This window comes from Hemitrygon akajei, chromosome 17 (genome assembly GCF_048418815.1).
Source record: "Hemitrygon akajei chromosome 17, sHemAka1.3, whole genome shotgun sequence".
Taxonomy (NCBI): Eukaryota; Metazoa; Chordata; class Chondrichthyes; order Myliobatiformes; family Dasyatidae; genus Hemitrygon; species Hemitrygon akajei.
In genome coordinates this window covers 21745355-21872422 of record NC_133140.1, presented here as the reverse complement: position 1 = coordinate 21872422, position 127068 = coordinate 21745355, and the positions used below count along the sequence as shown (strand labels likewise).

General features: G+C 40.5%; 1 protein-coding gene across 2 annotated transcripts; it reads left to right on the top strand.

Moving 5' to 3' along the window:
* The first annotated feature begins 34790 nt into the window (after positions 1 to 34790).
* On the top strand, positions 34791 to 121627 carry LOC140740537 (adhesion G-protein coupled receptor G1-like). Of its 2 annotated transcripts, none has more exons than XM_073069784.1 (16): positions 34791 to 34893; positions 40442 to 40539; positions 67153 to 67194; positions 68720 to 68755; positions 79887 to 79928; positions 80294 to 80333; positions 83720 to 83864; positions 84588 to 84728; positions 86111 to 86230; positions 89832 to 89874; positions 89961 to 90064; positions 91504 to 91631; positions 110457 to 110725; positions 113186 to 113285; positions 118694 to 118971; positions 119379 to 121627. In XM_073069784.1, the coding sequence occupies exons 2-16, from the start codon at positions 40458 to 40460 to the stop codon at positions 119456 to 119458; spliced, it is 1650 nt and encodes a 549-aa protein (XP_072925885.1). In that variant the 5' UTR covers positions 34791 to 34893; positions 40442 to 40457; the 3' UTR covers positions 119459 to 121627. The 2 variants fall into 2 exon arrangements, with proteins under 2 accessions (XP_072925885.1, XP_072925886.1); XM_073069785.1 differs by having other exon boundaries at positions 34870 to 34893; positions 40446 to 40539.
* The last annotated feature ends 5441 nt before the right edge of the window (positions 121628 to 127068 follow it).

The window sequence follows — 127068 nt, the reverse complement described above, 5'->3', positions numbered from 1 at the left end:
TCATCTATTGCAACCAAGGAAGCCCCCAGTTTGTGATGACCACTTGTATCACTGGACATGGACTTCAGAGGTCAAGAAAGCGGAACTGCCCCAGTGCAACAGCTTTTCTCCATTAAGAACTCTCCCCACAGGTTTTCTGTTGTGATTGGACACAACGGACAACCAACCACTGTAGGGTGTTGGTGATTGCTGGCAATGGTGCAGGATGAATGTGAACCCATTACCAGGATTCATTTCAAAACTGGCTAAATACACAAAGAGAAAAAGGATCTAGTGCTTTCCTGGTGTATATGACAAAAACTCCTCTTGGGCTTCCTGACCAGTACCTGGCTGGAAGCCCGAGAAAAGTTAATACACAAAGAGTTTTTGAATATCTATTTGTTTATTTTAAAACAAATAGACTAATTGATCAACTAATTGTGGAACCTACTGCTAAGAGATAGCTGAAGAGGGATGGGTTGCTGCTGAAGGCTGAGGTGTTTAGGTGTGAAGATAACCTGCAGTAAAGTGACAGCATCTCTAGTTTACCGTGTCATGTTCCCGATTTTTAATCCCCTATCTTGCCTCTAATCTCCTTTGATTATGCCTTGATTCTAATTGTTAATTTCCCATTTACTGCCAATTTGCTTGATGACAGCACACCTGGTCTCCATCAAGAACTGTAGAATAAAAACCCTGGCATCACAACCACTGGTTGCCAGTTTGTTGGTGTATTCCCGTGTGATTACTTCATTTCCCAAATGATCAGAACCGTTAGTTCTAAATTCAGCTCCAGTTTCAAGATACTCCATGAAAACCCCGTCTCCGTGTCAAGATTCCTCCTCATTGCTGTTCAACGTTTACATCTGCGCCAGCATCCCCAACTCAATCTCTGTGCCTGTGCTCTGCACTTGGATTCTCCTCAGTCACTCTGTGCAATAGAATGAACTGGCCATAATGAAGCCATCGGACATGAATCCACTGCAACAAGCCCTCACCAGCCAGTGCTCCCTACTGGGCCTGCATGATCAGCTGATCTGGGATGTCATGGAGAAACTCCATCCCCTGTCAGTAAATGTAAAAAAGGTCAGTGAACAGGTCGACCGAATATCCACTCAACTTACCCCGTCCACTCTGGGAACTCTGTCTGACCAGCCCGGACAGCCTGTAGTGGCAACATGACCACTAAGAGAGCTGCACGTACCTGAACCAGAACCCTACGCTGGGGATCTGGGGAAGTGCTGGGCCTTTCTGCTGCAATGCTCCTTGGTGTTCGAGCAGCAGCCATCCATGTACGCCACTGACAGATCAAAGATAACTTACATTATGGGGTTGTTGTGAGGAAGTGCCTTAGCATGGGCCACCATGATCTGGAATAATCAGCCAGAGACCGGCTCTTCATTCCCCACCTTCATCTCAGAAATGAGAAGGATTTTTGCCCATCCCATCTGTGGTAAATATGCCTCTAAATATCTACTCACCCTCCATCAGAGTTTACGCAGTGTTGCCGAATACTCTGTGGAGTTCCGGACGTTAACAGCCGACTCGGGTGGAATGATGAGGCACTCCTGGAGGTATTTCAGCAAGGCCACTGTGACATGGTAAAGGATGAGTTGGCGGCAAGGGATGACACAAGCAGCCTGGATTCATTGATCTCTCTAGACACCAGGCTGGATGACCGACTCCGAGAACATCAGAGGGAGAGGACCGGTCGTCCTACACCTTTGGTCACCCCATGGCACACTTCACCATCTTCTCCCAGCCCTAGCCGCTCTCCTCCTCCCACTCCTAGAATAGCTCCCGTTCCTAGCCATTTCCACCACCCTGGGAGAAGAACCAATGCAGCTGGAATGGAACCTTCTTTCTCCCACAAAGCGACTCCAGAGATTGAGAGCAGGGGATTGTCTCTATTGTAGTCAGTCTGGCCATTTTCATGCTACTTGTTCCCTTTGGCCAAAATCAAGGGCTCCCTTCTGTCCCCCAATCCCGGATGCAGATCCAAGCTACTGTAAGCTACCACCAACAGTCCCTGTCCTTGTCTGCATTGATAGACTCCGATGCTGAGGGGAATCTGGATCAGAACACAGCTTCCCAGGCCGGAATTCCTCAGGAGCCGTTGAGTACCCCTCTGGAAGCCCGGGCACTGGACGGAAGACGTCTGGCCCGTGTCACTCACTGTACACTCTCTTTGGTTCTCTCTGGGAACCATCGGGAACAGGTACAATTTAACCTAATTTCCTCTCCTCAAGCTCCTATAGTTCTTGGGTACCCCTGGTTAAGCCGCCATAACCCCCACATTGATTGGTCCAGTGGGAAAATAGCCAGCTGAAGTCTATTTTGTCAATCTACTTTTCTACAGTCAGCCCTTTCCCCTGTAAAAGCCACTGCGACCTCATCTGCCACTGAACCCCCTGGGTTCCAACAGAGTACCACAACCTGGGACAAGTGTTTAGTAAGCAATGGGCCCTTTCCCTGCCTCCACACTGAGGATACGATTGTGCTATTGACCTTCTCCCCGGAGTTCCTCTACCCACTAGTCGGCTGTATAACTTGTCCCAACCAGAGAGGGAAGCAATGGAGGGTTACAACAGTGAATCTTTCGCGGTGGGCATTATCCAACCTTTATCATCCCTGGTGGGCACAGGGGTCTTCTTTGTGGGGAAGAAGGATGGTTCACTACATCCCTGCATTGACTACCGAGGCCTAAATAATATAACCATAAAGAACAAGTATCCACTGCCCCTCATAAACTCTGCTTTTGAACCACTTCATGGCGCCACCACCTTCTCCAAGTTGGACCTACAAAGCGCCTATCGTCTGGTCAGAATAAGGGGGGGAGACGAGTGGAAAATGGGATTCAATACCCGTCTAGGCCACTCCGAGTACCTGGTCATGCCATTCGGCCTCACCAATTCCCCTGCTGTCTTCAAAGCCCTGATTAACGATGTCCTAAGAGACTTTATTAACCATTTTGTGTTTGTTTATCTAGATGACATCCTAATCTTATCCAGCACTTTCCAGGAACACACCCATCATGTCCGTCAGGTTCTACAGAGGCTTTGGGAGAAAAAATGATTCGTCAAAGCTGAGAAGTGTGAGTTCCATGTCCCCTCAGTCAGCTTCTTAGGGTACATCATCGAGAGCAGGCGAGTGAGAGCGGATCCCGAGAAGATCCAGGCAGTGGTGGAGTGGCCAAGACCCACGACACGCAAGCAACTCCAGCGATTGCTGGGGTTTTCGAACTTCTATTGCTGGTTTATCAGGGATTATAGTCAGGTGGCAGTGCCCCTTACCCAACTCACCTCACCTACGACCCCTTTTTTATTGGGACCCCGAAGCTGACTCAGCGTTCTCAGAGCTGAAGAGGCATTTCACGTCTGCTCCCATCCTGGTCCAACCAGACCCCTCTTGTCGATTTGTTGTGGAGGTTGACTCCGACTCTGGGGTGGAAGCAGTCCTCTCCCAACATTCAGGCCCTGATCAGAAACTTCATCCCTGTGCTTTCTTTTCTCACCGGCTGTCCCCTGCCAAACAAAATTACGACATAGGGAACCAGGAGTTACTAACAATCAGACTTGCTTTGGAAGCGTGGAGGCACTGGCTGGAGGGAGCAGAACATCTGTTTATCATCTGGACTGATCACAATAACCTTGAATACATCCAAATCGCAAAATGCCTGAATTTCCGTCAAGCCAATTGGGCATTTGGCCGGTTCAAGTTTACACGCACCTATCATCCGGGGTCCAAGAATGGGAAGCCCAATGCTCTCTCCCATCAATACATTTCCGAGGAGGGCCTTCCCAACCTCAAGACCATCCTTCCCCCATCCTGTGTGGTGGCTGCCCTCACCTGGGAGAGTGAGGCCATAGTCAAAGAAGCCCAATGAGCCCAACCTGACCCAGGCAACGGACCCTCCAATCACCTTTTTGTGTCCGATTCCATTCGATCTCAGCTTCTCCAGTGGAGGCACACATCTCGTTTCACCTGCCATCCCAGGATTGATCAGACACTGTCCCTTCTGAAGAGGCACTTCTGGTGACCCTCTATGGACACTGATACACATTCCTTTGTCTCTGCCTGTTCTGTTCGAGCCTGTGGAAAAGCCTCCTACCAACCACCTGCTGGACTGTTTTGTCCCATACCTGTTCCTAGCTGTCCTTGGTGTCACATAGCTCTGGATTTTGCTACAGGACTACTCCCTTCACATGGGAACACTACAGTACTCAGTGTGGCGGACCGCTTCTCCAAAGCTGTGCATTTCGTAGCCCTTCCCAAACTCCCTACAGCTCAGAAAATGGCCGACCCACTCGTCCACCACGTCTTCCATCTTCACAGGATTCCTTCGGACATTATTTCTGACCAGGGTCTCCAATTCATCTTTCAAGTCTGGAGATCTTTTCATCAAGCCCTTGGTGCCTCAGTAAGACTGTCATCCGGCTTTTATTTGCAGGCGAATGGTCAAACAGAATGGGCTAAGCAGGATTTGGAAGCAGCACTGTGCTGCATAACTGCCAACAACCGGTCTGCCTGGAGCACCCATCTCACTTGGGTAGAGTATGCCCACGACTCCCTGATCAGCACCACCACCGGAAGGTCTCCCTTTGAATGCTCCCTCAGTTACCAACCCCCTCTGTCCCCCACTCATGAGGATGACATTGCTGTGCCTTCTGTTCATGCCTATCTCCGCCTGGTGCCGCAATATCTGGGAAGACAGCCGACCACAACTGAGGGATTGCCGATCGCCATTGGATTCCTGCACCTGATTATCGACCTGGACAGAAGGTTTAGCTCTCTAAAGACATCCCCCTCAAGAATGAGCCCAAGAAACTCATCCCTCACTTCCTGGGACCTTTTGAGATTGAGCGTATTATCAACCACATGGCAGTCCAACTCAAACTGCCTAGATCTGCACATCCATCCTACATTCCACATTTCCCAGTTGAAACCGGTATCTGTCAGCCCATTGTGCCCTCCGGCCGAACACCCTCAACCTGCCCAGATCATTGACGACCACCTGGCGTACACCATCCGGCAATTACTGGACGTGTGCCACCGAGGCAGGGGCCTCCAGTACCTGATCAATTGGGAGGAACGTTCCTGGATTCCCCACTCTTTCATCTTGGACCCTTCCCTCATCCGTGATTTCCATCAGGACCATCCAGACAATTCTGTTGGATCGCCTGGAGGCTCCCATTGGGTGGGGGGGTACAATCATGATCCCGATTGATAATCCCTATCTTGCCCCTAATCTCCTTTGATTATGCCTTGATTCTAATTGTTAATTTCCCATTTACTGCGAATTTGCTTGATGACAGCACACCTGGCCTCCATCAAGAACTGCAGTATAGGAACCTCAGCATCACAACCACTGGTTGCCAGTTCATTGGTCTATTCCCGTCTGATAACTTTGTTTCCCAACCGATTAGAACCATTAGTTCTAAGTTCAGCTCCAGTTTCAAGATATTTCATGAAAACACTCATCTCCATGTCAAGACTCCATATCAGAGCTCCGTGTCAAGATTCCTCCTGTTTGCTGTTCAACGTTCATGTCTGTGCCAGCATCCCCAACTCAATCTCTGTGCCTGTGTCCTGCACTTGGGTTCTCATCAGTCGCTCCGTGTAACATATCGAGTTGTGTTTCTGTCCATTCCACAGACAGTACTCGGGTCATTTCTGGAGGCTTCCATTAGGTGTTACTGCAGAATCAATTACCCTGTCCTACTGAGAGAGAAGAAGCATGATAGCTGGCTGGCATATTTGAAATTAACCCAGGCAATATTTCTGTTCTTGTTTTCTCTCTCTCTCTATCTCTCTCTAATATTTGTGGAATTTGATAGTGTTTCTGGAGCATTTTGTAAGAGCAATCTACTTAGGATCATTTCTCCAGCTAAATACCACTGGCTGTGTGAAAAGTATTTATTCCTTTTCTCAGTACCTTAATTTACTTCCCCTGGTTCAGCGATTTCATGACATATACCCGTGATATTAAACCAGATTCTGATTCTGACCCCTCCACCAATAGAAACAGTTTCTCCCCATTTACAAAAGTAGAAACATTTTGCAATTGAATACTGTGTATGTATGAGTCCTGTTTGCGCTCCCTTTTGTACAGTACATGGCAAAGACTGCAGGATACACCAGGAATAAATCCAGAGAAACAGCAATGTAAAATAAATGAGTGGGAATGCAAAGGATTGGTCAGTGACACAGTTTACCAAGTGATTGCCTGGGATGGTAGGACTGACATAAGTAGCATTGTTTGGTCAATTCATGCCATATTTACAGAGTTTAGGGTCAGAGGAGCTCTCATAGAAACCTGTAAAGTTCTAACACGACTTGACAGACTTGTTTCAGGGAAATATTCTTGACTGTAGACTGTTCCAAACCAGCTTCAGGATTCGGAGGCCATGCTATATTTAATGGAGATCAGGAGAAACTTCTTCAGTCAGAGGCTGGTGAATCTGTGAAATTCCACACTTGAAGGCAGTGGAGGCCAAGTCATTAAACATGGTTGAGGTTGGGCTAGATACATTTCAGAATGTCAGAGAGATTGAAGAAGATGGGGAGAAGCTGGGAGCAGGTGAATGAGGTGGATCAGCCACATTCATATTGGATAGAGGAACAGGACAGATGGGCTGACTGGCATCCTCATTTCCCTTAATTTTCTGAGCCTCCACTGTGCACAAACCATTCAGCCCCTCACCACAGCACATGGTGTCACCCTGGGTAATCTACCAGGAACACAGAGACAAGGAGAATGTATCCCAGTTTCTTTCCCTCCCATACTACACAAAACTTGTTCCTCAAGCTATTCTATGTGAAATTATCTTTCCCATGTGTGTTTGAAGCTCAGCTGATCAGATTTAAAAATGCTTCACCCTGCTGAAGTGGCCAGGCATGGAATTGGGAAGAGGGATTTCCGGTTCCTGGTTGGGTTTGGAGAACGCCAGCCCACTCATTTCCATCTATGACAGAGCTGCGAAACCACTTACCTGATGGATCTGACCACTTGCCATCTCTGACCTGACAAGCATCCCAAAACCAGGGAAGCCTGGTATGGTAGGTCTGAAGTAGTCACAGAAGGAGGCCTATAAACTCCTTAAAGGATTCAGAGAGTAGATCAATGCCTACCTGCCATCTCATAATTCCTGAAAACTGGAATTTAAAACTACCTCCTTGCTTCTCTGTGCCCCACCACCACCGACAGTTAGAGGGACTCTGGCGCCTCCTAGTGTCTGCCCACAGTTTGTGTCTCAGGCACCAATGGTGCTCTCAACTTCTTAGTTTTAAGTTTTACTTTCAATATGAAAGTACTTACAGTACATCTGATTACAAGAACCACGACAGACCTGAAAGAAGTCTATAAAATTCTGAGAAGCATAGACAGAGTATAGCTCAGGTATCTTTATCCTCAGGGGCAAACTATATTTTGTTTAAGGGGAGTGGGGAAGTATGAAGGAAATGAGTGGGGCAAATATTTATTTACTCCACACAGAGAATGCTGAGTGCCTGGAATGTGCTGCCTCAGATAGCAGTGGGGTCTCCCGCTGACATCTCCCAAACCTGCACACGTAGGCATCCCCCCAGTCTCCACCCAGATAATAGAATCAGCTGCCGCTCATTCCAGACACATCACCTGCAGCCTATTTAACCCCAGTTCTCATCCACAGTCCTTGTTCACTTATCAAACCAGCTGGCCTCAACCAGTTGACCTAGGTTTCACTCTCCCTGCCTGGAGTTTATCTAGTTTCTGTTGTGTTTAAGTTTCTGTTTCTCATGTTTTGTGGCCCCTTGTGGCTCATTACTTTGTGATTATCATTCACTGTTGAGTCATCTCCACTGCTCTGCTTTTGGGTCCAGTCTCTTCTACGCTTCCTGATAGGATCAGTGACCCATCGATTGACCCAGCAGAGTATGCTCACCTAAATGAAGTCATCCACTGACACAAGCACATGATCCAGAAACAGCAGGAAGCTTTCTGTCTGCAACTCTCATCCGAACTCTCCCCCTTGGTGTAGCATCTCTGCTGCAGTCAACCTCCTCCATCTGAGCCCCTGATTGTCGTGCCCAAATGCTTCGATAGATTCCTAACCTGATGCTGCAACTTCCTGTCTTACAATTCAAGCTCCAGAGCCAGGATTTCCTTCTTCATCTTTTTCTTGACTGGGCGAACTCTGACCTTGGTCACTGCTATCTGGAATGATAAAGCCACCACTTGCAACTAAGGATTTCACAGCTGAGATGTGCTGGGTTTTTGACCATCTGGGAAGTGGAATGGAGGCAGCAGAGCAGATACTTTGCCTATGTCAAGGCTCACGCTCTGTGCTGGAATGCATCATGGAATTCAGGACCCTCGCGTTGGAGTGTGGTTAGAATGCAGAAGTGCTGCTGGGCTATGAGCATCACAGCCTCTCCGAGTGCTTGAAAGATGAACTGTATACCTGGTTGGTGCCCATCAACATCAAAATCCCCATCGCTCTGATTGACAAGCGTCTTATGGAATGACCCTCTAACATCATCAGGCAGAGCCCTGGTTATGCTCTCAGAACTATTTCAAGCTGTTGGACGTCATCACCTATGCCTCTAGACCCATGCAGTTATAAAGAGCTCCCTGAACCCCCTTTGCGTGTGAGTGCCAATGGAGAAACAACTTGAATCTGCTGTGAAGCAACTGACCTCTAATGTATCAAATGCCCAGTGCATCTGGAAAATAGCACCTCCAGGTACAGGCAAGGGGCATTTTATCTTGCAGGCTCTCCCTGGTATCTCATTCCAGCACCATCAGCCATCGCACTCTCTCTGTCCTCCTCCACACTCTGTCAGCTCCACACGCATAGAAGGTCCTGGTGGATTTGGGCACTGCAGAGAATTTTCTTGATTGAGCAGACAATTTGAGAGAACATTTAATTGGAGTAGAGGGAAATATAATGCTATTAGGCAGGAAATTGGGAGCATAAATTGGGAGTAGAAGTTCTCAGGGAAATGCACAGCAGAAATGTGGCAAATGTTCAGGAATATTTGCATGGCATTCTGCAAAGGTCTGGTCCATTGAGGCAGGGGAAAGTTGGTAGAGTAAAATACAAAGAATGTAGAAAATCTAATTAAGAAGAAAAGAAAAGCTTATGAAAGACTCAAGAAACTAGTTACTGATGGAGCTCTAGAAAATTACGGAGTTGCCAAGAAGGAGCTTAAGAAGGAGTGCTAGAAGGGGCCATGAGAAGGCCTTGGTGAGCAGGATTAAGGAAAACCCTTAGGCATTCCACAAGTATATGAAGATTAAGAGGTTGCACCATCTGGGAATAGGACCAATCAGGCGAGACAGTGGAACTGTGTGCATACAGTTGGAGGAGGTAGCAGAGGTACTTAATGAATACTTTGCTTCAGTATTCACCAGGAAAAGCACCTTGACAATTGTGGGGATGTCTTACAGCAGACTGAAATGCTTGAGCATTTAGACATTAAGAAAGAGGATGTGCTGGAGCTTTTGAAAAGCATTAAGTTATATAAGTTGCCGAGCCCAGACAAGATATATGCCAGGCTACTGTGGGAAGAGAGGGAGGAGATTGCTGAGCCTCTAGTGATCATCTTTGCATCATCAATAGGAAAGGTAGAAGTATTGGAGGTTCACAAATGTTGTTCCCTTTTTCAAGAAAGGGATTAGGGATAACCCAGGAAATTTTAGACCAGTGAGTCTTACTTCAGTGGTGGGCAAGTTGTTGGAGAAGATCCTGAGAAGCAGGATTTATGAGCGTTTGGAGAGACATAACCTGATTAGGGATCGTCAGCATGGCTTTGTCAAGGGCAGGTCGTGCCTTACGAGCTTGATTGAATTCTTTGAGGATGTAACAAAACAGATTGAATGAAGGTAGAGCAGTGGATGTAGTGTATATGGATTTCAGTTAGGTATTTGAATAGGTTCCCCATGAAGGGCTTATTCAGAAGGTAATGAGGCATGAGATCCAAGGAGACCTTGCTTTGTGGATCCAGAATTGGCTTGCCCACAGACTGCAAAGGGTAGTTGTAGATTGTTCATATTCTGCAGTGGTGTCCTGCAGGGATCTATTCTGGGATCCCTCCTCTTCTTCATCCACAAATTACAAAGAGGAGGGATCCCAGAATAGAACACCACTGCAGAATTCGAACAATCTACAACCACCCTTTGCAGTCTGTGGGCAAGCTGGTCTGTGGGTTATAAGTTTGCTGATGAGACAAAGGTTGGGTGTGTAGTAGATAGTCTGGAGGGGTGTCAGATATTACAGCAGGACATCGATAGGATGCAGAACTGGGCTGAGAGGTGGCAGATGGGATTCAACCCAGATAAGTGTAAAGTTGCTCATTTTGGAAGGTCAAATTTGAGAGGAGAACCTCACTACAGGAAGGATATGGATGCTGTAGAAAGAGTGCAGAGGAGATTTACAAGGATGTTGCCTGGATTGGAGAGCATGCCTTATGAAAATTGGTTGAGTGAACTTGGCCTTGTCTCCTTGGAGCAACAGAGGATAAGAGGTGACTTGATAGAGGTGTGTGGTACTTAACCTGCTTCAAGCAGGCTTCAATCGCATTGAAAAGTATTGTAACCTGAGTAAGTTTCTTTGCTCTCTTCTTGCTACTTTCAACCATATACAACCCAGACATGCATATTACTGCAGGCATACTCAACAAATCTATAGAACAGAAACTATACCAGAATAAATGAAAGATCAACTAGAGTGCAGAACAACAAACTTAGCAAATACAAATAAAAATAAATTGTAATAAATAACAAGAACATGAAATAACAAGATTAAGAGTCCTTAAAGTGAGAACATTGCTTGTGGGAACATCTCAATGGATGGGCAAATGAGTGTAGTTAACCCCTTTTATTCAAGATCCTGATAGTTGAAGGGCAGTAACTGTTCTTGAACATTTTGCCTGATGACAGCAGCAAGAAAAGAGCATAGCCTGGGTGGTCCATCTTTGATGATGGACATTGCTTTCCTACGACAGTGTTCCATGTAAATGTGCTCAATGGCTGGGAGGGCTTTACCTGTGATGTGCTGGGCCGGTTTCATTACCTTTAGAAGGATTTTCTATTCAAAGCCATTAGTGTTTCCATACCAGGATGTGATGCAGCCAGTCCATACATTTTCCACTACACATCTATATAAGTTTGTCAAAGTTTTAGATATCATGCTGAATCTCCACAGAGCCCTAAGGAAGCAGAGGTGCTGCCATGCTTTCTTTGCAATTGCACTTACATGTTGGGCCCAGGATGGATCCACTGAAATTGAAACATTCAGAAATGTAAAGCTGCTAATGCTCTCCATCTCTGATCCCCTGATGAGGACTGGTTTGTACACCTCTGGTTTCCTTCTTCTGAAGTCTACAAACAATTCCTTGTTCTCGCTGGCATTAAGTGAGAGGCTGTTGTTATGACACCACTCAGCCAAATTTTCAATCTGCCCCCTGGAAGCTGATTCATTACTGCTTTTGATTCAGCACATAACAGTGGTGTCATCAGCAAACTTGAATATGGCATTGGAGCTGTGCTTAGGCACACAGTCATAAGTGTAAAGTGAGTAGAGAAGGGGACTAAGCACATAGCCCTCTGTAGTGCACTCATGCTGATGAATATTGTGGAGATGTTTGCCAATCTGAAGACTGGGGTCTGTAAGTGATCCAATTGCACAAGGTAGTACTGAGGCCGAGATCGTGGAGCATATTGACTAATTCTAAGGGGATGATGACATTAAATTCTGAGCTGCAATCAACAGAGCATCCTGATATGTGTACCTTTGCAGTCTAGATGTTCCGGGGTTGACTGAAGAGCCAATGAGATGGCATATTGAAGTGAATTCAAGAAGCCTCTCAGGCAGGAGTTGATATGTTTCATAACCAGCATCTCAAAACACTTCCTCACTGTGGATGTAAGTGTAACTGGACAATAGTCATTGAAGCAGGTCACCAAACTCTTCTTGGACAACAATGTGATTGAAGCCTGCTTGAAGTCGATGGATGCCACACACTGCCAAAGGGACAGATTAAAGATAACAGTGAACACACAAGCCAGTTCATCAACACATGGTACATGGCCAGGTACCCCATCTGGTCCAGATGCTTTCCTTGGATTCATTCTCCCAAAGGCAGTCTGCATGGCAGTTTCAAGTGCTGAGAGCAAAGGATCATTGGGAGGTATGGGGGTTTTTGATGGTTCCTCCATGTTCTGGTGGTCAAAGCAAACATGTAAGGCTTTGAGCACATCTGGAAGCAAAGCCCTGCTGTTGCCCATGTCACTTGATTTAACTTTGTTGGAGATGATACTGTAATATTCAAATCTTGCCACAGCTGTCAAGAATCCCTCACTGATTCCATTTGGTCTGAAATCTCCACTTTGCCCATGAGGTGGTTTTCCAGAGATTATATCTGAACTGTATGTAGCCTTCTTGGTCTCCAGACTTGAATGCCTCTGATCTTGCCCTCATCAAATTTTAGATTGCGTGGTTCATTAAGGGCTTCTGATTAGGGAAAGCTTTGAATGATTCAGTGGGGGACACATTCATCTACAGCTGTTTTAATAAAGTCCGTTACAGCCATAGTATATTCATTCAGATCTCTAGATGAATCCTTCAACACAGCCCAATCCAGTGACTCAGAGCAATCCTGTACTCCTTTCACAAACAAGTGAAAATCTGCAGATACTGGAAATCCAAGCTACACACACACAATGCCGGAGGGACTCAGCAGGTCAGGCATCTATCTCTTTTCCATAGATGCTGCCTGACCTACTGAAATCCTCCACCATTTTGTGTGTTACTGTAATTGTTCCTCTGTCTCCCGTGACCACCTCTTAGATGTCCCAATCTCTGGAGCCTTGCTTTAGGCTCTGCCTATATGGACGTAGAAGGAGGACAGCCAAATGACCAAATTACAAATATGTGGTCAGGGCAAGGTATGGTAGGACTTCTTTTGTTAGTATAGCAGTTGTTGTCATGGTTCCAGTTGGCCGTTCCCCTTTAACACTTCTTTCTCCCCAATTATGCCCCAATTTCAGTCAATTGCTGCTAGTTACCTAATTACCATACATCTGGCTTTCATCAGAGACTGGGAAATAAATACGAGGACGACTCTATCACAGATTGCCAGTTCGTTGGTCAATTCTCGTGTGATACTTCATTCTCTGTTACGATTAGAACTGGTAGTTCTAAGTTCCCCTCTAGTTTCTAGAGAGTCCCTGTGAATCCCGTCTCCTTGTCAAGATCCCTCTGGTTTCCTGCTCTACGTTCAGGTCTACGCCAGCCTCCCCAACTGAGTTGACGTGCCAGTGTCCTGCACTTGGGTTCTCCTCAGTCGCCCCTGTGTAACAGTTGTCTAGTATGTTGGGAATTCTGGTGCTACAGGTTATATGCTGGTAATAATTGGGCAGGATTTTCTTCAAGCAAGCCTGGTTGAATTCTCCAACTATAATTTGAAATGTATCGGATGGGCTGTTTCTTGTTTGAAGACGACATCCTACAGTGTTGCAAGTGCTCACTTGTAATCGGCCTCTGGCATATAAACTGCAGACAGAATTACAGATTAGACTTCCCAAGGCAAATACATTTGACTATTAAGTGTTCTAAGTCTCAATGCTTTCAACCATCAGTCTTCTAAACCAGCATGGATAATTTCACACACCACAATACTGAACTAATCAGTGAACACACTTTCACTCTATGGACTCACTTTCAAGGACTCTACAACTCATGTTCTCAGTAGTATTTGTTAATTTAACTGTTTATTATTACTATTATTTTTTTTTGTATTTGCAATTTGTTTTTCTTCATTTGCACATTGGTTACTTGTCAGTATTTGTGTGTAGCTATTTTCTTTGATTCTATCGTATTTCTTTGTCTATTGAAAATACCTGCCAGAAAATTAATCTTGGGTAGTATTTGGTGATATATGCATATTTTGATAATAAATTTACTTTGAACATTGAAAACCCCAGTTAAACACAAATCAGGATCAGGGGGTACTCACACCAACGCATCTAACCAGAAAATCAATGTTATTCTTCCCTGCAATTATTTATCAGGAATCAGGAGAGAAACAAGTTAGAGACACGAGAAGTCTGCATTCATCCTGCTCTGAAAGGGGGATGTCATAATCCAGTTGGATTAGACTAATGCAATGTGAATGAACTGAGAATCCAAGGAGAATCCAGACCTCTCCAGGCCGAGTGTTACTGCTCCCAGGCAAAGTCTCTCTCCACATTGTCGGGGGTCCAACTGCAGACCCCTCCTGGCCGTGTGTTACTGTCCCGAGGGACGCCTCTCTCTGTCCTTGATCTCTTTTCTCCTCCTGGCTCCACTGCTGGCACTCTCTGAAGCCTCTGCCACAAATCTTTCCTCAAAATAAACCCCCCCAGCAGAAACTCATGAAGATGAATGCTCTGTACATCTGTACATTCTCTCTCTATTGGCAGACATGAAGGAGCTGCCTGAGATAAGGAGAAGATGATGTTTGCCTTCGGAGCTTGAGCTCCAATGAGGTGTTTACACAATTTCCCTGTAAACTTTCAAGTTTCCACTGCATACTCCAATTAGCTTCCATTTCACACAGACCTGGGGGTCATAAGACCATAAGATATAGGAGCTGAAGTGGGCCATTTGGCCCATCGAGTCTGCTCCACCATTCAGTCACGGGCTGATCCAATTATTCCAGTCATCCCCCTTCCCCTGCATTTTCCCCATACCCTTTGATGCCCTGGCTAATCAAGAACCTGTCTACCTCTGCCTTAAATATACCCAATGACTTGGCCTCCACAGCTGCTCGTGGCAACAAATTCCACAGATTTATCACCCTCTGACTAAAGTAATTTCTCCGCATCTCAATTCTAAAAGGACACCCTTCAATCCTGAAGTTGTGCCCTCTTGTCCTAGAATCCCCTACCATGGGATTTTAACTTTGCCATATCTAATCTGTTCAGGCCTTTTAACATTTGGAATGTTTCTATGGGACCCCCTCATTCTCCTGAACTCAAGGGAATACAGCCCCAGAGTTGCCAGGCATTCCTCATAGGGTAACCCTTTCATTCCTGGAATCATTCTCATGAATCTTCTCTGAACCCTCTCCAATGCCACTATATCCTTTCTAAAATAAGCAGCCTAAAACTACACACAATACTCCAAGTGTGGTCTCACAAGTGCCTTATAGAGCCTCAGCATCATATCCCTGCTCTTATATTCTATACCTCTAGAAATAAATGCCAACATTGCAATTGCCTTCTTCACAACCGACTCAACCTGGAGGTTAACCTGTAGGGTATTTTGCACAAGGACTCCTAACTCCCTTTGCATCTCGACATTTTGAAATCTCTCCTCATCTAAATAACAGTCTGTCTGTTTATTTTGTCCATCAAAGTACATGACCATACTCTCTCCAACATTATATTTCATTTGCCACTTCTTTGCCCATTCCCCTAAACTATCTAAGTCTCTCTGTAAGCCCTCTGTTTTCTCAACACTACCTGCTCCTCCACCTATCTTTGTATCATCAGAAAATTTAGCCACAAATCCATTAAAATCGTAGTCCAAATCATTGACATACATTGTAAAAAAACAGCGATCCCACACGGACCCCTGTGGAACTCCACTGGTAACCAGCAGCCAGCCAGAACAGGATTCCTTTATTCCCACTCTCTGTTTTCTGCTGATCAGCCAATGCTCCATGCATGCCAGCAACTTCCCTGTAATTCCATGGGCTCTTATCTTGCTAAGCAGCCTCATGTGCAGCACCTTGTCAAAGGCTTTCTGAAAATCCAAGTACACCACGTCTACTACATCTCCTTTGTCTATCCTACTTGTAATTTCCTCAAAGAATTGCAGTAGGTTTGTCAGGCAGGATTTGCCTTTCAGGAAACCATACTGCTTTGGCCTATCTTGCCATGTGCCTCCAGGTATTCTGTAATCTCATCCCTAACAGTTGATTCCAACAACTTCCCAACCACTATTGTCAGGCTAACAAGTCTATAGTTTCCTTTCTACTGTCTCCCACTCTTCTTAAATAGTGGTGTAACATTTGCAATTTTTCAGTCATCCAGTGCAATGGCAGAATCTATTGATTCTTGAAAGATCATCGTTAATGCCTCTGCAATCTCTCCAGCTACTTCCTTCAGAACCCAAGGGTGCATTCCATCAGGTACAGGAGATTTATCCACTCTCAGACCGTCAAGCATCCTGAGCACCTTCTCAGTCGTAATTTTCGCTGCACAAATTTCACTTCCCTGACACCCTTGAATGTCTGGCACTGTATACTGCAGACATCTTGCACTGTGAAGACTGATGCACAATACACATTCAGTTCCTTTGCCATCTCTACATGTCTCATTACAGTATCTCCAGCGTCATTTTGTATTGGTCATATATCTACCCTTGACTCTTTTTTACTCTTTATATACTTAAAAAAGCTTTTAGTATCTTCTTTGATATTAGTCACCAGCTTCCTCTCATATTTTATCTTTTCCTTCCAAATGACCTTTTTAGTTTCCTTCTGCAAGTTTTTAAAAGCTCCCCAATCCTCTATCTTCCCACTAGCTCTGGCTTCCTTGTATGCCCTCTCTTTTGCTTTTACTTTGGCTCTGACTTCACTTGTCAGCCATGGCAGTGTCCTTCTTCCCTTTGAAAATTTCTTCTTATTTGAAATATATGTGTCTTGTACTTCCCTCATTTTTCACAGAAACTCCAGTCATTGCTGCTCTGCTGTCGCTGTCTTTCCTGCTAGTGTCCCTTTCCAGTCAACTTCAGCCAGTTCCCCTCTCACACCATTGTAATTTCCTTTATACCACTGAAATACCAACACATAGGATTTTATATTTTCCCTCTCAAATTGCAATGTGTACTCCATCATATTGTGATCCCTATTTGCTAAGGGTTCCTTAACCTTAAGCTCTCTTATCACCTCCAGATTATTGCACAACACACAATCCAGCATAACCGATCCCCTGGTGCACTCAACAGCAAGCTGGTCTAAAAAGCCATCCCTTAGACATTCGACAAATTCTCTCTCTTGAGGTCCATTACTGCCCTGGTTTCCCCATTCTATTTTCATGTTAAAATCCCCAACGATTATCATGACATTGCCTTTCAGACAGGCCTTTTCTATCTCCTGCTATAATTTGTAATCCACATCCTGGCTGCTGTATGGGCTGGTTGGCTTCTCCAGGAATAAATAATTAGGATCTAAACTGGCACATTGTATTACGTGCAATTATTAATATTAAAATATAGAATGCGGGAGTTTCTGGTGACATCATCATCGAGAATGGCAGCTTATGTCACTAGCTCCTCCGGAAAAACGCATATTAAGTCCCGTTAACCCATCAAATATAGTATTTTTTGAAAAATATTTGAACTGAAAAAGAATGGGGAAAAAGAATGGAAATAATAAAAGTGACACTGTGGAGCCTATGGCCGAGAGGAGTGCAGCGAGTGGCTCTCCTACCTGACTGCGTGCTAGTGAGGCAGACGCTGGGCCTCATTCAGGTGAAGCAGCGAATATGATCAAAATTCTACATGATATTAAGTCAGAGCTCGCCAACGTCAATCAAAAAATAGCGGTGGCAGAGACTCGAATTGAGAAGGTGGAAGATCGCGTACAAAAAGTGGAATGGATACTGAGTAAGACAATAAAAATATTAAATCACCAAGAAGGTAAACTGCTTGACCTGGAGAGAAGGTCACAGCGGAACAATATCAGAATATACAACGTTCCCGAAGGAGCGAAGGGCTCGTCTATGATGGAGTTTGTCGGAAAGTTGCTGCGGGACACATTGGTGCTTCCCTCGACCATGGAGCTGGAAATCGAGAGAATGCATTGCGCGCTAGTCCCAAAACCTACCTGAGATAAGCCACGCTCAATAATAATAAAATTTCTTTGGTACAGTACCAAGGCGGAGATTCTACGAAGGGCCTGGGGTAAGAAAAGGGCATTTTTAGATGATGAATTAATATATTTTGATCAAGATTACACCCCCCCCCCCGGTGGTCCTCCAGAAACATAAAGAATACTCTGAAGTAAAGTGAGTACTAAAGCAATAAAGGACTAGATTTCAAACTCCGTACCCTGCTGGGCTTCGAGTGTTTTATGGAGATGGGACATGATTGTACCTGACAGTGGAAGAGGCGACCACAGACATGAAGGCCAGAGGGTTGCCCATCAGCTTGATCAATCTGATGGAAAGCCTGGAAAAGGAATTAACCCGTTCCACTTGGGAAATAGTGCGAGAATCGAGAAGGCAGGAGACAGGAGAAGGCCGAGAGAAATATATCAGGAAGAGACCAGGAGTCTTCCAAAGACAGTCCTCATCCCCTCCAGAAGAGCCATAAGGTTTGGCTAACTTTAAAAATGTTGAGAAGCTAAACGGAAGCAAAAGTAGACGGTGATATACCTATCTCAAGAAATACTTATTATAATGTGAATTTTATATTGCTTAGTTGTTATTCTTTATTCACTCACTTACTCCTTTTCCCTCACCAAAATGAGAATATATATATGTGAGCATATATGTGCATGTATGTAATATATATATATGTGTGTGTGTGTGTGTGTGTATATATATATATATATAGGAGGAGTACACAGGGAAATCTTATCTGTGTAATGGATTTTTTCACTGACTTTTATGAATACTGCAATGGGGGCCTTCAACTCACAAGCAGGAGAGGTTATCCCTCACAGCTAGACATTTCCTTTAGCTCAATGCAGGGTCATCTACTAGAGACCTCAGCCTTGGAATCATACATTCGTTGCCATTTTTGTTATTAATTGCATTTCCTGGTTCTTATTTGTTCAGGGAGTAGATTGATTAAGTTTTATTCTGCTAATTTCAATGATACATTGACAGATAAATACAGATGGCTAAGGACAAAGTAAAATTCATTTCTTTTAATGTCAATGAGCTATTAAATCCACTCAAACATAATAGAATTTTATCCAAAATGAAAAAAGAACAAGCCCATGTAGTATATTTCCAGGAAACTCATTTAACTGATAATGAGCATAGAAAACTAAAGAGAATGGGCTTCACTAATCTGTTTTTCTCCTCATATAAATCAGGACATAGGAGAGGAGTTGCTATTCTGATCTCAAGTAAGCTAAATTTTGAAAAAGTATTCGAAATGGGAAATAAAAGAAAGCAGATATATTCTGGTAAGGGGGTATAAAGATGGAAATTCAGTTACTCTAATGAATATATACGCACCCCTGGGAAGTGATATTGGTTTCTTTCAGAAAATTACTTATATTATGTAGCGGAAACAGAAGGTCTCCTGATATGTGGGGAGACTTAAATTTACAATTACAACCAAACTTGTATTCTTCCAATAGAAATACCTATGAAACAAAATCCTTACATAAGAAAGTTAATACACTTTTTGAGGATATTGGTTTAATTGATATATGGAGGGACCTTTTCCCCGACAGAAGGGATTACACTCATTATTCTGCTCCCCATTCTGTATATACAAGAATAGACTGTTTCATAACATTTGGAAAAGACAAAGACAAAATAAACACCTGTGGAATTGGGACAATAGATTTAAGTGACCATGCACCTATATATTTATCTGTTGATTTTGACCTACAACCAAAGAATACTATTTGAAAACTAAATTCAAGTCTACTCAATGATCCCTACTTTAAGGAACAAATTAATAAAGAAATTGGTCTTTACTTAGAATATACCTCCCATTTTATGGGATAATCTGAAGGTTGTCAAGAGGGAAAATTATAACAATATCTTCATATAAGAAAAAAATAAGGAATAAAACAATAGAGGAATTACAAAACAGGCTGAAGGAACTAGAGAAAAAACACAAATTTAATTTAGCACAGGATACATTTGGGGAAATTAAAAGAACTAGGAATGAAATTAATAGTTTGGCTATGCAAGAAATCAGGAAAAATTTAATGTTTCTGAAACAGAGACATTATGAAAGTGGATCAAAATCTATGAAAATACTGGTGTGGAAACTGAAAAAAAAGATAGCATAAAATACAATTCATAGAATTAGGGACCCAAGAAGGAAAATTATACAAAAATAAGCTATGTGAAATTCAAGAAGCTTTTGAAGTGTTTTACAAAACTCTATATTCCAAAGTTCCAGGGGAAAGCATAACCCAAATTGACACCTTCTTGAATTCTCTAGAGTTACCCACTTTAAGCCAAGAACAAAATAGAATGATGACTGCTGACATAACTGAAGTTGAATTAAAAGCTGCAATTAGTAGGCTTAAATTAAGTAAGTCACCAGGATCAGATGGGTATACAGCAGAGTTGTACAAAGAATTTAAAAATGAGTTAATTCCTGTTTTACTCCCCACACAGAACTGGGCTCTAAAAAGGGCACAAATGCCACCCAGTTGGAAGGAAGCGATAATCTCAGCTATACCGAAAGAAGGCAAGGATAAAATGGAATGCTGGTCATTTAGACCAATATCCATTCTTAATGTAGATTATAGATTATTTACCTCCATCTAAATGATTAGAGGAGTTTCTACCCTTACTGACACATAACAATCAGACAGGTTTTATACAACAATGCCAGACACAAGACAATATAGGAAGGACACTTCACATTATGGATCATATACAAAAAAAATAAAATCGAAGCAATCGTGATAAGCGTAGATGCTGAAAAGGTATTTGATTTGGTTAATTGGAATTTTCTTTACAGAGTTTTACATAGATTTGGTTTCCAAGACACAATTATTAAAACTATACAGACACTATATGACAACCCTACTGCTAGGATTAAAATCAATGGATATTTATCAAATGGTCTTACTCTAGAAAGGGACATGAGACAGGGTTGTGCATGGTCTCCGCTACTCTTCGCATTATATCTGGAACCATTAGCTCAATACATCAGACAAAATGAAGATATCAGGGGAATTACTATTAAAGGGACAGAGCATGAATTGGCTTGTTACGTGGATGACATTTTGATCTATCTAGGGCAACCAACATACTCTTTACTTAAGTTGATGCAATCCTTTCAACAATATGGTCGATTATCAGGATACAAGATCAACATAGATAAAACCCAATTACTTTCATATTACTATAGCCCACCAAGAGAAATTGAAAGTAGATATCCCTGGGTACGGCACACAGTCTTTCAAATATTTGGGCATCATTATGCCAAAAGATTTGGCAAAATTATCAGAATGTAATTATCAGCCTTTATATTAAAAAATTGAGGAAGATATGGCAAGATGGAACCTGATTCCTTTTTTCAGTCTCAGTTCAAGGATTGAGTCTATTAAAATTAATATACTGCCCAGACTGTTATATCTCTTTCAGACCCTACCAATAGAGATGAATCAAAATCAATTCAATGAATGGAACAAGATGTTATCAAGGTATATTTGGCAGGGTAAAAGGCCTAGAGTTCATCTCAAAACTTTACAATTAGCAAAGGAAAAGGGGGGATGGGGCCTACCTTCTCTTAGAGATTATTATTTTGCAGCATAGTTGAGAGCTGTGATATGTTGGTGCAACCCATCATATGACGCTTAATGGAAAAACATTGAGGAGCGGGTACTTCCCATCCCTATACAAGCAATTCTGGCTGATAACAACCTGCAAAGGTACATAAATACTATTGATAACCCATGGGTGAAATTGACTCTTAAAATATGGAAAACAACTATAAAAGAATATAATCTAGAGGGAGATATTGCAATTCTTAAATGGTGTGCATATGACTTGGATTTTACACCAAATAAATTGGATGCTAGATTTAAGGACTGGACAGCGAAAGGAATAACAGTTCTTTGCAACATAATGAAAGAAGGAACACTGTTCAGTTTTGAAATGCTTGAAGAGAAACACTTATTAGAAAAACAAGATTTTTATTGGTATTTACAGATGCAACAATATATTAATAAGATGCTTAAAAATGTAACCAAGGCAAGTACATGCTTGATAGAGCTATTTAGAAAAGCATATAATTCAGATAATGGTAGAAGAATCATTTCAAGCATGTATAAGGGGTTGTCAAATCTTAAAACACATTTGACTTCATACATTAAAACAAAATGGGAGAAGGAAGAAGGGATAATTATACCTGAGGAAGAATGGACAATAATATGGAGGTATCAATGGAAGTGTACCAGTTCACAGAAATGGAGGGAGTTTGGATGGAAAAACTTGATAAGATATTTTATTACACCCTCTCAGAAATCCCATTACGATAGTAACCTGCCTGTTTGCTGGAGAAATTGTGGAAATCAAAATGCAAATCATTATCATATTTTTGAGACTGCCCTGTTATCAAAAACTGTTGCAGGGGGATACACAATGCCCTACAAGACATCTTTAAATGTGAAATACCCTTAGAGAGTAAGACCATATATTTTGGATATATACCTCAAGAATGGTTGAAAAGAGATAAATATCTAATGAATATACTGTTGGTGGCTGGTAAAAATACTCTTACTAGGAAATGGTTATCACAGGAGAGCCCAACTTTAAATGCATGGATAGAAATTACAATGGACATTTACAAAATGGAGAAGATAACAACATCTGTTAATCATAAGCTGGAACAATTTGATTCATACTGGGAAAAATGGTTTAACTACATAATGCCTCATAGGCCTGATTTTATTCTCACAAATCAATGAATATGTTGCAAAAAAAAAGATTACTCCCTACTTGTACATATTTTTTTTTCCTTTTGCTTGTTTTTTCTTTCCGCTCTTTTCTATAAGTGTATACCTCAGATAAATACTTTGTGGAGATTTGTGATGTATATGATTATATGATATATATGTACAATGTCTGAAATACATCTTATGGAAATGTTTGTTTGATGATGAACTTCAATAAAAAAATAAATTACAAAAAAAATATAGAACGCGATAGATGGCAATTCATTGAGAGATACAGGAGGGAAACATACCCTTCTATTAGCCACCTGATCCTGTAATTCATCTATTATTTAATTCCATTGCCACCCACAAGAAGCCCCGAACTCTACCACTCACTAATACATTAGGAACATTACAGTAGCAAATTAACATACGATCCCATACACCATTGTAATGTGGAAAGAAACTGGACCATGCAAAAGAAGCCTTCGTAATCACGTGGAGAACATACAAACTCCACACAAACAGCACCTGAGGTCAGGATTGAAACTGCATCTCTACATTACCCAGTCTTGCTGAAGAGTCTCAGCGCGAAACGTCGACTGTACTTGTTGTATTCCATAGATATTGCCAGGCCTGCTGAGTTCCTCCAGCATTCTGTGTGTTTACTTGGATTTCCAGCATCTGCAGATTTTCTTTTTTTTATGTTTTGTTTGACAAATCTTATTGAATTTTTTGAAGAGGTTATAAGGGAAGTTGACAAGGGTAAAGCAGTGGATGTTGTCTATATGGACTTCAGTCAGGCCTTTGACAAGGTTCCAAGCAGAAAGTTAGTTAGGAAGGTTCAATCGTTAGGTATTAATATTGAAGTAGTAAAATGGATTCAACAGTGGCTGGATGGGAGATGCCAGAGAGTAGTGATGGAAAACTGTTTGTCAGGTTGGAGGCCGGTAACTAGTGGTGTGCCTCAAGGATCTGTACTGGGTCCAATGTTGTTTGTCATATAGATTAATGATCTGGATGATGGGGTGGTAAATTGGATTAGTAAGCATGCAGGTGATACTAAGGTAGGTGGTGTTGTGGATAATGAAGTAGGTTTTCAAAGCTTGCAGAGAGATTTAGGCCAGTTAGAAAAGTGGGCTGAAAGATGGCAGATGGAGTTTAATGCTGATAAGTGTGAGGTGCTACATTTTGGTAGGAATAATCCAAATAGGACATACATGGTAAATGGTAGGGCATTGAGGAATGCAGTAGAACAGAGTGATCTAGGAATAATGATGCATAGTTCCCTGAAGGTGGAATCTCATGTGGATAGGGTGGTGAAGAAAGCTTTTGGTATGCTGACCTTTAAATCAGAGCATTGAGTATACGAGTTGGGATGTAATGTTAAAATTATACAAGGCATTGGTGAAGCCAAATTTGGAGTATTGTGTACAGTTTTGGTCACTGAATTATAGGAAAAATGTCAACCAAATAAAGAGAGTACAGAGGAGATTTACTAGGATGTTACCTGGGTTTTAGCAGTTACAGAGAAAGGTTGAACAAGTTAGGTCTTTATTCTTTGGAGCGTAGAAAGGTTGACGAGGGACTTGATAGAGGTATTTAAAATTATGAGGGGGATAGATAGAGTTGACGTGGATAGGCTTTTTCCTTTGAGAGTAGGGGAGATTCAAACAAGAGGACATGAGTTGAGAGTTAAGGGGCAAAAGTTTAGGGATAACATGAGGGGGAACTTCTTTACTCAGAGAGTAGTAGCTGTGTGGAACGAGCTTCCAGTAGAAGTGGTAGAGGCCGGTCCAATATTGACATTTTAAAAAAATTGAACAGGTATATGGACAGGAAAGGAATGGAGGATTATGGGCTGAGTGCAGGTCAGTGTGACTAGGTGAGAGTAAGCGTTCCCCACGGACTAGAAGGGGTGAGATAGCCTGTTTCTGTGCTGTAATTGTTATATCGTTATATGACATTAAACAATCTTGAATCTAAAGTGTGGAAGGAGTGTAATTTGAGAATCCTCAAATACATTCGGCTTCAGTAGAATTAAGCAATTATTTAGATCCCTATCAGAGCATTTGTGTTTTAACTGAGTGTTCACCAAGGACAGTTCCAGCCGAGTTGTTTTGGAGGCGCATGTGACTGGTGAATCGTTGAAGAAAGCAGAGGGAGCGCAGCTTTGAATCCAGCCGCAGAATCGGAGTGTCTGAACGGCTAGGGCGCGGGCGCGCGCCTTGACCGGAACCGCGGAGTGCTGGCGCGAGAGTGTCGGGGACGCGCGCCTTGACCGGAACCGCAGAGTGCTGACGCGAGAGTGTCGGGGGCGCGCGCCTTGACCGGAACCGCGGAGTGCTGGCGCCAGAATGTCGGGGGCGCGCGCCTTGACCGGAACCGCAGAGTGCTGGTGGGTGAGTGTCGGGGGCATGCAGCTTGACCAGAACCAGAGGGTGCTGGCACGTGAGTGTCGGGGGCGCGCGGCTTGAACGGAACTGGAAAGTGCTGGCGCGTGCCTTGACCAGAGTTAAAGTGATGGTGTGGAATGGAGTTTGGCAAGAAAGAAAGCGAACATGAGTCGGGGGTGAGGGTGGTTCAGATGAGAAGGGTCACCTGCTGAAGGGCAGTAGGACTGGAGCAGAAGATGATGTCGAATTCAAGATGATGAATTTCATGTTTAATTGTGACAAAATTCTTAACGCGGTTAGATTCAAGAAGGCTATTCAGAAGGACATTGGTAAAGCAAAGTCAGCAATATGTCTTCGCAAAGATAGGGTGTTGATTTGATTTAAAACGAGAAAATATTGAAAATGAAGACTCTGCACAGGAGTATCATTGTTAATACATTGATAGGGGGACAAATGAAGGTCCTGTGTGTTATTTCAGATGCACCTCTGTGTGTATCTATGGAGGATATTGGGAACAATCTGAGAGGGGGAAAGGTAGTTTTGTTTAACAGATTACAGACTTGGAAAGAAGGGGGAAATGTGATAGTTTGTTTTGTTGTGTTTCTCTGATGAAGTGCTACTATCAAAAATCTCTTTAGCCTGCATTAGTTATTCGGTCAGAATGTATGACCCTCCAACGTTGCGGTGTTTTAAATGACGGGTGCGAGATGTTGCTGCTACTTGCAGGGGGAAATTGTGATGTGCAAAATGTGTACAACTGTGGGTATGCTCATCCTGCTGCTTATTTAGGATGCCCTGTTTTACAAAAGGCTCAGGAAATTCAGAAAGTGAAGGTAATGTGTAATATTTCTCCTCCTGAGGCTGTGTGAAGATTTGTGTGTCAGGTTAAAATGAACATTCACAGATATTCGGATGGAGGAAACCACGAAGTGAGATTGTACTTGGAGGGAGCGTGAGAGGTGAGGCATCTAGTGAGGTGTTGATTCTTAAAAGTTAGATTTTCTTCAATTTCTGATTTTGCTGATCAATTGGGAGGGAAACTGGCCTGACAGAGGTGTGGAGAATGCTAAGGAAAATGAATGGTGTCAAAGGTTATAATCAGATTCCAGTTTTCATGGAGAATGCGAATCTGGCTACAACAGACAAAGAAAAAGCTGAATGTCTGGGAAACGCATTTGCAAAGATACATAGGCTGGACAACTTAGGGAATGAGTATATTAAAGGTGACAACGTATTTAATGGACAGTGGAAAGATTTGTGAGAAACAAGAGATGTTTGAGAGTGCCATGGATGATGACTTTAGCTGAATTGAAATTTGCTATAAATAGTGCAAGTACTACAACTCCAGACAGGATATGGTCAGCTATTACATGCTCCAGCAAATGCCTGAGGCAGTCCTAAAGAAGTTGCATGACTTTTATCATAAGGTCTGAAAGCAAGAAGCAATGTGAGTTTCATAAAGAGTTATCTACAGACGATGCTTTTGTACTACTGGGCAATGATATTTGGAAGACTTTTACAGTGAAAGAATCGGTAGTTGTAAGTACTTATGGACATTGAAAAAGCTTATGATGTGCTGTGGAGGGACTTTTGATTAAACTCAGTAAGCTTGGGAGTCTTTGACTGGGTATTGGATTTTTTTGTTTGACCAATCGTTTAGAATGAAGGTGAGTGAAGAAATGTCATCAGAGTTTGTGGTGAATGAGGAGACTGCCAGGGTAGCGTTATGAGTCCAATATTGTTTAATCTGATGATTTATATTTCTGATGGTGTTGGGCCTGAGTTCAGTTTGGCTTCATATGCTGATGATGGGGTTCTGTGGAAAAGGGATCACAGTGCTGCCTATGTGGTAAGGTCTGTGCAAACAGCGTCATCAGTGAAAACCCCTGGTTTCCTTGGCTGTGTAAGTCCAGGGAAAACACTCTCCAGTCCCACCAAACTCCGGTTTATCTGGATGCTGTCTAATTTGTTACTCTGTTACAAATTAGTGCCACAAATTATCAGACAGTACACCTCATACGATTAAAGGAATTGAATTTATGAATCTTAACTAAAGGGTTAGTAAGGAAAACCAAAAAGAAAAGGGCCTAATTTAAATAAACAGTCAAATGTACACAAGTTGGAGCTCATCTGGAACTTCTCTGTCACTTGCACGCTGGGCCCTCGGTCAGCGTGAATGCACACACAACCTTACAAATGTTGCTCTTGATCCATCTCAAACTAACAGGTCTCCCACTGGGTCGTATCCTACGACTGGTTCTCCCCAGCGTCTTCTCTCTTCATCTCCTGCTGAACCAAAAAACCCCAAGACCAACCGTGGTGTCTCTCCCCAGAAAACCTCCCCCTAATTCGACCATCCTAATTGGGTGGCACATGTTCCTTATCTTCAACAATAACCCAAACAGCTTGCCAGCAGAACAGACTGCTCACACAGAACTGCTGAATGAAATACATACAGCATAACCAGGGCATTACATCAGCAATGGAAGAATGGTATTTAGACTGCAGTTTTTAATTTTCTCTTTCTAAGTCAAACTAAATGAGTTTTACTTGGAATGATGTGTTGGAAAATATTCAACTTACTCTTTATGGGTGTTCACTGTCTTGGGTTCCTGGGTTTAAATTTTGGGGCTATGGAGAAATGCAAGACTGACTTGGAGACCACACCTGGATATGTACTGCAGATTGAACTCAGTGAGATGCCTCTTAACCTTCGGAGAGAAAAATTGAGCAATTCCATAGTAGGGTGGGGGATGTCCCATTTGATGTATTCACTTTTAATGAGTTGTTAGGAATGCTAAAAGGGTGGCTTGCTAAATAATTTGCACAGATAATTAGGGAATACATGCAGGGGTATGATCTTGAGGACTTGCAGACTAGCCCAACAGTAGCCTGGCTAGGAGTTTTGCAACAGAAATTTCCAGATGTGGAGTAGATTTTTACTGGGGGGGGGGGGGGGTAGAGAGGGTCTCATGAGTGGTGATTTGTGGCAGCAGTATTTTTCCTTTTTGCCTGTCTTTATAAGTGGTCTAAAGACACAGTTAGTAACAGGGATATTTATCCCCTGGTTTAATGCTGAGGTGGGGAAAAGGCTGACAGATGGGTTGTCTGTCTGTACAGCAGAATTTATGGCTGTTATTATCAGTTTGCAAAGGGTCAAACAAGTTAAGCCAAATAGAGTTGTGATCTACTCAGAATCTGCCTCGATATTGCAGAGTTTCGAATTGAAGTGTTCAAGTAGACCTGATCTGTTGATGCAAGTGTTCTACATTTTTATGTTCTGTAAAGTTTGGGAATAGTAGAACAGTTTTTTTTTGGGGGGGGGGGGTACCTACACAAGTGGGTATATCAGGTAATGAAATAGAAGATGTGATAGCAAAAACAGGCACTTATTAAGTCAGAGGTAGATATTATAGTTAATATGGGGAAGTATGAAAACAAATTTTGTATCAGGTTGGCTGGGATTGGGAAATGGCAGAAATTATGGGATGGGAGTGGGGCAGGGAGGTGGTATTACAATGTGTTTCCATCAGTTCAGGGGAGACGCCTTTCAGGAAGATGTGTGGTTGACATAATTGAGGTTGGTAAGCATGGGAATGGGTTGTGTGACTTTTGTAAGGTACCAGAGACAGTGGAGTATGTGATCATGGTGTCCCACAGGTACATGCTGGAACATAGAAAGCAGTTCAGGCATTATTAGGTTGGTCTGGGACACCTAGTTTATAGGGTTTTCTGGCACCTGAGACAGGGATGGTTAAGTGGTACAGGGCCCTGGTGAACTTTTTGATTAAAACAGGTTTGGGAGGAAGGATCTGATCCCTGTTATGGCTCCTGTCACACTTCATTACAGTAGGTGGCGATAATTCACCTTCCTGATAAGCGTGAGTCCCCAGTGCACAAAAGAAAGAATGTTGTTCCACATAGATTGTAGTATCAGTGGAGGCATTATCAGGGAATTGGGAAAACTGTAGGACTGGTGATGTTTGTAACGTTTTCAGTGGAGTGCCTGCAATTAATTTATTTCTGCAACTACAATATTGTCACTAATAAGAAACAATCTATTTTAAGGTAGAATTCATAAAGTGGTCAAAATGTGTCTGAAAACTGTTTTTGGACCTGAACCTGAGCTTCCAACCCGAAGAGGCCACCAACGAACAGGGCAAACCTGCGGCAATTGCCCGGTTTACAACTGGATAGAATATTCCACCCAGTCAATGCCTCCACTCCAGCCTTGCCTATCAGTCTTAATCACATTAAGGTTGTATTTTACGGTTTTATTTCCTTCTCCCGTGTGCTTCTTCAGCTCACCTTAAATATAAATTGATTTCAACCACTCTTTGTGTAAGGAAATTTCTTTTGAATTCACTGTTCCAGAGAAAACAGTCGCCATGAGACTGGTGTTACCTTGACACCATGGATAATCAGCTGTTCTGTCGCTTTTACGTCTGTAAAATAAACAGCTGTGTTTGATGTGTTCTTTTTTAAGGCCCTATCTTTGGATTATTTTTGTGATCATGTTGTTCCTATTACTCAAACAGATTGACAACAAACAAATTCACAGTAAACCTATCAGTGGGGCGAATGGAAATTTACTCACTTGTCTGTCTTGTCTTTAAATGCTTCACTTGATTGCTCATTTGATACTTTATGGTTTCTGGGTTCTCCAGTGTCTTCCCACATTCCAAGGAGAATTCGGGTTAGGATTAGGGAGTTGTGGGCAGCTATGTTGGTGCTGGAAATGTGGCAACACTTGCAGGCTGCCCCCAGCACATACCCGGACTGTATTGGTCATTGACACTAACAACACATTTCACTTATCAAGATTCACAATTGCTTAATGTCATTTCCAGTACATAAGTGTAAATGGGGAAATCATTTCATAGTTATTACTCCAGATCTGATGTAGCAAAAAAAAACACAATAAGATAAAGAACACAATAATAAAAAGCACAATAAAAATGAACACATAAGATAACTAATATACATTGATTTTATGTCTATAAAGTGATGCTTGGCACAGGAGTGTCTGTACTTAAGGCGACTGACAGGAAATAATAAATTAGTGGTGGTGGGTGCTGTGGAGGGGGTGAGATAGTGGGTGGAGGTGTTGATCAGCCTTAATGCTTGGAGAGAGTAACTGTCTTGAGTCTAGTGGTCTTGGCATGAAAGCTCTGTTGCCTCCTCCCTGAAGGAAATGGGACAGTCAACGAGCAGGGTAAGTTACTGATCTTCTTGATGTTACTGGCCCTTTTCCGACACTTTTTTGATTGTACATACTTGATGGCAGATAGGCTGCTGGCAGTGATGTGTTGGATAGTTTTATTTACCCACTGTAGAGCCTTCCTGTCCGTCACAGCAGCTTCTATACCATGCAGTGATGCAGCTTGCTAGGACGTGAGTACTGTATAGATGTGCATGGTCCAACTCTCTTCAGCCTCCTCAGAAAATGGAGGCATGGTGGAGCTTTCATGATTGTGTCAAATATGTTTGGGAGCTGGATTCAAAGATAGGAAGTGCATTCATTATCAAAGAATGTATAAATTATACAATCTTGAGATTTCTTTGCTTACAGGCACCCACAAAGCAAGAAAACAGAAACAATCCAATTTAAAAAATAAAGACCAAGCCCCCCCCAGCCCTCTCTGTACACAGAGGAAGAAGAAAAAACACAAATCATGCAAACAATAGAAGAGGAGCAACAACAACAGCATTCTAAAGCAAATTGAGTCCTTGCATCCAAATCCCCAGAGCAGCTGGAGTAGGCTGAAAGCCTCGGTATTCAGTGCATCATTTTAGTGAGACAAATGCCGCCAAGTTCTCAGGCATTCTCAAAGCCTTAGCATTGCAGAGAGAGGAGTCCCCAGTCTATCTGCGCCAGAGTTTAAATCGTCAGAACAATGGATTGTACCTCACATTAGGAGCTGTGCTTTGTCACGGTGAATCACTCCTGGCCTATATTTCACTGCTGAAGAAACCGTTCTTGACCTTCGAATCATTTTGGCACCCCCAATGATCCAACCTTGCCCAACTCTCAGCACCCAGCCTTTCCAGTCTATGTGGGACGCCATTTAAATTCTCCAAGCATTTGATCATACCTTGCATTGAGACCCGGGCCTCAGTGTGGTAAATCATTCAGGGCTTAGAATGCGCCACCCAGTGATTCACTAAGGACCTATATTTCACTGTTGAAGAAGCCGTTCTCGACCTCTCTAGGAGTTTGAAACTGCTTGTGGTTTCCAATGCATCACATATCCACTGTGCTTGTAAAAACAGCACCTCCAGTTAGAAACGAGAAACTTCCTATCTGGCATTCTCTACCCAGACCCCCATTCCAGTACCTTAGCCTATCTCACTGTCATTGTCCTCCTCCACACTACGTCGGCCCTATATGCACAGGCAGCACTGGTGGATTCTGGTGTCGCAGCTAACTTTCTGGATCAGATTCTGAGTGTGCAGCATGGACACCCTACCAACCTATCTCTCATCCAATTAACATCAAAGCCATTGATGGATGTCCCTTGAGATCTTGGATAGTCTGATTGCACACAGAGAATACTACGATTCCATCTGATTCCTTCTGAACAACTAACCCAACATTCCCCTTATCCTGAGTTAGTCTTGGCTGTCCACTCATGATCCTGACTTTACCTGGTCTTCAGGTGCTCTGCTAAGTTGGGGACCCACCTGCTGGATCATCTGCCTGCAACCTTCGTTGACCACCCCATAAATCTGTGGAAATGGAAGAGGCCCTGAATCTCATCAAACTCGCTGAGGAGTATCGTGACTATTACCACTCTTATCGGCGATCTGACAGGAAGTCCAGGATCCAGCTACACAAGGCAGGGTGAAGGCCGAGGTCTCTGATCGTCTTGTCGAGCCTGGAGGGAATTATGGTGTTGAATGCTGAACTGTAGTCCAAGGACAGCATTCTCACATAAGCATCCCTTTTTTCCAGATGTGTAAGGACAGTGTTGTGTTGTAGAGCTGTGACTATTGTGTTATCTGTTCATCAGTTGTGTCGGTAGGCAAATTTTAGGGGGTCCAGTAGGGGTGGTAGCAAGCTGCAGATGTAGTCCTTGACCAGCCTTTCAAAGCATTTGCTTATTATTGAGATGAGTGCAACAGGACGTCAGTCGTTCATACAAATTACCTTCATCCCTTTTAGGTACGGGGCAATGGTGGATGTGTTGAAGCAAGAGGGCACTCTACACTGGGAGAGGGAGAGATTAAAGATATTTGTGAACACACCTGCCAGTTGGGCCGTGCACATCTGTGTACTCGCTCTGGGATGTCGACCGGTCCCACAGCCTTGCGACTGTCCACTTGTTGGAAACACCTGTGTACTTTGGCCTCAGGGATGACCAAGCAGCCAGTCGCATCAGAGGTTTCACTCTCCCAGCCTAAAGTTTACCTTGTTGTCTGTTGTGTTTAGTTACTGTTCCCTCTTGTTTTGTAGCCCACGTGGATTGTTACTTTGCGGTCTATTATTAAAGTTAACATTCACTGCTGAATTGTCTTCACTACTCTGCTTTTTGGGTCAAGCCTCCTCCACATTTACTAACACTAATAGGCAGTAATGGACACCTAAGGTTAAATGCCAAATCATGTGGCTTAGTTTATTGTGCAGAAAAGGAATTTCAGTGGGAAAAGGGTAAGATAAGCATTGTTTCCACTTTAACAAGTGTAATGATGCTACAGAATCTCCAACAGTGATGAGGAGATGCACAAGAGTGAGAAGTATTGACTGAGTTATGTCACAACCTTGATCACAGTGTCTGCAGAACCAAAGAATAATTGTGGACTTCAGGAAGGAGAAATCGGGAAAACTCATACCAGGGTTTATTAAGGGATCATTAGTGGAAAGGATGAGCAGTTTAAGTTCAACATCTCAGAGGATCTACCTTGGGCCCAACACACTGATAAAATCACAAAGAAGGCACCTGCATGACTGCTTCATTGAGAGTTTGAAATATGATAAGTCATAAAATTTCTTATAGGTGTACCATGAAGAGTATTCTGACTGGCTACATGGCAATCTGGTATGCAGCCTCCAATAGACAGGATTGCAAGAGGCTGCAGACGGTAGTGGACTCTGCCAGTTGCATCACATGCACAATGCTCCCCACCATCGAGGACATATTAAGAGGTGGTGCCTCAGAAAAGGTGGTATCCATTATTAAAACCCCTCACTATCCAGACATGCCCTCTTTGTATTTCTACCATTGCAGAGAAAGGACAGGAACCTGAAGACCCCCACTCAATGCTTTAGGAACAGCTTCTTCCCCTCCGCCATCAGATTTCTGAATAGTTTATTAACCCAGGAGCACTAGCTCATTATTCATATTGTGCATCATTTAACTTATAGTCATTTTTCTTTTGCTCTGTACTGCTACCACAAAACAAATTTCATAACATATGACAGTGACAGTGATAATAAACCTGATTCTAATTTGGATTCTCAGCCATGGTCTCTCCACTCTCTGTCTCTGTACCTGCCTCCAGCCCTCCAAGTTACTGGAGTTTCTCAAGTGCTGGTCTTTTGAAAGTAGTCACTACACCTTAGCCAGTCACACCTTCTGCACACCAGTAGTCTCGGGAAATCATTCCCTAAACTCCCTACCTGTCAACCTTTTTTTGGAACCCTCCTTAAAATCTGTTGACCTCATGTCAGCTGGCCAGCCCCAGTAAGTCATCACTTGGTACCAATTTCTGTTTGCTATCTGATGGATGAATTATGTGTTAAACCTGCAGCCCTGAATCTGGTTTTCACCTGGGGCCTGGTGACCCTCTTAGTTATGGCTCAGAAGAGGACAGCACACAAAGGAAACATTTTGTACAGCATTGCTGAATTTCTCAGACAATCTGGTTTCCTCAGGCCTGTTGTAGTGTGTGTTGGGGAGCGCTTAGTGTGACAGCTCAACCATACCCCAATGAACCAAAGGGGCTTGTTTTGCTGGTGTTGTTGCTTTCTCTATGTTGGCTGTGTGTGGTTCTGCTGAACATTGTGGACGTGCTATGTTGTTGCCAGAATGTGTGATGACTCTTGTGGGCTGCCCCCAGCACACCGTTGAGTTGTGTTAGCTGTTAACACAAATGATACATTCAATGTATACTTTGATGTAAATGTGATAAATATATCTAATATATTCTGATCTAAAAGTAATTCCAATCTAAAATTAACTTATTCCTGATCTTTATTTGTGGCAACATTTTTCAAAATATTTCCTAGAAATATTTTCCAGTTTCAAGAGCACATAAAGATCTATCCACCTCCATGTGATTTTTCAACAATAATTTGTCTTTTACATGCAAACTTCACTCCCGAATGTTTTTCCTATGAGTACATGTGTTTCACTTGGGTTCCTCTGTTTCCTCCCTCACCTAAAGGTCCCAAAGCCACGCGGGTTGGTGGCTGAATTGGCCTGTTCAAATGGCACCCACCCCAGAGGTGAGTGGTAGCATATGGGGAAAATTGGTGGGAATGTAAGGAAAACAGTTTACAACGATAAGTTTGTAGGGGAGTGGGATTGATCACTGAGCCAGCATGAACTCAAGGGACAGAATAGTTTTCCACCAATGCCGTGAGGAAATTTGACACTTCCAATACCACCTCAACATTTTGAGATCAAATTCATTTGCGTTGATTTTTTTCGGGAGATTTTCAACATTTTGTTGATAGGCAAATGAATTTACCCCAACACATCATCAGTAGGTTAATAATCTTACACAGTAGTGAGGTTTTATCTTGAAAGCCTTGCCTTTGAATCAGCAGGTCACCTCCAGAAATGAATATTTTCAGTTAATCCAGAAAAGCAGAACTGTAGGTTTCCTCTTTTTTTTTCTGAAGTAAAGAGAACTGGTGTCAGAGATACTCCTGCATAGCTGAAAGCATTGTCTCTCCAGGGTGAGTGCCAGTACATCATTATTTTTCATTATTTGTTAAGAATTTTAGTGTTTGACCTCAGAATAATCCCATTAGTAATTTACATAGTAACTAGACCTGGTTAGGTAATGAGCCTGGCCAGGTGATTGTCCTTTCAGTGGGTAAACAGTCAGAGAACAGTAACCACAACTCCATATCTTTCAGGATAGCTATAGATAAGAATAGGATTGGTCCTTGTGGGAGAGTTTTGAATAGGAGTAGGGCAAATCATGAGGGCATGAGGGAGGAACAAAAAAGCGTTAATTGTGGAGACTTTTTCTCTGGCAAGTCCACATCAGACATGTGGAGGGTGTTTAAAGATCAGTTGCACAGAGTAAAGAAAAGGTGTGTTTCTATTAGCAGGAAGGGCAGCGATGGAAATATAAGAGAACCTTGGATATTCAGAAAGGTGATGAATTTAGTCAAGAAGAAAAAGAAAAAGTATGCAAAGCTTTGGAAGTTAGGATCAAACAAAGCACATGAGGAGTATGAAGAAGCCACTAAAGAAGGGAACTAGGAAAGCCAGGAGGGGTCGTGAGAAGTTTTTGGGAAGTATGACTAAGGTGAATCCCAGGGCATTTCAGACATTCATCATGAGCAATAGGATAACTAGGGAGAGGGAGGGACCATTCAAGGATAAAGGAGAAAACATTTGCTCACATGCAGAGAATGTGAGTGAGGTACTTAATGAGTACTTTGCTTCAGTATTTATCAAGGAAAAGGGTATGCAAGACCAGGAGATCAGTACTGAGTGTATAAATAGCTCAAGGACAAGGAAGTGTTGGGTCTTCTAATGGGTGTTAGGGTGGATATCCCCAGGAATGGGACATCCACCCCAGAAACCCCTGATGGAATTTACCCCAGGGTATTAAAGGAGGTAAGAGACAGGATTGTTGGGTCTTTGTCCAGCATCTTCATGTTCTCTCTAGCCACTGGTGTATCAGTGAGTGACTAATGTTGACCAAGGGAAAATCCTGGGAACTTGCTGGAGAAAATTCATAGGGATAGGGTATATGAGCATTTGAAAACCCATTGCCTAATTAAGGAGAGTCAGCATGATATTGTGCGGGGCAGGTCAAGCCTTACCAACTTGATTGAGCTTTTTGGCAAGATGACGAGAGAGATTGATGAGGGTAGGGCAGTGGATGTGGTCTACATGGATTTTAGTAAGGCATTTGACAAAGTCCCTCCTGGGAGGCTAATCCAGAAGATTAAGATACATAGGGTCCATGGTGAATTGGCTGTTTGGATTCAGAACTGGCTTGCAGAGAAAGGGCAGAGGGTAGTAGTTGAAGGGAATTATTTATGCTGAAGGTCTGTAATTAATGGTGTTCCGCAGAGATCTGTGCTAGGACCTCTGCTGTTTGTGATGTATATAAATGATGTGGATGAAAATGTAGATGAGTGGGTTAGTAAGTTTGTGAATGATACCAAAACTGATGGAGTTGTGGATAGTGTAGAAGACCGGCAAAGAATACAGCACATAGAGATAAATTACAGATATGGGCAGAGAAATGACAGATAGATTTTAACCCAGATAAATGTGAGGTGTTGCACCTTGGTAAGGAAAATGCAAAGAGACAGTACATAGTTAAGGGCAAGAATCTTAACAGTGTTTCTGAGAAGGGAGATCTTGGGATCGAAGTTCATAGCTCCTTGAAAGGTCGATGTCAGTCCTGACGAAGGGTCTCGGCCTGAAACATCGACTGTACTTTCTTCCTATAGATGCTGCCTGGCCTGCTGCATTCCACCAGCATTTTGTGTGCGTTATTATAGAATGCTTGCTTTTATTAGTCGAGGCACTGAGTTTAAAAGTCAAGAGATTATGTTGTAACTTTATAAAACTTTACAGAACTCTGGTTAGGCCACATCTGGATTGCATACAGTTCTGATTGCCCCACTATAGGAACTAAGTTGAAGCTTTGGAAAGGGTGCAGAAGAGGATGCTGCCTGGTTTAGAGGGCATGTACTATCAGGAGAGGCTGGATAAACCTGGGTTGTTTTCTCTGGAGCGCCAAAGGCTGAGGGGAGATCTAATAGAGGTTTACGAGGTTATAAGAAACATAAATAGAGTGGACCAAGAGTATGCTTCAGGGCTGAAATGTGTAATACCAGAAGGCATGCTTTGAAGGTGAGAGGGAGTAAGTTTTTCACTCAGAGAATCGTGAATGTCTGGAATGCATTGCCTGGTATGGTGGTAGAGGCAAAATACTTTGGAGGCTTTTAAGAGGCGTATAGATAGGCACATGGATGTAAAGAAGATGCAGGGATATGGATAGGGTGTAGGTAGTAGGGATTAGTGGTTGTGTGTTTTTGATTTGCTCTTTAGCTGGTTCAGCACAACCACAGTTGTGGGCTGAATGGCCTGTTCCTGTGATGTTCTGTTCATATGTTCTATATTCCATGTTCTAAATATGCACAACAACAGTAAACTGATACAGGTGGTACAGGAGCTTCAGGGCAAAAAAAGAAAATATATGAAATTTGATTTAGAGATTTAAATTTGTTGTCAGAAAGCTGAAAAGTTTTATCAGTTATTGACAGAAATAAACAGGTTTCTGCCTGAACTGCCTGACTATTATTGTGGTTTGGATCATTTCAACACTTTGCATTTGAGTCCACTTGCAATCTGCCATGTAGAAATTCTTCTTAGTTCCTTCCTGGTTTTGTGAAGAGACTGCCAGTTATCTCATCTGTGGCTGTATAAGAACAATGGTTCACTCATCTTCAAATCATTGGTGAATTATTGGATGATGTTAAGTGGTCAGCATGTGCTTAATGTGTTGTTTTACAAATGGAATTGTGTGGAAGTTACTCAATATTCAAAATAAATACCTTAAAACCATCAATTAATATTTTCAATTTGTTATTGTATGCTTTTGTGAAGGCTGAAATGAACCGGACCTTGGTTCTGGAAGGGCTGCAGAGATTCTCCAGTTCTGTGGAAGAACAGAATCGGCTTTGTTTTTTGAGAGTGAAAGTTAAGTTGGGCAGCTATCTGCTCCATTCTGTTGTCACCAGCCCATCTCTCTCACTGGCATTAATCAGAATATGAGCCAGATAATTTGCAACCTTTGGTTCTGTGATGAACTCCAGAATCATCATTAATTCGGAGTGATTCTAACCCTGTAATGTTCCCTGATGTGAGAGCATAAATAAAGCATAAAGCACTCCAAACATAAATAAGAAATCTTTATAATGCGTATCCGTTACAAAGTAAGAAAGAGAATGAATTTCATGTCTTAATTATGTGCAAAAGGATTTAGTAATTGCTAATTGATCTACTGTGTAACATGTACTGGGATTTTTTTTATTTTTTGAAATGCAGTGCAGTTTCAGGCCTTCAAGCCACACTCGCCCAGCAATCCCCCAATTTAATCCTAGCCTAATCATGGGACAATTTACAATGACCAATTAATCTACCAATCGGGACGTATTTGGAGGAAACCGGAGGGCCCAAAGAAACCCCATGGGGAGAACATACGAATTCCTTACAGGCAGCAGTGGGAATTGAACCCAGGTTGCCTATACTGTAAAGTGTTATGCTAATGACAATGCTACCATGCCGCCCTATATGAGAGTTACGTTTAAAGCATTTTTATGCATGCCACCCAGACAGATCATCGCATACATTTCTAATAAATTATATGTTCAAGAGTATTCTAACAGCAGAATAGAAGCTGTTTTTGAGCCTGCTGGTACATGTTCTCAAGCTTTTGTATCTTCTTTCTGATGAGTGGTGGGGGTGGGAGAGAAGAGAGAATGACAGGGAGAGGTCGATACTGAATATGCATTCAAGCTCAGCAATGTTTATCAGTGACTCTTATTTTGAGTGTCCTGTTGGAGCAATTCAAAATTCAACATTGGAGTTGGTCTGCTAACAGGCAATTCGTTTCAGAGCTCAACCTAACTAAAACAGCAAAAGAATGACCCAGCATGTTTTCTAGCCCATTCTACCCGACTTGCACGGTCATGGAACTATATACTGTCACAGAGTTTATCATACACGAGCAATATTCGTTAAACGCAGTGTTATCAAGAGCCTTATATAAGCTGCTGTTTAGCAGTTACTATCCGCAAGATCACAAAAATACATTTTACTACAAAACAAGATCACATTGTCTTTACTTGTACAATTGTGCCATTGCTAAAAGTGCCTATCTTTATTAACCTGCCTGTTTGTCCATCTTACAGTCATAAATCTGTCATTATATTATCCCCCTGACTGTCTCTCTTACAAGACCATGTGCATTTTCCTTAATTGATTATGCTCAGGATTTAGGTGATGGAACTTTTTGTCCCATCACTTCACATAGCTCATAAAACATAGAATATGCCCTTCATTTAACCTAATCCAAGATCAATCTAACTCCCTCTAACATTTTTCTTTCATCCGTATGCCTATCTAAGATTGATTATGCTCACGATTTAGGTGATGGGACATGTCACCGTTACCTTCTATCACTTCACATGGGTCAATGCACTTCTGCTGAAACTTTTCCACCACATTGGGGTTTCCTGAATTCAATGATTCTGAAATTCAATAAACCAGCCTCCAGCACTGTATATGACTTGAAAATCTTCAAAATGTTTGTCCTACAACTAGTATACTGCAACACCACTGGACTTCACATACAGTCTGAAATGGACCCACTGTCACAATGTACAACTGATTGGGACTCAAGAAAATGTGGGAGAGTCAGAAGCACTGGTTTTAATTCATTTCCAATGTCAGCCCTTCAAATGGAAAACATAATGGAGCACTGGGGGCTTGCTTTCACAATGGAAACGAGCAATAAGTAAGAACATCCCGAATGCCTCTCAAAGTCAGACCAATATCCTTTAGTTTGCTTTAGACAGATCAACACATTGTCCAGAGCCATTCTCTGTTTATGGTTCCTACAATTCCCTTCTATTCCATCCTCTTCAACATAGTCTTTACTTCATCTTCCCTGGTTTCACTCAGTTGTAATATTTGCTTTTCTCTCATCTTCTCCACTGTAATGAAATATCATCAATCTGAAATATTAACTCTGAAATTCTGTCCACAAGTAATGTCAGACCTACTGATTATTTACAATATTTATTTTTTTATTATTTCAATGTATTTAAAAGAGTAGATTGGCAAGCAAAAGACTGTATTGGGAACATTTTAAATTTCCAGAAACAGTTTATTTATGTGCTTCTTCCTCCACTGAAAATTGTCCAGTCCCAGTGACTTCATGAATACAACGCATTCTGGTTTCAATTTAAACCAAGGAATGTTCATCAGTAGCAGAAGGTTAATTTTGCACCCTGCATCTGATTTTGGACAAAGCTGCATGTAGATTTTTTTTAAATCAGTTTGTCATCTACATTATAAACATCTTCCTATATTGGAAATAATATTATTTATTAATAATATATTATTAATAATTATAATTATATATAATTATAATTCAACACAGACTAGAAGGGCCGAGATGGCCTGTTTCCATGCTGAAATTGTTATATGGTTATTATAATTCATTGTATGTTTTCATTTATTTAGCCAGATCATACATACAATGGAAACTGTATGCGGGTGTACAAGTATATGGAAAAGAGGAAGCATTATTTTGTTAATATTCATTATTGGAATGATATCAGGTAAGACACATTATTTCTTGTTTGTGTTACATGTTTGAAAGCTTTCATGTTCTTACAATTGTTAGAACTAGGTGAATGACTTGTGCATCTTACGTTCAACTTTCCTCAGTCTTAATCAAGAAATGTGCCTTCTTAACATGCCTAACATGTCTTAACACTTCAGAAATATCCCACAGATACAGACTATTAAGGTTATGAAATGCACTGTATAAAGGAGAGATTGCACAGGCAATGTTTCTTTTCATCACTAGAGCATAGGAGTCTCAGTAGTGACTTTGTAGTTTACTTTAGTATGATGGACATGGTTAGATGATCAGATTTTTTTCTGAGGACAATAATGTAGCAACCGGGAGAGATAGAGTTCAGTGGATGATGACGTGGCAGCGCCATGGGGAAAGGGGTGTGAATGATAGGGGAACTCAGAATACTACCCCACCAGCCTCCAGGTCCAACATATAATTCTCCATAACTTCCGCCACGCCCAACGGGATCCCACTACCAAGCACATCTTCCCATTCCCCTCTCTTTCTGCTTTTCACAGGGATCGCTCCCTACGTGACTCCCTTGTCCACTCGTCCCCCCCCCCATCCCTTCCCACCGATCTCCCTCCTGGCACTTATCCTTGTAAGCGGAACAAGTGCTACACCTGCCCTTACATTTCCTCCCTCACCACCATTCAAGGCCCCAGACAGTCCTTCCAGATGAGGCGACAATTCACCTGTGAGTCGGCTGGTGTGGTATACTGCGTCCGGTGCTCCCGGTGCAGCCTTTTATATATTGGCGAGACCCGACGCAGACTGGGAGACCGTTTCACTGAACATCTACGCTTGGTCCGCCAGAGAAAGCAGGATCTCTCAGAGGCCACACATTTTAATTCCACGTCCCATTCCCATTCTGATATGTCTATCCATGGCCTCCTCTACTGTCAAGATGAAGCCACACTCAGGTTGGAGGAACAACACTTATATTCCATCTGGGTAGCCTCCAACCTGATGGCATGAACATTGGTTTCTCTAACTTCTGTTAATGCTCCTCCTCTCATTCTTACCCCATCCCTGATTTATATATTTTCCCTCCCCTCCTTTTTTGCTCTCTCTGCCTATTCTCCATCTCTCTTTGGTGCATCCCTCCCCCTTTCTTTCTCCCTAGGCCTCCCATCCCATGATCCTTTCTTTTCTCCAGCTCTGCATCCCTTTTGCCAATCAGCTTTCCAGCTCTTAGCTTCACTCCACCCCCTCCTGTCTTCTCTTATCATTTTGGATTTCCCCTCCCCCTCCTACTTTCAAATCTCTAACTATCTTCTCTTTCAGTTAGTCCTGACGAAGGGTCTCGGCCTGAAACTTCGACAGTGCTTCTTCCTATAGATGCTGCCTGGCCTGCTGTATTCCACCAGCATTTTGTGTGTGCTGCTTGAATTTCCAGCATCTGCAGATTTACTCGTGTTTGCCCTCACATCATCCTCTCACCATCAATACATGCCATTTGGCATTAGTCATTTCAACCTTGGGAAACAGATACTCTTGGTCCACTCTATTTATATCTCTTATATCCTTGTAAACCTCTATCTGATCTCTCCTCAGCCTTCAGCACTCCAGAGAAAACAACCCAAGTTTATCCAGCCTTTCATAACAGCATATGCCCTCTAAACCAGGCATCCTTCTGAACCTTTTCTACACCCTCTCCAAAGCTTTAATATCATTCCTAATATGTGGTGACCAGAACTGTATGTAATACTCCAGATGTGGCCTAACCAGAGTTTTGTAAAGTCTTATAAAGTTACAACATAACCTCTTGACTTTTAAGCTCAGTGTCTTGACTAATAAAAGCAAGCATTCCATAAGCCTTCTTAACCAACTTATTGACCTTTCAAGGAGCTATGAATTTGGATCCCAAGATCTCTCTGCTCAGAAATACTATTAAGGATCTTGCCCTTAACAGTGTACTATCTCCTACCAATGTGCAACACCTCACATTTATTGGGTAAACTGCATCTGCAATTTCTTTGCCCATATCTGCAACTGATGTATATTATGCTGTATTCTTTGGCAGTCTTCTACACTATCCATAACTCCACCAATCTTGGTATCATCCACAAACTTACTGACCCACTCATCTACATTTTCATCCAGATCATTTATGTACATCACAAACAGCAGAGGTTCCAGCACAGATCCTTGTGGAATACCGTTAATTACAGACATCCAGCTCAAATTAGTCCCTTCAACCACCACCCTCTGTCTTCTGTGTACAAGCCAATTCTGAATGCAAACAGCTAATTTGCTGCAGACCCATGCATCTTAATCTTCTGGACTAACCTCCCATGAGGGACTTCATCAAACACCTTAGTAAAATCCTTGTAGACAATATCCACTGCCCTATCTTCATCAATCTCTCTCATAGTCTTGTCAAAAAATTCAATTGTTGACAAGACATGAATTGCCTGCACAAAGCTGTGCTGGCTCTCCCTGATTAGGCAATGGGTTTCCAAATGCTCATATATCCTATCCATAAGAATGTTCTCCAGCAATTTCCCTACAACTGACATGAGAGTCACCAGTCTACAGTTTCCAGTATTTTCCCATTGTTCCCTTCTTAAATAGAGGTACAACATTAGCCATGCTCCAGTCCTCTGGAAGCTTGCCTGTGCCCAGAGTGGACACGAAGATACTGGTCAAGGCCCCAGCAATCTCATTTTTGTCTCCTTCACTAAGGTCCTGGGGACATACCTACTTATTCATTAGGAGGCCCCACACTTCCTCTTCCTTGACCTCCAAATGACCTGACATATTTATACATTCAACACTGATCTCCAGATCCTCCATGTCCTTTTCCTTTGTAAATACTGAAGCAAAGTACTCATTAACCTGATTATATTACCCACATTCTCTGCATCCAAGTGCTCACCCACTGACAGGTCAGTCCCCTGGCCAGGCTCATCACCCAACATCAGATCCAGTACAGCCCTTCCTCTCATTGGACCATCCACATATTGATTTAATAAACCCTTAACATATTCTGCCCCATCTAAACCTCTTACACTAAGAAGATCCCAGTTTATATTAAGGAGTTTGAAAACCCCCATGACAACAACTCTATTATTCTTACACATTTCCTTAATCTGATTATGTTCCTCAATGTCCTGGTAGCTACTGGGGGAGAGGATCTGTAGTACAATCCCATTAGCATGATTGCACCCTTCCTATTCTTGAGTTCTACCCAAATGGACTCCGTTATGACCCTTCCCCGAGTGCAGTTGTGATATTGTCCCTAATTAGTAGCACAACTTCCCCCTGCCCCTTTTACCTTCTTCTCCATCTTTTATAAAACTTATAAAAGCCTGGTACATTAATCACCCATTCCTGTAAATGCCTGCAAGAAAATAAATCTGAAGGTAGTATATCGTGACATGTACATACAGTATGTTGATAATAGTTAACTTTAAACTTTGAATGTTGTACAAGGCTGCTATCTCAGGAGAGCTGACAGCCACAGATAGGTCCAGTGACACCTTGGTGCTGACTTCAAAAAATATCTAAACTACCAACAAGATGATGGAGGTGAATTCCCTTCATAAATAATAGAAATGTCATTATATAAATCTTATTAAATTTTAAAGTCTTAATTAAGTTCCAGATTATTAACTGAATGTTAATCCATGGCTGCCATGTGTATTTTGGATTCAGTTGGGCAGATCAATGGCAGATGGAATTTAATCTAGGAAAGTATAGTGCACTCTGGTAATTCACAATCTGGAAGGAAATAAAAGTCATAGAGCATTACAGCCAAGAAACAGGCCTTTCAGCTCATATAGTCCATGCTGCCTAGTCTCATTGACCTGCATCTCGACCATAGTCGTCCATATTCCTCCCATCCATATACTATCCAAATTACTCTTAAATGTTGAAAGCAAATCCATTCCCACTTCAGATCGTTACTCACTCTCAACACTCTCAGAGTGAAGTAGTTACCCCTCATTTCATCTTTCATCCTTAAACCATAACCTCTAGTTGTATTCTCACCTATCCTCAGTGGAAAAAGCCTGCTTGCATTTACTCTATGCGTGCTGCTCATACTTTTGTGTACTTCTATCAAATCTCCTCTCATTCTCCTGTAAGCTCCAGGGAATAAAGTTCTAATTTACTCAATCGCTTCTTATAACTTAGGTCCACAAGTCCGAGCAACATCCTTGTAAATTTTCTCTAGACTCTTTCAATCTTATTCATATTTTTCCTGTAGGTAGGAGACCAGAACTATACACACTACTTCAAATTAAACCTCACTAAAATCTTAAACAACTTAAATATAACACCCAGCTCCTACATTCAATACTTTGATTTAAGAAGACCAATGTGTCAGAAGTTCCTTACAACTCTATCTACATATGACATTACTTTTAAGAAATTATGGATCTGTACTTCTATATCCCTCTGTTCTCCCACATTCGTCAGTACCCTCTGCTCACTATACAAGTCCCACCTTGGTTTGTTGGGAACACATCACTCAGGTCTGCATTAAATTCCATCTGCTATTTATCAGCCCATTTTCCCCAGCTGGTCCATCTCCTGCTGCAAGCTTTGATAACGTTCCTTTCTGTCCACTGCTGTTATCCACAAATTTGCTGATCCAGTTTACCACATTATCATCCAGATGATTGATATAGATGACAAACAACAACAGGCCCAGCACAGATCCCTACAGCACACGGGTAGTAACAGGCCTCCAAGGAAGCAACCATCTACTAACCGTGTGCTGTGGCTTCTCCCATGAAGCAAAAGTCTAATTCAGTTCACTACTTCATCCAGAATGCCATGCAACCTTCTTTTCTTGAACAACCCGTGGGAGACTTTATCAAAAGCATTGCTAAAGTCCATGTGGATGACACCCACTGCCTTTCCTTCATCAACTTTCCTAATAACTTTTTTTTGACCTGCATCTGAACCATAGCCCTCCATATCCCTACCATCCATGTACGTAACCAAACATCTCTTACATGTTGAAATTGAGCTTGCAGGCACCACTTGTGTTGGCAGCTCATTCCACACTCTCACGACCCTCTGAGTGAAGAAGTTATCCCTCATGTTCCCCTTAAACTTCTCAGCTTTCACCGTTAACCTTTAACCCATGATCTCTAAATGTGTCCCACTCAACCTCAGTGGAAAAAGCCTGTTTGCATGTACCCTATCTATACCCTTCATAATTTTGTATACTTCTATCAAATTTCCTCCTAGTCTTCTACACTCTAACAAATCCAGTTCAATCTTTCAATCTTCCAAACCTATTCAATCTTTCTTTATAATTCAAGTCCTCCAGACCAGGCAACATCCTTGTAATTTCCCTCTGTACTCTTTTGACTTTATTTACATCTATCCTGTGGTTAGGTGACCAAAACTGCACACAATACTCCAATTTAGGCCTCACCAATGTCTTTTTCAATTTCAACATAACAAACTAACTGCTGAACTCAGTTCTTTGATTTATGAAGGCCAATGTGCCAAAAGCTTTCTTTCTGACCCTATTTACCACTTTCAATGAATTATAAACTTATATTCCCAGATCCCTTTGTTCTGCCACAGTTCTCTGTGCCCTACCGTTCACAGTGAAAGACCTAGCCTGGTTGGTCCTACCGAAGTGCAAAACCTTGCACTTGTCTGCATTATGTTCCATCTGCCATTTTTCACCCCATTTTTCCAGCTGATGCAGACCCCTCTTCAAGCTATGGTAGCCTTCCTCACTGTCCACTACACCCCCAATTCTGGTGTCATCAGCATACTTGCTGATCCAGTTAACCACATTATCATCCAGATCATTGATATAGATGACAATCAGCAAAGGACCCAGCACTGATCCCTGTGGTGCAGCACTAGTCACAGGCCTCCAGTCAGAGAGGCAATCCTGAATGATCACTCTCTGGTTTCTTCCACATAGCCAATGTCTAATCCAATTTACTACCTTATCCTGAATGCTGAACCTTCTTGACCAGCCTCCCATGTGGGATCTTGTCAGATGCCTTACTAAAGCCCATGTTGACAACATCCACTGCCTTGCCTTCATTAACTTTCCTGGTAACTTTCTCAAAAACTCCATACGATTGGTTAGATATGACCTATCATGCATGAAGCCATGCTGACTCTCCTTAATCAGTCCATGTCTATTCAAATACTTATAGATTTGGTTCCTTAGAATAGCTTCCAATAACTTTCCCACAACTGATGTCAGGCTCACCAGCCTATAATTTTTTTTTAATATTTTATTTATAATTTTCTACAAACTACAATGAAGAAAAGAAAATCAATAATATATATAGGATCATTGCTGTATAAACAAAAATAACAATAATACATGTCTTAACAAATGAGCAAGTCACCCATAGTAAAAAAGGGGAAAAAAAGAGAAAAAGAAAGAAAAGCACCCAATCCATCACCTATCCAATTCCAAGCCAACCATTATATGAGATACACTTTTATTACCCCAGAACCACATATTGTAATAAAAAAAAGGGGGGTCAGCCTGCTACCTGATCAGAAAAAAACACCCTATGGAACTTTATGTCCGAATTAGAAAGTGAGTAGTGAATCTTTTCGAGATCTAAACAAGACATAATATCCCTAAGCCATTGAGCATGGGTAGGGGGAACTACATCTCTCCATTTAAGGAGTACTGCTCGTCTGGCTAAAAGAGAGGCAAAAGACAATGTTCGCTGTTTAGCCGGAGTCAAATGTTTGTCAGGGTCTCGAAGAATACCAAAAAGAGTGATCAAAGGATCAGGTTCCAAATGACAATTTAATATAGAAGATAAAGTTAAAAAAACATCTTTCCAAAATTTTTCCAGAGTAGGACAGGCCCAATACAAATGGAAAAGGGAGGCCTCACCTCCTTTGCATTTGTCACACCAGGGACTAATATCAGGATAGAACTTCGCCAATTTGGTTTTGGACAAATGAGCCCTGTGGACGACTTTAAACTGCAGGAGACAATGACGAGCACATAAAGAGATTGAATTGAATTGAATTAAGAATTGAATCCCAAACCTTGTCGGACAAAGAAAAACCTAAGTCATGTTCCCAAGCAGTTTTAATTTTATCACAAGGGGCTCGTCTGAGAGTCATAAATTTAACACAAATAGTATAAATTACGCCTTTGCCCAAGGGGTTCATTTGAAGAAACAAGTCTACAACATTTTTATCAGGTTGTTCAGGAAAATGTGGTATTAAAGGGCTAATAAAATGTCTAATTTGAAGATATCTAAAAAAATGAGTATTTGGTAAATTAAACTTTATAGACAACTGTTCAAAAGATGCAAACCGATTGTCTATAAAAAGATCTTCAAAACGCCTGATACCTCTCCTACACCAGTCTTGTAATGTGGAATCCTGCATAGACTGTTGAAATAAATGATTGTATAGAATAGGACTAGGGAGGGAAAAACTATAAAGACCATGGTATTTTCTAAATTAAGCCCATATTCTCAGAGTATGCCTGATTACAGGATTAATAATAGATTTTGGCAATTAGCAAGGAAGAACAAATCCAAGTAAAGCTGGAATAGATCATTTCTTATAAGCGTTTAATTCCATTGCTACCCATGTTGGACAAACAGACTGATTATAAAAGTAGGACCAAAAGATAATATTACAAATATTGGCTGCCCAATAATATGAATGAAAATTAGGCAACACCAAGCCACCTTCTCTTTTAGGCTTTAGGAGATGAGCTTTATTGAGTCTGGGCTGTTTACCCTTCCATAGGTATGACGAGATAATAGAATCTAAAGAATCAAAAAAAACTTAAGGAATAAATATAGGTAAAGATTGAAATAAGTATAAAAATTTAAGGAGAATATACATTTTAATTACATTAATTCACCCAATTAAAGACATGGACAGAGGTGACCACTGTGCTAATCTTTGTTTCGTAAAATTTAAAAGATTATTGAAATTCTCATCGAACAGTCAATTATAGTTCCTTGTTACGATAATACCAAGATAAGTAAAACAATTGTTTACTACTTTAAAAAGGAGATTGTGAAATTCTAATTCTTGTGCTTCCTTATTTATCGGAAAAAGTTCACTCTTATGTAGATTAAGTTTGTATCCGGATAGCTGACTAAATTTATTGAGAAGTGAAAACAACAAAGGTAAGGAGGTGGTCGGGTTTGATATAAAAAGTAACAAATCATCGGCATATAGAGAGACTTTGTGCTCAAAACTGCCCCTCCAGATCCCAGTCAGTTCAGTACAACTGCGAAACGCAATTGCCAATGGCTCGATAGCCAGATCAAATAACAGAGGGCTTAAAGGGCATCCCTGCCGGGTGCCATGTTTAAGATCAAATGGTTGGGATTGCTGGGAATTAGTCAAAACTAATGCAATTGGATGGGAATATAGTAACTTAATCCACTTAATAAAATTATATCCAAAATCAAATTTTTCTAAAACTACAAATAAACAGTGCCACTCCACCCTATCAAACACCTTTTCGGCATCAAGAGAGATAACACAAGACTTCTAATGTTGAAAAAGGGAAGGCGATTTTTAATAAAGCCAGAATGATCCTCAGAGATAATTAAGGGTAAAATAGTCTCCAGCCTACAGGCCAAAACTTTAATTAAAATTTTAGCATCTACATTTAATAGAGAAATCGGCCTTATGAAGCACATTCTAATGGATCCTTGCCTTTTTTCACTAAAAGAATGATACAAGCCTCATCAAATGATGCAGGCAATTTATTTTGTTTAAAAGAATCAGAAAAAAATAAACTAAGTTGGGATAAGAGCAATGAGGAAAATGATTTATAAAATTCTGTACAGAACCCATCAGGACCAGGAGATTCACTAGGCTGCAAAGCAGAAATAGCAGAGGATATTTCCTCTAAGGATAATGGCTCAATCAATTTATGTTTAAGATCAGAAGAAAGTTTAGGAATATTTAAACTATCTAAAAATTGCATAACAGTAGTATTACCATTAAAGGATTCAGAGGTGTAAAGTTGAGAGTAAAAATTCCTGAATGTACCATTAATTTCAGACTGGTCCACACTAATATTCCTATTACTCATTGGAATTTTAGTGATGTGTTGTTTGCTTTAGAACATCTAAGTTGGTTAACTAAGGACTTACCAGATTTATCCCCGTGAATATAGAACTTACTCCAACTGCCCAAAAGTTGGCATTCAATCGGATAAGTAGAAATAAGATTAAATTTAGTTTGAAGTTCCATTCTTTTCTTATATATCTCCAGATCCTTGACCTAGGTGTATAATTGGTCTATAGCTTTAATCTGATTGATCAGTTCTAAACGTTCTTTGTGAGTCTTTCTTTTCAAATTTGCTGTGTAGGAAATTATTTGACCTCTTAGATATGCTTTCATTGCGTCCCAAGCCACCTGACTAGATGTTTCAGGTAGTGCATTGGTATTTAAAAAGAAAGTTATCTGATCCTCCATAAGTTTTACAAAGTCATTATCCGACAACAAGGTCGGATTAAAATGCTAGCGTTTATTTACTTGAGGGAGGCCAGGGAGAACTATGGACAATGTAAGTGGGGCATGGTCTGAAATCCATATACTCTTATAGTCACAAGAACGGACGGATGGGATCATTTGATTATCAATTAAAAAATAGTCGATTCTAGTGAATGTATGGTGAACTTGTGAGAAAAAGGAGTAATCTCTTTCATGTGGATGAAAGAAATGCCAAATATCAGATATTCCATAATTAGAAAGAAAAGATCGAATAAATAAAGCAGATTTACTTAATTGTCTAGGGATTGAAGAAGATCTGTCCAAAACTGGATCCAGCCAACAGTTAAAGTCACCACCCAATATAAGAGAGTATGAACGGTCAAAAAACCCTACATCATCTGAGCTAGGAGCATAAAGGTTGGCTAAGACCACCCGTGTATTATAAAGTTTCCCCGAAACAATAATAAAACAACTATTAGGCTCAGATATCTTATTATGAAGCTGAAAAGAAACATTTTTGTTTATAAGAATTGAAGCGCCCCTCGCCTTGGCTTGAAAAGTTGAATGAAAGTGTTGTCCTGCCCATCGTGCCATAAGACGAGAATGATCTGAGTGACGAATATATGTTTCTTGTAAAAAGACTACCTCTGCTCTAAGCTGTTTAAGATGTGCGAACACTCTCCCCCTTTTAACCGGTTGATTCAAACCCTTAACATTCCAGCTGACAAAGTTCAATGGACTAACCATTGAACATAAGAAAAAAAAGGATAGCAGGCATTAAACCATATCTGAAATTTATATGTAATTCTGGGGCAAAAGTATAGAAGAAAAAAACAGTATGAAATTACATCCTGTATAGTACAAATATGTCAAAATTCCATATATAATATTAGCATTGGAGTTCCCACCCACACCCTCTAAACCTACAAGAAAGCTGCAAATATAAAGCAGCAAGCTCTCCCTGAGAAAAACTAACCCCCTACTGGACTTCCAATTAGGTAACATCTTAATTATCTCCACTCCAACTGTTGATACAGTAATGGAAATAAACACCAAAAAGCTTTAAGAGTTACAAACAAAGATTTACCTTAACAAGAAAAAACAATACATTCAAAGTTTGTAAATCTTAAAGTATAATAATGGTCTAAAAAAAGACTTTACCCCAACCTTCCCGCTACAGTTGATAAACCGAATAAAAGATAATCTATAAACTCAGTTATACAGGAAAAAAACTTTAACGTCAAAGTAAATAATCCAACCGAATCATAAAAATAAGAAAACAAAACACAAATAGCATCTTGAAACACAGGAAAAAAAACCACCAAAGAAAAATCCATTTGTGAGGAATTTGATCCAAGCACGAAACTGAGTTTAAAGGTACAATATAAACTGCTGCTTAAGGTTAAAATAATCTAACCGGACAGAAAAAAATATCATCACCTTTAAAGAACTAAAATTATGTAAGATAGAAGCTAAAATTGAGAAAATGGAAAAAAAACACTTCAACAGGACAATGCAACATAATTAAGCTACTAATTAAATAGATGCGACAACAGCTACATTTTAAGTTTAAAAAAGAAAATATCAAGATTTGTAGAAATTGGAGACTGAAGTCTGAAAAGAAAAACAAAAAACCATTCAAAGACGTCGTCACTTCATGAATCGATATCAATTTTTAAATGCGACACCGATTCCATTTTGAAATAAAGTCTCCAAAGACCTTTAAGAAATGTCTAATTACATAGTTTCACAATCAGCTCTATTTAATGAAAATGAAAATGTCCATACTGAAAAATAGAAATCCATCGTATTGAAATACATTGAGTTAAATGGATAATGAAAAAGATAGAAATAAAGATTAGAATATTAGAAAAAAAAACCGTTATCTAAACAGAAACAAAAAAGGCTGAAAAGAAAAAAAAATCATTTCATATCGTATCTGAGGAACTCGAAGTAGCAGATGGGCTATCAATGAAGGTCTGCGCCTCTGCAACCGAATCAAAACGTTTAAAATCGCTGTTCCTAAGCTTGATTCAGAGTCGGGCTGGATAGGCGAGAGACGGATGAAGTCCACGATCGTAGAGAACTTTCATTCCTCCTCTGTATTCAGCACGTTGACTCATAACTTGAGGTGCATAGTTCTTTACTAAACGGATAGCATGACCTTTATATTGAAGCGTTTTACATCAGCGAGCTTCTTTAATTAGTAAATCCTTGATTTGGTAACGATGGAGGCAAATTATCACTGGACCTGGTCTCTGGCCTTCCGCTGAGTGAGATGTAAAGATACGGTGCGCTCAATCAATCCCTGGAGGACTGGAAAGTATTTCGCTTCCAAAGATCTCACATAGAATGTTTGAGAAAATTTCGACAGGAGATCCCCCTTCAACAGTCTCAGGCAAGCCGAGAATTCGAAGATTTTGGCGTCTACTCCTGCTTTCAAGGTCCATAACTTTAAGAGTTAACTTACTATTATGCTCCTTTAGGGTAGAGCAAACTCTTTCCAGGTCTTTACAATGATGGTCTAGTTTCTCCGAGACTTCTTCAACATGTGATAAACGCTGAGCGTGATTCTCCAGTGTAGAGTTGATTTTATCCAGTTTCAGTTCCAACGAACTAAATTGAGAAAACATATCTTGTCGGGTTTGTTCTAACAGCGACACAATTTCACTCAAGGTTGCTCCTGATGGAGTGTCTTTTTTTGCCGATTTAGTAGGCTTAGATACACTCATTGTGCAGCCAGAACTTCAATAGTGGGAGGAAGAGTATGAAATAAATGCAGGTATGTGAAATGGAGCTGAGCAATAGTTTAGCTACCGCCATCTTAACCGGAAGTCCACCAGCCTATAATTTTCTGGTTTATTTATACAGCTTTTTTTTAAACAGTGGATAATATTGGCTATTCTTCAGTCCTCTGTTGCTAAGGATAGGTCCCTGACAATTTCTGTACTTGCCTCCCTTAGGGTCTGAGGGAACATTTTGTCAGGCCCTGGGGATTTATTCACCCTCAGAACAGCAAACTTCTCCTCCTCGATAGGGTCCATGAAGTTGATGCCACTTTGCCTCATTTCTATAGACTCTGTGTCCATCTCCTGAGTAAATATGGATGTAAATAATTCATTTAAAATCTCCCCCATCTGTTTTGGCTCCACACTAGGATAACCATTCTGGTTTCCCAGAGGACCAGTCCTTTGCTATCCTTTTACTCTTAACATATCTGTAGAATCCCTTAAGATTCCCCTTCACGGGGGGACTTCCGGTAAGATGGCGATTGTTTAGCTGCTCCGAACTTTTGTTCCGTTACTGTCGCTATCTTTGCACTAAATGTCTCCATTTTTTAAACCTTAGTTAGGAATTATTTCAGTATCTCTTACTTGCCTGTGAATATATCTAACTTACAATGTCTAGCAAGAGTTTTAAATCCGGGAGAAAAGAAGCTATGACCCCGTCGGACGAGACTCTGGTTGTGCTGGGAAAGCTCTGAGACGAAATCTTAAAGGAATTTAAAACCGCTTTCAAACAGTTAGAAGACAAACTGGATCGGATCAACGATAAAGTGGACAAACATGCTGAACACTTATCTTGCATCGATTCGACTTCTGAAGATTTAGAAAGACGTGTTCAATACTTGGAGACTCTCTGTTCCAGCTTAGAGGAAAAATCTAATAAACTTCTTTCCAAAATGGTGGATCTCGAAAATCGTAGCAAACGCTGCAACATCAGAATTCTGGGATTACCAGAGGCGACTGAAAAGGCACCAACCGTGAAGTTTTTCGCCGAGTTTCTCTGTGAGTTATTCGGGGAAGATTTGCTTCCGAAGCCGCCCGAGCTCGAACGGGCACACAGGGTTTACGTTCCCCGGAGAATTCTGGGCTCCTGTCCGCGACCAGTAGTCTTGTGTTTCCATCAATACCAGGTAAAACACAGTCTGATTGTGGAGGCACGTCGCAAAGGTTCTTTTTCTTTCCAGGATACAACCATTCGCTTTGTGGAAGATTTTGCACCCCAGACCTTAAAGATGCACGCTGAGTTTAAAGGCGTAATAAAAGTGCTTTTTGATCGTGGTTTCAAACCTTCCCTTTATAACCCTGCTGATCTACGAATCAAGCTTAATACCGGGGAAGTGGTTCAAATCAGCAAAGGAAGCTGAAGCGTTTGTGGCAAGTCTTCCGGCTATCCAGTCATCTTCGGAATCTGATCAGACCTCCTAAAATGGTGGATAAGTACTCCTCGTAGTAAAATTACTTTCTCTGACTCGGAATTCACTTGAATCACTCAGACATTATTCATTGAAACTTTAAGGGCTGTTGACAATCTCTCCCGGGATTTGGTGTGTGTGTAACCTATTTTTATTCTTGTATAACTTTACCTACAGAGTTCTACAACTAATTCTAACTTGTTTTGGAGGTTCGAAGTCTTTAGTGAAGTCCTCCCTGTTTGTTGGTTCACAGTTCAACTGCTGATTTACTTTTCCTTTGCTTTAAATATTTATTTATTTATCTTTTTCTTTTCTTCACCCCTTTTTTCTAATCTCTGAATTTTTCTCTCCCTTCTCTGTAAATGGTTGATAAATACTCGTCTTGAATTTATAATTTTCCCCTTCCTCTTCTTTTTTCTTTTTCTTTCTTACCTTTTTTTTCCCTTTCTCTTACTTTATTCTTCTATAATTTTTCGCGGGTAGGTTAGTTTTGGTTTTCTTCCGATTTTGTCTGTATTAAGTTGTATATTTCTGCAGAAGGTGTTCTAATCTGTAGTTATGTTTTCTAGTGCATAAACTAGTTATTATTTGCTATAGTATTTATACGGAACTGTTGTTAATGGCACAGATCTGGAAGTTGTATTTGGGTTAATTTTTTTGGTAGAGCTAGCTACTTGTTTTGGTAGCCGTCTAGTTTTGGGTTGTGTGGGTGGAGTGAGTTTTCCAGTTCCAACATCTCTTTATTGCTTAGGACATGTTTATATTTTGACCTTACGAATCTATGTTTACATCTCTGCTCCCAGACTGCTATTGTACTGCTTGATTTTTTATATGCCTGCTGCCTTTTATGCATTAGTAATTGATAATGGCTAGTGCACTTAAATTCGTGAGCTGGAATGTAAAGGGACTGAACCACCCTGTTAAAAGGAGGAAGGTATTCTCACATATTAAACAACTCAAAGCTGACATTGCTTTCCTCCAAGAAACTCATATTTGTTGTTTTGATAACTCCCGGCTTCTGTCAAAGTGGGCGGGTCAGCATTTTCATTCATCCTTTGCCGCTAAAGCTAGGGGAGTTTCCATTCTTATTAACTCAAATATTCCTTTTGAACTCCATAATAAAATATCTGATACAAATGGCCATTTTATTATTGTTTCTGGTAAACTATATAACACTAAAGTTGCACTAGCAAACCTGTATGCCCCCAACTTTGATGATGTTAACTTTTTTGAATGTTTTTTTTCCTCACTACCAGACTTATACTCTCTTATATTGGGTGGTGACTTCAACTGTTGGTTGGATCCTAAACTGGACCGATCGTCCTCTGTTACCAGATCACCTACTAAATCTGCCTTAGCTATTCAATCGTTTCTCTCTAATTTTGGTATCTCTGATATATGGTGTTTCCTCCATCCTACGGAGAGAGATTATTCTTTTTTCTCACATGTTCACCATACCTTCACTAGAATTGACTATTTCTTACTCGATAACCAACTTATCCCATTTGCCCACTCTTGTGACTATCAGAGTATACTGATCTCCGACCATGCCCCAATTACCCTCTCTCTGAACTTTCCTGGTCTCCCTCAGAGGAACAAACACTGGCGGTTCGATTCAACTTTACTATCGGATGATGATTTCGTAAAATTTATTAAGGACCAGATAACCTTTTATTTTAACACTAATACATCACCTGAAGTGCCATCCCAGATTGTCTGGGATGCCATGAAAGCATATCTGAGAGGTCAAATAATCTCTTACACAGCAAATCTCAATAGAAGATCCCGTGCAGATCGAGCAGACCTCATTAACCAGATTAAAGATTTGGATCAAATATATGCCCAAACTAAGAACCCTGAATTATACAAGAAGCCCGTTGAACTCCAAACTAAATTTAACCTTCTGTCCACTCAACCTGTCGAACGCCAACTTCTCGAAAGCAAGAACCACTTTTACATTCATGGAGATAAGTCTGGTAAATTCCTAGCCAATCAGCTGAGGCGTTCCAAAGCCAAACAACATATTACAAAGATCCGGAAGGAGAACGGAGACCTTACATCGGATCATTTAGAAATTAATGACGCATTTAAAAATTTTTATTCTCAGCTTTATTCCTCTGAATCCCTGAATGACAATATCTCTGTGGATCAATTTTTACAGAATCTGAATATCCCCTCACTTTCATCTGATTTCAAAGCCAAACTCAATGCGCCTATATCACCAGAAGAATTATCTTTTGCAATTTCTGCACTGTCCTCAGGGAAATCTCCTGGACCTGATGGGTTCCCTGTCGAATTTTATAAATCATTCTCCTCACTTCTTTCTCCTCAGTTACTTTCAGTATTATCTGACTCATTTAATTACGGCAAATTGCCACCCTCTTTCAGTGAGGCATCTATTATTCTTCTTTTAAAAAAGGGCAAAGACCCAACAGAGTGTTCCTCGTACAGGCCGATCTCTCTGCTCAATGTTGATGTAAAGATCTTAGCTAAAGTGTTGGCTCATAGATTAGAAACCGTTATTCCCTCCATTATCTCTGATGACCAAACAGGCTTTATTAAAAACCGTCACCCTTTTTTTAACATTCGGTGTCTATTTAATATTTTATACTCAGTTCCAACTGGGACTCCTGAATGTGTTATCTCCCTTGATGCGGAGAAAGCATTTGACCGTATAGAGTGGAACTACCTTTTTGCAGTCTTAGAAAAATTTGACCTCGGCCAAAGTTTCATCTCTTGGATCCAATTGCTGTACCTGTGTCCTACTACTTCTGTTCTAACTAATTTTCAGAAATCCCAAGTATTTAATCTCAATCGTGGCACCCGTCAGGGATGCCCCTTAAGTCCCTTTCTCTTTGATTTGGCTATAGAACCTCTGGCGGTAGCATTTCGAAATTGTCCTGAATTGACCGGGATTTGGAGAGGGGGTGTTGAGCATAAAGTTTTTCTCTATGCTGATGACTTATTACTCTTTCTCTCAAATCCGTCTACATCCTTACCTCTAATGTTTTCACTTCTTGACCAGTTTAGCCAGATCTCTGGCTATAAACTCAACTTACATAAGAGTGAACTTTTCCCAATTAATAAAGAAGCACAAGAACTAATATTTCGTGATCTCCCTTTTAAAGTAGTCCATAATCAATTTACTTATCTTGGAATTACAGTCACAAGGAAGTTTAAAGATCTCTTTCGTGAAAACTTTGTCAATCTTTCATATGCTATAAAACAGAGTCTGGTACAATGGTCACCTCTATCTATGTCCTTGGTAGGTCGTATTAATGTTGTTAAAATGTATGTTCTCCCCAAATTTTTATACTTATTTCAATCTATCCCAATTTTTATTCCTAAATCTTTTTTTGATTCCTTAGACTCTATTATTTTGTCATATCAGTGGCAGAATAAGCACTCTAGAATTAATAAAATCCACCTCCAAAAATCTAAAAAAGAGGGTGGCATGGCTTTACCTAACTTTCGCTTATATTACTGGGCAGCTAATATACGTTGTGCTGCCTTCTGGTCTTTCTTCCACGGTCAACCTGAGTGCCCTAACTGGGTGGCAATGGAGTTGAGCTCCACTGAAGAATTATCTATATCTGCACTTCTGGGCTCTGCACTCCCTAGCAGTCTGCCCAGATCAATAGCTAATCCTCTGGTTAGACACACTTTGCGTATATGGGCTCAGTTCAGGAAACGCTATGGTTTCCAGGGGTTTTCCGTTTCTAGCCCTGTCGCACATAATCACCTTTTTTTACCTACTACGTATGATTCAGCATTCCATATTTGGTACAGGAAGGGCATTAGACATTTTGAAGATCTCTTCATTGATAATCGCTTCGCTTCTTTTCAGCAGCTCTCCATTAAGTTCAACCTGCCTAATGCTCACTTTTTCAGTTATCTCCAAATCCGACACTTTACTGCTCCTTTAATTCCTAACTTTCCTGAAATGCCTGCGAAAAATGCTATGGACCTATTTCTTTCCAATTAATCCACTAGGTAAAGGTTTAATTTCAATTATCCGAGATAAACTAGCAGCCTTACGATGGGCCCCTGTGGATAAAATTAAAATGGCCTGGGGGCAGGATTTAAATATCTCCTTATCCGAGGAGAGCTGGGACTCAGTTCTCAAATCGGTTAACTCAACCTCCCTTTGTGCTCACCATTGCCTCTTACAGTTTAAGATTGTTCATAGAGCCCATATGTCTAAATCTAAACTATCTCGATTCTACCCTGGCATTAGTCCGCTCTGTGATAAATGCAAGAGGGGCGTGGCCTCTCTCATCCACATGTACTGGTTCTGTCCTAGCTTGGAGAAATTCTGGAAAGATGTCTTCACTACATTATCGGGTATTCTGAATCAGCACCTAGAACCTAACCTCTTAATTCCTCTGTTCGGTTTTTGGGGCGAGACAGATTTATGTCTGGGTCCGACCAAATGCCGAATACTATCCTTTGCCTCTCTCCTGGCGAGACGCTTGATCCTCCTTAGATGGAGAGATGTTGCCCCGCCCACTCATGCGCAATGGCTTAACGACATTATGGCCTGCTTGGACCTCGAAAAAATTCATTATTCAGTTCTTAATTCGAATCTAAAGTTCCATAAGGTCTGGGGACCTTTTATCGAGTGCTTTCATAACCTTCCTCTTGACTAGGGTTTTTTTTTTCTTTTTCTTCTTTTCGGTCTCGTGCTTTCAGCTCCCTTTTTTTTCTGGTAGTAGGCATTATTATCCTCTGTTACTAAGTGTATTCACAGTCTGGGAGTTTGACTGTCCGGACTTATACTCTTTATACTGTGTGGTGGTTGGTCTGGAGTTGTTGTTGTTTTTTTCTTGTGTTGTGGGGCTTGGGGAGGACACTAAGCTCACTTGTCTTTAATTTAGGTGCTTTTTTGTTAAATTCTCTTCCTTTGTAGCATATTGTTATTGTATGCTTAATCTTGCACTGTATTAATGCTCCCCATTGGGATTTGGGGTTTTTAATTTTGTAAAATGTTTTGAAAAACTAATAAAAAAATTTTAAAAAAATTCTCCTTCACCTCGTCTGCTAGAGCAACTTCATGCCTTCTTTCAGCTTTCATTTGTTCCTACTTGTTTTGTACCTTTTTTCTCTTAACCAGGGATTCAAACTTTGCCTTTTATTCTGATGAGAACATACAAACTCTGTACTCTCAAAATTTCACTTCTGAAGGTTTCCACATACCACGCAAAATTTTGCCAGGAAACAGCCTGTCCCAATCCACTCTTGCCAGATCATTTCTGATGCCATCAAAATTGGTCTTTCTCCAATTTAGAATCTCAAACCGTGGACCAACCCTATCTCTTCATATATTTACTTTGAACCTAATGGCACTGTGGTCACTGGATGCAAAGTGTTCCCCTACACAAACTTCTGTCACCTTCCCCATCTCAGATCCAGTATCACACGTTCTCTCATTAGGACTTCTATGTACTGATGAAGAAAACTTTCCTGACCACATTTGTCAAACTCTATCTCATCCTGTTCTTTTACAGTACAGGATTCCCAGTCAATATGGGAAAGTTAAAATCACCTATCATAACAACCTTATGTTTCTTGCAACAGCCTTTGATCTCTTTTCAAATTTGTTCCTCTAAATCCCTTGGACTGTTGGGTAGTCTGTAATATAGCCCCATTAACATGGTCATACCTTTCTTATTTCTCAGTTCTTTCCTTAATACCTCACTAGTTGAATTCTCCAGTCTGTCCTGACAGAGCACTGCTGTGACATTTTCCCTTCTCCTTTAATCCCTCCCGCTCTGTCACATCTAAAACAACAGAACCCCGGAATATTGAGCTGCCAGTCCTGCCCCTCCTGCAACCAAGTCTCACTATAACTATATAACCATATAACAATTACAGCACGGAAACAGGCCATCTTGGCCCTTCTAGTCCGTGCCGAATGCTTACTCTCACCTAATCCCACTGACCCGGACTCATCCCATTACCCTCCATTCCTTTCCTGTCCATATACCTATACAATTTTGCTTTAAATGACAATACTGAACCTGCCTCTACCACTTCTACTGGAAGCTCATTCCACACAGCTACAGCTACCACTCTCTGAGTAAAGAAATTCCCCCTCATGTTACCCTTAAACTTTTGCCCCCTAAGTCTTAACTCTTGTTTGAATCTCCCCTACTCTCAATGGAAAAAGCCTATCCATGTCAACTCTATCTATCCCCCTCATAATTTTAAATACCTCAATCAAATCCCCCCTCAACCTTTTATGCTCCAAAGAATAAAGACCTAACTTGTTCAATCTTTCCCTGTAACTTAGGTGCTGAAACCCAGGTAACATTCTAGTAAATCTTCTCTGTACTCTCTCTATTTTGTTGACATCTTTCCTATAATTCGGTGACCAGAACTGTACACAATACTCCAAATTTGGCCTTACCAATGCCTTGTACAATTTTAACATTACATACCAACTCCTATACTCAATGCTCTGATTTATAAAGGCCAACATACCAAAAGCTTTCTTCACCACCCTATCCACATGAGATTCCACCTTCAGGGAACTATGCACCATTATTCCTAGATCACTCTGTTCTACTACATTCTTCAATGCCTTACCATTTACCATGTATGTCCTATTTGGATTATTCCTTCCAAAATGTAGCACCTCACACCTATCAGCATTAAACTCCATCTGCCATCACTCAGCCCACTCTTCTAACTGGCCTAAATCTCTCTGCAAACTTTGAAAACCTACTTCATTATCCACAATGCCACCTACCTTAGTATCATCTGCATACTTACTAATCCAATTTACCACCCCATCATCCAGATCATTAATGTATATGACAAACAACATTGGACCCAGTACAGATCCCTGAGGCACACCACTAGTCACTGGCCTCCAACCTGACAAACAGTTATCCACCACTACTCTCTGTTATCTCCCATCCAGCCACTGTTGAATCCATTTTACTACTTCAATATTAATACCTAATGATTGAACCTTCCTAACTAACCTTCCGTGTGGAACCTTGTCAAAGGCCTTACATATTGACAACATCCACTGCTTTACACTCATCAACTTTCCTCATAACCCCTTCAAAAAATTCAATAAGATTTGTCAGACATGACCTTCCATGCACAAATCCATGTTGGCTGTTCCTAATCAGACCCAGTCTTTCCAGATAATTATATATACCATCTCTAAGAATACTTTCCAGTAATTTATCCACCACTGATGTCAAACTGAGGCCTATAATTGCTAGGTTTACTCTTAGAACCCTTTTTAAACAATGGAACCACATGAGCAATATGCCAATCCTCCAGCACCATCCCCATTTCTAATGACATTTGAAATATTTCTGTCAGAGCCCCTGCTATTTCTACACTAACCTCCCTCAAGGTCCTAGGGAATATCCTGTCATGATCCAGAGATTTATCCACTTTTATATTCCTTAAAAGCACCAGTACTTCCTCCTCTTTGTCATAGTTTCCATAACTTCCCTACCTGTTTCCTTTACCTTACTCAATTCAGTATCCTTCTCCTTAGTGAATACTGAAGAAAAGAAATTGTTCAAAATCTCCCCCACCTCTTTCGGCTCCACACATAGCTGTCCACTATGATTCTCTAAGGGACCAGTTTTATCCCTCACTATCCTTTTGCTATTAGTATAACTGTTGAAACCCTTTGGAGTTATTTTCATCTTACTTGCCAAAGCAACCTTGTATCTTCTTTTAGCTTTTCGAATTTCTTTCTTAAAATTCTTCTTACATTCTTTATATTCTTCGAGCACCTCATTTACTCCATGCTGTCAATATTTATTGTAGATATCTCTCTTTTTCCTAACCAAGTTTCCAATATCCCTTGAAAACCATGGCTCTTTCAAACTTTTAACCTTTCCTTTTAATCTAACCGGAACATAAAGATTCTGTACCCTCAAAATTTCACCTTTAAATGTCTGCCATTTCTCTATTACATCCTTCCCATAAGACAAATTGTCCCAATCCACTCCTTCTAAACCCTTTCGCATTACCTCAAAGTTAGCCTTTCTCCAATCAAAAATCTCAACCCTGGGTCCAGTCCTATCCTTCTCCATAATTATATTGAAACTAATGGCATTGTGATCACTGGATCTGAAGTACTCCCCAACACATACCTCCGTCACCTGACCTATTTAATTCCCTAACAGAAGATCCAACACTGTCCCTTCTTTAGTTGGTACCTTTATGTATTGCTGCAAAAAACTATCCTGCACACATTTTACAAACTCCAAACCATCCATCCCTTTTACAGTATGGGCTTCCCAGTCTATATGTGGAAAATTAAAATCTCCCACAATCACAACCCTGTGCTTACTACAAATATCTGCTATCTCCTTGCAATTTTGCTCCTCCAATTCTTGCTCCCCATTAGGTGGTCTATAATACACCCCTATAAGTGTTACTACACCTTTCCACCCAAATAGTCTCCCTAGACGAGCCCTCTAATCTATCCTGCCAGAGCACTGCTGTAATATTTTCTCTGACGAGCAGCGCAACACCTCCCCCTCTTGTCCCTCCAATTCTATCACACCTGAAGCAATGAAATCCAGGTATATTTAATTGCCTATCACACCCCTCCTGCAACCATGTTTCACTAATAGCTACAACATCATATTTGCAGGTATCAATCCATGCTCTAAGCTCATCCACCTTTCTTACAATGCTCCTAGCATTAAAATAAATGCATTTAAGAAATTCTCCACCTCTTCCTCTCTGTTTATCTCTAACAGTACAAAGAACTTTACTGTCTTTTTCTTCCTTTTCCTATACATCTGTTCCTATACTCTGGTTCCCCTCCCCCCTCATATCTAGTTTAAATCCATTGGAGCCCCTCTAGCAAACCTACCTGCAAGAATATGTGTCCCCCTCCAGTTCAGATATAAACCATCCCGCCGGAACAGGTCCCACCTTCCTTCCTTGGAAAACTGCCCAATTATCTATAAATCTGAAGCCCTCCCTCTTGCACCATGTCTTCAGCCACATGTTGATCTGCACTATCTTACTATTTCTAAACTCACCTGCACGTGGCACTAGGAGCAATCCTGAGATTGCTATCCTGGAGGTCCTGTCCTTTAACTTTGCACCTAGCTCCCTAAACTCACCTTTCAGAACTCCTCACTCTTCCTACCCATGTCATTGGTCCCTACATGGACCACGACATCCAGCTGCTCACCCTCCCTCTTGAGAATACTGAGAACTCGATCCGAGATATCGCGGACCCTGGCACCAGGGAGGCAACAGACCATCTGGGATTCTCGATCTCTTCCACAGAACCTCCTATCTGTCCCCTTTACCATCGAATCCCCTATCACTGCTTCTCTCCTCTTTTCCCTCATTCTCTTCTGAGCTGAGGGTCCAGTCTCGGTGCCAGAGACGCAACCACTGCAACTTGTCCCTAGTAGGTCCTCCCCACCAACAGTATCCATAACGGTATACCTATTGTTGATGGGAACAGCCACAGGGGTGCTCTGCTCTTCCTGTCTATTCCCCTTCCCTCTCCTGACAGTCACCCAACTACCTGTCTCCTGACTCCTAGGGGTGACTATCTCCCTGAAACTCCTGTCTATTTCTGCCTCTGCCTCCTGAATGATCTGAAGTTCATCCAGCTCCAGCTCCAGTTCCCTAACATGGTTTGTCAGGAGCTGCAGCTGGATGCACCTTTTGCAGGTGTAGTCATCAGGGACAGCTGTGCTCGCCCTGACTTCCCACATACTGCAAACGGAGCACTCAACTGCCCTAACTGCTGCCTCCATTACCTACTCCTAAGCTAATTAGATTAATTAAAGGAGCTTACCCAGCCTTACCTCACCTGGAGTGAAGCTCGTACCCAGCCTCTGCTCGCTATTTAAATTCTCCCGCTACCTCACGGGCCGACTTTCACGCGCTTGCGCAGTTGTGCCCCATTCAAACCTCGCCTCTGCCTGTTCTCACTGAAGCCTGATTGAGCCAAAGCTGACCCACTCTGCCTCAGTCCACTCCAATAATGGCCGCAACGACGATGGCCACTGTATGTGGTGGTCTATCTTTTTAAACCTTTGGCGCGCTATGTCACGTACCTGCACAGTCTAGCCTCTTTGCCGTGATCAGTTAAAAAAAAACAGCTTCTCTCCGAGTTTATTTTACCTCTTCCCTCTCCACCTCTTGCTGCGATTTAAAATCTAATGGCTACAACGGCATAATTCCAGGTGTTGATCCATGCCCTAAGCTCATCAGCCTTTCCTAGCATAGAAATAAATGCAGCTCAGGACGCTGGTTGCACCAGGCTCAACCTTTTGATTCCTGACTTTGTCTGAGGTCTTACCAACGGCTGTCTATACAACCTTTCCACTACTTGTTCTGGCATTCTGGTTCCCATCCCCGTTCAATTCCAGTTTAAACTCCACCATACAGCATTAGCAAACCTTCCCTCTAGGATATTAGTCCCCCTCCAATTTAGGATTTCAACCCAAGGACCAGACCTATTCTTCTCCATAATTATCTTTTAATTATAATTATCTTGAAATTAATGGCATTACGATCACCAGAACCAAACTGTTCCCCTACACAAACTTCTGTCACATGCCCTGTCTCATCCTCTAATAGAAGACCTAGTATTACACTTTCTTTATTTGGGACCTCTATGTACTGATTAAGGAAACTTTCCTGAACACATTTGACAAACTATTCCATCCAGCCCTTTACAGTATGGCAGTCCTAGTGAATGTGTGGAAAGTAAAAATTCGCTACTCTCAGAACCTTATATTTCTTGCAATAGTCTACGATCTCTCTAGAAATTTGCTCTTCTAAGTCCTGCTGACTATTGAGTGGTCTATAGTATAATCCCATTAACATTATCATTCTTTTATCCTCAATTCCACCCATGTAGCCTCAGTATGTGGGTTCTTCAGTCTATCCTGTCTGAGCATTCCGTATTTTCCCTGACTTTCCTCTCCCTTTAATCCCTCCTATTCTATCATGTATGGAACAATGAAACACCGGAATATCGAGCTGCCAATCCTGCCCCTCCTGCAACAAAGTCTAACTAATGGCTACGTTATCATAATTCCATGTTCCATGTTCTCAACTCAGCTGCCTTTGCTGCAGTACTTCTTGCATTGAAATAGATCCAACTCAGAACATGCTCAGCTTTTCAATTCCAGTCTTTGTGTGTAGGCTTAACAACATCTTTTCTCACAACCACTCCAGTATCTGCTCTAGTACTCTGGTTCACATTTCCCTGAAACTCTAGTTTAAACCCACTGGTGCAGCATTAACAAACTTTCCCACAAAGCTATTAGTCCCCCTGCAGTTCAGGTGCATACTGCCCCTCTGCACAAGTCCCACCTTCATTGATCAAAAAATCTGAAGCCCTGCCTCCTACACCAACTTATTAGCTATCTGTATGATCTTCCTATTTCTGGCTTCGCTAGCATGTGGTACAAGTAGCAATCCTGAGATCATATCCCTGGAGGTCCTGTCCTTTAACTCTGCTCCTAACTCCCTAATCTCACTTTGTAGGACCTCATCAACTTTCTGAACCATGTCATTGGTACTGACATAGACCAGGACCCCTCTGGCTTCTCGCCCTCCCACTTAAGAATGCTATAGACTCGATAGACTCAATCCTAGATGTCCCTGACCCTGGCACCTGGGGAAGGGGGGCATGCAACCTACCACTCAGGAATCTCGTTCTCATTCACAGAACCTCCTTTCTATTGCCCTAACCATTGAATCCCATAACAATACAGTTTGCAAGTTCTCCTGCCCCCCCACTTCCCTTCTGAGCCACACAATCAGACTCAGAGCTAGACACCTAACTGCTGCCACTTTCCTCTGCTAGGTCATTCACACACCCCCCCAACCCCTCAAAAGTGTACAAAGTAGTATAGCTGTTATTGAGGGGAACAGCCATAGGGATATCCTACACTGGCTGCCTATCCCCTTTCTCCCTTTCCTGATGCCTTCTGATGGTCCCCCAGTTACCTATGTACTGCACCTTATGTGCAACTAGCTCCCTGTCAACCAATCCCTTTGTCTCCAAGAGTTCATTCAGCTCCAGCTCCAATTCCCTAACATGGTCTGTAAGAAGCTGCGGCTGGATGCACTTCTTGCAGGTGTAGTTGTCAGGGGCACTGGAGGTCTCCCTACCTTCCCATGTCCCACAACAGGAACATTCTACTGTCTGGCATTCCCACTGCTCTAACTGTGAATTAAGAAATAGAGAAAAGAAGAAAGTTACCCAAAATCTACCTATAGCCTCTACCTGTCCTCACTGAAGGCTCTATGGTTCAAAGTCTTAGCTCCTCACTCCAGCATTAGCCCATTGCCACCGTGGCCGCTCCGCTTAAACCTAACCTCTTTTTATTTTCCCTTGTAAGTGCCTAATTACCCCACAATCTATGGTGTGCAGAATGTCCCAACTGCCCCTACTAGCTTTTTTTTTAAATGTGGGTCCCGTCAGACACAGTCCAGTGGCTCCCTGAGATCTGTGGCACACAGAATGTTCAGACTGCACCCACTCACTTTTCCTTTTCAAAGTGTAGAGGAAATGGTGGGATACTTATAAGCATCGTGGCAAAATTCTGTACAGTCTGGTCACCAGGCTACAGGAAGAATGTACTAGCATTGGAGTGAATACAGATGAGATTCCCCAGGATTAACCGAGGCGGTTACTTGGATTGGAAGATTATAGCCATAAGGCCAGATTGGATAGGTTCAGCTTTTTCTCTTTGGAGCATAAGATCTCAGGACTGACCTTATGAAGTTTTTTAGAACAATGAGGAGCTTTGATGGGATAGATGGCCAAATACTTTATCTAAGTTCTAGAGTGTCTATAAGTAGAAAGCTGAAATTTAAGATCAATGAGATGAAATTTAACGAAGATCGGAGGGGTAAGCTTCCACTCAGATTCACAGCACTGCAGCAACTCCCTAATAATGGCTCTCTCTCTTTTTGTCTCTACAGATATGAGTTATGGAAAACCATGCAGAGGGGACGATGACAATGGTCAGTAAATTGAATATTAACATCATAAGAAACTTCCAGCTTTTTGAATCCTTTCATTTCTAGCCAAATCTCATTAAACCAGGAGCTGTCAGGGAAAAAGAAAACTCTTGAGAAAAAAGAGAAATGAAAATATTGGTTGATGTGAATGATGGCATAGCTTCCTATCATCTAAAAGTTTGACAAACTTCCATAGATATTTAGTGAGAAGTGTATTGACTGGCTGCATCACAGCCTGGTATAGAAGCATCAATGTCTTTGAATGGAAAATCCTACAAAAGGTAATGGATTCAGCCCAGTACATCACAGGTAAAGCCCTCCCAACTATTGAGCACATCTACATGAAACGGAAAGCAGCATTGATCATCAGAGATCCCCACCACCCTGGTCATGCTCTCTTCTCACTGCTGCCAGCAGGTAGAAGGTACAGGAGCCCCAAGACTTGCACAAGTATTCAAGAACAGTTACTACCCCTCAACTATCAGGCTCTTGAATAAAAGGGGATAACTTCACTCTGTCGCCCCATCATTGAGATGTTTCCAGAACCAATGATCTCACTTTAAGGACTCTTTATCTCATTACCTCATGTTCTTGTTATTTATTGCTATTTATTTATATTTGCATTTGCACAGTTGGTTGTCTTCTGCACTCCGGCTAATCTTTCATTGATCCCATAATAGTTACTATTCTATAGATTTGCTGAGTATACCCATAGGAAAATGAATCCCAGGGTTGTAAATGGTGATGTATATGAACTTTGGTCATAAATCGACTTCGAACTTTGAAATAAAATTTTCAGATTTCCAACATTGACCATGGTCCCCATGAAGAGTCAGATGGTCATTAACTTAATTTTTATTGTTTGTTAGGTCTCCTAACTCCTTGAATCCTCTGGTAAGAGGAATAGAAAGATGAAAAATTGTAACTTTTGTTCAGTCTAGGAGTTGGATAGAGTGTGAGATCTTGCAATTTAAAGTTCTGCTTCAGGTTTTCCAAATATTATGAAGAGCCATACCCTGAGCGATGACCTTTGCTGCACTACAGGGGAAGATAGCAGTTGGGTTTGCATAGTAAAAATTCCACAATCTACAGATAGGTAATTTATTTAAAGCTCTCCTCTATGGTGTTGAATGTAGGATAAAATAAAAGGAGTAATTGTGGTAATAGGATGTACTTTCTGACACTGCAAGATAACTACTCAATTCCAGCTTCCATCTCCTTCTCCTGGCTCTGCCGGGACCTACACTCCTATTGATTTGTGCAATGGCTTTATGGAGCAACTGATAGAGACCCAGGCATTCACCACATCCTGGCCAGGGTCGCCATTCACAGGTCCAGGCAAAGGGGAGTCAACAGATAAATTAGTGGCATAATTCAAAGCCACTAACTGTAGATAATGTGATTTGTGGAATATTGTAGAATTGTAGCAATGTAATATTATAATCAACGTGCTTTAAGAAAGGGGAAGAACAGTTTCAACAGTCTTGCAACAACTCTACACAGTGGCCTTTTCTTTTTGTTTCTACAGAGTTGTGTTGCCAAAATCAATGTAAAAAGAATAAAGGTCAGTAATTTTTAACATCTCAAAAAACTCCCAGCTATTGGAATTTCTGCTCTTTAACTAAATTTATGAGAAATACCAACAATCAGGAAAGATCAGCAATCTTGTAATTGTTAACTTATTTGATCAATGTAATTCAGAATGAGATACTTTGGAAATGATTGCAGTCTGGGGGAAAATGTCACCTATATTTGTGTGGTAAGATCCCACCTCAGGCATTATGGAGCATGGTACAGAAAACAGTGTGAGACCAGTAGTGCTCTGGTTGGCCGGGCAGGAATCCTACAATCTGCTCACCAACGCTGACCTTGTCCTCTGCTTTAGTCCACCACTAATCCCATGAGCGATCTCCTCCCATTGTCACTCAACATGACCAAGGATGGCTGCCACAGTCCCAGCAAACTTTGGCCTCTCTCCTTCTCCCTAGCTCCTTAACCAGGGAGTCTGGATCCACACCAAAAACTAGATATGTACTGCAAATCTGAAATTAAGAAGATGCTGGCAGTGATCAGCAGGAGGAGAGGCATTTGTGAAGAGAAACACCAAAGTAATGTTTCTGCTCAATCACATTCTTTAGCTATAAAAGAGATAGCATTAAATTAAATCTTACTTAATTTTAAATTCTTATTTAAATTCCTGATGATTAACTGAATGTAATTCACAGATGACATGGGATTTGTATTTTGGTATTGGGGCTGTAGATCTGGTGGCTCAATAACTAACTCTACCACTGCATCCCATTACCTTCCCCCCCCCCAACCCCACTCAAATAAGATGCACTAGGAGAGAACAAAGAGAATGATTGATGACAGAGAGATGAAAATTCAGAGTGGGCAGAGCAAGTTTTTTTCCACAGAGAATGGTGGGTGCCTGGAACGTGGTGTGACTGAAGCAAATATGACAGAGGCATTCAAGAACCTTTTTGCAAAGCACATGTATGTGTCTGTGCACAGAATGGATGGACATGGGGATTGAATAACAGAAGGGATTGGTAGAGGTGGACATTTGATTACTAATGGAATGAGTTCTATACAACAATGTAGGCAGAAGGGCCTGTAACTGTGCTGCACTATCCAAAGGTCTATATTCTATGTTCTAAAGGGATTAACATGCTGTCAGCAACATCTCTCAACAACACACACAAAATGCTGGAGTAACTCAGCAGTTCAGGCAGCATCTACGGAGGGGATTGAGCTATTGAATGAACTATTGACGTTCAGGACCAAGACCCTTCATCAGCACCTGCTTCCTCTACTGAAATTTAAAACATCCTTGATGTTTATCCCAAATTTCTCAGAACTATCACCAGTTGTATGTTGGCTTTCCGTCATTTACGACAACAGAAGAGTTTTATAATGAAAAGGTTGTTGCACTGGAGCAGTTCCACTCTCTCAGCCTCAAAAATCTTTGTCCAATGGTACAGAAAATCATTACGACTGGAGACTTCCCTGGCTGCAGTGGCCAGCCATGACGCCTTCTGTGTCTTGTCCTGCCCTTCACTCTCCACAAAGCATTGCAGCACCACCTTCTTGGCCATTGGATCTTGCAGTCGATCTCATCTGCCCAGTCCGCCAGAACTGGCTTTGCTTGCTGGGGTAGGCATATCCCTTTCTCACCGGGGCTGGAGGTTCCCGGCTGCCCTCACTTGGTTTAGCCACCTGTTGAAGCAACGTACTGCGGTTCGGCCATTGTCGCATGCAAACAGTTACTTGGAGCCACAGGCAAGAGCTGGGTGGCAGGTGATGAGCTGCCCTTGGGCAGGACATGACAAGCCCACCACCAGAGATGCTATCCCACCCCGGAAACCCCATACCCCCACACATCCCAGTTGTATACAGTGTTAGTTTGTGCACACATTATAATATGGAGCTAGAGATATTTCCATCGGGGGGGGGGGGGGGACGTCACGTGATGACGTAGGATCGAGACGTGCGGATCCAGCTCTCCCGTAAAAAATCAGTAAATCATTGTTTAAGTGAAGAAAAGTCTGTAAATACTTTCTAAAAGTTACTTATAAACTACTCCAGATTGTTTCAAACTATGACTCATAAACAGAAGATGAAGAAAACTATTACCTTGAAGACAACGCAAGTTGGAACAGAATCAAGGCCCGCTGCTGCGAGACGATCGCGAGCTCAAGTGCATTTTGCCTCCGGCGATACAGAACAGGAAGCTGTGGCAACGGCAACCATTTTTAGGGAAGGAGATTAACAAGAACTGCGCAAACATGAAAGAAGATGCATGCGCAAACGCGAGCAACCTGAACTACAAATCCCAGTTATGACTGAAAGCGGAAGTGAAAGTGAATCTGAGGTAGATTCAGATTCTTTGGATAAATCAGACGAAGATGGAGGTAAAAGCTTTTCTGGGAATATAGAAAAAACTTTGATGCAAATAATGCGTAAATTAGAAAAATTAAACACATTAAAAGAAATCAAAAAAATATGAAAAATATGCAGATTATGTTTGATAAAATGATAAAAAGACAGGATAAAATGGAAAAGAGAATTACAGACTTGGAAGTCACAACGGGAGACATGGATGAAAGAATGAATAAAATGGAAGATAATATCTCTGCCTGGACATCAGAAAGAAAACAATTGTTGGAAAAAGTGGGTGAGCTTGAAAATTTTAGCAGACGAAACAATATTAAGATTGTTGGACTTAAAGAAGATATAGAAGGAGAAGATCCAATAATTTTTTTTCAAAAATGGATCCCTGAAAACTTGGAAATGGAAGAAGGAACTCTAATTGAAATTGAAAGGGCTCATAGAGCCTTAAGATCAAGACCTCAAGCTGATCAAAATCCACAATCAATTTTGATAAAATGCTTAAGATATCAAGATAAAGAAAAGATCCTGAAGACGGCTGCCCAATGTGCCAGAAAGAGAAAAGGGCCATTGATGATAGAAGGGAACGCAGTTCTTTTCTATCCTGATATAAGTTATAACCTTTTGAAGAGATAGAAGGAATTTAACCCAGTGAAATAAACTTTATGGGAAAAGGGTTATAAATTCATAATGCATCACCCAGCAACACTGATAATTTTTTTGGACGATGGAAAAAGAGTTTTTACCGATTAACGAGAAGCGGATGAGTTTGCACAAAAACTCCCAGATATTTGTTAACTACACATAGAGACTTCAAAGCGTGATGGATTAGAGCTGAAGACAGAGACAGTGAATGGAATTGATGGACAATTAAGGATGATACTGGGGGAGAAAGGCAAAATCTGAGAAATATTAATTGAGAGTATTTTTTTTCTTCTCATATATATACTTTTTCATGTTGCGGGGGAGCTGGGGGAGCTTTGGATCGATTGCTACGGGATTCACATGTGTAATCATGGCGATTGCCATGACCCGTACAACAGAGGGGGGTAATGTTGTGTTCTTTTATATCCACAACATTAGTAGGGGGGTATTTTGTTTTTTTCTTTATAACCTATTTTTCTTCTAACTTACTTTCTTTGCCTGGATGATTGGTGGGGACACACATAGCAACATGGAGAATTTTAAAAAGACTCCCCAAGGTACCTCGAAAGTTGAAAGATTAGGTATTATTATAGATTGGAGTAACCCAATTAAAAATAATGACTAATTTACTGAATTTTTTAAGTTTTAATGTTAATGGGCTTAATGGACCGGTGAAAAGAAAAAGAATCTTAACATACATTAAGAAAATGAAAATAGATATTGCTTTTTTACAAGAAACACACTTAACAGAGATAGAACATCAGAAATTAAAAAGAGATTGGGTTGGAAATGTTATTGTGGCTTCATTTAACTCAAAGGCGAGAGGAGTTGCAATTTTGGTTAATAAAAATTTACCAATTAAAATACAAAATATATTAATTGATTCAGCGGGGATATATGTAATTATACATTGTCAATTTTTTTCAGAGCTATGGACTCTTATGAATATTTATGCAGCAAATGATAATGATGTAAAATTTATACAAGAGGTCTTTTTGAATTTGGCTAATGCACATGACAAAATATTAATAGGTGGAGATTTTAACTTTTGTCTAGATCCAGTTTTAGATAGATCAACAAAGGTTGTCACAAAATCAAAAGTAGCAAAATTAACTTTATCACTGATGAAAGATTTAAACTTGATTGATATATGGAGAAGAATTAACCCAAAAGAAAGAGATTATTCATTTTATTCAAATAGACACAAAACTTATTCAAGGATAGATTTTTTCCTATTAACAACGAATATTCAAGACAGAGTGAAAAATATGGAATATAAAGCAAGAATATAGTCAGATCATTCTCCTTTGATAATGACAATGATAATGATAGATAGAGGAATCAATTTATAGATGGAGATTTAATTCAATATTATTAAAACGTCAAGATTTTTGTGATTTTATGAAAAAGCAGATTCAGGTTTTTTTTAGATACAAATTCACATTCAGTTGATGACAGATTTATATTGTGGGAAGCAATGAAGGCATATTTGAGAGGTCAGATAATAAGTTATACTTCTAAAATTAAGAAGGAATATATGAAAGAAATAGATCAATTGGAAAAAGAGATTACAAAATTAGAAAAAGAATCTCAAATATATATGACAGAAGAAAAACGAAGACAACTTGTTAACAAGAAGTTACAATATAATACACTTCAGACATATTGGACAGAAAAAGCAATTATGAGAACTAAACAGAGATATTACAAACTAGGTGAAAGATCACATAAGGTTCTTGCTTGGCCGTTAAAACAGGCCAGACTTCTAAAACGATAAATGCAATTCGAACAAGAGTAAATAAAATTACTTATAAACCTTTAGAAATTAATGAAACTTTTAAGAATTTTTATTCCGAACTGTATAAATCAGAATCACAAAAGGATAATGTCAAGATAGAAAGGTTTTTATCACAAATAACTCTTCCAGAATTGAATTCGGAAGAACAGAAGGGATTAGATATGCCTTTTACATTAAAAGAGGTCAAAGAAGCTCTAGAATCATTTCAAAGTAATAAATCCCCAGGAGAAGATGGTTTTCTGCCCGAATTTTATAAAACGTTTAAAGATTTATTAATTCCTCCTTTTATGGAGTTTATACACCAAGTGGAAGGAACGCATAAACTTCCAGAATCTTTTTCGACAGCTATTTTAATAGTATTGCCAAAAAAAATAGAGATCTTTTAAAGCCAACATCATATAGACCTATTTCTTTGTTAAACACCGATTATAAAATAATAGCAAAAGTTTTATCTAACAGATTATCTAAATACTTACCAAAATTAATACATATGGATCAAACAGGATTTATTAAAAATAGACAATTGGCAGATAATGTAACCCGGTTACTTAGTATAATTCATTTGGCACAAAAGAGGGAGGAAATGTGTGTGGTAGTTGCTTTAGATGCAGAAAAAGCACTTGATAGATTGGAATGGGATTTTTTATTTAAGGTATTGGAAAAATATGGATTAGGAGTATCCTTTATAAAATGGATTAAAACCTTAAATACCAATCCCAAAGCTAAAGTAGTGACAAATGGTCAAATTTCAACACCATTTCAGTTAACAAGGTCAACTAGGCAAGGTTGTCCATTATCACCTGCTTTATTTGTGTTGGCAATAGAACCAATAGCTGAATTAATTAGAATGGACCCAGATATTAAGGGTTTCAGAGTTAACCAGGAGGAATACAAGATTAACTTATTTGCTGATGATGTTCTGCTTTATTTAACAAACCCATTGTACTCGTTGCATAAATTATCCTCTAGATTAGAAGAATATGAGAAAATATCAGGCTACAAAATAAATTGGGATAAAAGTGAAATTTTACCTCTTACTAAAGGAGATTATAGTCAATGTCGATTAATAACTCAATTTAGATGGCCAATAAACGGTATAAAATATTTAGGTATAAGAGTTGATAATGATATAAAGAACTTATATAAATTAAATTATTTACCATTATTGAAAAAAAATTCAAGAAGATCTTGATAAATGGATGATATTACCAATAACATTAATAGGTAGAGAAAATACCGTAAAAATGAATATATTCCCTAGATTACAATACTTATTCCAATCACTACCAATACAACTACCCCAGAAGTTTTTTCAAGAGTTAAACAAATATGTGAGGAAGTTCCTTTGGAAAGGTAAGATGTCAAGAATATCGTTGGAAAAATTGACATGGAAATTTGATCTAGGACGGTTACAACTTACAAATTTTAAGAATTATTATAAAGCAAATCAACTTAGATTTATTGTATCTTTTTTTGATAAAGATAAACTGGCATGGATTAGAATAGAACTAGATAAAATATGAGAAAATACACCAGAAGATTTTATATATAAATGGGAATCTAAATGGATACGGGAAAAGAAAAAATCTCCTATATTAAAACATTTGATTGATTTATGGAATAAAATAAATGTTAATGATGAAATAAGGAATTCTTTATTAGCAAAGAGATCTTTAATTCAAAATAGACTTATTCCTTTTATGATGGATAATCAACTTTTATATAATTGGTTTCAAAAAGGGATTAGATATATAGGAGATTGTTTTGAAGGAGGTATATTAATGTCATTTGATCAATTAAAGAATAAATATAAAATATCAAACAACACTCTTTTTTGTTACTTCCAATTAAGGGCTTATTTAAGAGAAAAATTGGGTCAAACAATGTTATTGCCGAAATCTAATGAAATAGAAACTTTAAATCAAAAAGGAAAAACTAAAAAACTTATTTCTTGTATGTATAGTTTGATTCAAAAACAGGCAATTAAACAAGGAATTCATAAGTCAAGACAAAAATGGGAAAATGACTTGAATATTAAAATTGAAGAAACAAATTGGTCAAGACTATGTCTTGATAGTATGACAAATACAATAAATGTCCGGTTAAGATTAGTGCAATATAATTTTTTACATCAATTATATATTACACTACAAAAAATAAATAAATTAAACCCAAATTTATCTGATCAGTGTTTTTGATGTAACCAAGAAATTGGTACTTTTTAACATTCTACTTGGTCTTGTTCTAAAATTCAACCTTTTTGGACAAATTTAAGAGTTTTACTGGAACAAATTATTGGAACACAACTTCCGCATAACCCAATATTATTTTTATTAGGTGATATTGAAGGGATAAAACTGAAACCCAAATTGAATAAATATCAGAAAGAATTCATAAAAATTGCACTGGCAGTAGCCAAAAAGGCTATCGCAGTTACTTGGAAATCGGATTCATACTTAAGTATAGATCGTTGGAAGAATGAAATTTCCAGCTGTATTCCACTTGAAAAAATTACTTATAATTTAAGAGATAAATATGAAACATTTTTGAAATTTGGCACCCTTATTTACAAAAGACAGGATTAAGTATATAGGTGCTCCGAAGATAAAATAATTGGTTATTTGGGGAAAGAAATAAATATATATACTAAAGATATTATGAACTCTGTGGAGCATGTGGGGATCTTCTGATATCCAGGCATTCTTTCTTTCTTTCCTTTTTCTTTTAGGGATGTTAGGGGGGAGGGGTTAAGGGGAGGGGGGAAGGGTAGACAATTTTTTTTTCTTTCTGTAATTATTTGAAAACTCAATAAAAAAAAATTTTAAAAAGATATTTCTATCAATATTCTACATTCCTGCTTTTACAATTTCGGACCTGTGGCCACCAGTACTGAATGCAGCTGGTGTGCAGTGACCTATGTCTATCAGTAGTGCATCCGCGTTTAAAGATTGACTTGTTCCCACCAGCCCGGTGACCAAGTGATGTACAACAGATTGTCCACTGGTACTGTGCCCAGTGTAACACAGTGACAGACCTGTCTGTGTCTATTGGGTGCATTATTTGAGCCTCATCCTCTATGATGTTTAATGTGGATAAAGGATAAAATCTGCCTCATTCATCCTTGAGTGGAAGCACAGGATTACTTCAGAGTAGGTTGATTCTTGGTGTCCAACACAGAAAATAGAAGAATAAGAATTAGCTTCATGCACCCATGCTGAGCTCATCAGCTTTATCCAAAGCTTACCCAGTTATATTCCTCAACTCTTCCTCCACTACATTGACCATTGTCCTGGTGCTGCTTCATGCACCCACGCTGAGCTCATCAATTTTATCACCCTTGCCTTCAATTTCCACCCTGCTCTAAAATTCACTTAGTCCATCTCTGACAGCTCTCTCCCCATTCTCGATCTCTCTCTTTCTGCCCCCATCTCTGGAGACAAATTGTGAACCAACATCTTCTATAAACCTACAGATTCCCATGGTTATCTTGACTATACCTCTTCCCACCCTGTATCCTGTAAAAGTGATCTTCCCTTTTTTCAGTTTCTTTGCCTCTGCCACATCTGTTCCCAGGAAGCAGCTTTCCTTTTCAGGACTTCAGAGATGTCCTCTTTCTTTAAAGAATGAGGTTTCCCTCTCTCTACAATTGATGCTGCCCTCACCCACATCTCCTCCATTTCTCATACATCCATGCTCATGCGCTTCCCTCTTGTCCTTGCCTACCACCCCATCAGCCTCCACATCCAACACATTTATCCTCTGCAACTCCACCATCTCCAAAGGACCCTACTATTGAACATATTTTTACCTCCACCCCCCTTTCTACAGGAATCACTTCATCCCCACTAATCTCCCTCCTGGCATTTATCCCAGCAAGTGGCCTAAGTGCTACACCTGTCCATACACCTCCTCCCTCACCTCAGGGCCCCAGGCAGTTCTTCCAAGTGAGGCAACACTTCACTGCAAATCTGCTCAGGTGTGTCCGGTGCTCCCGATGAAGCCTCCTCTGCATTGGTGATACCTGCCGTAAATTTGGGGACCGCTTTGTCGAGCACCTCCCACCATCTGCCACAAGCGGGACATCCCAATGGCCAAGTATTTTAATTCCCATTCCACCATATAGGTGCATGACCTCCTTTTGTGCCAAGATAAGACCAGCTCTGGGTGGAGGAGTAAACTTGGAGTAAACTCCAACCTGATAGCATGAATATTGATTTCTCATTCCGGTAGACAAATTCCTCCCCACCTTATTCCCTACTCCGACCCATTTTACTTCTTTCACCTGCATATTACTTCCCCCAGGCCTCCCTTTCTCCCATGGTCCGCTCTGCTATCCCATCAGGTTCTTTCTTCTCCAGCTTTTGAATTTTCCTACCCACCTGGCTTCATATATTACCTTCCAGGTAGCTTCTTTCCCCTCCCCCCACCTTTTTATTCTGGCATCTTCCCCCTTCCTTCTCAATCCTGAAGAAAAGTCTCGGCCTGAAACATCGACTGTTTATTCATTTCTGTAGGTGCTGTCTGACTGGCTGAGTTCCTTCAGCATTTTGTGTGCGTTGCTTTGGATTTCCAGCAAACGCAGACTTTCTCATGTTTAGAATATGAATTAGGATCAGAAGAAGTTTAAACCTCTCCTAGATCCTCTTATGTCAGTCAGCGAGGTCATAGTTAATGTTTGATTTGAATGCCAGGTTCATCTAGTACTCATATATCCTCCAGTTCTGCTGAGATCTAAACTCCACCTGATTTTGTGCATTGAATCTATGGAGCAACTAGGCACCTACAATCCTTTGATGCACCAAATCCCAAGGATTCCTTAAAGTTGGTGGCTTCCTAGATGCATAGCTTTGTGCCCTGGAATTGCAAGAGTGAAAATTTCACTTAAGCTGAGCCAAATACAGGTTCAACCCCAGGACACCTGTTCACCTGACATGGAAATGGACCTCCATTCTACCATGGTATAGCTCAGCCACCTGCCTTGCAACCTCAACTCACTCTTGCAGTTCCTTTACCACACCCATTGTGTCAAGGCTAGTCCCTCACCTGCCTTCTCAAGGACTGTGAAGGATGGTCATAAAATGTGGACTTGCCAGCAGATCCAATTGAACATACAGGTTATCAGCAAAATTCAAGTCATTGACTATCAGAGAAGTTATTAATTGTTCTTCATAACATCACAGCTTCATAACCAGTGAAATATAATATTTACAGATTTTCAATTTTCATTGTCTTCCTTTTAAACTTCATAGATTAAAATATCCTTAAATCATCAGAGTGCTAGTGATTTAATTTTTCTTGTCAGTATGATCCTCCAGCTCCTTTAGTGACCAAAGGTTAAATAGAAATGAAAAGTTGTCATTGTAAACATAGAAACATAGAAAACCTACAACACAGTACAGGCCCTTCAGCCCACAAAGCTGTGCCAAACATGTCCCTACCTTAGAACTACCTAGGCTTTACCCATTGCCCTCTATTTTTCTAAGCTCCATGTAGCCATCCAGGAATCTCTTAAAAGACCCTATCATTTCTGCCTCTACCACTGCTGCCGGCAGCCCATTCCACATACTTACCACTCTTTGCATAAAAAACTTACCCCTGACATCTCCTCTGTACCTACTTCCAAGCACCTTAAAACTATGCCCTCTCATGCTAGCTATTTCAGCGCTGGGGAAAAGCCTCAGACTATCCACACAATCAATGCCTCTCAGTATCTTACATATCTATCAGGTCACCTCTCATCCTCTGTCACTCCAAGGAGAAAAGGCTGATTTCACTCAGTCTATTCTCATAAGGCATGCTCCCCAATCCAGGCAACATCTTTGTACTTCAGCCTAACAATGTGAAAGGCATAGATATGCCATGATTTAAAAGCCCTGCCTTGTGAATCACCCGAGAGAGTGATCCTCGGTGTCCTGGAGAGAAACATGGCAGATGGAGTTACATAAGAAGATCTCACTACCAGCAATAGAGTGAATTATTTAAAGCTCCTGCTTTAAATAATGTTGGATATAGGAAGACTGTAGGTACCATGACACTCCCTTTCCTGCATGGAGGCTTTGGATATTTTCAGCACTATTGGCTCTTGCTGTACAACATAAAATGCAGGGAAGGAGTGTAAACAACAGGGAACATCTACTCCTCTCCTAGAGCATGTTCTGCCAGTTATTGAGATCATCATTGCCCATCCAGATGAATGCCAGTTTTCCTTTGTTGGCCACATATCCCCTGGTACTACTTAGATCTGAAATCCTGTTGGTTTGTGAACTGAATCTATGTAGCAACTGGACATCCACAGCTCTCCCAAGGAGCCAGAGCACTGCAGCAACTCTGTAACAATGGCTCTTTCTATTTGTCTCTGTAGATCCTTGCTGCAAATATAATTGTAAAAAACAGAAATGTGAAGGTCAGTAATTTAACTTTTATTATCATGAGAAATTTTCAGCTCTTTGAATCTTTTCCTTTTCAACCAAAACATGGTCAGGAAATCTTGATTAGCTTCTTTACTTCACTAAACACTGATTAAATACTAGAGGGCACCGGTCCCTCTTGCTTTCTTGTCCAACTAATTCCAATTCCTTGCCCTTGGTCCAGATTGCACTCAGTGTAAACCTGCCCCACTGCCAAGTATAATACGTTGATTTCTTCTATTGAACTAATGACCTGTTTAATCATTGGTTAGCGAAGGAGAAAAATGTGAAGAATTAAAATAAACGGGAACACAAATTATTCTTGAAATACAACAATTTTTTCTGCTATTTTTCATTTCAGATTCCATAAAGAAAACTGGATCAAACAAGGAGCATGACATGTATATTAATTTTCTACTGAAAATATTCTATTTTCTACTGAAGTCTGATATTTAGCTAAAGAAGAATGGTGATCAGAAAAAAGAACAATTTCAGAATTATGTTTCCTTAATTTATTATGTATTTTGTACCTTGTTTACAACAGTCTGAAGTGCAGATTATTCATCACCCAAATGACCAATACACTGGGGATGTCTCCCAATAATACATTACAAAAAGGATCCTTGGTTCAGCATGAGTTGGCCAGATGCTCCCATTGCTCTGGGTGGGGTGGAGAAAGTGCATTCCTCAGCTTCCTCCTATCATCTCACTGAACCTTAATGGAAAGTGCACATACACAGGAATTCAGCACATGATAAATTAACTTTCCTCATCATCTCTTGACACTGGCCTTAATCTGCAAAGGATTGCAGAAGGCATGTCCTGCAGCTTGCTTGCTCACTCACAGAACAGTGAAGATGGGATGGACTCCTTTGGTGGACTGCAGAAACACCATTGTTCTAGCAATGAATGTACAAACCCTCTTACTTATACCAGAGAACATAGAAATCTACAGCACATTACAGGTCCTTTGGCCCACAATGTTGTGCTGACCATGTAACCTACTCTAGAAACTGCCTAGAATTACTCTACCACATAGCCCTCTATTTTCTAAGCTCCATGTACCTAGCTAAGAGGCTCTTGAAAGACCCTATTGTATCTGCCTCCCCCACCATTGCTGGCAGTGCATTCCATGCACCCACCACTCCTTGTGTGAAAAATTTAGCCCCTGAAATCTCCTCCGTACCTACTTCCAAGCACCTTAAAACTATGCCCCTTTGTGTTAGCCATTTCAGCCCTGGGAAAAAGCCTCTGGCTATCCACACGGTCAATGCCTCTCATCATCTTCTACACCTCTATCAGGTCACCTTTCATCCTCCGTCACTCTGAGGAGAAAAGACCAAGTTCACTCAACTATTCTCATAAGGCATGCTCTCCAATCCAAGCAACATCCTTGTAAATCTCCTCTGAATTCTTTCTATAGTATCCATGTTCTTCCTGTAGTGAGGTGACCAGAACTGAACACAGTACTCCAAATGGAGTCTGACCTAGGACTTATATAGCTGTAACTTTACCTCACTCAATCCCATGGTTGATGAATGCCAACACTCCATACACCTTCTTAACAACACTGCCAACTTGTGCGGCAGCTTTGAGTGTCCTATGGACATGAACTCCAAGATCTCTCTGATCCTCCACAGTGTCAAGAGCCTTCCATTAATACTATATTCTGTCTTCAAATTTGACCTTCCAAAAGGAACCACTTTACACTTATGTGGGTTGAACTCCATCTGCCAATTCTCAGCACAGTTCCGCATCCTATTGATGTCCTGCTGTAACCTCTGACAACCCTCCAGACTATCCACAACACCGCCAATCTTTGTGTCATCAGCAAATTTATCCACCTTTCTACTTCTTCATCCATTTATAAAAAAATCACAAAGAGGAGCGGTCCCAGAACAGATCCCAGCAGAACACCACTGGTCACTGACCACCATTCAGAAAAAAAACATCTACAACCACCCTTTGCGTTCTGTGGGCAAGCCAATTCTGGATCCACAAAGGAAGATTTCCTTGGATACCATGCCTCCTTACTTTCTGAATAGCCTTGCATGGGGTACCTTGCATGAGTTATACAGCTCTCATTACATGCAAATGCAGTTCAACTCTTTGAGTGATTATGCAGAAAGTTTGAAGTTAATAACTCATCAGGGATGATTGATAAGTTTGTGGCCTAAGGTAGGAGATGAGTTACTAACTTCAAACTTTCTGCATAATCACTCAAAGAGTTGACCTGCATGTGCATGTAACGAGAGCTGTATAACTCATCTCCTTCTGCCTTAGGCCACAAACTTACCAATCACCCATCTGTGGACACTTTCTGGAGGTCCAACATCCATATGCTCCACAACCTCTGGACTAAGTTTGTAAATGTAGGAGGGGACTATGTTGAAAAATAAATGTGCTAGGTTTTCTAAAATTGACTCCTTCTACCTTGGGCCACGAACTTATCAATCACCCTAGTACACTACATCCACTGCTTTACCTTAATCAATGTGTTCTGTTACATCCAATCAGGCTTGTAAGGCACAACCTGCCCTTACATTGATGATGTAAAGATCATTTCCAGAGGCTAAGCAATCTCCTCCCTCACTTCCCATCTTGTCCTGTCCTGGCAACTTATCTAGCTTAATGCATTTCAAAAGCTCTAGCACATCCTCTTTCTTAGTGTCTATATGCTCAATCCCTACAAATGCCAAGGTCCTTTTTCCTGGTGAATGCTGAAGCAAAGTAGGTCATTCAACCCTTCTGATCTGCCCACTATTCAATATGACTATGGCTGATCTGCACTAAGCCTCAGCTCTTCTTTGAACCAGCTCCCCATAGTGCTAAATTTCCTATTCCCTGAAAATAATTCATCTATTATACATTCTCTAAGTACCCCAGGGATCCAGCTACCAGCATGAAGTACTCACATAGAGAATCACATCAATGCCACCTTGCTGGAATTTCTCCCACCAGTGGAAACATCTCATTATCATGTCTTCAAAGGATTTTACATATTTCAATAAAATCACCATTCATTCTCCAAAGAGTATAGATTTAATTTATTTTGCCAAATGTGTCAGGACAAACTACTCCAAGACAGTTGGTGTCATTGGAAATAACTCATTTGATCAGACAAGACATTTGTGGATCTATATTTTTGTGTAAAGATTCTGTCAAAGTATCAACGTGGGAATGTAAACACAATCATCTTTAGAGAGGAGAGGATTTTTGTTCATTCCTCAGGATGATTGGTCCTTGTCTAGATTACCAGATGAAGGCTTCTGGTAATTTTGCTGTTTGGTCATGTTACATTGAGATCCATGTCAACTGTTGATTCCAGCCCCACAATATTTGCAATTTGTGTGTTTGCATGTGCACACAAGTGGTTGTTGTTTGTGTGTGTACATTTTTGTGGGTTTGCAACTATGTGCTATGTGTTTGAGGAGTGAATGTGGTGCAGACATCTCTGTGTATGTCTGCTGTGTGTTTATGTGTGTGTGTGAATGTAGCAGCATCAGTGGTGAGGATGTGCTGTTAAACTTTACTCTATTCATTGTGCACTGATCACTGGAACCCACCTGCCCTTTCAATCACATGATTGTACTGATATTGATATGATTGTAGAAGCTTTCATCAATATGACTGATGCAGGTTTGGGTGAGGCACAGAGAATAATAAATGGGATTAAGGAGGAAAAGAACTGAATTGAGGTGACATAAATTACTCTCCCATCCATTGAGACAGTAAATTCACATGTTACATTACTGTTTATACATTTTCATTTCTTCTGGTTTCACAGAAACAAACTGTGGTGCTTGAAAATGTCATTTTCATGTACAGAGTTAAAGAATGATGCTATGGAAATACACAGAGATTATAAAGTTTTGAAAAAAAAGGGAATCCCCAGAAAACAACAAATAAGACTGATTGCTAATTCATCGTGGGTAAGTACAAGGAACTCACAAGCTGTGCACCTATGCTGCAGCTACATATACGACCAATGTTTAGGTCACTCATTAAACGTTTCTCGATTAACAAAACAGAAAGGAAATTTGCCTAAAAGAAACAACAGATGATATTTATGTGTCATTTAAATGTTTCCATCAAGATAAATCAATGTGTTTTTCTTTGTGATGGACAGCCTAAACTACAGAGAGAGATTGGATAGGCTAGGACTTTATTCCTTTGGAATGTAGGAGATTGATGAGTGACTTTATGGAGATAGATAAAATCATGATGGGTTTTCATAGGGTGAACACACAGTCTTTGTCCCAGGAGTTGGGAGCTAAAAATCATAGGGCATGGGATTAAGTTGAGAATTGAAATATTTAAAAGTGACCTGTGGGGCAATTTTTTCATGCAGAAGGTGATACATTCATGGACTATGCCGCAAAGAAAGTGGTTGAAGCAGGTACAATAACATCTAAAAGACATTTGGATAAGTACATGGATAAAGGGGTTTAGAGGGATATCGGCCCAATATGAGAAATTAAGACTAACTTAATGGGCACCATGTTTGGAACAAAGTTCCTGTTTGCATGCAGTTTACATCTCCACAATTATAAGACTTTCCTACTTTACAATCAGATCAAGTGTTGTTAAATCTGTACCTATTATCAACAGAACACAGAGTGAATGGTGAAATTGTTTCCCTTTGACTTGTATAGGTGGGTGAACAAACCACTGATAATCAGGATGCTGATGTTGAGGTGATCCTTCCAGCTGAGCTAGCTGAGAGAGCTGAAGAGCAACAGAATGACCTTTCAAGGCTAATTTTCACCGTATTTAATGACAGCGAACTCTTTCAGGTAAATTGTTCAAAGGTATCATTGAAGCCTGTGTAAATTTTCACTTGCAACGAATGCAATGAGACTTTTTGTAAGAGCAAACACAAGGAAATCTGCAGATGCTGGAAATTCAAACAACAACACACACAAAATGTTGGTAGAACACAGCAGGCCAGGCAGCAGCTATAAGGAGAAACGCTGTCAACGTTTCGGGCCGAGGCCCTTCGTCAGGACTGGTCAAGTCAAGGACAAGACTTGGTCAAGACAGGACAAGACTTTTTGTAAGCCTACATTGCTACCATTCAGGTGAAAAGGGCCGAGTGCCTAAAATAGTCAGACCTAAGTTTAAATTATTCTATCTCTCAACCTCACCATCTCAGAATCAGGATCAGATTTAATATCACTGGCATATGTTATGTAATTTGGTGCTTTGTTGCAGCAGTACATTAAAATACATAGTAATAAAATCTATAAATTATATTAAGTACTATATATCAAAATAAATTAATAAGTAGTGCAAAGAGAGAGGGAATCAAAATACTGAAGAAGTGGTCTGGGTTCAATGCTCATTCAGAATTCTGATCATAGAGGGGAAGTCGCCGTTCCTGAAACATTGAGTGTGTGTCTTCAGGCACCTGTAGCTCCTCCTTGATGGTAGCAATGAGAAACGGGCATGTCCTGGGTTATGGAGGTCCTTACAGATGGGTACCTCCTTTTTGAGCCATCACTTTTGAAGGAGCCCTTGATGCTGGGGAGGCTGTTGTCCCATGATAGAGTTGACCGAGTTTACAACTTACTGCAGCTTATTTTGATCCTGTGCACAGGCCCTACCTGATACCAGATTGTGATGCAGCCAGTTAGAATGCTCTCCACAGTACACCTGTAGAAATTGATACATCTTTTGTGACATACTAACTCTCCTCAGACTCCTGATGTAATATAGACATTGTCATGCCTTATATGTAATTGCATCAATATGATGGGCCTAGGATAGATCTTCAGATATGTTGACACCGAGGAACTTGAAAGTGCTCACGTTTTCTACTTCTGATCCCTCGATGATGACTGATGTCATCTTACCCTTCCTGAAATTCACAATAAATTATTTGGTCTTACTAACGTTGAGTACAAGGTTATTTCTCCCATGGCCTTTTCCTTGTGGTTCTTGGTTGGGTTGGGAGGATGTAAAATCTGAAACAGTGCTGGAGCCATGTGAATCTAGATCCCAGTCTGATTTGAGATGGTCCACCACTGGCAGAGGTGCAAAGTTGGCCAGAGGTTTTGTGCAAAGTTACTACAAAGTTAAGAATACCTAAAAATAGTGATAATTGTAAAAAGTATCTGATGCTGTGCTTTTCAACACAGTACCTTGCTGAAAGGACTCTTGGTTTATTTCTCTGTAGGGTGAAAATAATAGCACATTATTAAATCATGAGGTGTTTGGGATTATTGTGGGAAATACAAGTATTCAGAACTTAACGGAAGGTGTGACTATTAAGGTTAATCACGGTAACATGGTGAAGGTAAGAATTTTGTCAGTATTTCAGAAACATTTTGAGAATAATGACATGCCTTTAATTCAATTAATGTTTTTCCTTATATTACCCAGACACTCATTACAACAACTCACTTGGTTTACTATTTCTCAGTTGTTTAACTCAAAACTGTCAGCTTAGTCAAAACGCTAACCATCCTGGATAACATAGAAACATAGAAAAACTACAGCACAATACAGGTCCTTCGGCCCACAGATTTGTGCCAAACATGTCCCTACCTTAGAAATTACTAGGCTTACCCATAGCCCTCTATTTTTCTAAGCTCCATGTACCTATCCAAAAGTCTCTTAAAAGGCTCTATCATATCTGCCTCCACCACCATGGCCGGAAGCCCATTCCATGCACTCACCACTCCCTGCGTAAAAAACGTACACCTGACATCTCCTCTGTACCTACTCCCCAGCACCTTAAACCTGTGTCCTCTTGTGGCAACCATTTCAGCCCTGGGAAAATGCCTCTGACTATCCACACCTCTCATTCTCCGTCGTTCCAAGGAGAAAAGGCCGAGTTCACTCAACCTGTTCTCATAAGGAATGCTCACCAATCCAGGGAACATCCTTGTAAATCTCCTCTGCATCCTTTCTATGGCTTCCACATCCTTCCTGTAGTGAGGCGACCAGAACTGAGCACAGTACTCCAAGTGGGGTCTGACCAGGGTCCCAAATAGCTGTAACATTACCTCTTTGCTCCAAAATTCAATTCCACAATTAATGAAGGCCAATACACCATATGCCTTCTTAACCATAGAGTCAACCTACGCAGCTGCTTTAATCGTCCTATGGACTCAGGCCCCAAGATCCCTCTAGTCGTCCACTCTGCAAGAGTCTTACCATTAATACTATATTCTGCTATCATATTTGACCTACCAAAGTGAACCACTTCACACTTATCTGGGTTTAATTCCATCTACCACTTCTCAACCCAGTTTTGCATCCTATCCGCTGTAACCTCTGTAGTCCTCCACGCTATCCACAACACCTCCAACCTTTGTGTCATCAGCAAACTTACTAACCCATCCCTCCACTTCCTCATCCAGGTCAGTTATAAAAATCACAAAGAGTAAGGATCCCAGAACAGATCCCTGAGGCACATGATTGGTCACTGACCTCCATGCAGAATATGGCCTGTCTACAACCATTCTTTGCCTTCTGTGGGCAAGCCAGTTCTCGATCCACAAAGCAATGTCCCTTTGGATCCCATGCCTCCTTACTTTCTCAATACGCCTTACATGGTGTACCTTGTCAAATGCCTTGTTGAAATCCATATACACTACATCTACTGCTCTTCCTTCATCAATGTGTTTAGTCACATCCTCAAAAAATTCAATCAGGCTCGTAAGGCATGACCTGCCCTTGACAAAGTCATGCTGATGATTCCTAATCATATTATACCTCTCCAAATGTTCATAAATCCTGCTTTTCAGGATCTGCTCCATCAACATACCAACCACTGAAGTAAGATGCACTGGTCTATAATTTCCTGGGTTATCTTTACTCCCTTTCTTGAATAAAAGAACAACATCCGCAACCCTCCAATCCTCCAGAACCTTTCCCATCCTCATTGATGATGCAAAGATAATTGCCAGGGGCTCAGCAATCTCCTCCCTCACCTCCCACAGTAGCCTGGAGTACACCTCATCTGGTCCTGGTGACTTAACCAACTTGATGCTTTCCAAAAGCTCCAGCACATCCTCTTCCTTAATATCTACATGCTCAAGCTTTTCAGTCTGCTGCAAGTCATCACTACAATCATCAAGATCCTTTTCCATAGTGAATACTGAAGTAAAGTATTCATTAAGTACCTCTGCTGTTTCCTCCAGTTCCATACACACTTTCCCACTGTCACACTTGATAGGTCCTATTCTTTCACGTCTTATCTTCTTGCTCTTCACATACTTGTAGAATGCCTTGGGATTTTCCATAATTCTGCCCACTAAGACCTTCTCATGGCCCCTTCTGGCTCTCCTAATTTCTTTCTTAAGCTCCTTCTTGTCAGCCTTATAATCTTCTAGATCTCTAACACTACCTAGCTCTCTGAACCTTTTGTAAGTTTTTCTTTTCTTCTTGACTAGATTTATTACAGCCTCTGTACACCACAGTTCCTGTACCCTACCATAACTTCCCTGTCTCATTGGAACGTACCTATATGCAGAACTCCACACAAATATCCCCTAAACATTTGCCACAATTCTTCCACACTTTTCCCTGAGAACATCTGTTCCCAATTTAAGCTTCCAATTTCCTGCCTGATAGGCTTGTAATTCCCCTTACTCCAATTAAACGCTTTTCTAACTTGTCTGTTCCTATTTCTCTCCAATGCTATTGTAAAGGAGATAGAATTATGATCACCATCTCAAAAATTTTCTCCCACTGGGAGATCTGACACCTGACTAGGTTCACTTCCTAGTACCAAATCAAGTACAGTCTCTCCTCTCGTAGGCTTATCTACGTATTGTGTCAAGAAACCTTCCTGAACACACCTAACAAGCTCCACCCCATCTAAACCCCTTGCTCTAGGGAGATGCCAATCAATATTTGGGAAATTAAAGTCTCCCATCACGACAACTGTGTTATTATTACACCTTTCCAGGATCTGATTCCCTATCTGCTCCAGCATTATATAAAAACTGTTGAGTCATCATATCTAAACAATGTGTAACAGTCTATTGATAAATTACTGACTAAAAAGTTTAATTCACATTCATTTGAGCTGTTAAATTTACTTCCATCCATGCACATTACTGTTGATGCATTAAAGCTAACTTACTTACACTGATATAAGTTAGGGTGCAGTTTGAGTCTCCAATTCTAATACTTCAGTGCAGTAAAGAACAATTGGACAGCACTGGACAAGGCATCTAATTCCTCTCCATGCTTACATTGGGTGTAATAGGGTCATAAGGGTACGTCATGGAAACAGGCCCTTTGTCCCGAGTCTGCACCAACCATCAACCACCATATTCACATTTATCATATTTTTGTCCTCCCCACATTCATACCAACTCCTTCCAGACTGTACAAAACAACTATAGACAAAGGCTATTAACACTGGGCAATTAACCCACCAATCAGCACATCTCTGGGATGTGATGGAAAACCAGAGCATGTAGTGGAATCCCACATGTTCATAGATGGAACCTGCAAACTCCATACAGAAAGTACCTGAGGCCAGTTTCAAACCCAGGTATCTGGAGCTGTGGGTCAGCAGCTCAACTGTGCCAGCTCTGATAGAAATCCAACTCTAAGATTCACTAACAATATTTTGAGAGCTTCTCTCAATTTCTTGAGACTTTTATAAATTTCTTTTCTGTCTTTTAACAACATCAGAAAGTGACATTATTGCTGATGTTTACATCACACTAAAAAGAGTGCAGGAGATAGTGGGACTTTGTACAATGAAGATACACAGCTCATTTGTACGATCTTATTAATCAGAAGTTTAGTTCTGTAGAAGCACTAGGATTCTTTTGTACAAACCCTGGTGCCCACAATGGTACAATATTTTGAACAGTTATTGCAGCAGGTTTCTGGTAACACACAAACTAACTAAACAAATTTATATATTTCAGAAAGGATCACATCGATGTGTATTCTTGTTTGAAAGTGACAATGGTAAGCTGAAAACCAGTTCAAATATTTCAGTCAGTGTTGGAAACCCTACTTAAGAGTGTAATTTTAGGCATAAACTAATATTACAGAAAAGGTCTCAGACTCCTGGAATTCCACGGGCTGTAAGACAACAGTTGAGGGTCATCAAACCATTTGTGTGTGTGACCACCTGACCTTCTTTGCTGTGCTGCTGGTAAGTTTTACATTTGTTTTCACTCAGAGATAAGGGATAACAGTATGCCTGTCATCTGTAGAAGGCACCTCGATCTGTCCTTTAATCTATCATAGGGTTATAGCATTTTTGATTCATACAGCACAGAACAGGTCATTCCATTCAGGCCACCATCTCTACACTGACCACTATGCACTCCTTTACACCAATCCCATTATATTCTCCCTGTGTCCCCCTCAGTTCCCCCATTTCTACCCACTCACCTACACATTGGGGTAATTTACAGTGGCCAACTAACCTAACAACTGATCCAGGACTTTGACACATGGGCGGAAACCAGGGGAATCAGTAGAAACCTGTGTGGCCTCAGGGAGAACATGTAAACTGCACACAGACAGTACCCAAAGTCAGGATCCAACCTGGGGCACTGCAGCTACGAGACAGCGAATCTGCTAGCTGTGCCACTGAGCTGCCCACTTCCTTCTTTTCAAAACTTCATCTTCTTCAGCCAGTCCTGTTTGTCCTTAAGTCCTCAAGGTCAGCTGCTTCACCAAATCATGCTGTGAAAACATACTGACCTGAGTGAGTCTCTCCACACAGTATACAAACATCCAATCTCCCATCCCTGAACAGAGTACAGTCGTACTGGTACTGAGGATGGATCCCATTTTAGGTGAAATCCCACTGAGGTTTGACAAGGTAAGCTCCCAGTTGTAGCTTTCATATGCTTCATGATAAGTAATGTTGAAGGAAGCTCATGGGTTTGGTGAGCAAGACAGGAAACACTGGCTGCAAATAGGTATATTAATCATTTATTTACAAACAGTACAAAATTCGACCAAACATTTGTTCCTCCACGTTACACAAACTACAGAACTAAATATTCACACTTAGTCAAGAGTGCGTGCCTTCCCAATGGTTTTGTGCAGCATGCTTCAGACAAATGGGAGAGAAAGCAAGTCTTCGTGCATGCTATTTTATATCCAGGATATTTGAAACTCGACACTGGGTAGCCAACCAATGGGAAGAGCAGTTGCAGTTTCTAAACTAACCAATCCCATTAACCTGCTTCAACGTTACATATACACACCCCCAAAAAAGTCTGCTGAGTACCCAGGTACAGAGACATGCTGATGGGCAGCAACACCAAGCCCAGTTTGCTGAGTCTTGAGGGATGGGAGAGAATCCACTGCAACTGTGCTCTGCTACATTTTATATTTCCTCCAGCTTTGAGGATTCTTAGATTTAAAATGCGACTGATATTCAGGGATAATACGTTAATATATTTTTGAAAGCTAATTAAAACACAAGAGTAAAAGAAAATCATTTTACATGCATTTTAGGTATTGTTAATGTTCAACTAACTTTATTTACGATAATTTAAATCAGCTCCATGAATAAACACTTCAGAGTGAGAACAAGTTTAATTTTTGCTCAACAGTCACCATTATTTCCCAAAGGACTTACGCCTGGACAACAACACTTTGGATGAAAAAGATGTGATATCATTAACATACATCACAGTGACTGGCTGTGCGATCTCTGCCATCTTCTCAGTCATCACAGTATTCCTTTACTGTGTGATCAGGTGAGTGACACCATCCAGTGAGTTCTGTGGGAGCATCACTGATCAGACTGCACCTTGTCGTAACCTCAGTCCACCCAGGAGCTTGTGTGTTTCACAGATCAGTCTCTGCTGTGAACCTTCTAATTATCCCTCCATGGAGCAGTAAAGAAATGGACACTGATTATTCATCACTCACACTGTCACCATCTCTGTACAAATTACCCAACAATGACAATGACACTAACTACAGATTACCCAGCACTGACAGTACTTTACAAACCAGTTGACAGCTAAGCTGATTCCTTTACAACACAGGGTGGTTAACAGTAGTGCTGTCAGTGTTAGAAGATGAACAACCATTACTTACTGGATGCACGACATTAGTTGAGGTAATCCACACTAGAATGAGAAGCTTGGTAGAAAGGTGTATCATATTGCTTACACTATAATAAGCAGCTATTTTATGTTTTAATAACACATTGTTGCATGCGCTATTAGATGTGTATTGATCTGTACATGTGTGTCAAGGCTGGACGCTACCAGTAAAGAACCATGAAACTTAGTTCCCATCTCCAGCGTTTTTATTAATAACATAGTTGTGTAACCTGGCCACATACACAACAAATTGGCGACGAGAATTATGAACCTACATCTCAACATTTCTAAGGTAGGGATGTGTTCGGCACAACTTTGTGGACCAAAAGGCCTGTACTGTGCTGTAGATTTTCTATGTTTCTATGTTTTATCAGAACGCTGTCTTTTAGTTTATAATGACATTCGGAGGAGAAGAGAGAGAAGGGAGATGAAAAGGAGCGCCACACGTATCTAGATGGAGTGCGCTCATGGCGCTAGCAAAAAGGAACGTGCAGTGACTGCAAGGAGCTAGAAAACAAGGAAAAATTGACTAAATTAGCATAACAAAGATGGTGATGATTGGAACCATTACAGTATTTGATAGTAGTATTGAAAACTGGGTAACTTACATTGAGTGAAGTTATATTGTGATGTTAATGGTGTTAATGATGAAAAGAGAGCCAGCATCTTACTCAATGTTATTGGAGGAAAAACATATGAGCTGCTACGGAGCTTGTCAACCCCTGAAAAGCCAGCTGACAAAACATTCAAACAAATAATGGACACTCTCCAACAGCATTTAAACCAAAAACCACTGGTCATTGCTGAAAGATTTATATTTCACAAACGGAATCAGATCAAAAATGAAAGCATTCCTGAATATTGTGCTGAATTGGGCAAATTATCAGAGCATTGTCAATTTGGAGCTGGTCTATCGGACGCATTGAGAGACAGGTTAGTGTGTGCCATGCACTGAGAAACCACACAGAAGAAGCTCCTGTTTGAAAAAGACCTTACATCAGAGAAGGCGCTGAACATTGCAATATCATTGGTAACAGTAGCACAGGGTGCTTCAGAGATACAACAAAAATCTCTGGAATATGCTACAAATAAAATGTCACTGACAGAAATGATGGAAAGAAATGTTATTATTGTGGGAAAATGTCACATGACCCTGAGGACTGTTGGTTTAAAGACAAAGAATGCAGAAACCGGCAAACAGGGCCACATTGGCAGAGTATGCAAAGCTAGTAAACAGCAAAACAGGGACAAAATACAGAGAAACAAAAAACCCCAGAAAGGAAAATACAACAATGTATACAAAATGAAAGAAAGCAGTTCTGATGAAAACGACTCAGACAAAAGTGAATTGTCTTGTCTGCAACTTCACAGCGTGAAAGAGACAGATGATCAAAGAGTAATATGGATCACTCCACAAGTGGCAGGCGTGAGGCTGAAAATGGAGTTGGACACAGGCTCAGCTTTAAGAGTGATCTCTGTACATGACTACAAACAACTGTTTTCTCACATACCTCTGGAACAAACTAAACTACTACTAAAGACTTACACAGGACAGAGAGCACGTCCCAAAGGTGAAATTACAGTGACAGTGACCTACAGAGACAAAACAGAGTAGCTGAACCTGTATGTACTGAAAAATGGAGGACCACCATTGCTGGGATGTGAATGGCCCAGGAAAATCCAGTTGGATTGGCACACCATCAAGGCACTAGATGTGTCAGCAAAGAAGGGCAGCAAGGCCACATCAGAGAGCCTGTCACAAATACTTGCTGACTCTGTTCATGAAAGGAATAGGAACACTTCAGGGCATGAAGGCAAAGATTGAGATTGAGGAAAATTCATGTCCAAAATTTCACAAAGCCAGACCAGAGCCATATGCAATCTGTCCTACAGTAGATGCAGAGCTGAAAAATCTGGAGCAGACTGGGGTCCTGTCAAAGGTGGATTGGAGTGAATGGTCCATGCCTATTGTTCGAGTGATGAAGAAAACCTCCAGCACAAAACCAGGAAAACCAAGCAAGGTGCCCACATGTTGAGACTTTAAAGTGACTGTTAACCCAGTTCCCACACAGTACAGTATCATCTACCTCATATTGAAAACATCTTTGCTTCCCTATCAGGAGGGGAACATTTCACAAAATTCGATCTGGCCCAGGCTTATCTCCAAATGGAAATCAAAGATGCATCCAAGGAATACCTGATAATAAATACACACAAAGGACTTTACCAGTACAACAGTTTGGTGTTTGGGATAGCATCTGCTCCTGCAATCTGACAAAGGGCAATGGACCAGGTTCTGCAGGGGATTCCAGGGACTCAGTGTTACCTAGATGACATCATTGTCACCGGCAAAGATGACGATGAACATCTTTCTAACCTTGAACAAGTGCTCACCAGGTTACGAGAATACAGTATGGACTCAGAGCTAATCGACAGAAATGTGAGTTTTACAAAAAGGAAATCTCATACTGTAGGCATGTGATCAACAAGGATGGCTTACAAGACAAGATAGAAGCAGTGCTTAAGGCAGCACCACCTGAAAATGTGTCTCAGCTAAGAGCATATCTTGGACTAGTGACAAGTTCCTGCCTAACCTATCCACAGTCCTACACCCACTAGATGCACTATTACAGACAGGGACACAATGGAAGTGGACTCAGAGCTGTGAGAAAGCTTTTCAAGAAACTAAAAGACTCATAACTTCAGAAGAGGTGCTCACGCACTTTGACCACTCCTTACCAATCCGACTAGCTTGTGATGCCTCACCCCATGGGATAGGAGCTGTATTATCGCACAAGTTTCCAGATGGCTCAGAAAGACCAATAGCCTTTGCCTCAAGAACTCTAACTTCAGCTGAATGCAACTATGCACAGATTGACAAAGAGGCCCTAAATCTCATGTGGGGAGTCAAGAAATTCAGTCACTACCTGTATGGTCAAAAGTTTACCCTGTTGACTGACCATCAGCCTCCCGTGTCAATCTTCAAGAGATGGTCTCTTTTCTTAGGAGGTCACATATATGACATTGAACACAAGGGGACCAAGCAACATGGAAACGCAGATGGTTTGTCACATTTACCACTGCTGACTTCAGAGATATCTACACAAATGGATTCAGCAGAGGTCTTTCACACAACAATAGTTCAACAATTACCAGTAACAAACAGCCTCATTGAAAGAGAAACACGCAATGACCTTATGTTGTCAAAAGTGTATGACATCACAGTAAAGGGATGGCCAGCGTGTGGTAACACACTGTTTCTAGCCTTCTCAGCGAGGAAGGAGCAGTTGTCAGTGTGTTGGGGAACACTAATATGTGGTTCATGAGTTGCACACCAGAGTGCTGGAGGAACTGCACAAGGGCCACCTGGGTTCCGTGAAGATGAAAAGTCTTGCCCGTGCCTATGTGTGGTGGCCAGGAATCGATAAACAGATTGAGGACTTGACCAAGAACTGCTCTGGATGTCAAAAGATCCAGAACACACCACCACAAGCACCTCTCCATCTGTGGAAGTGGCCCTCATCACCATGGCAACAACTGCACATCGACTTTGCTGGATCATTCATGGACTCTATCTTTTTAATCGCCGTTGATGCACATTCCAAATGGCCAGAGGTCATCAAAATGAAGACAATCACATTGGAAAAGGCCATTCCAGTTCTGAGGACTATGTTCATCAGGAATGGCATACCAGAGCAAATCTGCACAGACAATGGACAACAATTTGTCTCTGAAGAATTCCTAAGTTTTGTGAAGAACAATGGAATCAAACACTTTACATCTGTCCCCTACCATCCATCCACAAATGGCTTGGCAGAAAGTTTTGTGCAGACATTCAAGAAAGCCATCAAGGTAATGGACAGCGAAAATCGACCAATGCAACACAAGATAGACAACTTCCTCCTTGCTTATCGTAATATAGTACAGTCGTCCCTCAGTATCCGCAGGGGATGGGTTCCAGGACCTCCACGGATACCAAAATCCGCAGATGCTCAAGTCCCTTATATAAAATGGCATAGTATTTGCATATAAACCTACACACATCCTCTCGTATACTTTAAATCATCTCTAGATTACTTATAATACCTAATACAATGTAAATGCTATGTAAATAGTTGTTATACTGTGTTGTTTAGGGAATAATGACAAGAAAAAAAAGTCTGTACATGTTCAGTACAGACGCAACCATCGTAGCTCTTCTGGGAACACTGATGCTGCCTTGGCATCAGCCGATGCCAATTCTCTCATGATCTTTAAGTTCTTGAGGCTGTAGCACTTTATGCAGCTAGCCAGCTATCTCTTACTAGCCTTAAACTCCTTCCTCTCACTCACAACACAAGTAGCAAACGATGCTCAAACAATAAGTGCTGGAGAGAGCCTGAGGATTTGTGAAATGGCAGGAGGCTACAGCAGGGTATGCCTACACATCACTTCATTCACGTGGATTCAGTGTAGTGCTCGGTGAGCAACAAATTCAAGTTTTGCTTTTTGGAACTTCTTGGAATTTTTTTTTTGAATATTTTCGATCCATGGTTGGTTGAATCCACGGATGCGGAACCCACAGATACGGAGGGCCGACTGTACATGCAACCACTAATCAGACTCCAGCGATGATGTTTCTGAACAGGAACCTGAGGTCCAGCATGGATCTTCTCAAACCAGATGTACGGCAGGATGTGGAGAACAGACAGTTCAAACTCTTGAACACTAAGTCAACACGAAGCTTCAGTGTGGGACAGTCAGTTCTTGCACATGATTACCAGACTGAAAAGTGGCAGCCAGGTACAATTTCCGCCATAGACGGGTCACTGATGTATACAGTGGAGATGGGAGAGAAGGATTGGAGGTGAAAAACACAATGGGAGAGCCCTGCTGGCAGCCGATGGGGTAACATCTCTTTAAATTTGCTCTTACCTTACCTATCTCTTTATTTCCTACCAGTTTCCTTGAAACCTTATTATAAATCTTAATATTGCTCTAATATGTCTTTGAGAAAGACAAAAGCCTCTGCAAAAGAAAAAGAAAAAGAAGATGACTCTCCAACTACTTTGGAATCAATTGGTGATTTCCTTAAAAAGCGAAGAACAGAACTCTCTGAGGAATTGCAACATCTTAACGTCAAGTTGAACACCATTCAACAAAGTTTAATCGAACCTGAAAAGCAAATTAAAGAGAATAAAGAACCTTTGTCATTACTGGAAGCAGACTTAGAAAACATAAGTAAGCTTTGCAAAAAATTATTATTATCTAATGAAAAATTAACAAAGAAGATTACCAACCTGGAAAGCAGAAGCAGAAGGAACAATCTATGTATTCTGGGTCTTGAAGAATCAATTGAAGGTGCCCACCCCATGGAGTTCTTTGCAAGCTTTTTGAAGCAGCTATTCCCTGACTTATTGCCATCCATACCTAAGTTGGAACACGTCCATCAATCACTGGTCCCCAAAACAAAGGCAGACGAGCGTCCCAGGTTGGTCATTTTATATTTTCATGAATTTCATACTAAGGAGCTTGTAATCCAACATACCCATCGATTTGGAACGATTGATTTCAATGGGAAGATGATTAGATTCATGGAAGATTATACACTGGAGGTTATGGCTGAACATGTTAAGTGCAAAGAGGTCATGTCACTGCTTTATAAGAAAGGGTTTAAGCCCTCCCTTTGTTTCCCCGTACATCTTAGAATCATTTTGAAAAATGGTGAGCAGAAATGGCTGGGATTGGTTGAACATGCACATAAGTTTTTGGAAGCAGAAGATTAATTGTGTTATATCTCTTACAAGAGATCTTTTAAATATCTTTTAAATGTTGGACAGAATAAGGTTTTAATTAACTTACTTTTTGACCATTTATATATCTTGTTTTTTGATAATTTCTTTGATATTTTTTACTATTTTATTCTTTTTTGTGAGGTCTTTATATACATATATTTCTTTAGAAATTGTTAAAAATGAATCCTCTTATGTTTTGGATTTTTGATCTAAGTTTTTTCTCTGTTTTGTCTGGGTAGGAACATAACAACCTTGAATGTTTTTGGAGTTTTGCAAGCAGGATTCCTTGGGAAGGGTTGTCTTTAGGGTTAGCATGCCGGCTGTCCTTTGACTGGCTTTTTTGGCTTTGGGAGGGGGAGGGACGTGGGATTTCTTTTTTCTTTTTTTTCTGGAAGCTGGGTTGGGCTACCATCCAAGTTTTCTATTTGAGTACCTTATTTATGGTCTGCCCTTTGGATCTATTGATTTATGTTGAGATCTTTTAACTCTTCTGTTAATTAGAATTTAAAACAAAGCAAAATATTAATTTACTTAGTTTTAATGTGAAATGGTTAAATCATCCTGTGAAACGGAATAAGTTCTTTTCTTATATTGAAAAGTTAAGGGCCCCCATTATTTTACTACAAGAAATGTATGTATGTAGTTGTGATAATGCAAGCCTTTTTAATTGGTGGAGGGATCTACAATTTCATTCTTCATTCAGAGCAAAATCTTGAGGGGTCTCGATTTTTATAGATAATACAATTTCTTTTGTTCAACATAAGGTTGTCTCTGACCCTAATGGGCGATTTGTCATAGTGTCATGGAAACTAGATAATAAATTAATTGTATTTGCTAATTTATACACCCCCAATGTGGATGACCCAGGATTTTTTGTGTGTTTCTTTTCAGTCTTGCCAGATTTGAGTTTTTATTCTTTAGTGATGGGAGGAGATTTTAATTGTTGTCTAGACACAGTATTAGATCGTTCCTCTCTTAAATTAGCTGCACCTAATAAATCAGCTTTATTTATTCAATCCTTTCTAACGAAATGTCATATTGTTGATGTCCGGCATTTTCTTCTCTCATGGCCATCATTCCTATACTAGGATTGATTTTTTTTTATTGATAGTCAAATGATTCCATTAGTTTGATCCATTGAATATAAAGAAATCGCTGTATCCTACCACTCTCTTGTATTTCTATCTTTAAATCTTCCTGGTTTCACTCACATGAACAGATCTTAGTGTTTTAATTCAGCTCTCTTATCTGATAACGACGATCTAAAATTTCTGAAGAATCAAATTGCTCTTTTTTTAAAGAAAATGCGTTGAAAGAGACTTCTAGTCTTATCATTTGGGACACTGTTAAGGTGTATATCAGAGGACAAATTATCTCCTGTACTGCATATATTAAGAAAAATGCTAATAAAGAGAGAACTGGATTAGTTAATCAATTAAAACAATTAGACCAGAAATATGCTTTGGCACCGGACCCTGAACTATACAAAAGACATATTGAAAATAAAACTAAATATGATCTTCTTATAACATATCCAATTGAAGGCCAACTTTTAAAAGATAGAAGCCAATTCTATAATCATGGAGAGAAAAACAGGAAACTATTGGCTAATCAACTGAAGACATTTATAGCTAAATGGCAAATTAAACAAATTTGCAAAACCAATGATGATATGACAACTGACCATTTTGAATTAAATGACACTTTCAGAGATTTTTATTCTAAATTGTATAGTTCTGATTTTATTAAAGATAATACTGCAATGAACAATTTTTAGATCAATTAAATATTCCTGGACTTTTGGTTGATAATTGAAAGCAGTTGGATCAACCTATTTCTCAGGAGGAAATCACTGAGGCTATATGTTCATTGCACTCTGGGAAATCTCCAGGACCTGACGGATTCTCTGGAGAATTTTATAAGGCTGTTTCTTCATTGCTTATACCTTATTTATGTTCTACCTTTACTGAGTCCTTCAAGGTTGGTAGGTTGCCACAGTCTTTTTATCAAGCTTTGCTTATTCTTAAAAAGAATAAAAATCCCACTGAATAATGTTTGCTATCACGTTTGCTGTTGTGTGCTGGAGCAGCAGGTTGAGGGTAGCAGACACCAACAGAATCAACTGTTATGAACCCCGTAACTGGGTGACTTACCAGCGAAGATAGAGACGTCCGTTGAAGTCTGATGATACTATTTTTAACAGTATTTATTAGTAAAAATATACTAAACCTAAAAGTGCGGGTATAATAATAATCAATAAGAAATAAGCTCTATCGTTGTCTAGGGGATAATGTATTGTCCGATGGAAATATATAGTTCATTCAGTTCATACAGGCTGCAGCCGTTGGGGACCGCTGTGTTGCAATTGTTGGAGAGAGCGAGAGATTAGGAGAAAAACTTGCCAGTTTTCCTTTATGATTTCTATCCGTCAGGTGTCTTGTTATCATGGCCGTTCAAGTGTGACCTCTCCTTTAGCTAAACTGTTCTTCCGTGGTGAGCTCGCCACCCAGGCAAGGGAGGATGCACAAGAGGCCCCACCGGCTTTCGCTATAAAACGCTGTCACGGGATTTCTAGCGTTTCTCCTGGTGCGTCTAAAGGGGTGTTTCCCAGACCCCTCTTTTATCCTTACTCACGGGGTCTCAGATGTCAGTCAGGTTGGGATGATGCAATCCCTCAACCAGACCACTCTGGTTGTCCCCGAGGGGTTTCAATGAATAGTACAGTACTCAATACACAATTCCTTCTCCAAGAGACAATGGCAGTTATCAGTGGTTCCGTTCCGCTGATGTCAGGACACATTCCAAACCTTGTGTATTCTGGATGTCTCTCTCTCATTTCCTGGGTCTCAGACCCGAAATAATAGCAATCTTGCAATTCTCAAAAAGGAGGGGATGACTTTGTACCCTTCGGCCCCTCAGAGTTGCTCCACCTTCGTAACACAACAAACTCATTCGTAAGGCCAGTGATGTTGTGGAGGTGGAACTGGACTCTCTGACGGTGGTGTCTGAAAAGAGGATGCTGTCCAAGTTGCATGCCATCTTTGAAAATGTCTCCCACCCACTACATAATGTACTGGTTAGGCACAGGAATACATTCAGCCAGAGACTCGTTCCACTGAGATGCAACACTGAGCATCATAGGAAGTCATTCCTGCCTGTGGCCATCAAACTTTACAACTTCTCCCTTGGAGTGTCAGACACCCTGAGCCAGTAGGCTGGTCCTGGACTAATCCATTTGGCATAATTTACTTACTATTATTTAATTATTTATTGTTTTATATTGCTATATTTCTACACTATACTTGGTTGGTGCAACTGTAACAAAACCCAATTTCCCTCAGGATCAATAAAGTATGTCTGTCTGTCTGTCTGAATGCCCTTCATATAGACCAATCTCTTTACTCAATGTTGATGCTAAGATCCTATCTAAATTTTTGGCCCATAGACTCGAAAATATTATACCTTCTATAATATCTGATGATCAGACAGGATTTATTAAAAATTGATATTCCCATTTTTTTACAATATTTTTATTCAGAAGAAAATAAACAAGATTTACAGAGTGCAACACATAGATACATCTCAACATAACTTGTGTACATTCATGTATTGTAATAAAATTGATCAAAATGTTATAGCATAACACATAAAGGTATACCACTCTGTAATCAAAAATTTAAAGATAAGTCATACATCATAAAAGAAATTTTTAATATAAAAAAGTCAACCCCCTACCAACTACCAAAGAAAAAAGCTGATGGATGACAATGGATAATTAGAAAAAAAACATATTCACTTAAGAAGAGAAGATAAAAATATACATAAAAGTCTGTGCACTGTTAAACTTTATAAATTGGAAAAGTAATTTAGGAAAGGTCCCCAATTATCATAAAAAGATTGTTTTGAATTTAAGACTGAGCAGCAGATCTTTTCTAAATTTAAATACGACATAATATCACGTAGCCATTGAAGATGTGTAGGAGGGGTAGACTCCTTCCATTTAAGCAAGATTGTTCTTCTTGCTAAAAGAGAGGTAAAAACTGAAAACCTGTAGGTTAGGAGTTTTAAAGTTATATCTTCATTTGCAATTATATCAAACAAGGCAGTAAGGGGATTTGGGTCAAATTGGACCCTAAAATGTTCAGAGAAAGTATGAAATACTTCCCGCCAAAACTTTTCAATTGTAGGGCAAAACCAAAACATATGAATTATAGAGGCATCAGCAGAGTTGCATTTATTACAAAATGGAGAAACATTCGGGTAAAAACTGGAGAGCTTCTGTTTAGAAATGTAAGCTCTATGAACCACTTTAAATTGTAGAAGAGAATGACGAGCACAGAAAGATGATTTATTAACCCATTTAAGAATTTTATTCCATCTACCATCAGAAATCTGACAATTTAGGTCATCCTCCCAAGCTTTTTTTATTTTATCGAAAAAGTCTTGTCTAGAATCAATCAACAAGTTAGAGATACTGGTAATAGAACCATTAACAAAAGGTTTTAAATTTAAAAGATCGTCCAGTAAATTTTTATCAGGACCTATAGGAAAAGTAGCTAATTGGAAACGTAGAAAATCTCTAATTTGAAGGTATCTCTAAAAATGTGTTTTTGGGAGTGCAAATTTATTTGACAATTAGTCAAATGAAGCAAGAGATCCTGAGATAAACAGGTCCCAAAAACACTTAGTACCTAGTTCAACCCAATCTTTAAAGACTTTATCAGATATGGAAGGGATAAAAAAAAATAATTAAGGAGAATGGGAGATGATAATGAAAAATTCGCTAAACCAAAAAATTTTCTAAATTGAGACCAGATCCTTAAAGTTTGCTTAACAATTATGTTATCTGTTGTTTTATTTGCTGAAAAAGAAGAGTATGATCCAAGAAGAGAGACAATAGAGAAATTTTTTACAGAATTAACTTCTAAGGAGACCCATGATGGGCAGTCTTTATGATAAATATAATAGGACCAGAAAATAATATTCCTTATATTGGCAGCCCAATAGTAAAGCCTAAAATTGGGTAGGGCTAGTCCACCCATCTCTTTATTTCTTTGTAAGTAAACTTTACTTAAACAAGCTTGTTTATTATTCCAAATATAAGAGGTTAAAATTGAATCTAAAGAATCAAAGTACATCTTGGGAATAAAAATAGGTAAGGCCTGAAAAAGATATAAAAATTTAGGAAGAATCTTCATTTTAATCGAATTAATTCGGCCAATTAGGGATAAAGAAAGAGGGGACCATTTAGAAAGCATCTTTTTCACATAATTCAATAAGGGGTTTAAGTTTTCTTTAAATAAATTCTTGAAGTTTTCAGTAATTGTTACACCTAGATATGTAAATTGACTTGTAACAATTTTGAATGGAAATTTGGCATTTGATGACATTAGGTCATTTAAAGGAAATAGCAAACTTTTATGTAGGTTCAGCTTATATCCTGAAAAAGAACTAAACTGAGAGATTAAAGAAAGAACCAAAGGTAAAGAAGTTTCAGTGTTAGAGATAAAAAGTAAAATATCATCAGCATATAATGAAATTTTATGAGACATACCTTCCTTTACTATACCAGAAATGTCCTTAGATTCTCGAAGTGCTGTTGCTAAGGGTTCTATAGCTAAAGCAAAAAGTAAAGGACTAAGAGGACAACCTTGTCTAGTTCCCCGCTGTAACTTAAAGGGCTTAGAAATTTGAGAGTTAGTAATAACCTGAGCGGTAGGAGACAAGTAGATTAATTTAACCCAATGAATAAAATTAGGCCCAAAATTAAACTTTTCTAAGGTCTTAAAAATACGACGTGTTACTGAAGAAACTTACAGATTTGGAGACCAGGAACCGAAGGTACAATATCAGAATTCTTGGGCTTCCTGAAAAACTGGAGGGTAATCAACCTATCGATTTTTGTGCTCAAATGCTGAAAGATTTATTTCCTGATATATTATCGGAACTACCAAAATTTGAGTGCGTTCACCGAGTTACCCCACCTAATTGGGATCTTGCCAAACCTCGCTCTATTATCATTCACTTTTATGACTATCAGATTAAAGAACAGATCCTTCGTGAATCAAGGAAGAAACGTTTATTACAATTTTGTGATCAACAGTTTCGGATCATTCAAGATTATCCACCTGAAGTTCTAAGAGCTAGACAGGCTTTTAAAGAGGTCATGTCTGACCTTTTTAAGCTTGGCTGTCGCCTTTCTCTCAGAGATCCGTGTAAACTCAAGGTTACTACTCCTGATAATAAGGTTTCTTGGATTACGAAGCCTGAAGAAGCAAAAAATTTTTACAAATTCTCCATCCTTAAATTTAACTTTGAGTTGTTTTATGTTAAATGTTTTAATTTCAGGTGTTCAATCAAGTAATTGGCACTTTGTTGATAACAAGGTTTCTTGGTTTTACGAAGTCTTAATCATTTGTTTGATTAAGTAACTGGCGCCTTGTTATCTTTCAAACTATGCAAAACTTGCAGGCAGACTGCATCTATTTTCTCTTTTGCTGTTTTTCGCAGCTCTTTTTAAACAATATGTTATATTCTCTCAGTGTTAAGTTGATTTTTACCTTCCTTTTAATAATTTGACTGAAAGTAATTATGTAGGGTATACATGTAGTAATTACTGAGGAATGAAACTATAGGGTGTTTTGCTTTACCTTAAATTCACTAAGATTTTTCCTATCTTTTGATTATTTATATACCTTTCGGTCTTTTACTGTTTTTCAATAGTATACAATATTCTATATTTCTTATTGCTGATTTTTGGTTTTTCATTATTTTGCCATTTTATCCTTTTACTTCTCTCCCTTGAATGCCTTAAATTAGTCATGTAGGAAGCAATCTAAACCGCTTCCCTTTTTAATTATCTTCTATTTGTTTCTTTACTTTTTTTTGCACCCACAAGTATATGCTGTTTTACTTATTGATTTTCCTTATCTGTCTTTCCTTTTTTACCAAGACTAATACTTATATTTTCCCATGGTTTTTTTCATAATTAGCAAACTTATTTACTTTGATATTTTGTTTTTGTATATTACTCTACCTATATAAAGAAAAAAGCTGACAAAGAAGGGTCTGACCTAGCAGCAATATTAAAAGATCTTGATCGAAAGTATGCCCTATCTCCAGATCCAAGTATATATAATAAGCGTATTGAAATCCAATCCAAGTATAATCTTCTGCTGACTTACCCAATTGAACAACAGCTGTTGAGAGATAAAACTCAATTTTACATTCACGGGGATAGAACTGGTAGTTTATTAGCCAATCGCTTAAAATCTTTTACAGTTAATCGTCAAATCACAGAAATTTTTAAAGATAATGGAACTAAGACATCCAACCATTCTGAAATTAACAATGTATTTAAAGACTTTTACCTTAAGTTGTATCAGTCTGACTCTTCTTCAGATGATACCTATATGAATGCTTTTTTCAGTAATATCAACATTCCTACATTGTCTGCTGATAGTCTAACACAGTTAGATCAGCCTATTTCCAATGAAGAAGTGGCTGAGGCTATACATGCTTTACATTCTGGTAAGACCCCAGGACCTGATGGCTTTCCTGGGGAGTTTTATAAAACTTTCACTACGTTACTTACACCTTATTTATCCTCTGTTTTATCACTTTAAATCAGGTGAACTCCCTCAATCATTTTATGAAGCTTTTATTTCTCTTATTCTTTAAAAAAAATAAAAATCCAGCTGAATGTTCTTCATACAGACCGATTTCTTTATTAAGTGTTGACGCAAAAATTTTATCCAAAATCTTAGCTCGAAGACTTGAAAATATTCTACCATCTATTATATCACATGACCAGACAGGATTTATTAAAAATCGTTACTCACATTTTAATATATGTTGGTTATTGAATGTGATATATTCACCATCCAAAAAAATCCTTAAATGCAGAAAAAGCCTTTGATAGGATTGAGTGGAATTATCTTTTTAAGACCTTAGATATTCCCATTTTAATATACGGCAACTGTTAAATGTTATGCATTCGCCATCCAAGGTAATATCGGAATGTGTAATTTCTCTGGATGCAGAGAAGGCTTTTGATTGAATTGAATGGAATTACCTATTTAAAACCTTAGAAAACTTTAATTTTGGGCCCAATTTTATTCATTGGATTAAATTACTATATTTATCTCCCTCTGTTCGGGTCCTTACTAATTTTCAGATTTCTAAACCAATTAAACTCCAACGTGGAACCAGACAATGATGTCTGTTGAGTCCTTTGCTTTTTGATTTGGTATTAGAACCTTTAGCAATTGCCTTTCTAGAGTCTAAAGATATCACCAGTATCTGAAGGAAAGGGACTATTCATGAAGTCCTGCTTTATGCTGATGACCTGTTGCTTTTTATATCTAATATTACAACTTCTTTACCCTCTGTGTTTTGCTTACTGACTAATTTTAGTCAGTTTTCAGGATATAAACTGAGTTTACATAAGAGTGAATTGTTTCCTTTAAATAATGTGATACCAACCGATATTAACCTTCCTTTTATAATTGTAAAAAAAAACAATCTACATATTTAGGTGTAACAATCACTAAGAATTACAAAAATTTATTCAAAGAAAATGTTTTATCCTTAATGAATTATGTGAAAAAGACACTTTCTAATTGGTCGCCTCTCTTTCTATCATTGATTGTGTCAGGGTCCGATCCGGAACCGCGTTCCGGGTTTTGATCCGGTCCAGGGGCTCCGGACTCCGGGTCCTGCAGTTGTCCCTCCCGTCACCCGTGATCTAGTTAGGACCCTCCGGGTTCAAGGAGACACACCTGTAACTCATTGAGCTGTAGGTGTTTATAAGGGTCCTTGGGACTGGGACCAGATGGGTGGTCGTTTTGTTCTGTTTCTGCGCCGGCTCCGAACTCGTCTCTGCATTCTGTTATCCTGCCCAGGCTCAGACCTATTCTTCATCATGCTTCTCTGCCCGTACCAGTATTGCCAGTATTGGTCTGCTCTCCCACCTTTCTTCCCATGCGCTGGTCCTGCTTCTCTGCTCGGTTTTGTTTTTCACGTGGTCGCGCTGTCTGCCGGCCGTTTCCGAATTTCCCGTTGTCATGGCTGTTGTGTTGGTCGACCTGGACCTATGCCCGTTCCTACCCCTTGCCCCTGTCAGGCACGTCTGGCCGACCTGCCTCGGCCCGGCAGTGGTTCTGCCTGTTCCTATCCCTTGCCTCCGTCGGGCGGCTCCGGCCGACCCGCCTTGGCCCGGCGGGGGTTCTGCCCCCTCCTTCTCTTCCGCCCGAACTCTGGGATAGTGCCCGCACACGCCTAGGGGTCCGCGTCGTGCCCAGGCCTCCTGTGTTTCCGCCTGGGAGGCGCCCCTACCCGGGATACATGCGGCCCGCCCAGGGAGGGCTCTCTGCTAGCCTATCGCCACCTAGACCTGTCTGTCTACCTGCCTGCCTGAACCCTGAATTCCGGGGACTTGTCTGTCTGCCTGAACCCCGGAGACTTGTCTGCCTGCCTGCCTGCCTGAACCCCGGGAGCCTGTCTACCTGAACCTGGACTTCAGGAGCTGCTCCACTCTGCCTGCCTGAACCCCACATACCCTTAAGTGCCATGGCATCCCCATCCTGTCCTCCCCCTAGTACTTCAGTGCCTGCGTCCTGCGTTTGGGTCCATCCGGCCCCTCTTGACAGATTGGTCGAATTAATTCTATTAAAATGAATATTTTACCTAAATTTATATACCTTTTTCAAGCCATACCTGTTTTTATTCCTATGTCTTTTTTTGATTCTCTAGATTCAATTCTTTCTTGCTATATATGGAAAAACAGAAAACCCCAATTAAATAAAGCCCACCTTCAAAAAAGCAAAAAGAATGGTGGTCTTGCTTTACCCAATCTTAGGTTATATTATTGGGCAATTAACATACGAAATCTTACATTCTGGTTATACTATATTAATCATGAGGATTGTCCAACATGGGTCTTTTTGGAAGCCAATTCTGTTATGAAATTTTCTATTATTTCTCTTCTTGCATCCTCTCTTCCTTTATCTGTAAATAAACTAACTGACTGTTTGGTGGTTAAACACACTTTGAGGATCTGGCTACAGTTTAGAAAACATTTTGGTTTATTGAGATTTTCTCTTTCCAGTCCTATTTTTTCTAATTTTTTTTAAACCATTTACAACAGATCTGTTTTTTTAGAGAATGGGATAGATTAGGCATTAAGCGATTTTGGGATCTGTTTGTTGGAGGGAATCTTTCTTCTTTTGAGCAGTTTTCAGTAAAATATAACCTATCAAAAACCCATTTTTTTGAATATTTACAGATTAGAGATTTTTTAAGATCTAAACTACATATATTTCCTACTAGCCCAGATAAGAACATAATAGATATAATTTTTAATTTGAAACCTTTTCAAAATGGCTCAATATCTTATAGTTATGGTCTGTTGTTGGGATTGAAATGGCTCCTTTAGATAAAATTAAAAAAGATTGGGAAAAGGATCTACAGACTTCATTATCTGATGAGAACTGGAGGGTTATTTTCAAAATGGTGAATTCCTCACCATTATGTGCTCGTCATTCCCTCCTACAATTTAAGTAGTACATAGGGCTCATGTGTCTAAAGACAAGCTCTCTCGTTATATTGCAGATATATCTCCTTATTGTGACAGATGTAATAATGGCGAGGCTTCATTAATTCATATGATTTGGTCATGTTTGAGCCTTGAAAAATATTGGAAAGATGTATTCCAATTTTTTTCTGTACTTTTTACAGTTAGTTTTAAGCCCAATCCTTTGTCTGTCTTAATTGGTATTGTTGAGGAAAGTGTTATAATTTTGGAGCCTTCTCATTCGTGGATACTGGCTTTTATTTCTTTCATGACTAGGAGGGTGATTTCGCTTAAATTAAATGTGGTTGCGCCCCCCCCCCCCTCACACACATGCTCAATGGCTATGTGATGTTATGTCATGTTTAAATCTAGAGAAGATTCATTGTTCAATTTCTGATTCAAACCAAGATTTTCCAATGTTATGGAGACCCTTTCTGAACTATTTTTAAAATCTTTGAATTCTTATTAAAATATAGATCTTGGCTATTATTATGAAACACTATATGATAAAGTACTCTTTTTTTTCTCTTGTTTTTTTTTACCAATCAGCTTTGTCTTGGTAGGGGGTGTAGATGTTTTTTTATAATTATAATTAACCATACTATTGTATTTCATCATTCAATTTATTTTAATTGATTGATCATCAATATGGGATACCGTGATTGTATCAGTGTGATTTATATATAGTGCATTTTGTGCTATCTTATTTTGATTTATAATAAGTATCCTTATGAATTTTGTATTTGTGTATATGAAATTCAATATAAATATTGAAAAAAGAAAGAAAAGAAAAACACAACAACACCTTGGCCAGACTCCCCTGACGTAGAAGCAAACACTCCTGATGTGACCACATCAGCCTCATCTATAGATGAGCCTGTCATCAGTGCTGAGAACCCACCTGATGTGCCTGTGGAGACTCATTCCCCAAAGCAAATGTTTCAGGACAGACGTTACCTGGAGAGGCTGAGAAGACCTCCCCAGAGATTTGAGTTCTAAATGGGTCTTAGACCAAAAGTTAAATTTTAAAAAAAGAAAAAGGTTTGTTATAATTTGATATTATTAAGTTACTTTGTTATAATTTGGAAACAAACGATAGGCATTTGTATGTTAAGGGTAAACATATCTGTTTAGCTTTGTGCCCCAGTTAAAAAAAAAGTTGGTACACTATTAAAATAGAAGGGGAGGTGTGTACCATATAGCCTACATTATAATAAGGGACTATTTTATGTTTTAGTAACACGTCATTGCATGCACTGTTAGGCACCTATTGATCTGTGTGTCAAGTTCAGACTCTACCAGTAAAGAACCATGAAATTTAGTTCCCATCTCCTGTGTTTTTATTAATAACATAGTTGTGTAACCAGGCCACATACACAACAAAAGGCAACAGAAATTCTGGGGATGTTGGTCCATCTCATTGTCCCACTCACCATGCCTGGAAAACTAATAGCAACCCGACTCAGGGTGCCAGCATTGCTGGTACCTGATGATTAACTCCCTGTGTGCCATCAGCTGTAACCTGGTTGTGCCCCCCCCCCCAACCCATTTCTGACTCACTCTGATCAATTCCCTTACTACCTGCCTCCTGATTCCAGTGTGGATCCCACACAAGCACAATAAAGTCCTTGGTGATAGCTCCAGACTTGCTGATGAAGTGTTTCAGTGTGTGAAATGCTGTGGAGGAGCTCGGCACCACAATGGCTGTTGGTCACTGCACTCTACAGAATGGTACTTAGCCTCTCAATCATTCATAAACATCTGAGGAACAGGATCACCAGAGAGAGACAGAAGTGGAAGAGGAGAGCAGGCAGGGGGAGGAGCTGAAGAAGTGAAGAATGATAGGAAGGGGATGTTCAGAGTCAATCTGAGAGTTGTTTTCTGGCTGGAATTCAGACTGTCCCTTTTGTAAACAGTTCTGAATCTGGTTCTCCATTCCACCACCATTCCCACAGTAATCTCCCTCTTGTTCTGACAGTCACCGAGCCCCTTGAAAATGACTAAAGCAGCTGCGTAAAGCTGAATTGTCTGTTTCCATGTGATATTATCTCTGTAGGATCAGAAAGGTTCTTGAAGTATGACTGCAGTTCACAATGTTGATATCTGGTTGTCTCTTTGTTTTAGGAAGACTAAAGGTGATCATACCACCCAGATCCACATTAACCTCTGCATTGCTTGCTTTCTACTGAATATGAATTTCCTGACCAATGAGTGGATTAGTAAGCTGATGATTGATGGTCTCTGTAAGACGATGGCTGTGCTCCTTCACTATTCATTACTGTGCACTTTCACATGGATGGCAATTGAAGGACTTCATCTCTACCTGATGCTGATCAAAGTGTTCAACATCTATGTCAAATACTACATACAAAAACTGGCTTTACTTGGTTGGGGTGAGTATTGGGTCATTTATTTTGCTTCCTCTTGACACATTGTGCTTTACATGTGGAACATGAGTTGGTCTAATAGCATATTTTTCCAAATAGTACTAGATGTTCAGATGCCTGATGTTCATAATTATAGAATCATAGAGCACTACAACACAGAAATAGACTCTTCAGCCAGTCTAGTCTGTGCTGAGTTGTTACTTTGCCTAGTCCCATTGACATGCATCTCCCATCCATGTACTAATCCAATCTTTTCTTAAAAATTGGAATCCTACCCATATCCACTACTTCAAATGGCACTTTGTACTACATCCACACCATCCCCTGAGTCACGAAGTTCTTCCTCAGCTTCCTGTTACATATTTCACCTTTCACCTCTAGTTTTAGTCTCAAACAGTGGAAGAAGCCTACTTGCATTTACCTTATCTATATCCATCACTGCCATGACATTTTCCCTTACCAGTTATGTCACAGCACCCCCTTCTATCCTGTCTAAAATGACAAAATCCCAGTCCTTCCCATCCTGCAACCAAGTCTCACTAATGGCTACAATATCATATTTCCATGTACTGATCCCTTCTCTAAGCTCATCTACCTTACCTACAATACTCCCTGAGTTGAAATAAATGAATCTCAGAAAACTGTATTGAAATAGATGCAACTTAGAACACCTGTCAATTGAGCATTGGTATTCCTAAACACAACATCATCACAAGACCTATATTATCTCCCATTTCTGGAGCAGGCATCAAATATGAAATTGCAAACCTTAGGTAGCTTCATGTCATGGAAGGTGGTACTTGCTAATGAGTTGCTCCAAACATTAAAGTTGTTCATTTACTTGCTCTGCATTTTGCTTCCTATCATTACTTGTAATGAAGCAATATTCAAAGAAAAGGCTCATTGACATTATTGCTTTGTTACCTTCAGAACACATCCAAACATTTGCCTTAGGCTGCATGTCTCACTGCTTCCCACAGATTTTTTTATCCTCACTTCTAAAGTTCTGAGACTGATTTTCTTGAGATTTTATTTCATTCCAATGCTTAACATGTCAAAGTACTCCTGCAGCATTTCAAACATACTCCTATCCTCATGGTTTCAATACATACTATGAGTTTCAGACACTCTATCCTTTTTGTTTATAAAGTTTTATCTTTTGTTTTAAAAGACCATAAGATATTGGAGCAAAATTAGGATACTTAGCCTATCGATTCTACTCCACCATTTCATCATGGCTGATCCATTTTCCCTCTCAGCCCCAATCTCCTGCCTTTCCCCCATATCCCTTCATGTCTCAACTAATCAAGAATCTATCAACCATTGTCTTAAATATACCCATTGACTTGGCCTCTACAGCTACCTGTGGCAACAAATTCCATAGATTCACCACTCTCTGGCTAAAGAAATTCTTCCCCATTTTGGATCTAAATGGAAATCCATCTATTCTGACTCTGTATCCACTGGTCTTAGACTCCTCAACCATAGGGAACATTCTCTCTACATCCACTCTTTTGAGGCCTTTCAACATTCAATAGGTTTCAATAAGATCCCCCCCCCCCCCCCCCCGCCCCTATCATTCATCTTAATTCCAGTAAATACAGGTCTGGGGCTATCTTCATATGCTCCCTTCTACAACTGATTTTTGTATTCTACTAGTTGTATTAATTCTTCTCTCTCTTTATCACTACCCCTCTGTCTCTATCCATCTATATACAATCGCTACCCCTCTGTCTCTATACAATTAGAAATAATTGTATTAATTCCTTTCTCTCTCATGATCTCTATTTATCTCTTTTGTCCATCTCTCTCCATCCAACAGTTTTTCCCCTACCTTGTACCATGCTAATTATAACTTTTCCCAATTTACCCTCTCCACAAAAACATTAGGGGAGGACTATCCATTTTGTGCAGCTTGTTCATTATCACAGAGATAAAAAGTGAAGAGGATTTTCAGTCCCTCTGCCTTCTTTCCAGCTGTAAAGCTCCTAACCTAGGAATTTCACGAACAGTGCACAATCAGACACTGTTAGCACTCACATTATTGATGACTCTGTCTCCAGTTATTTGAAGTTCAGTAAACCTACAAATTATTGTTGCAATATTGGTCCAGAACTTCTGGGAAAATTTAACTCATTTCTTTGAGATTGTGATCTGCATCACACTATTCAAAAGTAACTGGGACTGAATTGTGAATCTTACTGGGGAATTTGCAAGAATAATTCAATTGCAAAGTTTGTTGCCCTATCAAAAAAACATTTAAAGTATGATCTGTAGAGGTTATAATTCATCTCACATCTGCTATCCCTGAACACCAATTGAATGCAACAACTGAAAAATAATTTGTCTCTAATGGCAAACCTCCAATCGATAAAGCAATTACAGCTTAACTTTCTCAACAACATGCATAGTGAATTATATGTGATGACCACAGGATGAATAAATGTAATTTTCTTCTATTGACAGGCATCCCTGCTGTGGTGGTGTCTTTGTGCATTGCAGTGGACAAGGACAATTATGGACAGTTTCAAATCAAAATGCATGACAATAACAGCTCTGTTTCCATGTAGGTCTGGTTAACCATGCCAACAGAAATAATGTTGATATTTATCTCCATTGCTCAGTCTGTGACGAGAATTTCAGCTGAACTAGATGTGTGTAGGTAGAGTCATACAGGCAAGAGCACTCAGAGGTTCTGAGTCAGCTGACATTGGGCAGTCCATAGTGACCATGTTAACATCCTGATAATTAGAAGGAAATCTGCCATTAAAGAGAATCAGATTAGCTATGTTGTTCTCAAAAATCAAACATCCCACTGGCACTCTTTATTGTGAAGACAAACTGGAAGGTGACCAGAGGCCAGTATAGCATGAACATCATTTTGATAGGGTGAAAGGTGAAATGTTTAAGGGGAACATGAGGGGCAGTTTCTTCACACAGAGGGTGGAGGGAGGGTGGAATGAGCTGCCATCGGAAGTGATGGATGCACATTCGATTTCAACGTTTAAGAGAAATTTGCATAAGTGCATGGGTGGGAGTTACATGGATGGGAGGGGTATCCAGGTCTGTGAGACTAGACAGATGAATAGACTAGAAACATAGAAAACATACAGCACAATACAGGCCCTTCTGCCCACAAAGCTGTGCCAAACATATCCCTACTTTAGAACTACCGAGGCTTTACCCATAGCCCTGTATTTTTCTAGTGTCCATGTAGCCATTCAGGAGTCTCTTAAAAGACCCTATCATTTCCGTCTCCACCACCACTGCCGGCAGCCCATTCCACGCACTCACCACTCTGTGTTTTTAATTTTTAAAAAAACACATACCCCTGACATCTTCTCTGTACCAACTCCCATGCACCTTAAAACTATGCCCTCTAGTGCTAGCCATTTCAGCCCTGGGAAAAAGCCTCTGACTATCCACATGATCAGTTCTTCTCATTATCTTGTACACCTCTATCAAGTTACCTCTCATCCTCTGTCACTTCAAGGAGAAAAGGCTGAGTTCACTCAACCTATTCTCAAAAGGCATGCTTCCAAATCCAGATAACATCCTTGTAAATCTCTTCTGCACCCCTTCTATGGTTTCCATGTCCTTCTTGTAATGAGGCGACCAGGATTAAGCACAGTACTCCAGCAGGGGTCTGACCAGGGTCCTATATAGCTGCAACATTACCTCTCAGCTCTTAAACTCCATCCCACAATTGATGAAGGCCAATGCATAGTATGCCTTCTTGAACACAGAGTCAACCTGTCTCACAGCATTGAGCACCCTATGGGCTCGGACCCCAAGATCCCTCTGATCCTCCACACTACCAACAGTCTTACCATTAATACTATATTCTGCCATCATATTTGACCTACAAAAATGAACCACCTCAGACTTATCTGGGTTGAACTCCATCTGCCACTTCTCAGCCCAGTTTTGCATTCTATCAATGTCCCATTATAACCTCTGACAGCCCTCCACACTATCCACAACACCTCCATCCTTTATGTCATCAGCAAATTTACTAACTCATCCCTCCACTTCCTCATCCAGGTAATTTATAAAAATCACAAAGAGCAGGGGTCCCAGACAGATCACTGAGGCACACCACTGGACACCGGCTTCCATGCAGAATATGACCCGTCTGCAACCACTCTTTGCCCTCTGTGGGCAAGCCAGTTCTGGATCCACAAAGCAATGTCCCCTTGGATCCCATGCCTCCTTACTTTCTCAATAAGCCTTGCATGGGGACCTTATCAAATGCCTTGCTAAAATCCATAAATACTACATCTATGGCTCTTCCTTCATCAATGTTTAGTCACATCCTCAAAAAATTCAATCAGGCTCGTAAGGCACAATCTGCCTTTGACAAAGCCATGCTGACTATTCTTAATCATATTATGCCTCTCCAAACGTTCACGAATCCTGCCTCTCAGGATCTTCTCCATCAACTTAGGAACCACTGAGGTAAGACTCACTGACCTATAATTTCCTGGGCTATCCCTTCTCCCTTTTTTGAATAAGGAAACCAACATCCACAAGCCTCCAATCCTCCAGAACCTCTTCTGTCCTCATGGATGATGCAAAGATCACTGCTGGAGGCTCAGCAATCTCTCCCTCGCTTCCCACAGTAGCATGGGGTACATCCCATCTGATCCCAGTGACTTATCCAACTTGATGCTTTCCAAAAGCTCCAGCACATCCACTTCCTTAATATCTACATTCTCATGCTTTTCTATTCTCTGCAAGTCATCTCTACAATTGCCAAGATCCTTTTCCATAGTGAATACTGAAGCAAAGTATTCATTAAGTACCTCTGCTATTTCCTCCAGTTCCACACACACTTTTCCACTGTCATACTTGATTAGTCCTATTCTCTTACATCTTATTCTCTTGCTCTTCACATATTTGCAGAATGCCTTGGGGTTTTCCTTAATCCTGTCCACCAATGCCTTCTCATGGCCCCTTCTGACTCTCCTAATTTCATTCTTAAACTCCTCCCTGCTAGCCTTATAATCTTCCAGATCACTATCACTACCTAGTTTTTTGAACTTTTTGTAAGCTCTTCTTTTCTTCTTGACTAGATTTATAGCAGCCTTTGTACACCACTGATCTTGTATCCTACTATCCTTTCCCTGTCTCATTGGAACGTACCTACTCAGAACCCCGTGCAAATACCCCCTGAATATTTCCCATATTTCTTCCGTACGTTTCCCTGAGAACATCTGTTTTCAATTTATGCTTCCGTTCCTGCCTGATAACCTCATATTTCCCCTTACTGCAATTAAACGTTTCCCTAACTTGTCTGCTCCTATCCCTCTCCAACGCTATGGAAAAGGAGATAGAATTGTGATCACTATCCCCAAAATGCTCTCCCACTGAGAGTCCTGACTCCTGACCAGGTTCATTTCCCAATACCAGATCAAGTACAGGCTCTCTTCTTATAGGCTTATCTACATATTGTGTCAAGAAACCTTCCTGAACACACCTATCAAACTCTACCCCATTTAAACCCCTCACTTTAGGGAGATGTCAATCAATATTTTGGAAATTAAAATCTCCCACCACAATAACCCTGCTACTATTACTCCTTTCCAGAATCTGTCTCCCTATCTGCTACTCAATGTCCCTGTTACTATTGGGTGGTCTATAAAAAACAATAACCCAGTAGAGTTATTGACCCCATCTTATTCCTAACTTCCACCCACAGAGACTCTGTAGACAACCCCTCTATGACTTCCTCCTTTTCTGCAGTCATGACAGTATCTCTGATCAACAGAGCCACACCCTCACCTCTTTTGCCTCCCTCCCTGTCCCTTTCTGAAACATCTAAAGCCTGGCATTTGAAGTAGCAATCCTTGTCCCTGCACCATCCAAGACTCTGTAATGGCCACATCATCATAGCTCCAAGTGCTGATCCACGCTCTAAGCTCATCTGCTTTATTCATAATACTCCTCGCATTAAAATAGACATATCTCAAACCATTGGTCTGTGCACGTCCCTTCTCTATCACCTGCCTATCCTCCCTTTTGCACTGTCTCCAAGCTTTCTCTATTTGTGAGCCTCTCTTTCTTCTGTCACTTCAGTTCGGTTCCCACCCCTCAGCAATTCTAGTTTAAACTCTCCCCAATAGGCTTAGCCAGCCTTCCCACCAGGATAATGGATCCCCTCAGATTCGAGTGCAACCCATCCTTTTTGTACAGGTCACATCTGCCCCAGAAGAGACCCCAGTGCTCCAGAAATCTGAATCCCTGCCCCCTGCTCCAATCCCTTAGCCACGCATTTATCCTCCACCTCATTCTATTCCTATACTCACTGTCACATGGCTCCTGGTTCTCAACTTCTTTCCTAACTCCCTGTAGTCTGTTTTCAGGCCTTCTCCCTTTTCCTACCTATGTTGTTGGTACCAATAGGCACCACAACCTCTGGCTGTTCTCCTTCCCACTTCCAGATATCGTGGATGTGATTAGAAACATCCTGGACCCTGGCACCTGGGAAGCAAACTACCATCCACGTTTCTCTCCTGCATCCACAGAATCACATGTCTGACCCCCTAACTGAGTCCCCTATCACTGCTGCCATCCTCTTCCTTTCCCTGCCCTTCTGAGCCACAGGACCAGACTCTGTGCCAGAGGCACCACCACTGTTGCTTCCTCCAGGTAGGCCATTACCCCCCCCCCCCCCAACAGGACTCAAGCGGGAATACTTATTGTTAAGGGGGACAGCACTGGGGTACTCTCTAGCACCTGCTTCTTGCCCTTCCCTCTCCTGACTGTTACCCACTTCTCTGTCTCCCGTGGTTCCAGGGTGACTACCCACCAATAGCTCCTCTCTATCACCTCCTTACTCTCCCTGACCAGACAAAGGTCATCGAGCTGCAGCTCCAGTTCCCTAACATGGTCTCTAAGGAGCTGCAGCTCGACACACCTGGTGCAGATGTGATTGTCTGGGAGGCCGGGAGTCTCTAGGACCTCTCACATCTGACTCCAAGCACAGGAAACCAGCCTCACACACATACTCTCTGTCTTTATTTTAAACAGATAACCTGTAATTTCTGCTATTTTCTTTCCATGGACAAGGGAGATGAATGGTTACAGTGACTTGCATGTGACAGGTTATATGAGAAGTTTGACATACTTCAATTAACTCATTTTCTTCTATCTCCCATGCCCCTTCACAAATGCTGGATTGAAATATAAGGAAATGATTAAATTAAAGCCTTGCCTGTTCAACATTTATTTTGGACTAGATATCACTTTGCAGTGATTGGTCAGGGCATTGAGTGGAGAAAAGTCGGAAGTCATGTTAAAACTGCATGAAACCTTGGTTAGACCACATTTGGAGAATGCTTTCTTACATAAATGATGTGGAGACTTTGGAAGGGGTGCAAGGAAGTTCACCAAGATGTATCATGGGTGATAGAGTATTAGATATAAGAAGAGGTCGGGGAAATTTGGATTATTTTCTTTAGAGCATCAAAGGCTGAAGGGCAACCTGACGGAAGTAAATAAGATCATGAGTGTACAGCCACGATAGATAATCAGCCTTTTTCCCAGGTGGAAAAAGGTGTCTAATATTAGGGAGTATAAATTTAAGTTGTGAAGGGAAAGTTTAAAGGATATATACAAGGCAAGATTTTAGACACAGAGAGTAGGGGGTGCCTGGAACGTGCTGACATGGGAGGTGATGGAAGTAGGTAAGATGTTAAGATTTTGGAGGCATTTAGACAGGCACATGATCAGGCAAGAAGTAGAGAGATATATTCCACATGCTGTGAGATGGGATTAATCTAATTGGACATTGGGGCTGGCACAGACATTGTGGAACAAAGGGTTTGTTTCTGTGCTGGTCTGTGTTCTGTGTTCAGAGCCCTCGTGGTGTTAAAACGTTAGTCCAGAGTGTTGGAGCTGGTTAGGCAGTGGATCAGAACACTGGATACAATGGAAAATTAAATACTTAATGATTTATATATTTTCACACAGGTGCTGGATAACAAATAAGGTAGTCCATTATGTTACAAACTGTGGCTTTTTCGGCATGATATGGCTTTGGAACCTGACAATGCTAATCACCGTCTGTGTCAAGCTAGCACAGATGAGAAAAGGATTCGGTTCTGTGTCAAAATCTGTGTGGAAGGATCTGTGGGCGGTCCTCGGCCTCAGTTATTTGCTGGGCATCACGTGGGCTTTGCCATTTTTTTCACATGGACCAATGTACGTGGTTCAAACGTACCTGCTTTGCATCTTAAACTCCCTGCAAGGTTAGTGAGAGATTTACCAGGTATGTTGTGATAACTATAAATTAGTGGCCATATGATGGTATGAAATCTTGAAATAGTGGTGCAATTTTATTATCTTATTCATGTTTCAATTATTGATTTTAATAACAAGAGGAATTAACAGAAAAGTTTTTTGTTATATTAAAGGACATCCAGAGGATGTATTTGATATGTCTCGTATTTTATCAGATCTACATAACTATGTACACTGGACCAAATGCCGGCAGATATGACTAGCTCACTGGGGCAATATAGTCGGCATGGATGAGTTGGGCCAAAGGGCCTGTTCCCATGCTTTATGACTCTGTGTCAAACTAACTTATTTAATTGTTACTATAAATATTCTGCAAGATTTTAACATCCCAATGTAATTTTCTTAATTTTCACAGGATTTTTTATATTTTTGTGGTACTATACCATGAAACGACCATCCAAAGAGCAAACTACAAATTATACATCAGATAAATAAAGAAGAGATGGAAGTGATACTGTATTCATCTGCCCTGTATCATGATTTTCTGCAAAAGGCCTTGCTATTTATAAGCTTTGATTAATGCAATTTTTGTTCAAAAAATTAACATCAAAATCTTCTCAACATCTCTGATTAATCCCAAAGGTTTATTCGGTCCAATTAATTAATGATATAACTTTTATAATTGGGTAGCATAAAGATGAGAGCATCTGCAGATGCGGAAATCCAAGCAATGCTCACAAAATGCTGAAGGAAGTCAGCAGGTCAGGCAGCCGAGACCCTTCAACCAGACTTTATAATTGCACCTTGCTATTGAAGAAGTGGTTGAGCTAAGTTATTTAGGTGAGTTATTTAATGGGTTACAACAGTACAATCGAAGTCAATAAGATTTAGTGAGTCCATAAATATCAGTAGATGTTTGAGGAATCAAATTACTCAATATGTTTGAAAGGTACAGATGTTTTGGAAGTGACCAAATTGTAACTATACTTAATTCGACTTCAGAATCAGGTTTATTATTACCACCAACATGTGTCATGAAATTTGTTAACTGAGCAGCAGCAGCTCAATGCAATACATAATACAGAAGAAGACTAAAAAATGGAACTGCAATTTGCAATTTTACACCGAATGGCAAACTTACGGCTAAAAGTAAGGGTTACAATGATTAATTTGTTACATGCCTATTATCAAAATTACCCCCCCCCGTAATTCACAAATATTGCCCTCTTTATCGACATCCGCCCGATAGGTTGGATACATTGTCCTTCACAAGCAAGCTGCCGCCTTTGTGATTTGAGCTTACCAATCATCTTTTTGAAGCCACCACCCTGAACAAAGTGAAATAACAACCTGCAGAGTTCTGGGAAATTAAAGTGACATTATGCTACAGCACAGCAGTTGCCCTATTTCACAATGACATATCCTCTGACATACTTGAGCAACATTATAGGATTTTAAAACACAGATATTTTACAGGAACTTTTGTATTATACCAGTGTAAGTTCTAGCCTGTTATAATGATAATGTTTAGTCATAATAACAATTCTGCATGCAAACTTACTGTAATATTAAGGATGTTTTTACATGATATGCTTATTTGAGAAGCCGACGTATATTGGGAACATAACTCGTTTTTGGCGATTAACGTTTATGTAACGATCAAAATGCTCTTTTGGCATTTTGGAGAAACGAACAGAACAATGTGATACGAGTTAATTGACAGTGTTTAACACCACACCCCGGAGAGTGGCTGTAAGGGTAACTCAGTTTGACCCAGTAGAGTAGGGAAAAGGTCAGACGGTGTATCCTGGATGTCGGACCTGACCATTCCTCAGTGCTGCACGGATTCCAGTTAACATGTTACCACTGTACCTCCCTGAAGGAGCCCTGCAACTCCCTCAGTCCCATCCCTGTCACCCTGGGATCTCCAGCGCTGCTACCTCAGACTTCTTCACTCCTGCCCCCGTCCCCCTGGGACTTCCTGACAACCGCCATGATGTTGCCCGGGCGCTTCCTCTGTACTCACAGTTGCCCGAGAGCGCTGGTTTCAAGTGCCTGATAACTGAGTGGGGTTTTTTTTGTGTACCCCGAACATTATGCTTTGAAAATACACTTTGTGTGAAGCATGTACTGTACACTGAATGCAATCGGGATGTCATTATCTACATCCGTAGCACCAGCAGTATAACACATTCCCTCGCAATGGATCAACGCCAGTCACGTTCCCCGTTGGATGAGGTGTTCTCTCAGTGTTCAGCTCTGTGAGCTGAGTGCAGAACGACATTAGAAGCTGATGTGGATGAAAAGGGAAATGGGGCCCCCGGTAGCCCTTCCTAGTCAATATGAAGGATCCCACCGCACTCTCTAACAGAAGAGCATGTAAGAGCTGTGTACAGTATCTATTTTGCGGCGAGGTTATTATTGCAATCTGTCACGTGGGTTATGGAGCAGTTAGTTGTTTCGTCGTGGATGAAGGGGTAAACCACTAAATTATATTTTTTTTGTTGATCGCTAATTGGGTGTTATTGGAACGCTAATTACGTTGTTATACCGCTTAGTATCGCTAATATCGCTATTCAATCGCTAAGAAGACTTATGTCGCTAGTTTTTTATCGCTACAATTTCGTTCGTCTTTGCTGATTTCGTAATAAAGCATTAAACACACCTCTTCCGATTTGGAAATTCGTTATTTGTAAGCGTGGCATACCCTGATTACCCTGGCACAGTCTCAGCGGTTTTGGCTTGTTTTGGAGTAACTGCGACAGAGTAGGCCAGATAACCCTGGTTCTGACCAATATTCAACACTCAGACAACATCTCTAAAGAGGGTTATTTGATGATTAATACGTTGCTCTTTTGAAGTCTTGCTGTGCCCCGTTGTCTGCCCTTCAAAACGGACTTCACTGGCCATGACCCACTTTGATGGAATCGGAGGAAATTTTGTTTTAGTGTCAGACTGATTGACGTATACAACTTGGACTTAAAGCATAAACAGAATGTTACTGTCTATTCTGGTGGTTTGAAAAGGGGTTTGACCCTTGTGACTGAGTATCTAATGTATCACTTACTATATATGGCACTTTTATTTGTAATTGCAATAAAATGTATGTACAAAGCTTTCACTGGGATCCCATTTACAAAGATGTCCATTAACTCTACCCTGATTCTTCTTCAACTCAGTTCCATAGGGAGGACCTGCGAACTCCACAGGGACAGCGCGTGAGGACAGGACCGAGCCTGGGTTTCTGCTGAAGGCTGAGGTGTTCAGGCGTGGAGATAACCTACAACAAAGTGACAACATCTCTAGTTTTTCAAGTTGCCCTCCCGTCCACTCCACAAACACTACTTAGATCAGTTCTGAAAGCTTCCATTAGGTGTGGCTGCAGAATCAAATACCCTGTCCTACGGAGAAAGAAGAAACATGATGGATAACCGGCTGGCATATTAGAAATTGATACAGGAAATATTCCTGGACCCCAATTAGCAGCTAATACAATGCAGTCCTCAACCTGAGTAATGGATGTTCAGATTTCAAAGTTCACAGTATATTAAAGTACATATACAATATAGTACTGTGCAAAAAGTCTTAGGCACCCTAGGTTTTCTTTTAATGTAGTCTCACATAGTTTGGCCTCCACAGAGCCCTGATCTCAACAGCATCGAGGTTGTCTGTGATTTTCTGGGAGAACAGAAGCAAGAAAGACAACCAGAGTCTGTGGCAGAACAGTGGCAAGTTCTTCAGGATGCTTGGAACAACAATTTTCTTATAAACCTACAAGACAGTCTACCTAAGAGAATTGATTCAGTTTTAAAGCAAAGGGTGGTCACACCAAATATTGATTTGGTTTAGGTTTTCATTGCTTACTGCACTTTATAGTTTTTTTTGATATTTAGAAACTTTTCTTTATTTTTGAATGCAGCTTCACTTTACATAATTTTTTTACATTTGCCTAAGACTCTTTTGCACAGTACTGTGTTGCCCTGAAGCTCACTTTCTTGTGGGCACAGTACATATGAAGAAACTCAATAGAATCAATGAAACCCCACACACAACAGACAAACAACCAATGTGCAAAAATCAACAAACTGTGCAAATTACCATATAACCATATAACCAATTCAAAAGAAAACAAAATAATAATAATAAATAAATAAGCAATAAATGTCAAGAACATGAGTTGTAGGGTCTTTGAAAGTGAGTAGGTTATGGAATCATTTAAGTGTTGTGAATGAAGTTGAGAAAAGTTATCTCCTCAGGTTCAAGAGTCTGATGGCTGAGGGGTAATAACTTTTCATGAACTTAGAGCTGTGGGTCCTGAGGCCCCAAAACATCCTTCCTGATAGAAGCAGTGAGAAAAGAACATGACCTGTTTAGTGATAGTCCTTAATAATGGATGTATCCTTTCTGTAACAGCTCTCCTTGTAGATGTACTCAGTGGTGGAGAAGGCTTTACCCATGATGGACTGGACTATATCTACTATTTTTGTAGGCTTTTCCATTCAAGGGCACTGGTATTTCCATACCAGGGCATGATGCAACAAGACTGTATACTCTTCATTGCGGATCTATAGAATTTTGTTTAAATTTTAGTTGACATGCCAAATCTGTGCTAGCTTCTAAGAAAGTAGATGTGCTACAATCCCTTTGTTGTAATGGAATTTGCATGCTAGACCCAGGGCAGTTCCTCTGAAATAATAATACCAAGGAATTTATGTTGCTGACCCTCTCCACCTCTGATACCCTGATGAGAACTGGCTCGTGAAACTCCAGTTTCCTCATCCTGAAATCAAATATACAGTTTCTTGGTCTTGCTGACATTGAGTGAGAGTTTGTTGTTGTGGCACCACTCAGCCAGATTCTCAGTCTCCCTCCTATATGCTGATTCCTCACCATCTTTGGTTCATTTGGGGTTGGAGATTCCGGTGTATATTATACGATAAGGGAACTTTACAAATCTTTTCCCTAGGTGCAAAATAAAAATAATATCATATGTCATTGAAGAAAAGACAGGTCTGGTATTGCACAGAAAACTTACTGATTAGAGGAAGGGGTCATGATGGGAATTTTTCAGGTTTGAAGTAACTATAAAAAGAAAATAATCAGGAATAATACTTGTGACACACAGTATTCCGTGCATTAAAGGTTTCAAAACTGAAAACTCCATGCTTTTGGGAAGATTTGAAAGGAAGAAGAATGAGAAATATGGAAAATAGTATAGCTTATGTGTGTAGATTCAAAACAACTTAGTTTTCATAAAAATAAACTGGACAGCTGGGTCACATGAATAAGCAAAAGAAAGTATGTGCCTAAAGTAGTCAAACTGCTTACTAGGATTTGTGTATTAGATACATTTTGGTTTAGTAGCATAGAATCAGTTCAATAAACTGACAGGCCATGTGGTGAGGTATCTGAGTACTGTAGTTGTGTTAGGGTTAGTCAGACTCTATAAAGATTCTGTGTACAACCATTTAGTTGTTGGTGTTGACACATGCAAAGCCCAGATACCGTTGATACTTTAAAATCAAGTTACAAGAAGGGGTTGAAGAAAGTGTATGAGATTTTTTTTCACAATCTCATTAAGGGACATAAAAATTATTCCAATTTTTATATTAAGTAAAGGGTTCAAAAACAAGAGGAAAGATTGGAAGGGAGTGGTATGAAGTTACTTGAGAAATGGATGTGTTTCTGTTGAGGGAATGGATTAGGAAATGTGATGCGGGGGAGAACTCTGTCTGAAAACATCAACTGCTCTGAACCTTTTGCAATCTTGAGTGCTTATGCAACCTAAATGGGGAAACCCAATGCAGAACTGGCAGGGTGATCAGCAAACACTCGCACAACTTGACAACACCTCTGCAGACCAGCACAACAATTTTTCAGAAAGGCAGAGAAATTCTAGTGCATGTCACTATTGATTGTAGATTTGAAATGTCTTTCTGTAACTACACAGAATGGGTAACTTGGTCCATCGAACCTGTGCTAGCATTTTGAAAGAGCATTCCACTCAGTGTCGTTCCTCCAGATCAATAACCAGTGGTACATGGAAAAGACCCTGGTTCCCTTTTGAACCTACCACCAACAGAATCAGTTTCTCCCCACATACAAAAAGTGGAAGCATTTTGTGATCTTAAACCACATACCACTGCCTGTACTCCCCGTCTGTCCATCTTTGTCTGGGGTCAATGTGGAGGGCAGGGTGATGGGACTCTTCCCTCCTGGGAACTGGGCACTGGGGTACAATGAGACCTCAGTGCCGACAGGACCTCAGTGGTGATGGATTGCTGAGGTACCATCTCCAGATCCCCCCTCAGCTGGAGGCAGAACTTCACCCTCTATGTCACCGAGGTTTTGGAGATATTTAAATGTCTTTGAAATCTGGGTACACTGAAAGGCAGAGCTTCGGAGGGTTAATGGTGCCTAACGGCGACTCCTTTCCTTGCATTTGCAGAAACAGCTCTAGTTCCATCTTTAATAACTTTCAGGGTTTGTTACATCTCCCCACTCACTGGGAAAATGGAGACACTCTTTCTCCCTTATTAGGGAGAAAGAGAACCTGCAGTATGTCGAATACCAGGTGAAATACGAAGTCTTTGGGGTAACTGAAAGTCTGTGTCTTTGCTGTTGCTTTGCTCACGCTTGAGTGCTCGGTGGTGGTGTCGGTGCTTGTTTTTTGCCAGTGGGGGGAGGGGGGATTGTTGCTCGCTGCCACTTACATGCAGGAGGGCGGAGCTGGGGGGGACTTTGGGGTACTAACATTTAGCTGTTGTTCATTCTTTAGGGCACATCTTTGTTTTTGTGGATGGCTGCAAAGATAAAGCATTTCAGGATGTATATTGGATAAATTTCTCTGACATTAAATTGTACCTTTGAGAACTGGTAAAACCATGAAATAATTAAATAATAAAAATATAAATTTAAAACAAAGTTACCGAGGCATTAAAAGCTTGAATTAATCAAATTTTAAAATAATTCTGACCTTAGGTATTCACGGAAAGTGTCCAGCTGAGGAAGCACATTTAAATGAATGGACAGTGGGTATGCCAAGGTTAGCCAGAGTTCACCTAAAACTTTCAGTTCCTCCAGATGACCGTGTGCTCTTCTCTTGAAAGTAAATGATCTAACTTCATTGAATTGATGCATGGAATTATGGATCAATCCCAAGAGCTCCAAGGCACTGTTGAAAGTCTCGTTGGGCCTCTTCCCACCTTACCTCACCCCATCCATCTGCCACTCATTCTGTTCACTGCACCTCGGCTACTTGTCCAGTTTCCTCATCAACATCATCCTTGGAAATAGAACTTGAATCACCAAGGCTTAGTAGCCACAATTAGTATGGATATGGGCCTAGCAGTTTGCAGGCAGAGTGGGGCCAAATAACCCATTTATGTGCTGTACAGCTCAACATATTCATAACAGGTCTTTGGGAAATACCTTCCTGTCAGAGTTTGGGCCTGGAGTTCAGGGTCCCTTCCTGGGCTAGTCTGGGGTCAATACAAAAGGTCTGTCAGAACTTCGGCAGTCAAAGCCTGATGCTCGAAGCCTGGAGATCAGAGACTTTTGGACTGTCCCTGTGTGTGGATGGGAGGGCGAGCGGGAGGAAGGGGACTATTTTTTGATGTTGTTGTTTTGTTTTCTTATTGTGTTCCCTGTTATTCAGCCAAGAATTGTTGTATGCTACATTGGCACCAGAAATTGGAACGACACTTGCGAGCTGCCCCAGCACATCCTTAGGTGTGTTGGCTGCTAATGTAAATAATGCTTTTCACTGTGTGTTTCGATATACATGTGGTAAATCAATCTGAATCTGAATTCACTTGAACACCAATGGTCTTGAACTGAAAATCCTACAAAAAGTAATGGATATGGCCCAGTCTATGACGGGTAAGGCCCTGCCCACCATTGAACACATCTATATGAAACACTGTCGTGCGGATGCAGCATCCATGATCAGGGCCCCCACCACTCAGGACATACTCTCTTCTCATACTGCCATTAGGAAGAAAGTACAGGAGTCTCAGGACTCACATCACCAGGTTCAGGAATAGTTATTACCCCTCAACCATCAGACACTTGAACCAAAGGGGATAACTTAACTCAAATTCACT

Coding starts and splice junctions, on each gene's coding strand:
- LOC140740537 (XM_073069784.1), top strand. CDS start 40,458: ATGGAAACTGTATGCGGGTGTACAAGTATATGGAAAAGAGGAAGCATT. Junction 40,540..67,152: donor CATTATTGGAATGATATCAG/GTAAGACACATT, acceptor TTGTCTCTACAG/ATATGAGTTATGGAAAACCA. Junction 113,286..118,693: donor AATAACAGCTCTGTTTCCAT/GTAGGTCTGGTT, acceptor ATTTTCACACAG/GTGCTGGATAACAAATAAGG.